Source organism: Tasmannia lanceolata, unplaced genomic scaffold (assembly GCF_043159265.1).
Source record: "Tasmannia lanceolata isolate RefF3 unplaced genomic scaffold, GAP_Taslan_0.1 ptg000008l, whole genome shotgun sequence".
Classification (NCBI taxonomy): domain Eukaryota; kingdom Viridiplantae; phylum Streptophyta; class Magnoliopsida; order Canellales; family Winteraceae; genus Tasmannia; species Tasmannia lanceolata.
This window is the reverse complement of record NW_027518685.1, coordinates 38,233,169-38,377,347: the sequence shown is the minus strand read 5'-3', so window position 1 is coordinate 38,377,347 and position 144,179 is coordinate 38,233,169. Positions and strand designations below refer to the sequence as shown.

Here is a 144,179-nt window from a genome sequence, read left to right as displayed (position 1 = left end):
AGGGGATTGGATGAGGATGGAGGAGGATCGGTTGCCAGGGATCTTTCTCTTGTAGATTTTAGGATATAAAATCTCTATTAAGAACCTTTAGCTTTGATACCAAGTGAAATCCCGAAGGACAACAACCAAGAGGGGGGTGGATTGGTGTTTTCAAATTTTTCTATTTGAAAAGCTAGGGCAAGTGAGTTTGGCCTAATTAGTTCTAACCCTTGTTCAAGTTATATTAAAAATAAAAGGGAAAGAGATTACCAACACCACAAGAGAAAGGGGGAAGAGTAAGGAGACCACACGATGATTTATAGTGGTTCGGTCACAACTTGACCTACTCCACTACCCAAGTACTTCGCCTTTCCTTGGGATTTTCTCCACTATGGTGAGACCCCTTGACACCATCTCACAAATCGTATACACATTCACCACCTCCACAAGGGGACACACCCTTGTATTACAAATCCACCTCCAAAATGTTCTTCTTCGTTGCACTCCGGACTTGAGCCAAGAAACTCCTCTTTGCAATTTCACATACACGTGAAGGGAAGAAGAAGGGAAAATGAAGAACACTCAAACCTCTTATAGGTGTATACAACTCTCAAAGCTCACAAGACTCCCAATGATTAAAACTTAAAGCTTAGGGAGAACCTCTTGACAAGAAGTAAATGCAAGTTTAAATGCTCAAGAAATTTGAAAAAGAATCCTTTTGATTTTTCAAGAGAAAGCTCTAGGTTTGATATTCAAATATTCAAAAGGTTATAGAGAAGGTCTTTGATGGAGTTTAAATAGCCCTAGTTCATTTGGGAGAGAACAAGGGCAAAACTATAATAAAATTGGGTGGTTGCACCTACCCACTGTACACCCCAACGTCTCTTTTGCGAGTCCGTTGCGGTCGACCGAGCTACCACGGTCACCCGCCCTTATCGGACGCCCTTTTTTATTTATCAAAATCTTTATCGTCGCAGTCGACCGAGGTAGTCGCGGTCGCCCGCCGATAACGTATTATTTAGAAATATTTTGGCTTGAAAAAAGGGTTACGCGGTCGACCGGACCTTCGCAGTCGTCCGCCATGGGCTTACTGTTTCTAAGATTTATTTTACCTATTAAACTTTTTGCGGTCGACCGAGGGGTTGGCGGTCGACCTCTGATACCCATCTGGATCTTTTCTGAATTTCCAGAAATGCATCCGCAGTCAATCGAATTGTCCCGGTCGACCGGCCCGATAAGTTTCGAGATGTCTTTGAATTACAGTAAGCATCTCGCGGTCGCCCGGCATGCCCCGGTCAACCGGTCCTAACTGAAAATCTATTTTTTAACTTTAAAAGCCAGGGGCTTTTAGGCCATGGTCTTTAGGCTTTAAACATGTGTTTTCAAATACATTTATGCACCTAGAAAAATAGTTTTAGAGATGATTTGAAAATGTTAAAACATGCAAACACGAAATGCCAAGAGGACTCCAATGCAATCTACTAACTATAACCTTGGGTCGTCTTGATCTTCAATCTTGTTTGGTGCTTGCACGATCTTCTCCTTGTCTTGAAATAGTCTTCAAACATGTTCTTGCACTTGTGGATCCCTTGATTCTTCAATACACCATACGGCTTGAAGGGAGACCACCAAGACTTGATTCTCCAAGACTAGCCCCTGTTTTTCTTGCTTCAAGTATTGACATGAATGAACGCTGTCTTAATCACAACACTTGAACAACCATTAGCAAACTACCATCAATTTTGGCCTGTTGATCATCAAAACAAGAGAGGGATGTACCCTTGGGCTTACAGTTATCTAGAGTCCTCCATTTTAGGAGACATGATTTGTCTCGCTAGGCAGCTCTCCTCTAGGGACAAGCCTCGTTGCTTAGAGCCTCCCCCTTTAGGGAGTCAACCTTGGTTATAATAGAGAGGTACCCATAGCAGGCATACAGTGCCTCATTTATAGAACCTCCCAAACTTGTACCCCTACCAGTTGAAGACCAATTCAGTCTGTTAGTAGTCTAGCACTATTGTTTATGTCCTCTATGTCTAGGAGACTTGCTCACTCTCATTAGTGCCCTTATAGAGTTATTAGTCATACCTTGACTTATTTGCCCCCCTCTTAGAGTGATAGAGAATCTTTTACTCATTTGCCCTTCCTTTAGAGTGTCTTTGACGAACTTGTAGCCCTCTTTAGAATTACTTGTTTAAGATTTTATCCTTAGAGACTAGCTTAGTTCTGTTAGAGTTTGACTTGTTTGGGATCTTAGATCATTTCATTGTCTTTGACGCGAGCTTACTCGGTTTTGGGGTTTCCCTTTTGCCCTAGGGTCTGGCCCTAGGGTGTTGCTTTATGTGTTCCCTTAGGTCTTTGACCAAAAGAGTGAAAACATCTTAAAATCTAAGAACATCAGAAATTTGAAATCCAAAAATATTAGAAATTTGAAACATTTGAAAACCAGAAAATCTCAAAAATATTTGAAATATCTGAAAAGTTTTTTATAGTTTTTAGGAGTAGTTAGGAAAGTTTATTTCCGAACTACGTTGGCTTGATCCCCTCCCACAGGGTACGTAGACAGCTTGGAATCTACATATCAAGTTCAGTCAAATTTTGTAAATAAACCATTTAACTCTTTTAAAAATAAACATGTTTTTGAAAAGCTCTTCCTCTAGAGTTAGGAGTTTGTCCTAGATATGTTGTTTGATTATTGTGTGTATGTTTGGTTTGTGTTTGTTTTAGAGTTATGAGTTTGTCCTAGCTAGGAGATGACGCCTCCATCCGGTCAGTTGGTGATCCACATCGCCGACTGATGACTAGAATAGAATGTGATTAGTCTGCCCATTATTTTCCTTAAGACCTACAGCCTAATTACACATAGGATATAGGAACCACCTGCACTAGCTTAGGGTTAAAAAACTTGCATTTAGTTAGGGCATATAGGGTGTCCCAAAATCCACAATTCACTTAAATTTAAATAATCATTCAAAAAGCTTTAAAAATCAGTCTGGTCTTTTAGGTTGAGTCTAGTTTAGTGGCCTAGATGTCTTAAGCATCGTAGTTTAGAATGGGTGCAAAGAACTACGTTGCTTTGATTCTCGTGGAGGCGGGCATACGTAGGCGGCTTTGGATGAATACTAGACCATCCAAAGAATCGGGCAAAAACGTTTAGAGTCTAGAGTTTGTTGTGTTGTGTCGTGTGTGGTATCGAATTGTGTTGTATGTTTTATTGTGTTTTCTTACTTTCCTGTACAGACTTTATACCTTTAGCTGTAGCATACATGTGCTTGTCCACCAGAACTTAGACACTCATTAGGCATGTCACTCATAACCTAGCTACGCTTAGGTGTCACTTCTTTTATTTATTTTGTATGTGCTTATTATCCCCGGGTCATGCATGTTTAGGTAGACGTTTTCCTCGGGGATATTCATTCCCATTTCACATGATTTTCGCCCAAAACTCTTCAAAGTTAATAAATAAATGGCATAAAAGACCAAGTGCTTGCACTAGGGTGGATTGAGATACTCTTCGGACCTTCCTCATTCGTAATCAGGCACGGACCCATATATATTTCTGGTTATCCATTGCACAGAGGATTTGTTTTTATGGGTTCCAGGGCTGACTTCCCTGGATGGCGACTCTGAGTTGTTTTAGGTACGTCTTCGTTTCGAGCCTTGGCTCCGGATCATGAGGTATCTCATTTATATCGTCACTCGTACTATGCTATGAGGGTGGCACCTATCTCGAGAGTTCCTTGGTAGAGCTCTCCTTCACTTGGATGATCCAAAGGACCGACGGGGGACTCGTTCCTCGCCTCCTCCTCCGGATCGGGGTCCACATTCCGCTTTCTTTTAAGTAGTCCTTAAACTCATCTGAGAGGTACTCTCCTTCCCTATAGGAGCAAAGAGTCAATTTTCTTGTATAATTAGTTTTCCACTTCATTCTAAAACTCTTTGAACTTTTCAAAAGTCTCAGACTAATGTCGCATTAGGTACAGATAATTGTACCTTGAATGGTCATCCGTGAAAGTCACAAAGTCGACAAACCCTCCTCTTGCAGGATGAGAAAGAGGTCCACAAACATCCGTATGTATCAATTCCAATACACTTTCGCTTCTTCCACTCTTGCCCTTAAAGGGAATTTTAGTAATTTTGCCTTGGAGACATGGCTCACAAGTTGGAAAGGGTTCCACCTGGATTGAATCCAATGGACCATCTTTCACTAGTCTTGTGATCCTCTCTAGACTAATATGACCTAATCGAAGATGCCAAAGGTGTGTTGGAATCAGAGTATCCCTTGTCCTTTTGAGGTTTGGAACATCAACACTCGAAATATTCTCAATATTATTTACGTTTTCTAAGGCGTTAATTAAGTACAGGCCATGACTCATTGTACCTCACACAATCAAGGATTTTCCCCTTTTAATGAAGACGGAACCTTTATTAAAACTAGAAAAATATACATCATCAAATAACTTTGAAACTGAAATTAAATTCCTTCTTATTGAAGGTACATAAAGATAATCCTTTAATATTAGATAACTACCTAAGAACGTCAAAATGTAGTCTCTTACAGCTTGGACCGCAACTATTGCTTCAGTTCCAACCTGTAGGCTGAGCTCGCTCTTAGTCAGCCTTTTGATTTTTCCGATCCCCTGCAAAACATCGTAAATGTGTGAGGTCGCACCTGTGTCAACACACCAGGAAAATACAGGACCAATCATATTTGTTTCAGCAACAAAAACTTGCAACATACCTGAGGTAGGCTTGTTACCCTGCTTGGTAGCTAGGTAGCTCATGTAGTTCCTCTTCCAATGTCCATTCTTTCCACAATAGAAGCAAGCGTCGTTGCCCTTGGTTGACTTCTCCTTTTTAAAGTTTTTCTTTTTCTTCACCACTGGCATGTTTTTCTTAGAGCCTTGGCCTTTTGCTCTTCCTTTTCCTTTACCTTTCAGCTTAGGTGCTAAGGGTCCATTACCCTCTGCAAGGAAGATACTTTTGTTGTTACTCTTTTGCAGATCCTCAGTTGTCTGAAGTTGATTCATCAGGGTTATTGTCATTTTGCTCATGTGGTAGGTCATCACAAACTCTTTGAATGACCCACATATAGAAAATAGGACAATGTCGATCTACGTCTCTGCATCCAAGAAGGCCCCCAAGATGTCAAGCTCGTTAAGATAGCACATTATCTTTAGCATGTGGTCCCTAACTGGAGTTCCCTCTACCATCTTGGTGGATATTAGGCCTCTAATCGCCAACAACCTAGCTGTACGATGTTGCTCTCCAAGCATTTCTTTAATGTCCAGCATTATATCCGAGGCTACTGCCATTCCAATATATTATTGTTGCAGCACATTGGACATAGAGCCAAGGATGTAACACTTTGCCATCTCATTGTCCTTGAGCCACTTAGACTTTCTATCGTGGTCTGCCTGAGGGGCATCGGGACCAGGTAGTTAAGGTTCCTCAGTGGTGAGAACCCAATAAACTTTAGCGGCTGTCAGTACTATCATTAGGTTCCTTCTCCAGTCGAGGTAATTTGGACATGTTAACTTATTTTTGTATAGGATCTTAGCTAATGGGTTGAAGGAAGCCATTGTATCTACGCGCAAAGGAAAGAGGCATAATTAGCAAAACTACCATTTTAGTTAATGTCCTGACATATCCATCGGATCTGGGATTTCAATCTACGATAGTACCGCCCAATGCACCTCTCATTCGCGGGCCCCTCAACCTCGTGAATCAATATATATGTATGATTTCTCCAATGGACATCGAAAACTTTATTCAACAACTTTGAATAAGTGGATTCATCTAATCCTTTATAATCCGATTTATGTTCGGCATCCAAGCGTTGCAGTATGTATATCCTTTGGGCGTCAATACCCTTTGCTTGGTTAAGTTATACCCACCGTCTGGGAAACCTATGCAAATCTACAATGGCTTCTGTTTTGGCATGTGACCACTATATTTTGCACATTCTCCTTATCCTAGTAGGAATTTGACAGTTACTCTAGTCATGAAACAGGATCGGCTTCTGCTTTGGCATGTGACCGTCCTATTTCCTAGACTAGCAAACGGTCAAATGGCTATGGAAGGCCACGAGGTCTTGTCCTTTAGTCTTAACCCCGTTTATCAACTTAATATCATTAAGACGGTTATTTAATGTGGGATTAATAATTATTATTGTGTATGTTTGATTAGGCAACCATTGCATAAAAGTAAAACATACATAGCAAAGCAAAGCAAAGCAAACCACGCCATCCATCACATGAAAAGAAAATAAACAAACCATGGAAATAAACACACACCATCCATGAAAAAACCCAATTTGACATCTTGGATCATAGGGATTCTCCCACTAACCTTACTTCAATAAGGAAATCCCTACAACACCATCTTGCCAAATTTAGGATAAATTATGGGCAATTATGTGCTACAGCATAAGGGGAACTTCGCTGGCCTCAAGGAGAATTCCCAAAGGAGTGTAATCAGATTTGCCTCATTATATGAAGCATAATAACATCAACAACATTAGCAAATGCGTCCCTCTTTAGTTGGATCCAATCCGCCTCCATCTACTAGTCAATCTGGAGCACAGTCATGCCACAGTATCCACCATCCATCGATTGAGATCTATGAGAATGATCTCATCCTCAATTAGTCTTGGACAAACAAATATAAGCTACCCTAGTGTCCCACACTAGCCTAGGTAATCTATACATCATCATCAATCTCCATGGAAAACTAATCGTCCGCCCAACTGCCCAAAGGGAGTACTTTACAAGCTGAAATTATTAAATTATATTGCGGACTTTAATATTACAAACCATAATATAAACCATCAGGTCACAACATCTACAGAAAAATCATGCATCTTATGCATGAAGTGAGGTCCAATCTCCTTTTTGCCCATTTTTCACTAATAGTTATATATCAATTCGCACAAATACTGGGTTAATTCAATTTTGATTAACACACAACCATCCTTATTTTAATTAAAAACATCATAAAAAAATTTTATACGGTCTAATAAATCAGCATATAAAATTTTGTGCGAAAACAAGATCGTTTGATTTGTGAAAAACAAAAATTGTTCCATACCGGGAACATAATCCAGACAGTATGACTTTTCGAGTAACTTTGAGTGGGATATAGTTACTCAAATGCTTTCTCAAGGATCTGATCATGGTATAAACACCCCAAGACATTGTTTAAAAAGTCTATGCCTAGGTTATAAGCTTTTCAAATCATTTTTGGGTCGAGAAACAAAAACCCAAATTAATTTTCGGAATTATTTTTTCACAATTCCAGCAACTATCACCTCACTTTGAAAAATCATATCTCTTAAACCGCTCGTCAGATTTCGATGATTCTTAATGCATTGGATTCCTATTCGAGTCTACTTTCCAACCATGTAAAGAGATCAATCCAGAAATTCAGCGTTCGATTCAGTTCCGCTGTTTTCCCACAAACATTCCTATGTCTATTAAAACCAAGGTTTAAAATTTCGGTTTCGGTACCGGTTTCAGACCTTTAAATTTTGAAATTTCGACCGAAATTTTGAAATTTCGATCGATATCTGGTACAAAAATCTAAACCAATATTTTATTCAATATTAAATTTCGGTCGAAATTTTGATAATTTCGGTCGAAATTTCGGTGAAATATTAAATTAATTAAAACAAAAACAGATTTTTTGGGAAAGGCACATGTCTCGAGCTGTCTATTTTTTTTTTCTAGGCAACATTAGCTATCTACTCCCTGCATTAGGAAAGGCACATGTCTCGAGCTTCAGGCTAGCATGTCAGAAAAGCTATATTTTATTAAATTTAAAACTAAAACTCTAAAAGAGGGTTTTTGAGTTGCTTTTAAAAAGAAAAGAAAAAGCTCGATGCAACATATGCACAACTTGGAGTGACACATGCACTGAAAGGAAAAGATGTGAGTCCAGTTAACCAAAAGAGTCTTCACTTTTTATTAATGTCAGCTGTTGGAGTTTTCAAACAATTAAGACCATGGAGTAAGCCAACAACCCCTACATAGTATGATGCCCATGAAAACAAACACCACTACTCTTTGAAGGTACAAAGGCCGAGTCATAGCGCCATGATCCTTAGTTCAAATCCGTATTAGTTGATTTCATTTCCCAAGAAACAATTGCTAAAACATATGAAAATAGAAATGATATTTGAATTTCGACCGAAATTCTGAAATTTCGGCCGAAATAAATAACGTTTCGGTTTTTAGTGGTTTCGGTGTCGGTCTCCACCGAAATCCGAAATTTCGGTCCGAAATATCGAATTTCGGTCGAAATTTAAAACCATGATTAAAACACACAAAGACTAGGAACCTTGGATAGCCGGGATAAACGTCCGGACTCGCAGTGGATTACCGCATGATCTATATTTGGTTCGTTAGCCTCCTAATCTATTCCTTAGTTTGCTCTGATACCACTTGTTAGAAAGGTTGAAAACCCCTACCAAAATCGCTACACTTAGCAGAAGAATAAACCGTGTAGAACAAAAAAAATTCTCAAAGCCAGGATTCCTAGGGACTAATTGATCTTATGGTGATTTAATAAAGATAAATATAAATCAAATACCTCAGTTGTTATAGAGAAGAAAACATCCGCTTGATCTACTCCTCGAAAATTCGTCGACGATCTAATCAACACGAAACCGCAAGTTGAATAGATGGATTCCTTTTGTTGCATAAAGGAACTTGTGTACAACTATTTGTTCACTTTATAATCTGATAAATTAGATTATAATATGGGAATAATTGTTTAGAACAATGGAGCTTAGTTGGATGATTGTCTTTAACCTTTAAAAATAAAACAATTTGAGGGACTTGAGAAAGAAGAACAAGAGAATGAATTTGGGGTGTCTCTACCAATTTTCCAGCACATGAAATTATGGGAGAGCTCTAAAAACTCCACCAAAGTCTTGTATTTATAGAGTTTTGAATTGCCTTTGATACAATCCAAAGTTTCTAGAGAAATACCAAAAACTAAGGAAGCAGGTCAAAAATTTGAAGCTCCAGTTGGGAAACAAGCCACACCTAGTTGGGAAACAAGCCACACCTAGTTGGGAAACCCACATGGGGCTCCCAAGGTGGGTGTGCCTTGCTGCCCAAGCAACCTTGGGTTCCCACATGTGGTTCCCTTGTTTCCAATTTTGTTTTGTTCATTGTTTCCTTCTTTTTTTCATTCCATTTCCATCGCATGTGTTGTTTTAATTTGCAAAAAACAAATCAAGCAATAATATTTCAAATATTATTTGAATTTCAAATTGATAATGGCACACCACATGGGGCGTGTCGACATGGGGCGTGTCGACATGGGTCCCACCCAAATCCGCCCCATGTGGGTCCCACTAATCCAATTTACGTTCCCATGGATTTTCCATTTAATTCTTGATTAAATTAATGCAATCCAATCATATCCAATAGGATTAAAGCTTCGATATAATTTACATTATTCCCAAAATACCCTTATGGTTAATTCTTAACCATTTTGGTATTCCCAATGTATCCCATAGTGCATATGCATTATATACGTTGTGTATATCCTTTCAGTGCATCTAATGCCACGAAACTAGTTCGTGTGAGCAACTAAATAAATGCGGAACCTCTACCAAATAGATTATAATAGGTCAACCAAGTAGTGAGTGGGATCACAGTAGGGATTTAACGGCAGATCCTGTAGAACCCACAAATGGGCCCCACTGCGATTTTCTCTGTAGCTGATGCTACAATCGCATTGAGTCAGTGGCCTTCATCGAGACATAATCTTGAAGATAACCATTAAATCATCATAATCCTAATCAAATCAAATGTGCAAGTCCTTCTTCCAAGTCCACATCTACTGAGTAGAGTCCTACGGGGGGTGGACATCAACTACTCCCTGGGCTCACTCATGGTATTCCTTTTTGTCACGCAGTGTCGGCCCACAAATGCATTTGTTAAAACCATTTCAAAAGAAAACTTATTTTGTGAAAACCTTTTTGATAAACATTTTATCAAATCCACCTGGCTAGGTATTTTTCTAGGCCTACTGCTCTGACCAAAGCCGTAGATGTTATCCTAATAAATAGGCGGAGAATTCCATGTCGGGTATCACTATTGACCTCGAAGGTTTGTCCAACACTCTAGTAGTACGCTCTGGTCACTCCAATAAGAACCACGGTTAGATAGACCAAAAATGAGAGACTCACCAACAGACCAATATGACCCCTCAAGTCAAAGGACATGTAAAGGGTCATGTCTGGTAGAATAGCTCAATTGTCTCATGTCCACAAGCTATTCTAATGTGATCATGTTCAGTACGCAATCTTATTATCGTACCCATTCTATCTTGCTTAGGGTCCACTACCAAAGTGATTGAGATAAGTCACTCCACATCTCTTGCATGTAGGCAAGATAGATGCTAGTTGTGTAAAGTAGGAGGTATCTAACCTCAACCCCAATTAGGAACTACTAAGGTCTACAAAGAACAGGAATCCCATATCTCCTTGCTCCATAGGATCTGTGAATCCAAGAGCATGGGTTTTCTACTTTTCTTTCTAAGGACAAATATGTGTCAATAACAAGTAACTACACATATTTAACTTTTAATACCCATAAATGTCATGAAAAAGAAACTTTTATTGATTAACAAGCAAAATATACTGGGTTTTAGGGCACCTACTCTAACACTGACCTAATGCGTGTAGTTTAACTACAGAGCGAGATCGCAGTGGGGCCCACCATAGGGTTCTGCAGGATCGATCTTCGGATCCCTACGATGATCCCACTCATAACTCGAATGACCCGGTAACATCCAAACGAATCCAGATTCACATTGTATGTAATTGCACGGACGGATATGATTCGTTAGATTAATGTGGATATTTATTAATTATATATATATATGAGGAAAGTGAAGCTACACCGTCGGCTTAAAATACATTGGGCCCACATTGTTTTGGTGATCCAAACCATTCATTTGATTGGCCCTCACATAGATAGGGTGTCCACCAAAAATCAGCTCCATAGGATCATCCCAACCCTTCAAACTGTGGAGGCAAAAATGGACAAATTTGTGAAGGTTTTTACACGTTCATTTTTGCCTCCACAAATCGTAGGGTTGGGATGATCCTATGGAGCTGATTTTTGATGGACACCCTATCTATGTGAGGGCCAATCAAATGAATTCTTTGGATCACCAAAACAATGTGGGCCCCTTGTATTTTAAGCCGGCGGAGTAGCTAAGTTAGCTACACCGGCGGTGTAGCTTCACTTTCCTCATATATATATATATATATATATATATATATATATATATATATATATATACATATACATGACTTCGTTAGGTAACTAACAAGAGACTATAAAAGAATTTTTTGAGAACGAAATTGGATCTGTATAACTCCCATTGGATGAGAGTTAGTAATTAATTAAATGGATATTTAATTATTATTTAATTATTAATTTATTATACTTTATTAATGTGATTAATAAGGAGTATAATAATATGAAATCCAAATAAGGATAGTTATTCCCAAACCGGTTTTGCAAAAGTTGCAGAATTGGGAATTGGGATAGGACTACACATTTGGATAAGATTGGTGGGGCCCACCACACGCCCTAGTCAGTAGGGAGAGCTGGGAAAACGTTTCCCAAGTGCTCAAGGACTTTTAGTTTCACTCAAACTCCTCTTTGGATAGGAATTGCTAAAATATAGGATCTACAAAGCAAGCAATTCGTTTCCAGCACGAACACATATTGGATATGGCCAAAGGGGCTGGAGAATGACTCAACCACACATCTCCCAATCTAATATGGACGTTCCCACAAAGCTTTGGACGTTTGGGAGAGTCCCAAAGGTTCAAAGAGTTTCAATGTAACTAGTCTTCATATTGGATATGAAGAGAGGGAGAAACAGGGACAAACCAAACCAAAACTCTTCTTGAATAAATAAGGGAAAGAGCTGAATGTTTTTTGAAGCTTGGGAAGCTCTAAAATTCGTCAACCCCTTCTCTCCCCTTGGAAAATTCGTTTTCACATCTTCTCTCTCTCTCTCTCTCTCTCTCTCTCTCTCTCTCTATCCAATTGTTCAAAGTGAAACCATAGTTTTAAAGAGAGAGGCTTCCAGTTTAATTTTCCGGTCTCTACAACAAAGGTACTGATTATTATATCAGACCTTGTTGAAGTAAATAAGTGTTATTCACATCCACAATCAACGGTGCAAAGAAAGGAATCCATCGGTTCAACGTGTGGGGTTCGTGGTGTTTGGAACGATCGCAACCGTTCGAAGAATAGATCAAACAGCGTGGTTCCTTGATTTCTTCTTCAAAGAGGTATTTATTTATATTTAATTAGTATAATTAATTAATCTAGACTCTAGGATCTTGGGCAATAGCAAGATCGAAAAGAAAATTTAAACTTCTATGCGATTTTTGTTCCGCTGCGCATAGAGATCTTGCTGGAAGGGGATAACCTTCCTTCACAAACGAGTTAGGATCATCCTATAAAGATAATTTTGGGGTAAGGCCGACTTACATTGGGGCCTAGCAAATGAACGGTTTGGATCTTTGAACAAAGTGATCTCAAGTGATTTTTCAAAAAAAAATTATGTATTATATGTACATTTTTTTTTTAAATATGATGGGTCTACCTTGACTAAAAATTTAAACAAAGGGAAATGATATATTCACTCCCTTTTCTTTCCTAAGCCACCCCCATTTAGTGTAAAAAGAGTAGTCATAAATACAATAGATGGGGTGGCACAATGAAGAAAAGGGAGCCACTTAGGGTTTAGGTTTGGGGCCACTTCAGTTGTTGGCCCCACCAAGTTTCAAGTTAAAAGAGTGGAGAGAGTGTGTGCAATGGTCATATGAGAGAGAGAAGATTGAAGTTAATTTTGTCATTTTAGAAAATTTAATGGAAGACAGTAACTTTCGTTTGTTTTTGGGATGGTATGGCAATTATTTTCAAAAGAAGGGCTAATTGGCAAATATGAAATTCCTTAGGACTATTTAGCAATAATTTTGCATAGTAGGGACTATTCGGCAAAAATCCCCTTATACATAGATTGGTCATTAAAATCATGGCAAATTAGCCGGTTAATTAATTTTTCGCACCTAGTAATTTTGGCTGGCTTAAATTTTTTTTTGGGATTTGTTAGGGACCATCGCACAAGGCATTTCTCAGATGGGCTGTTCTTAGGGGTGTACCTCGGGTTGGCTAGGGTTCGGGTTCGGGTTCGGGTTGAGTTTTCCCAACCCGGGTTCGGGTCGAGGGTTTGGGCAACCCGATTGAAACCCGACATTTTTTATCAATTTTTTTTCTTTTTTTTGTAAGTTTAAAAACTTTGGGTGGGGTCAGGTCGAGTTGGCAAAAGGATTCCTTGGGTTGGATCGGGTTCGCGTTGGAAAAAAGGGTTCCTCGGGTCAGGTCGGGTTGGCCTCTACCAGACCCAACCCGACCCGATTTGCACCCCTAGTTGTTCCATGAGAAGCCACATCAGACAATAGGACAAAATCTGTTGAAAAGTGAGCCTATGTGGCTGCTCTCTCATGCGATAGGTTGTCCCAGAAATGCCTTCTGCGATGGTCCCTAGCAAATCCCAAATTTTTTATAACAAATTTTGTAATTTCAGGAGGTATATAGCAATGCATTGTTTTGATAATGGCACCCTGTATTATGTGAAACACCTTTTTTTAGGGCGGTTGATAAATTCACCCCCTTCTAGGATAAATTCACCCCTGTTCACCTTTTAACTAGGTATGCAACTTGGGTCGGGTTTTACCCGACCTGCATCGACCCGACCCGAAAATAGCATGGGTAAGGTTAAGAAATCATGGGTCTTGGGTAGGGGTGCAAGTTTGGCCCTGTCAGCCCTGACCCACCCTGACCCGCCCTGAGCCCAAACAGGGTCAGGGCTGGATTTTCCAACCCTGAGGGTGGGTCGGGGTTCAATTTTTTTTTACCCTGACTCAGGTCGGGTGGGTTTTGGGTTAATGCCTCGGGTACCCTAACCCGGCCCGACCCTGAGTTTTCTATTATAGATTTGAACCATCTATGCATGTTTCTTTTGCTAATGTTTTCTATTATCTTGGATTGATGTTTCTTTAGATTATTATTATTAATTGTCTCTGTTGCCCGCATGTTGTTGAATTCATATTGTCTTATTTTGTTCTCTTTCTCTGTTTATTGATCATTTTGTTCCATATGATAAGTGGTTGCTTTATTTTTGGCACTCTTAACAGGTATTTGCACTAGGGTCAATTAGGGCCGGGCCGGGCCGGCCCTGCCCAATCAGGGCGGGCCAGGGCCAGCACAATACCCTGTAGGGCGGGTAATGGGTTGAAGTTTTCCGGCCCTGACTCAAGGTCAGGGCGGGTCAGGGCCGAGATAATGGGATCCAGGGTTGGGCTAGGGTTTTGAAAAACCCGACCCTGTTGCAACCCTAGTCTTGGGTAGGGTCGGGTTTAAAGAAAAATAACTCGAAACCCGACTGGACTCATACGGGTGTACTGTGACTTTCGTAAATATCTCTTGAATAACATAGCAGATTATTTTCCAATATATATATATATATATATATATATATATATATATATATATATATATATATATTGATAAAATTGTTTTGTTTTCATTGAGGTGATCATGTCTGTCATGTGAGAATATAGACATGGGTCAAGTGTAGAATCCTTCTTAAATTTATACACTTTATGACATAAATTTAGAGATTTTTTTTGGGAAGATTTGTTGTTTTTTTCTTACAATCATTAAAATTAGTCACTATCCTACGCTAAAAAAATGAAAACCATACCCGACCCGAGAAACTATCTTAGTTAGGGTCGGGTTTACGAATCTTGGGTTTTCCCGTAAAAAATTAGACCCGACCGTCCGACCCGAGATAATTCTCGGGTGTGGTACGGGTTTGGAAAATCCGACCCGCCTGACCCGAGTTGCACACCTACTTGTAACCCTCTCTCCCCATATACACCTCTCGACTTTCTCTCTCACATACCGTACATACCCTCACACCTTTCTCTTTCAACTCCTTGTGTACCTCACGACTTTCTCTCTCACTAACGGTACATACCCTCACAACTTTCTGGACTCCTTGTGTACGGTGTACATCAGGACTTTCTCTCTCACAAACCACACAGACTCTCACAACTTTCTCTCTCAACACAACCCCTTGTGGGGGCAACAGCTGAATGTTTTGTGTCTTTGGAAAAGTAGGCCTCACTATATTTTAGAAGAAAACACTGCACCTACATGCGAAGACATTATAACAAGTATTTAAAATAGAAGAACACTTGGAGCCCACCTTATTCGAAAATCTAAACCGTTCATTTGTTGAGCCCCAATGTAAATAAGCCTTGCCCACATGGACGGATCCAAGGGGGCACGATGGGCATAAAATTCTGAATTTTTTCGAAATCGATAGGTTTTTTGCACTTTTTCCTAAAGTTGCCTCTTGAAATTTGGGTTCCTAATCTTAAATTCAGGATTTTTTTAGAAATTTTTCGTAGATTTGCCCCCTAAATTTAGGATTTTTCCTAGTTTTTAGCTCGGGTTAGCATTTTCTTCGTGTGAAATCCCTATATTATAGTTAGCGAGAAATTTTCTCGTTTAAAGTCCTTAGATTAAAGTCTCTCTATATGGTATTTTAGTAAGAAAAAATTGTCAATGGGGGACATCAAAATACGAGAATTGCCAGCATGGGACATACTTTTGAAAAATTGTTAAAGAGGGTTGATAACCCCCTTTTTGAGAGTTTGATAAACCCATTTATAGGGTTGATAATCCCTTTTTAGAGACTTGATAACCCCCATTTCGTCCCTCTCTAACAATTTTTCAAAAGTGTGTCCGGCACCGGCATCGGCAATTTTTCCTTTTAGTAAAGTCTGTCTCTCCCTATATTATAGTCCGCGGGAAATTTTTTCGTTTATAGTCCTTAGATTAAAGTCTCTCTATATGGTAAAGTGTCTCTCTCTGATTAAAATGGATAAGGGGCTAAGGAATGACACCTGCCTACCTAAGAAAATATGAGATTTTATATGTTGTGTGCATGTAAAGTAATTTCAAAAAGTATGGTGGGCCCACTTCATAGGATGTTCTCATTTGTTGATACACTGCACCCTCCAAATTATCTCCATAGGATGATCCATATCCTCCGATCTAAAATGGGATTGCCCATTAGAAACCTCTATAAATTAGAGGATTAGGACAATCTTATGAAGATGATTTAGGCATTGCAACCTATTTACGTTTTGGCCCAACAAATGAACGTTTTGGATCATCATATGAAGTGGGCCCCATAGTTTTCTTTTAAAATACTAGACTTCATTAGGGAATTATTGGGATTTTCAAAATAGAAAGCAATACTTTTTCCCGGGGCCATGCTATGAATGGGTCTACAATAGTTGGCCCCACTACACCAAAATATAAGGTGTAAATTGTGAGCTCTACTGTATGCATGAGTTGGGAGGAGATGGTGGGCCCCATCTATCAAAACACAAAGAGTTAAGATGATCCCATGGAGGTGATTTTTTAGGGGAAAGCCTACTTACATTGAGGCCAACAAATGAACGGTTTCGATCTTTGAACAAGGTAGACCCCAATGAATTATATAATAAATACTTATTATATGGTGCCCGTGAGTGCACATATTTTTCTAAAATATCACTAGGGCCAACTTTGTTCAAAGATCAAAAAAATATGATATCATTAGAAATCTCTAAGGATCAGAAGGGAGGACCATCATATGGAGTCATGGAGATGGCATATTTATGTTGCGCCTAACAACTGAGTAGTTTACAGCTTTTAACAAGATAGACCCCGCTCTATTTTAAAAAAAAAACAAATACATACACCTACCTACAAAGTACAAACACTATATAATGCCTATTTATTAGAAAATTCATTAGGGCCCACCTTGTTCAAAGATCTAAACCGTTCATTTGTTGGGCCCTGGTGCAAATATCCTTTCCTGTAAAAGCATATAAACAGGATGATCCTAACTCTTCGATCCGTTATAGGGTGCCTTCCGTATAGATATTGAAGTGTATGATCAGCTTTGGAAAGCAAGGCCCATTTGCATCATTGGGCCTAGCAAATGAATGGCTTGGATTTTGAATAAGGTGGGCCCAAGTATTTTAGAAATATTTGTTATATGGTCTTCGTATGTAGGTGTATGCACGTATTTTTTTTAAATACAGTGGGCCTAGCTGTTCAAAGATCTAAAACATTCAGTTGTTGGGCCCCGCCAAGAAGTTGAGTTGAAAGATAGAGAGAAAGTTGTGAAGGTGTGTATGGTTTGCTAGAGCGAGAGTGGGAGAGAGAGGATGTACTGGCTGTACCAGTTGTGGGCTTCACAACCCAATAAAATTAGGTGGGGGCGAATACTGAGTCACGAGAGGCAAATTTATCAACGCTCAGTATTTATCAGAAAATTCATTGGCCCACTTTGATCGAAAATCCAGACAGTTCATTTGTTGGCCCAGATGTAAATATTCTTTCCCCCAAAAAATCATCTCTATAGGATGATCGTAACTCTTCGATTTGTTAGATAGTGCCTTCCATCAATAGATCGGAGGGGTAGGATCATCCTATGGAGATGATTTTATGGGCAAAGCCTATTTACATTGGGGCCAACAAATGAACAGTTTGGATCTTCGAATAAGGTAAGCCCAAGTGTATTTTTTTTTAAAAATTAGCGGTGTCAATGGACCATTCGAATCCGAATTTAAACGGACATGATCTGGACACATTACCAGGATCCGTGGACGCATCTTGGGACACTATCATAGGATCCAAAACTATTACAACAGACAACTAATAAAAGCCTGTAGGACAGTCCTAAATCCGATTTTGTTGTACTATTTTAGAAAAAATATCCTCTAATTTTTTATAACTTTCAGTATTGTTTAAAGGATATTTTAGTAAAAATAAGTGATGCTTTTTTTTTCGAACAATTCTTTTTTTAATATTTTTTTATTCAACTCTTTCAAGTCTCAGTGACCATCTTCTCTTCCTTCTCTAACCATTCACCCTAACTCACTAGCCCACTGCATCAGTGTAGATGCGAGTTGCGACTCACCCTCCCAGCTACTTAGTTACGCCTTTTCTCTCTCTCTCCCTTCCCCTCTCCCCTCTTCACAGAATTTTAACCTTGTAAAATGTAAGTAGGACCTACTAGGACACTCCAATGGACGGTCCGATTTGAAATGGATCGTGACTGAGACGCAGGAAATTGGATCCAAAGAACATGCCGTATCTAATCCAACCGATAAGTAATTTCAATGGATTGTGACTGAGTCATAGGTGGATCCAATCTGAAGCGGATCCGTTGACACCCTTAAAAAATGAGTGTTACAATGTCTTCGCATGTAGGGGCATGTATTGTTTTTCAAAATACAATGGGGCCTATCTGTTCAAAGACCTAAAACATTTGTTAGGCCTATGGTAATTTTAAATTTCGATCGAAATCCGAAATTTCGGATTTTGGTCAGTACCGAAACTGAAATTGGCAATACCTGAAATGTTACCGGATTTCGACCAAAATTTCTTTTTTTCCGAAATTTAAGGAAATTCAACCCAAAAATCTCAAAATTTTAAATTATATATTATTTTCCCGAAATTCGTAATTTCGTCCGAAATATTAAATAAAACATTATTTTTTAATGGTGTAGGGGATTTCGGCCGAAATTTCGGTTTGAGGGCCGAAACACATACTGAAACCGAAATTTAAAACCATGGTTAGGCCCCACCAAGGAGTTGTGTTGAAAGAGATGGAGAAAGTTGTGAGGGTATACACGGTTTGTGAGAGAGAAAGTTGTAAGAATATGTACGGTTTGGGGGAGAGAGAGACGGTTTTGGGCTTCACAACCGGTTATAAGGTGACGGGATGAATTTATCCTAGAAGGGGGTGAATTTATCGCGGCCCTTAAAATTTGGTTTATTTATATTGACTACTGATATTCACACAACTCAACTTGTCCTTTCTTCTTCAATCGGCTGCTGAGCTTTATGGGAATTTTAATAGCCTTTGACAAGTAGTTAAATAATAAAGAGAAGGTGAGTTCGTCCCATAATCAAAACATGGTTGTGCGAACATCAGTAGCCTTTAAAATTGAGCCATGCCTTAATAATAATGATTCACTCTTTCGACTTTTAACTATTCGTTTCGGTAATGGGTTTGGGCCAGCATACCCCAGACACTCCATGGTGATTAGCACCATTGATTACCTTTGATCTGATCATAATTGGATAATCCTAAGTTGTTGATTGATATTTTGATCAAAAAAGAATCTAAGAGCATGTTTGGCAACCATGAAAATAAAATTCATGAAATATTTGTTCATCCAAGGTGAAAGAGGAGAGAGGGCTGGTAAGAGATACTTGAGAGGGTTGTGAATGAGGAGAGAACATGATATGTGGTTGGAAAGCCATGCGACAGACCAGCCGCGAAATGCCTTTTGTGATGGATGCTAGCAATTCCCGGTTGGACGACACATAAAATAAAGAGAAAAGTTATCAGCACACAACCATGTTTTGATATTTGCACAAACCCAGCTGTCTTTTATTCTTTAATTTGCTTGTGAGAGCTTTTTGGGAAATGTAATAACCTTTTGACAAGTCTTTAACTACTAAAAATAGGGCGCTGCTGATATTTCCCCCCTTGGAGGCTATTCCCCCTTACGGCCCACTAACTATAAAGCAGTAAAGCACGTTTCCTATCTACATCTTACCGGCTAAGCATTCACTCCCTTCTTCTCTCCCCTTCTAGGATAAAACCACTTCCCTCTACTCTACAGCCGTACAACACTACATCAAGCAAGGTAGGCTCCATCATAGGATGATCCAAACCATCCGTTTGATGGCCCACAACGTAAATAGGTTGCACCTCAAAATATTATGAAAACCTTATAGATCAAAGAGTTGCGATCATCCTGTGGAAATGATTTTGGAGGCACAACCTATTTATGTTGCGGCCCATCAAATGGACGGCTTGGATCATCCTATCGTGTGGACCGTACACTTCATTTTGAAAAATATAAGTGGGGCCTCCAATTGGGCCAAAATGTTACTGTACGACATGAACCATAGGATTATCCAAACCATCCATTTGATGGGCCACAATGTAAATAGGTTGTGCCCCAAAATTCATTTCCATGGGATGATCGCAACCCTCCAAGCTATAGAGGTTTCTATAACTTGCAGTTGCTCTTTAGATCGGAGGGCTATGATCATCCTTTGGAAATGATATTTTAGGGTGCAACCTATTTACGTTGTTGGCCATCGAATGGATGGTTTGGATCATTCTATGGTTGGGCCTACCTTGATAACAAATTAAAACAAATTAATTGTTGGGCCCACCAACAGTTCATGCATGTTGGAGAGAGAGACCGCATCGGAGTAGTGTTGTACCGGTTAAAAAGTAGATAAGAAACATGCTTTATGGGTTGCGTGGCTTACGTCTCACTTTTCCGTTAGTGGCCGTCAAAGAAGGAGGGGGAATAGCCTCTATTGGGGATATCAGCGCCCTAAAAATATGTGTGCTGATATCATTTCTCAAAAACAAAAATCCTGTTTAAAATTGTTTTGTTTTATTTGCCCTGTTTTCCAGCCCCAACTAATTATGCTTTCCTCACACTGCCTCCTCAAATCTCTCTCTCGTGTCTATCTGCGTCTCTCTTGCACTAAATTATTCCATGAATTTTTTTGTCTCGATTGGCATGTTTGGAAACCATGAAAAATAATTCATGGAATATTTTTTTTTTATCAAGGTAAAGAAGAGGATAAGAGAGTGATTTGAGAGGGCCGTGAGTGAGAAGAGAATGTGATGGAGTTGGTAAATAAATAAATTACTTATTTAAATAAGGATTTCAAGTCTCTTTTTCTCCTACCTCTTTGCCCCTCTCATACATTAGCTAACAAATATTCCATAAAAAAATTATCAGGGTTGCCAAACATGCCCTTAGAGCCAATAAACTGGTCATTCCAACACGGTCTCAAGAATTCTCTCTATTTTAAGTAATCTATTTTTATTTTATTTTTTGGTACGCAAATTGGGATTGAACCTAAGACATCAAGGTTGAGATACAAAGCCTCAAACACTTGAGCTATAAGCCCATTTCCTCTCTGTACTGGAAGCTGTAATAAGATGCATTGGCATTTTTTCAAGCACGCAGAAGCAGAAGCAAAAGTGAGGAGTCTAATTGAAAAGAGTAAAAAATAATAATAAAATAAAATGAAAAGTCTACAATAACCAGAAACTCAACAAATTAAAGGGTCACTAGTTTGTTGGGGAGGATTTGGTGCTAGTATTGTAGGAATATGTATTTGGAAATCTTCTTCATAACACTCCATGTGAATCTAGTATGAGCTGTTCCTGACAAAAATTAAGGTGCTAATTTTCTGCAGCTAGAAATTCAGCTGTCGAGTACATGAGATCAGATTACCCATATTTCCAAGAAAGTGGGTACTCAAAAAAAAAAAAAATTATTCAGAAGAATTTATCGAAAAATTCAAGTACACAGCTGTTAGCATTGGAAAGTATAATAAGAAATTTAGTATCATAAATTCTAAAACTACCTACTAGGGTTTCTTGCTGATATGCACAAACTCTAGCATATATCTTGAATGGGATGATCAAGCTCCCTTTATGGTAATGCCTGTTAGAATTTAGTACTGAAAATATAGCAGAAACTATGTTCAGAGTTCAGAATTTGTTAGTAAAGGGAAACATGTATAACCATGGCAAAATTACAATGCACAAAACATTTAATTATAACAAATTTTGCTAATTTACAAATCTAGGATTGACACTCCACATACCAAGAACTAGAGCTTTGCTGATTCAAGCTCCTAATCCCTCGTACAAATTCACACGCAGTGTCCCCTGAACTTATGCATAGAGTGTGCATTGCTGCTATTTTGTGGTTTGCATCCCTGGGCTGTTATATTCTAGTTAGTTGTTTATGAATATTAGCAGATCTAGTGCTGAACAAGGTGTCAGTTTTGTTAATTACAGCACTAGTTTCATTTTTCTTTTTTGAATTATTGCACAAACTGATTGTTAAGAATCACCTGTTTCTGCGCAAAAATTCTATTCTGATGGGCATTTGATTTTTCTTTTGAAACATAACATTTTGGCATTCATTTTCAGAAAACACATGTCAGAAATTTTAATAATTTAAAAGATTTCAAAATAGGAAAGAAAGAGAAAAAGATATGAAAACTAGAGAAAACTAAAGCAGAACATTAAGACCTATCATTTCTTAATATCATATTAACATTCATCTGAAATCAATATAACACAATTACAATATATGAAGTTCAAGTAAAGAAAGTATTTTGTAATTATTAACCAACTCATTCTATTGGGGATAGTTTGAAAATCAAATGGGGCCATAAAAGCATCTAATTTCAACTTAACACAATTACAATCTACATAGTTCACTTCTACTATGCCAACATAAGGCTCTCGGTTGCGTCACTCCATTCAAAGTAGAAGGTAACAACAAACATGGACGAAATTGAAACAGACCCTTAGCAAATTAATCATCAACAATGCTCAATAGCTATAATCAACCAATATAAAATGGTAAATGCATTGAAAGGTTTTGTCTGAAGTGCTTAAATTCAATGAATTTCAAGCATCTATAGTCTCACATATTCATGATTTTGTATTCATCAACACCTTAAAAGAAATTATGTAAGAACATCCAGGACCCGTTTGGCTATGATTCTGTTTCCATTTCCTGATTTTAATTCTGATTATTAGTTCATATTTTATTCTCGTCCTACAGAACTAGAATCAAGATCATGTTTGGTACTTGGTATAAACAATTAACTTTTCTTTTCTTAAATTTTTCGTAACAGAATCGCGTTTGGCTGATAAATACAAGGACGCGTATCAGAAGAGGGGGTGTAGATAACAGCTTCCATAAAATTTATCCCACTTTGAATCACCAATTAGATACCAAAAGATGCCAAACTGCATGCCTAGACGCTATACCTCCTATGTGGAGAAAGAAATAGAGAATATTTTTTTTATGACATAGAGTATCCCCAACATGATAAGTACAACTTAAGACTCTTCACACAATACTCAACGATGGCAAATAATACGACTAAAGAAGACTCTCCACACCATGAAGCAGAAAACACTAATCAAGCACCCCAATTCTCAGAACACTAAGCCATTGATGATTGATCACCATGTAGGCTACATCCACTAAAACACAATACCAGTTCAGTTTGCATTATTAGCCAATTACAATCCTGGCCATCTAAATCCCCAAACGTTTCATAGTACATGTTTGATACAAACACTACAAAATCCATTTTTTCCCAGAAAAACCTTTTCCTTTCCAATTCCAGTTTTCAAAATTCTCCCGTGGTTGGACCATGGTTGAACTGTTAAAAATGTCAGACATTAAAAAAGAAGAAAAACAGAATGCCTAATCTTGTGGCCATTCCGCAATGATCGTCTCCTTAAGCATTTCAACAGTAGAAGCAAAAGAATATAGGATTGGACCGGTTTATCTATGATATGTAGTTCAAAGTTAAAATAATTGATAAAACAGTAGAAATTTTTTTGCTTTCCACAATTTAGAGGGAAATGATACGATTATTGCTTATTTAGAGGGATATAATCATAAATTGAATTATGACCCTCTAAGTAAAACTCGATCCCCATTAGTTCAAGTTATATGTATTATAAAAAAATGAAAAAGCATACGATTCTGAATTTTTTTTTTCGTTCCAAACATTTTCAAAAAGTTCCATCAATCCAAAACATGGCCTTGTTGATTGAATTTTAATAGCAGAGGTCCTGTTTTGCCACAAAGTTTTAAACAAAAACAAATCACGGGACACCTCTCAAAACCCTCACTTCAAGGGAAAAAATGCAGCACATCTAACAAACTTCCTCACATATTCTCAAGCAAAATAGCCAACCACAACAGTAATATTTCAAGCTCATAAAGCAATGAACAAACAGGGAAAAACAAAACATTATACTATAGCATATGGATCTTTTCAAATTTAGTAGAATCATTTACAGATGTGCGAATACGTAGAGATCATTTTTACGAGAAAACTATGGAAATGCATCAAATAAAAGCAGAAACACACAACCCGTCTCAAGAAGCTGGGTCTGAATGGGCCGAAGAATAAGTAGTCACCGGTGAAGGTGGTCCGTGTTGGGTTGAAGGAGTAGTCTCAACCCCACCTTGGGTTAAAGGATTAGAATCAGCAGAATTTGAGGTAAAATTTTGTACTTCAGGGATGGGAAGAGTATCAATATCAGGGATAGGGATGGGAGGTGGGTTCACTTCAACAAAATCTTGTATATGAATGGGAAGAGAATGAGCAGAATTGGAGGTGTGAGTATCAATTTCAGGGATGATATCAGGGACTGGAGGAGGGTTCTCTTCAACAAAATCTTGTACATTGATGGGAAGATAATGACCAGAATTGGAGGTGTGAATATCAAAATCAGGGATGGGAGGACGGTTCTCTTCAACAAAATGTTGTATATTGATGGGAAGAGAATGAGCAGAATTGGAGGTGTGAATATCAATAACAGGGATGATATCAGGGATTGGAGGAGGGTTCTCTTCAACAAAATCTTGTACATGGATGGGAAGAGAATGAGCAGAATTGGTGGTGTGCACGTCAATATCAGGGATGGGAGAAGGGTTCTCTTCAACAAAATCTTGTATATTGATGGGAAGAGAATGAGCAGAATTGGAGGTGTGAATATCATTAACAGAGATGATATCAGGGATTGGAGGAGGGTTCTCTTCAACAAAATCTTGTATATGAATGGGAACAGAATGAGCAGAATTGGAGGTGTGAGTATCAATATGAGGGATGGGAGGAGGGTTCTCTTCAACAAAATCTTGTATATGAATGGGAACAGAATGAACAGAATTGGAGGTGTGAGTATCAATATCAGGGATGATATTAGGGATGGGAGGAGGGTTCACTTCAACAAAATCTTGTATATGAACGGGAACAGAATGAGCAGAATTGGAGGTGTGAGTATCAATATCAGGGATGATATCAGGGATTGTAGGAGGGTTCTCTTCAACAAAATCTTGTACATGGATTGGAAGAGAATTGGAGGTGTGAGTATCAATAACAGGAATGATATTAGGGATGGGAGGAGGGTTCTCTTCCTCCTCTACCTCATTGAAGAACTCATGTACAGCATCGCAGCATCTGATTAACAATGCCCCTATGAGAAACAAGCCAATGGAGAATTCAATGGCTAACCTTAGGTTACTCTGTTTACCAGGTAGAAAGATTGCAAGCAAATATATAATCAATCCAAGCCCGAAAATGACCCTACCTAAGGAGAAGTGGAAGGAGCAGGAGAGATTTAGTGCCATGTGTATGTTTGGTTGCCTGTAAAAGATGAAAGAAGAAAAAGGGTTAAAGAAGAAGAATTGGTTTGCAGGAAGAAAGATGGAAGAAGGGTTTAATGGTTTAATGGAGATTTTGAGGGTTTGGATTGAAGAATGGTTTCAGAATGACCGTAATTTTGGGTTTTGTAAGGAGAAGAAGGAGACGGAATAATGGTTTCATGGGTGGTTGAGTTTTAGTGGATTTCAAAAGAACTGAAATGTTATGGAGTGTGTTCTCAAGCCATTCTTATAAGGTTGTGTGGGACCCACTCTGTACAAAAGGTTCGTATAAGTCAAAAGGTCAAAACCGCGGGAGAGAGTATGCGCGTATCTTGTGGGCCCCACATCCCTTGTGACCACGCTTTTAGCATGTATGTCAGCCTCAAATCCCCGCCATGTGCACCTGCAAAAGCAAGTAAAGTAGAATTAGTAAATGGATTTAGAGAGAGATAATGAGAGTAGGAGTGCAACTTGGGTCAAGTCTGACCATTTTGGCTCGGGTTGGGTTGGCATTTTCTCAGGTTGGGGTGGGTTGGGTTGGGCTAGGGTTGGGAAAGGCCAACCCGATTTAATTTTGGGTTGGGTTAGGGTTGAGGCTTTGCAACCCGGCCCGACCCGAACCTGACCTCCGACTTATATGCTTATAATGATTTTCTTAGGGTTATGTTTTTTCCCACACAACCCGAACCCGACCCGACCCGACATGAACCCAAACCCAACACTCAACCAAACCCAATTTGGAGGCGGGTTGGATTAGGGTTGAACATCCTCAACTTGAGGCTCGGGTTGGGTCGGGTTAGAGTTGAGGGAATGCTATCTCAGGTTGGGTTAGGGTTGGCCTCAACCCGACCCGAGTTGCACTCCCTAATTAAGAACTAATAAAGAATTTTTTTTCTTTCACTTTTACACTAGATTGTTGTACCTAGAGCATAGAAAAAGGGTAAATCAGTGTTTGATAATGAAGCTTAAAAGTCTTTATTACCCTTTATTGGTGGATAATTATCCCTACGGTCTTAGAAGGGAGAAATCATTGTTTGATTTGATAGCTTAAGAAGGCTTATCCCCCTTAAATGGCAAAATTTTATAGTTAGGTTTGCAGTTTTAAGAGAAGATATATTGCTTAGGAAAATCATGTTTCCTCTTTAGTTAGCTAACAAGTACGGGTGTAAATGGATATTCGAAAATTCGATTACCGTACGCATCCGAATCCATTTAAAGCGAATATTATCCGAATCTGTTTCAAGCGGATATTATCCGAATCCGTGTATGAGATATCCAGCTCTTAGCGGATGCGAATCTGGTAAATGGTATATCCGATCCGTTTAACATCTGAATCCGAGAAGTACATCCTTTTTATATATTATTAATAATATGATTAATATTTAATTTTAGTAATGACACACTATCTTTTGTTTCTAAAAGAAAAGTGAATTTTCCGTTTAGAAAAAAAAAACAAAAACAAAAAGTGTTTTTGGTGGGAAATGGAGTAATCTCTCACTTTAAGGGCATTCTTGGAGTTTGACATGGCTTCTTTATGAAGCAACAAATGTGGGTTGTAGGATGAAAGAGACAAATAGATGATGGTGATTGAAAGAAGATCGCATAGCTTGTAGAGAATTCTAAAGTAAAAAGGCCATCTAGGTAACTGATGGTAAATGGACGGTTCGGATCAATTTTTCAACTTAGGGTTATATAAAAACCCAAAATGCAATTAAAAGAAAGGACTTCTAAGGTTTGCAAGAAAAAGAAAGAGAGAGGAGAAAGGAGGAGGGCCGAGACACCATCTCTGGCATTCTTTGGTGCCCCTAACCCCCACCAAAATTAAAATGTTCAAATTTACTAGATAAACGGATACAGATAATATCTGAATTCGAACAATATCTGCCGGAATCGAATTCGGTAATAGATATTAAATATCCGTCAAATCCGAATCCGAATTCGGATAGTGTATATGTAATCGAATTCGGATATAGCCATATCCTATTCGAATTCGAACCGTTTACACCCCTACTAACAAGGTTTCGGTGTTCTGATTTTTGTAAAAGGCCAACGAGGCAGTTCTTCATTAAATAAAAAGTCACGAGCTAAAAAAAACAAAAGAAAAAGCGCCCCTAAAGTCTGCGTACATGCTTCCAATTTAATATCAACGTCAAAATATCTGACAGAGAAATATCGTACTTGGGAGGATACTTCCAATGATTTGACCTTAAACAAATAGAAGAATTGGGAGGATAGTTCCAATAAAAGGGCCCCACCAAACTTCACACTGTAAAGGGTTTCTCTCTACCCAGCCCAAAATGAACCGTTCGTGGGCCCAACAATTGATATTAACCCCTCTTTTCACCCGGAAGAACCTCTGCATTGTATTTTTTACTATTCTTTTACACTAAGCGGGGCTGTTCCAAGTGAAAGGAGGAGTGAATATATCTTTTCCCTTATTTGAATCTTTAAATAAGGTAGGCCCCTCCAACACTTACTCTCACAACAATGGTTACCAAAACGTGACATGGCAAAAAGAAAATGGGACGGGAAGTGTTGGCTCAAAAAATGCTCAAATAAATGAAAACATGATAAAATTTTGTCATTTACAAAATAGCAGGGACAAAATTGGAAATTTGGTCAAAAATGTATTTGATAGGTTTAAAATGTGTTTTAAACATTTTACTTAAAAAAACGGAGTTTTTTTTTTTTTTTGTCGTGAAAAGTTTTAAACGAAGTATTAAACGACGAACCAATAAAAAACTATAAAAATAAAAAAATAAAATTTTTTTTTGCTAACTATGGTCACAACAACTAGTATTCTCTATCTTCTCTTTGAATAGGGCCCAACAATGAATGGTTTAGATCTTTTAAGAAGGTGGACACCATAAAAATCACTTGGGCTTACTTAAATCAAAGATCCAAACCATCCATTTGTTGTGACCCAACTTAAATAGGCCCTTGCACCAAAAAACATCTCATTACAGTGTCTTCATACTAGATCAGAGTGTTAGGATCATTGAGATAATTTTTGGCGCACAGCTTATTTACATTGAAGCTCAACAAAAATGAGCCTTTTGGATCTTTGAACAAAGTAGCCCAATGAATTCTGTCATTTATACGCATTATATGATGTATGCACGTACGTGAGGTGGGTCCAGTATATATTGCATATGTTCGTAGGTGAGCATACATTTTGAAAAATACAATGAAACCCACCTTGTTCAAAATCCAAACTTTTCCATTGTTGGGTCTTAATGTTACTAGACTGTGCCCCAAAAATCAGCTCAATTGGATGATCCCCACCTTCTACTCTATAGATAAACTACACCATAAATAGAATTCTCTATTGATCTAAGAGGTAGGATCATTCAATGGAGATGATTTTCATGGTACAATGTGTTAGACCGAAAATCGGGGAGCTGAGTCCCGAGAAATCGAAGTGAAGGAGCTAAGTTCAGCTAGACTGAACTTAAGAAACTATGTTCTACACAGAAGCAAACGAGCTCAGAAGACCAACCCGGGTGTTACTCCGGACAGGCCCTTCGACACTCAAGTCAGTATGAGCAGGAGTGCAGAGCTAGTTTTAAGAGTTTTGGGTGGAGAGAAGGTTTTTCATTACCCTTGGTTTGAGCTTTGAACTCCCTTTTATAGAGGGAAACGTGGTGACGTGGGATGACCTGTGCGAGGACAGGTGGCGGCCTGCTATAGGCTGGAGTTCACCTACTCCCAGGACAGGTGGCGGCCTGCTATAGGCTGGAGTTCACCTACTCCCAGGATAGGTGGTGGGACAGGTGGTGGCCTGTTAGAGGCTAGAGCTCACCTACTCCCAGGACAGGTGGTGGGACAGGCGGTGGCCTGTTAGAGGCTGGAGCTCACCTACTCCCAGGACAGGTGGTGGGACAGGTGGTGGCCTGTGATAGGCTTGCGTTTTTGCACCCCATCAGTTGCCCCCCAGTTCTCCAAGTCATTGTAGTGACTTGGGGAAGTGTGGTGAATTACATTCCTGAATGGGAGATGAATCCGGAAATCTGCTGGAGATGAGTCCGGAAACGAGTCCGGAAATCTGCTGGAAATGAGTCCGGAAATGAGTCCAGAAATCTGCTGGAAATGAGTCTGGAAATTTGCTGGAAATGAGTCCGGAAATGAGTCCGGAAATTTGCTGGAAATGAGTCCGGAAATGAGTCAGTCCGGCCTGGAAATGAGTCCAGAAATTTGGCAGTCCGGCCTGGAAATGAGTCCGGAAATGAGTCAGTCCGGCCTAGGCCACCAGTCCGACTTGGGCCGGACTGATTTTTGTCGCTTTGTGGAATGCGTCATATCCAGTCCGGCTTAGGCCGGACTGATTTTTGTCGTTTTGTGGCCAGTCCGGCTTGGGCCGGACTGATTTTTATCGTTTTGTGGAACGCGTCATATCCAGTCCGGCTTGGGCCGGACTGATTTTTGTCGTTTTGTAGAACGCGTCATATCCAGTCCGGCCCAAGCCGGACTGATTTTTGTCGTTTTGTGGAACGCGGCATATCCAGTCCGGCTTGGGCCGGACTGATTTTTGTCGTTTTGTGGAACGCGCCATATCCAGTCCGGCTTGGGCCGGACTGATTTTTGTCGTTTTGTGGAACGCGTCATATCCAGATGCACGAGCACAACGGATGCCCTTAGCTTCTTGGAGATACGCGCGTATTCGCTTACGCCTTCACCTCGAAGTGCGTGCTCGTCATTTAATGAAAAACACGCGGCATTTATACAGGGGCACTTCGAACCGCGAGTCTTGCATTAAATGCGAACCGCCTTAGCAAAGTTTATAAAAGGAGGTTTTTTTCCTTTCATTTTTCACTTCTTACTTTCTTCTCGCCTCGCTTCTCTTCTCCTTTCTGCCAATTCGGTTGGTTGTGAACGGCTGGTTGTGAACGGCTGCGGATTCGGGAGCTACCAGTTCGGAACCCGGGGATTTCAGTTCTGTCCGGTAATCTTCTTGAGCGAGCCTTTCATTCGTTTCTTTTCCTGCTTTTATGTCAAGTAGTAGCTCTAGCTCTAGTTCTGAGTCCGGTTCAGGGGGGTCGTCTTCTAGTAGCTCAGGGTCTAGATCGTCGATTAGGACCCAGGATAGGCCAGTCTGGACACCAGCCCCTCAGATGGCAAGTCCCGATGTTAGTGTTGATATTGTAGATAGTGATGACGAGGTGGTTGGGGATGAAGCGATTTTGGATCTTAACACCACTCCGCTCCCCACGGATAGCTATATCAGAGCAGAGGGGAGTGTTGGTAGTGACGCCGCTGAGGCGTCTACAACGTTTATCCCTGGCCGGGCCGTTGAGGTCGTAGCGAGGGCCCGGATGGAAGCCAGTCCTAAATACAACGTGCAGGCTCTTCAGGAGGAGAACTACCTTGATGAGTTCATGATGGTAGACATTAGGGATAGGTACCGTGTCCCCTCCAGGTTCGGGCTGAGGGAGGCGACGGAGGGAGATAGAGCCTGTAACGAAAGTTCCGATGTTTGTATGTACGATGAGTCGTTGAGAGCCGGACTCAGATTCCCCCTGCATCCATTCTTCGCCGCGGTGCTTCGACACTACAGGCTGGCCCCAGCTCAAGTTGCGCCAAACTCGTGGAGGCTGCTGACGGGGTTCGTATACCTCGTCCAGGGCCGGCTTCAGAGGGACTTGTCTGTGCCGTTGCTCCGAGCGTGTGCGTAATTGAAGAGGCACAAGGGCGGGGGTTGGATTTACATTAGCCAGCGCCCGAAGGTGAAAATGATTACTGGCATCCCTTCTTCAATACATTTATGGAGGAACATGTTCTTTTATGTCGAGGACAGGGAGTCCAATGGAGCCCTGGCCGGTTCCTCTGAAATGGGGCACTCCGGATACAATCGCCATGAGTCGCAAGCCGTTTCTTGAGGGCGAAGACGTGAGGACGTTTACCCTAATCCGGGAGGAGCTGGGTCGTGAGGGACCCATTCATTGTTCGGATTTCCATGGGGAAGAGATTCTGGTTGGGCTTGGGCTTAGTAGCGCGACCCCGGCACGTAGGTGGCTAGTCTTGTAAAATACCCTCCTTTTTTTTTTGACTGAATGGTTTTGTTCGCCTATATTGATTTTCAGAGATGCAGCAGCAGTCCCTGGTAGACAGAATGAGAAAGGGGGCATTCGGGAAGGCCCAACAGGGCGAGAAAAGAAAGGCCGTAGAGATGGTGAGTTCGGCGCCATCCCAGGCCACGCCACCGCCTCCCAAAGCCAAGACTACAGTGAGGTTGGTGGGCACCCATGGCCGGGGCGCGGAGCCTTCCAAGTCGGGAGGGACATCAGCTGGAGTCCGTCCTCCCCCGGCGAGGACCGGAGACAATGTTTTTCGGCCCAACTGGACCGTCCAGAAAAATGACACCGGCCTGGGTGAGACCCGGGTGGCTAAGGAGCTCTTTAGTAAAGTTCTCCTCAACAATGACAAGCTCCATGTTCTCAACGAACCTCCAGCTGCAGCTGAAGAGGCCATATTTTCATCAGCTTACCAGGTGAGATGGCCCTTGAGTGCTTGTTTTATTTTCGCTTCATTCCTCGCTTTCCTGTGCTAACATTGGCTGGTCTGTAGATTTTGTTGTATTATAATGACCTCCGCGAGAAGAGCCAGAAGTTTTCGGAGGCGATAACAAAGTCCGAGGAGGAGAACGGGAAGTTGATCCAAGAGGCAAAAGAGCTACAGAGAACTATCGAAAAATCGGCTGAGGAAAACAAGCGGCTCAAAGAAGATTTTTCCGCTCAGTTGACCGCACAGAAGGAGAAGGCGGTGGAAGCCCTCAACACCCAGAGGGAGAGAGCCTGAGAGAGGCAAGTAGCGGCCGTTCAGAAAAAGGAGGACGAACTCGTTACCCTGTCTAGTGAGGCGTATAAGATTGGGTTCTTTGACTGCCTTGAGCAGGTTAAGGAATCCAATCCGGCCGTGGTTTTGACGGGAATGGTTCTCCCTGACCCACCGACGATTGGCAGTGACGAGCCGGCCACTGCTGTTGCACCGGCGGCCCCAGAGACAAATCCAGTACGGGATAGTAGCCAGGGGGTGCCTTGAGCTCCCCTTCTTCCATCTCTTTCGACTATCTCTTTTGTAATGGTTCCTTGGAGGCCCATCTTTTGTAACAGCCTTTTGAGGCATTATTTTTGTAATGGTCCTTCGAGGCCCTACTTCATGAATGGAAAGTAATTTTTATTGTCCGCCCCCTTTACACTTGTCTGTTTCTGGTTAATACTATTTGGTTTTATGCGGTGTTAATAACACTCCAAACAGGCATTTTGAGCTCAGGTTGGACCTGGTCCTGGTGGGGGCAAACCGTGGTGTTCTAGCCGCCGAGTGCCCTTGCCTTAGCGATTAGGTTTCCTAGTGGCGAGTGTCTAAGCTCTAATGAACTGGGTTTCCAGATATAAGTACCCGAGTTTTACCGAACTGGGTTTCCAGATATACTGCTGTCCGGGCTGGTTCCGGACCAGGAGTGAGCTCCCGGTCTTTGCGGAGGCGAGCCGTGGCGAACCAAGCAGCGAGTACCCTAGTTTTAATGAACTGGGTTTCCAGATATAAGTACCCGAGTTTTAGCGAACTGGGTTTCCAGATATAAGTACCCGAGTTTTAGCGAACTGGGTTTCCAGATATACTGTTGTCCGGGCTGGTTCCGGACCAGGAGTGAGCTCCCGGTCTTTGCGAAGGCGAGCCGTGGCGAACCAATCAGCGAGTACCCTAGTTTTAATGAACTGGGTTTCCAGATATAAGTACCCGAGTTTTAGCGAACTGGGTTTCCAGATATACTGCTATCCGGGCTGGTTCCGGACCAGGAGTGAGCTCCCGGTCTTTGCGGAGGCGAGCCGTGGTGAACCAAGCAGGGAGTACCCTAGTTTTAATGAACTGGGTTTCCAGATATAAGTACCCGAGTTTTAGCGAACTGGGTTTCCAGATATAAGTACCCGAGTTTTAGCGAACTGGGTTTCCAGATATACTGCTGTCCGGGCTGGTTCCGGACCAGGAGTGAGCTCCCGGTCTTTGCGGAGGGCAGCCGTGGCGAACCAAGCAGCGAGCACCCTAGTTTTAATGAATTGGGTTTCCAGATATAAGTACCCGAGTTTTAGCGAACTGGGTTTCCAGATATACTGCTGTCCGGGCTGGTTCTGGCCCAGGAGTGACCTCCCGGTCTTTGCGGAGGCGAGCCGTGGCGAACCAAGCAGCGAGTACCCTAGTTTTAATGAACTGGGTTTCCAGATATAAGTACCCGAGTTTTAGCGAACTGGGTTTCCAGAAGGTGTGGAGATCTGCAAAGGAGTTTCCATATCATTCATATTTAACATGTATTTATATTTACAATATTACCTTTCACGCCCGATGTTTGGCTACTGATAGTATTTCCTGAGATTCTTGGAGTTCCAAGCGTGGGGTAATAGGTGCTCCTCCAGTGTTTCCAGTTTATAACTTCCCGGGCGTATCACTTCTTTTACTCGATATGGCCCTTCCCAGGTCAGGGAGAGTTTTTCGACCTTCTTTGGTTGAGAGATAGCTGCTTTCCTGAGGACTAGATCTCCCACTCGGAATTCTCGGGGACGTATCCTCGAATTATGATAGTTGGACACTTTCTGCTTGTAGGCGGCGACCCCGATTCGAGATTCTTCCCGGGCTTCTTCCAGCAAGTCGAGATTCGCACGGAGCCCGTCATCATTGAGCTGCTCACTGAAGTTGGTGACTCTAGGAGACGGGGTGCCCACATCGACGGGTATTACCGCCTCCGTCCCAAGGACAAGTTGAATGGTGACTCTCCCGTTGATGTGCGCGGGGTGGTGCGATACGCCCACAAGACATGATAAAGCTCATCTGCCCATCGGCCAGCCTTATCATCCAACCTCTTTTTAATCCCTTGAAGAAGGATACGATTCGTCACTTCTATTTGCCCATTCGTCTGAGGGTGCGCTACTGAAGTAAATCTCTGCTCGATCTTCAAGTCAGAGCAGAAATTCTGGAAGTTCTTGCAGTCGAACTGTCTCCCGTTGTCCGTTATCAAAACACGGGGAATTCCAAATCTGCAAACTACTGATTTCCAGAAGAAGTTTTGCACGTTTTGCTCTGTGATCTGGGCTAGAGGTTCAGCCTCCACCCACTTGATAAAATAGTCAATTGCCACTACAACGAACGTGCGTCTTCCGGAGGCCGGCGGAAACGGGCCCAAGATGTCTATCCCCCATACTGCGAAGGGGAGTGGGCTAATGATCGGGGCCATGGACACTGCAGGCTGGTGGATGGTGGGAGAGAATTTCTGGCATCTCTCGCACCTTCTAACCAGACTCAGTACGCCTTGTCTTAAGGTAGGCCAGTACAGCCCTCTGAGCAGCACTTTGATTGCTAGGGCCTTGCCCCCCACATGTTCTCCACAGATCCCTTCGTGCGTCTCTTGCAGGGCGTAAGTGGCGTCGCCGGGCCGGAGGCACTTTAGGTACGAGAGGGTGTACGATCTTTTGTACAGACCCTTGCCACTAAGGGAAAATCGAGCGGCTCTCTGTATCACTTTGCGGGCGTCTTTCTTGGCTTCAGGAAGTTTACCACTGTGCAGGTATTCAATGATTTCGTCCATCCAGCACGACTCATTCTCCACCTGCATTACTTCACCGGCCTCACTTTCGATACTGGATTTCTGTAAGAACTCTATGCATATACTCCCACGAGTAGTGTATCCGGAGGCGGCAAGTTTGGACAGCACATCTGCTTTTGCATTCTCTGTTCTGGGGATTCTAATGACCTCGAAACTTTTGAACTTACTGGCTAGCTGGCGGACCTTGGAGAGGTATTTGATCATACGCTCGTCGCGGGCCTCATAGACTCCTTGAATCTGGTTTGCAACCAACTGGGAGTCGCAGTACGCTTTAAGCCTCTGGGCTCTGGTCTGCACTGCGAGATTCATTCCGACGAGGAGGGCTTCATACTCTGCCTCATTGTTGGACGCGCGGAATCCGAACCTCAAGGCATAATCTGCAGTGAAGTTATCAGGTCCGGTGAGAATGAGACCGGCTCCACATCCACCCTTGTTCGAAGACCCGTCCACGTACACTTCCCAGAATGGTTCGGTGGTTGATAGACCCTGCTCTGTTGGTGAGGGGGTGATTTCTACTTCAGTCCCCCCTGCTGTGCATTCCTCAGTCGTGATTGACTTTTCCACAACTGGGGTTTGAACAACTTCAGATTCGGTGATCTGCCGGGGGATGGTGCACTCGGCCACGAAATTCGCCAGTACTTGAGCCTTGATCGTTAGTCTTGGTATGTACTGGATATCAAACTCGCTCAGCTCTACGGCCCATTTCACGAGCCGTCCCGAGATGTCTGGTCTGTGGAGAACTTGCCTGAGCGGCTGATCGGTCAGGACTTTTATAGTGTGGGCTTGAAAATACTGCTTCAACTTCCTGGCTGCCATCACCAGCGCGTAAGCCAATTTCTCGACCCGCTGGTACCTGATTTCAGCGTCATGGAGAACTTTGCTGACATAATAGACAGGCTTTTGCTGGCAGTGCTCTTCACGAACTAGGACGGCTGCTAAAGCCGTGGGGCTTACGGACAGGTACAGGAGTAGCTCCTCACCTGGCTCCGGCTTTGTCAACAGGGGTGGAGAGGATAAGTACTGCTTTAATTCTTCGAATGCAGTTTGGCATTCCTCTGTCCAGGGCGCAGTCCTGAGTCCCTTGACTGCGCTGAAGAAGGGTAGGTACCTTTCTGCAGATTTTGAGATAAAGCGTCCCAACGCGGCCACCATTCCTGTGAGCCGTTGCACTTCTCTGATAGTTTTTGGTGGAGTGAGCTCCACCACGGCCCTGATCTTTTCTGGATTGGCCTTCATTCCTCTCTGTCTTACCATAAATCCTAAGAACTTTCCGGAGCTGACACCGAAAGTGCACTTGGTGGCGTTGAGCTTCATGCTGTGCTTTTTCAGGATTTGAAATGTTTCTCTCAGATCGGACACATGATCCTGTGCACTTCGGCTCTTGACCAGCATATCGTCGACATAGACTTCCATGTTACGGCCGATCTGCTTCTGGAAGAGTTTGTTCACGAGCCTTTGATAAGTGGCTCCGGCATTTTTGAGGCCGAAGGGCATGACATGGTAGCAGTATGTCCCTTGATCTCTCACAAACGAAGTCTTTGGTATGTCTGACTCATACATTCTGATCTGGTTATACCCGGAGAAGGCATCCATGAAGCTCAGCAGATCGTGACCTGCGGTGGCGTCAATGAGCTGGTCGATTTTTGGGAGCGGATAACTGTCCTTGGGACAGGCCTTGTTCAGATCAGTGAAATCCACACAGGTCCTCCACTTCCCATTCGTTTTCTTCACCAAGACTACGTTTGCCAACCAATCCGGGTACTGGATTTCTCGAATGAAGTCGGCCTTTAAAAGCCTCTCCACTTCTTCCTTTATCGCCTGCCGTCTTTCGAAAGCGAAATGCCTTCTTTTCTGTTTCACCGGTCTACAAGTTGAGTCAACACCGAGTCTGTGCGTGCTGATCTCCGAATCAATGCCGGGCATGTCAACGGGAGCCCACACAAAGACATCCGCATTGTCTTAAAGAAACTCGGTGAGATGATGCTGGATACTGCTGCTTAGAGAGGAGCCGATCTGAACAACTTTATCATTATCGTCTGGGCTCAGGGGGACGGAAATGAGGTCTTCGGCGGACTGAGTCCCTCGAAATTCGTCCCTCAGATCAAGTAGCTCAATCGGTAGCGATTCCACTGCATTTTTGCCTTTGAGTGCCATTGCATAGCACTCCCTGGATTGGGGTTGGTCTCCCCGAACTTCACCCACGCCGTTTGGCGTTATGAATTTCATCTTCTGGTGATATGCCCAAGCCACCGCACGAATCAGGTTCTGGCCAGGTCGTCCTAAGATAGCGTTGTAGACCGAAGTGGCCCTCACTACCAGGAAATTGACCATGGTGAACGCTTGGCAGGGCGGTTCTCCGACGAGGACTGGGAGTTCAATCTGCCCCTCTACTTTCACGACCTCTCCTGAGAAGCCGAAGAGATCCGAGTTCGCCGGCTTCAAATGGTCGTCGCCTATCATCATTTTCTGGAAGGCATGATAGTCAGGATATCCGCCGAACTCCCATTGTCGACAAGAATTTTCTTTACCTCTCAGTTCGCGACGAGCATGGTTAAAACCAGGGCGTCGTCGTGAGGCAGTATTAGGTTGTCCAGGTTTGCGTCTGAAAAGGAGATTTCATTCTCCGTCTTTGTCTTCTTGCTGCATATGTGCACGGCGTTTACTCGGCGGGCGTATGCTTTGCGAGCAGCGGAGGATGTGCCTCCAGCGGCCGGTCCGCCCATAATTGTACCGATGACCCCCCTTGGCTGGGATCGCGGCGCCTCTGGTTGTGAGCTAGGTGGCAGAGATTGGTTCCGGACAGGGGGCGGCTGCGACCGTCGAGGGCTGCGGCCCGGAGGACTCTTCTCTCTTCTGTCTGGCCTGCGGCCGTCACTCCGGACGTATTTTTTCAAATAGCCCCGGCCAATCAACTGCTCGATTTCTTCCTTGAGCTGCCAGCATTCGTCCGTGTCGTGGCCGTGGTCCCTGTGGAACCGACAGTATTTTGATTGGTCTCTCTTATTTCCCTTGGAGATCATTCTAGCTGGCCACCTCACGAATTCTTCTCCGCTGATAGCGGCCAATATGTGCTTCCGGGAGGTGTTGAGAGGCGTGAAGTTCTCTTCTCTCCTCTGGGGGGACTTCTCTCTTCTGGCGGCTCTATCCTCCCTACGCTGCTTGGTAGGGTTCTTGTCCTCAGAGGTTCTCCTCCGAGTCAAGTCTAGGGCTGCCAGCGTTTCTTCCACCGCTATGTACTCCTCAGCTCCGGCCATTAGATCAGCCAGTGAGTGCGGATTTTGGCGAGCCACTGAGCGGCGGAAGTCATTGGATCTGGCGCCCGTGAGGAGCGCATTCATGGCAGCTGAGGGATCTATGTTTGGCACTTGGAGTGCCTCCCTGTTGAAGCGGCAGACGAACATTTTCAGAGGCTCATTGTCCTCCTGGCGCAAGGCCATCAAGGATGCTGTTGTTTTCCTTGGCCAGCGGCTGCTCATGAAGTGACAGACCAGGTCGTCGCCGAAGTCTTCGAAGTTGTTGACGGAGTTTGGTTTGATTCTGGAGTACTAGTCCCGGGCCGCACCGGTCAGTGTTGTCAGGAATGCTCTGCAGAGGAAGCCATCGAACGCTCCGTGGAGGAGCATCATCGTCCTAAACGTTTCCAAGTGATCCACAGGGTCAGTGGTTCCATCATATTGCGGGATGGTAGGCATTTTAAACCCTCTAGGTGCTGGGGCACCCATGACGTCGTCGGTAAACGGCGTTCTGCTTGAGAACGCCCGCACAGTAGGCAGGCTCTGATCCCTTGCCAGCTCTTCTATGCGGTGATCCATTTCTTCCATCCTTTGAAGCATTGGATCACCTCTGCGGTCCAGTTGGTCCAGCGGCCTGTTTCTCTCCACTGACGGGCTCGCCGCACAGCCGGACTGACTGTCCGAACTCCTCCGACGAGGCCGGGACTTCTCTTGGGGTGCGCGCCCTTCATGAGCTCGGTGCCTTTGTGCAGAGCGGGACCGCAGCCTCTGGCGGCGGTGCGGCTCTGTACTAGCATGCCTGGCTCTGAGGGGATGGACTTGCCTCGAGTGGTGAGTCTGGTCTTCTCCTTGGCGTGCCGACTCTCCCTCGTGGAAATTCGACATTTCCCGTATAGGTCGTGGAGCTTCTGGAGGAGGTTGGGGAGGCGCCTGAAGTAGTTGCTGATACTGACCGACGAGGGCCGTCATCTGCTGAAAAAGGGCTTAAACTTGATTCGGAGTAGGTGCAGGATTGAGGTGTTCTGAGCGAGCAGGGCTCTGTTCAGCTGTAGCAGAGGCTGCCACCATCAGCGAGGCGATTCGCTCACTTCGAGTCTTGCGAGGCAGCACGGCTCGATCAGTCCGTGCAGTTGGTGCCCGCGCACTCTTGCGCCCTGCCATTTTTTAGAAGAGATCTGAACAGCTTTTAGTTCTGGGGTCCCACGGATGGCGCCAATCTGTTAAACCGAACATCGGTAACAGGTACGACAGTGACGTAAGAGCTGAGCTGAATGACCCGAGGAGCCGAGTCCCGAGAAGTCGAAGTGAAGGAGCTAAGTTCAGCTAGACTGAACTGAAGGAACTGTGTTCTGCACAGAAGCAAACGAGGTCAGAAGACCAACCCGGGTGTTACTCCGGAAAGGCCCTTCGACACTCAAGTCAGTATGAGCAGGAGTGCAGAGCTAGTTTTAAGAGTTTTGGGTGGAGAGAAGGTTTTTCATTATCCTTGGTTTGAGCTTTGAACTCCCTCTTATAGAGGGAAACATGGTGACGTAGGATGACCTGTGCGAGGACAGGTGGCGGCCTGCTATAGGCTGGAGTTCACTTACTCACAGGACAGGTGGCGGCCTGCTATAGGCTGGAGTTCACCTACTCCCAGGACAGGTGGTGGCCTATTAGAGGCTAGAGCTCACCTACTCCCAGGACAGGTGGTGGGACAGGTGGTGGGACAGGTGGTGGCCTATTAGAGGCTGGAGCCCACCTACTCCCAGGACAGGTGGTGGGACAGGTGGTAGCCTGTGATAGGCTTGCGTTTTTGCACCCCATCACAATGTATTTACGTTGGGGCCCAACAGGATGGTTTAGATCTTTGAACAAGGCGGGCCCTACTTTATCTTTTAAAAATGCATGCACCTCCGTACATATACGATATAACATATATTTATTAGAAAATTCATTGTCACCATTGTTCCAATATCCAATCCGTTCATTTGTTGTGCCCCTTTGTAAATAGGTCTTGCCCATAACATCATCCCGATAGGATGATCCAAACCTCCGATCAGCTTCTAAGTATTGTTAGAAAATTCATTGTGGGCCCAAGTAATTTTAAAAAGAATACACATTTTATGATGTGGGCCAGAGAGAGATGGTTGTACAGGTGCTCGTGTGACCGTTTGTGATGTCACAACATCACAACCGGTAAAGTGGAGGTGAATTTATCACCGGCCTTCAATAAATTTTGAACCTATTATCTGTCAAATTTGCTTCACAGCCTACTTAAGCAAATCAATTTTACAGTGCTAACTTACAAAACATATTTATACCATTTGTTATATTCTGTTCATTTCATGTGTTGTTTACCTGTTGAGAGAACCACACTCTGATGCATCAAAGAGCAGCCACAGATTGATTGTATTTTTTTTTATTGGTAAGCTGAGATCGAACCCCAGCCACAGATTGATTGTAGTGCCTCAGATTACATAATTTTACAAAAATAACACTGCTCAAATTGAAAAATGCACTTATTATAGAAATTTCGGGTCAAAAACACCATTTTCAGTAAAAATTAAAAGGGAATTATACATGAGTTACCTCAGGTATTGGTAATGAACAAACAACAGTAATCAATACTCTCGTCTCTCGTCTTGCTGATAACTAAGTTCTTTTTTTCTAGTCCAGTAAGTTGGGATCAAGCCTGTGGTGTCAAGATTGTCACTCAAGAGTACATAGATAACGCCCATCAAGTTAAGTTTTGTTAATCTGTAACTACTATATACTATCGAGTAAGAGATTTATACCTTTATGATTGAATCCGTAGATCGATTGGATGGTCCTCTTCTAATGTTACCCTCCACCCTTAATCTAAACTTGCTCAGTCTCATAATAAAATCTGTGGACGGTTCTGTTCTCCCTTTGTGAACTCCTCCAGTTTGTTGACAACTTTATTAGCCAACTCGCTATATGCTTTGGAGGCTTCAGAATCAGGTGCAGAAATAACTATCGGATTGCCTTCGTCTGAAGTTTTTCTGATCTCAACCTCTAAAGGTATCTAAAAGAGAAACATACCAACTGTAAAAATCGAAGGAATATGCATCTTGTGAAACAAACAATTACTCCAAAAGCTTGAGCTGTTAGAGTTGGTGTTATTCAATCATTTATCGTTCAACACTCCCCCTTCACGTGTGGCCCCTCTTTGTTGGGTTGGCCATACACGGGGATTTTTAAAGCAAGGAGTTGTTGGGTTTTGAACCCAGGACCTGCCATGAGGCAATAGCTCTAATACCATGTATAAAACCAATTACTCCAAAAGCTTAAATAGTCGGAGATGGTGTTATTTAATCACTTGTGATTTAACACTCCCCCTCACGTCCTAGTCTCCACTCAGATATCATAACTGGAGGATATACTAACTTGAATAGACCCACTTACGGACAAATTTAACAATAGCAGATTAAAAAGGAATACAATTGATTTTGGTTCAACAAACTGCTCCTCACAGAGGTGAATGTTTTAGGAAAGAACTGTGACATCAAGAGTACTATCTACTCACTGATGAAAGAATAAGATAGTTGTTGCTGAGAATGATTTTACGAAAAAATTTACAATGATAGCTCGGGTAATCAGAATGAGAAAATTGTCGTTGGCTGGAAGGAACTCAGGTGTTTCTATATACACCAGAATAGATCTGTTTTGCATATGCATGATACAGGTACACTTTAGTTTTCAAGTGACAGGAGGAAAGGTTAGAAAGCAAAATTCAATTTTTGGCTTCATATTATGGAAGAGACGTGGGAAATTTTGTAGTGTAAGATCCTCTATAAGGGCGGCCCAGTGCACGAGCCTCCCGCCATTGCGGAGTCTGGGGAGGGGAAGATGTACGCAGCCTTACCCCTGCTTTGCAGAGAGGCTGTTTCCATGACTAGAACCCGTGACGACCAGGTCACAATGGAGCAACCTTACTGTTGTGCCAAGGCTCGCCTTCTTCCATAAGTGTAAGATCCTCTATGCCTCATAATAAATTGACAAAGAAAGTTTTACATAAGAGAACAACTAAGAAGGTGAGTGAATTAAGGGACACGCAGTGGGTGATCTTCTTCCACTTATGCACCCATGAAAGGTAGTAATATCGTGATCATGAAAAATCAAAACGATTAGTGCATACCTCACCAAGGAACTCCATATCCATTTCATCAGCTGTTCTACGAGCTCCTCCGCTCCCAAAAATGTATGATTGCTCACCACAATGTGGACATTTAAAGCAGCTCATGTTCTCTATTAGTCCTAAAATCTGCCAAAACAAGCAACTTTTAAGCTGAGTAAACAAGATTAACAGAAGACTTCCTTACAAATCATAAACCAATTCAAAGAACATGCCGGATGATAAACAGTAACAACTTAAGTTAACACCTGGGACCTGATTAATTAGAAAATCTGCTACCAACAAAAGCAACACCAGAGAAATACCAAGGCTGGCTATAAGCACAAATATGCCATGTGACCAATTAAATATCAACAAGACATGATTTTCAAATACAATCTGTAGCCAGACTCTGGAACATGTTACCGCTGGAAAATATTCTGGAATATCATTATCCATCAAAAAAGATTTTGGAACATCATCAATAAAAAATTTAAACCCGGTTTACATGATCCTAGGATACTAATAGAAACTAAAGTTTTCTTTGAGCATTAATGGATGATGCAACAAATATATGATACAATAAATAATTTGACGACGAACAAAACTGTTTCTAGAGCTTCATTAGGAACCATCCCTAACATTACAGTAAATTTGTTAGTGTTAAAGTATAAAAGATTAAATAACAACTTCTCCAATAGCTTAAGCTTTTGGAGTAACTGGTTGTTTCACATGGTATCAGAGCCCAGGTCTTGGGATTCGAATCTCACAACTCCCTGATATTAAAAAGTCCACATGTAAAGGACAACCCAAAAGACGGGCCATATGTGCTACGTGTAGGCCGACCCTTAAAAGAGGGACCACACGGGACGAGGAGTGTTAAAGTATAAAGATTAAATAACTCCTTCAACAGTAAATTTGTAAGTGTTAAATTATAAAAGATTAAATAACACCTTCTCCAATAGCTTAAGCTTTTGGAGTAACTGGTTGTTTCACATGGTATCAGAGCCCCAGGTGTTGGGATTCGAATCTCACAACTCCCTGATATTAAAAAGTCCACATGTAAAGGCCAACCCAAAAGAGGGGCCATATGTGCTACGAGTACGCCGACCTTAAAAAGAGGGACCACACGGGACGAGGAGTGTTAAAGTATAAAGATTAAATAACTCCTTCAACAGTAAATTTGTACATGTTAAAGTATAAAAGATTATTACGAAGGATGAGGGATTGGTACTGCGATGATTGCGCCTATCGGAACTTCAAATGGAGGCGGTATAGTCGTTGGGAAAAACAACACAATCGGGAACCTGCTCCTGGGGTTACTCTCCCAAACTCATGGAGGTGGGTAGAAAAAAGAAACGTGAAGAGGGCTCTAAATGGGAGATTAGAAGATTGGTGTTGTCTCTCCTGTAAATATCTTAGTTTTAGCTGGAGAGACAGAGGCCGGAGATGTCGTATGGAATTAAAGGAGGGGACTCAGCCTTTAGATGAAGAATCTAACAGTCTGGAGCTCGAAACGAACTCTAATGAAGATGATCGTTGGCCCGACTCGGGACGATCTCCATACTCCCTAGGGGGGGTACTCCGGCCCTCTCTATATCGGGCAAGGAGGTGGAGTCAAGACTATCTTCACTCAGAAGTTGCCTAATTGGGCAAATAAAAGATAAGGGTGGGACTCTTCATGATCTATGGCTGTGGGCCAAGAGAGTCTGGAACCTCCCCCTCCTATCATGCCCTTGTTTTCTATCAAAGGACAAAGTCTTATTTATCTTCGAGTCGGAAGAAGAAGCTCCAGGGATCTTGGACAAAGGCAATGATGTGTGGGACGATCAACTGCATTCCCTCCTCCCATGGAATAAAGACTTCTCTCCGGGGTTGGAGGAATTGTGGGTCAAATTCTATGGCATTCCTCTTCATGTATGGGCCACATCAACAGTTCAAGCTCTAGGTAATCTTTTTGGTCGAGTTCTAGAAGTAAAAATGGAAGGGAGCCACAACCAATGTATGACCTCCGTGTCTGCTAAAATTCTTGCTCCATGGTGGAAGTTCCTGCCATCATATATTCAAATTCAGATTTTCGGTCAAAATTACACAATTGGAATTGAATCACTAAGCAGTAGGGGTTCAACGCTTTTGAGCAGGACTCCACCCCCATCAGTTTTTGGCCCCTTGAACCATGGTCCTCAGATCCAGGAAAATTTTGTGTCGGCGTCGGAATGTCTGTCCGCTCTTTCACCAGAACATGTTGGCCGGGGAGCCGTCGGACCCTCGGGGCCTACCCCATCGATTTCAAATTTCAAATATCCCTCCATGCCAGAAAGGTTTCCTGCCTGGGGTACAGATTACCCCTCCGTCAGCCCTATTAAGGGGAAAGGGTTAAAGTTGAAGGGATCACTGCTGAAGAGCCACTCAGAGCATGTTAGCCCTTTTCGTTCCTGGTCAAGGAAATGATGTTTTGCAAAGGTAAGGAAATACTTAGGTACCGTCAGAAAGGGGACTACCGGATCTTTTCCGGAAAGTTGTAAATCTACATTTGGTTGCGCAAGGAAACTCTAGCCAAAAGTGGCTATCGCAGAATTTTGTAGGGGGTCCCTGCTCAGGACAAAGGAAAAAGTTGGGCCCCTCCTTGGAGACAATTCCAGAAAGAGTAGAAGCACCCAGTGTTTAAAAACGCGGATATGAGGGGAACGCGGCCAAGAAAAATCCTTGCCAACTCGGCGTGGACGCGGCCAAGAACGTGGTTGACGAAGTTGACGCGGTCATAACTTGGGAGAGTCGAAGGAGTTTATTGACTTTGTAGGGCAAAACGCGGAATGCAGATGTGGTGCAACACGGAACGCGGGCAAGGAAAAAAGGAGTCGACTCGGGGGAGTTCTTGTCGAGTCAAGGAATTTTTAAACATTGGAAGCACCAATATCAAAAGGTGAAAGTTTTAGTAAGGCCACCCTACATCGTAATGTCTTCGTCTCTTGTGGATGAGGTGACCTCAAATCTGAGTGAGCAAGGAAAAAGGGATACTCATGGTTGGCTTGTGGCTCAAGTAAGATATGGAAATATCTTAAAACTAAGAATATCCAAAGGAAAGGAAAGCTTACTCCAGTCTCCTCGGGGTTGGTGATTGAGATGACAAGTGTCCTTCTAGTGCAAAGTTAATAAAAAGATTAGCCTTGTTGGGAAAGAAATCTAGGATCGTAATAACTGCTCTTTCGAGATTTGGTTGTGGGCCCAAGGATACGAAGTTTAGGGCGGTTCATTTTATTTTATTTATATAAGGGGTAATGAAGCTAAGATTAACCGGTCTGTTGGTATTCCTCAGAAAAGGTAAGTAAAAATTTTATTTAGTGTTTAGGAGAATGGTTTCTTCTCCTTCTTCGGATTCTCGAACTTATAAGAGATTACGGAGAGAGTTTCCCGACTGTTCGGAATGGTTTCAGCATCGCCGGTGGGTCTGTAACCTGAAATACAATGTTGTAAAAGCCTAGGTGGAAGCCCCCACCGTTCTTGAACTAGTTAAAAGAATCATTAAACGACAATGGAAACATTTTCAGGAGGATTACAGGCTCATTGCGGAAGAATATTTTCCATTAATAGGTACTTATAATGTAAAGGATATATGTATACCGGTTTACAATCTTCCTTTTTCCGAGGATGTATGGGGTATGCAAACAACTTGAGACGGCTAGAATGGGAAGCGAAGCAAATCCTTTGCATTCGCAAGATATCAGAACTGATAGCAATCCGGATGAATCCAGTGGACGAGGTTGCTTACCCACAATTTGCCTCGAACTTTTTCTCCAAAGAAATGGAAATGGAATTAGATATTGGGATCCTATTGATGGAATTGAGCAACTGTGCATGAAAGTTCCGAGATAGAGTTAGTTTTGGTGTTTTGTTTAAAAGGCCTGTGATAGATGGTTTTTTGGGAAGTTGGAGATTAGCTTCTGATTGGATGGAGAACTTTTAAAGATGGCAAGGAAGCAGAATGAGACTTTTTGGGTAATAGTTTATATGAACGAGACTTTATGGGGAACTTTAGTTTTGGTTTTTTGGAAAAAAAATGTGAATTGGGAAGATCTGGATGGTGGTTGAAGTATAGTATATATAAATCTAGGTTTTTATACTGCCAAAACGGCATTGTAAATATGTGGGTGAAATAGTAGGTGCAACTGGGCTATACAATGCCAATTTCAGGTGAGCTACAAGAAAGAAGTAGATCCTCCAAGGGGGTTGGATATTCGAGAAAACTCGATGATAGAAATTAGGAAAGGCAGTAGTAGTACTGGATAGATATCTGGGTGCTCTTGGGGAAGAATATATGTTGGTTAACCTGTAGAGTAAGATATGCTCTATGAATGTGGAGGATTCAATAGTTTATGTCACTGGCTCTTGGTGATTCAGGGTAAGCCCTGAATTGAATTGCCTTAACTGATGCTATGTAATGATACTTGGAACCTGGTCCCTATTGTAATTTTCATAGTATCAATGAAATATGTCAATTTTCAAAAAAAAAAGTAAAAAAGATTAAATAACACCTTCTCCAATAGCTTAAGCTTTTGGAGTAACTGGTTGTTTCACATGGTATCAGAGCCCCAGGTCTTGGGGTTCGAATCTCACAACTCCCTGATATTAAAAAGTCCACATGTAAAGGCCAACCCAAAAGAGGGACATATGTGCTATGTGTAGGCCGACCCTAAAAAGAGGGACCACACGTGACGAGGAGTGTTAAAGTGTTAAAGTATAAAGATTAAATAACTCCTCCAATAGCTTAATAAGCTTTTGGAGTAACCGGTTGTTTCATAGTAAGAAAGTAACATGCTCACAGTGCCGGTCATTGATGCAAATCTTCTACTCACAAGGAGTTTCAAAACAACTCCTTGGTAAAGTTTCCACCTCCAAGAAAACTTAAATAACAAAAGTTATACCCACTTTAATTCTCACCCTATTCTATAGTAATTGTACTTTCACTCACGTTCAACTAAATTTTACACCAATAATGTAGATGTATTTGATGAATGTAACGTTACCAACTAGCTGTCTCATCATAATTACAGTAGTTATAAATTTATAATCACATGTTAACTAACATATTAAAAGAGGCAACCTTCCAGGTAGTTTTCAGTTGGGGAATCTTGATTCTTCTGGATATGAGCTTAAAAGGAAATGGATAGAAAACTATGAAGTTTAAGCACAATTCATGAAGAAAAAAAAATCACATTGCACTTTCACCTTTTATACTCTTTGCAATTGAATGTTATAAACAATAATTATTGCTTTTTTTTTCTTTTCTTTTTTTGAAATGGCAAAAAAAAAAACAATAATTATATTTTTCCACTGATATGAACATGGTGCAAAACATGTAAGAAGAAGAGGAAGAAGAAGATTGTCACAAAAAAGAAACCTCCCATAAACAAGCCATAACCCATGGTTCATCTTATGTATCTCATAATCCTCTTTGTTGCCTCCAAAGGCTCCTCTCCAGGATTATATAGACGTCGATAAGCCTGATTTATTACATATATAAACATATATAATAACAGGATTGGCGAAGGTAAGTTTGAAGAGCAGTTAACTAATACCATAAATGAGAGGAACTTTTAACTTCTCTTCCTCACTAGTCATCTTTTTATTGTAAACCACATGCGTACTTTTTGACTCGCAATTCATCATTTGAGATCTATGATATATTTTCTTTGAGTCATTGTCATCTCTTCCTTGGACCTCTCAATCTCAGCACCCGAGGTAGAAAAAATCTCAATTACATTTCATATCAAACTTTTGTGTAAAGATCTCTTTCATCGGTTTTATTTCCTCAGCATCCCTCACAATAATCATATCATATAAATAAATTGAGTGCCATACTTGCTTTGCTTGAATATGTCTCACAAATAAAGAGTTAATGGACCTACTCCTTTGGTATTAATGTCTTCAAAGGGCTTGCTAGAGTTTGTTAAACCATGCTCAAGGAGCTTGCTTAAGTCCATATATGGCCTTTTTAGCCAGTAGAAATAACTCTGTCCACTTGTCTCACTCCCCTCAGGTTGTTCTATGCATGTTTCCTCCTTTAGAAAACCGTGTAAAACACAGTCTTGACGTCCATTTGCGATAGAGATCACCCAAAATGTTAGGCAACATTATAATCAATCGAATATAGTACTCTTGAATCTTTAAACCATGACTAAACTCATCACAGTCCAGTCCTTATTGATTATACTTTTTGCTACAAGATAGGCCTGTGTGCCACAGGGCCTATCTATCATATCATCAGGCTTTTGTTTTAGTTTGTAAAGCCACTTAGATCCAATGACGTTATTACCTAGAGATCTGAGAACAATATCCTAGGTTTTTTCTAAGAACAATTACAGTTTTATTGATAGTTAATATAAAAGAAGGGGAATACAAAAGATTGATCAAACCAACAAAAGAAAGAGGGAAACAAAACCCACTACAACTCAGGCATCTGTATCACACCCTTATATTAATAGATCAGCACTAAAATTAGCTACAGAATCTGCCCTAGCATTTCCTTCCCGGTAGATATGGGAGGAGCTCTTGTTTGTATGTGGGAGGAGCTCTCTGAACAAACAAACAACAAATATTTCATACATCCAAATTATCTTCCCAATTGCCATGCAGAACTACTGTCTTTTTGGAGCAACATAAAGTGTTTAGAAAATTGCCTTCAATCTAGACTTAAGAGTTACAGAAAGACTCCAAACATTTTATCCCAAATTTTCTTCAAATACCTTCCAAATCACCATGCAGGACTAGTCTTTTAAGTCATATAAAATGTTAAGAAAATTGCCTTCAATCTAGACTTTAGATTTAGAGAAAGACTCCAAACGTTTTACCCCGTCTATGCAGTTATGATATATGCCACTATCATGTTATCATCACTGATTCACTACAAGGACCAGCAAATGCAAACAAGACCTAGTCAGTAGAATCCGACACCCAACCACTTTCTCATCCCCCACCCAATCCCCCATTTTTCGGACTTTAGCATTGACCTCCATAGTGGTTTTGACGCTTCCAAACATTTTACCCTATCTATGCAGTTATGATATATGCCACTATCGTGTTATGATCACTAATTCACTACAAGGACCAGCAAATGCAAACAAGACCTAGTCAGTAGAATCCGACACCCACGCACCCACCCACCCACTTTCTCATCCCCCCACCCAATCCCCCATTTTTTGGGCTTTAGCATTGACCTCCATAGTGGTTTTGACGCTTCTATCAAAATTTAGCTTAACCCATCCAGAAGAGAGGAGAATCCAAATGGCTGCGACCCCCAAAGGCCAAAATAATCCTTGTGGCATATTTTAGAAGCTCTCTTTAAACTTCAACAATTTCTTTATTGGTTACTGAACCTAAGGTATTAATTTTAACTTTGAAAAGTCCACCATTCCTTTCTTTCCAAATTGGGCAAAAAATTGAAGGGAATAGAATCTTCCCAAGAATGCCAACCTCTTGTTTCTAACAGGTCTCTTGCTCCAAGCACAAAATTCCTATAAATTATTATTGTTACATTTTAAATTTTGAACAGACCAAAGAAGTAACACATATTTGGAGAGGTGAAGAACATTCGATAAACAAGTGTCCAAGAGTCTCCTTATGAAAACACAAATATGCAATTCATCGAATAAAAAATATTCCTCTTGGATAACTTGATTTCCCATTAGAATATTTTCATGCAAAGCACACCATAAAAAGTCAATGGCTCTAAGAGAAGCTGGAAGACTCCAAATATGAGGGAAATTCATCTCCAAAGATTGGCTTGATAATAAGGAATCACATGATTTGACCAAATAGATGAATCACCTCGGGAGTCCATATAATCTTATCACAATAGCCTTGGACAATAAGATAATAGGACTTGATCCAATCGGATGTCCTTGATAGTTGATTATTGCGCCCTCTGTTTGGAGGCTGAGGAATCAGTAGACCATATCTTTCTTCAGTGCAGAGTTGCCACCCTCAAGAGATTTGAGGTGTCGTGGGGGTTCCCTTCTCGCTTTATTGATTTACTGGAGTGTTGGTACTTTGCCTCTTGGCCCGGAAAAGGAAGAATTATATGGAGGGCGATGCTTTTGGACACTATTTAGGTTCTATGGCGGACAGGAATGCTCGCATCTTTAAAAACTCCTCCAAAGGCCTGTATAAGATTTAAATGAGGATCGTATCGCTGACTATCTAGTGAGTGAAGGCGTTGACTAGGTGGGACTTCTTTGATCCCATTGGAGTCGAGGATTCTAATGAGGTAAGACTGAGAGCAGTTTTGCAAGGTTTTAGACTCACTGAGATCAGATATTTGAGATGGTTGATCGTGGAAGGAGACTCCCTCATTGTTAACAAGTGGATGGATAGGAGGAATCCACATCCATGGAGATTTAACGATTACATTGAGGAGATTTAGGATCGGATCGAGGGGCACTCCATCTACTTTCAGCATGTTACGAGATCCGCTAATAGTGGAGCGAACGGGTTGGCCCGATCTGGAATTTCAAGAACCACTTGGAGACCTTCGATGTCCTACCTCCTTGACTTTTATTATTGTTACTTTTATTTGCCCGTTGTCATCTGTTTGCTGTTTTGTGTTTTTGATGTATTGACCACCTCGGTCTCAGGGCTTCCCCCTTAAATAGAATTACACTACCAAATAAAGAAAAATATTTACCTCTACAACCCCCTAGCTTGGATTCGGTTCCTACTACAACAAGATCCCATTCATGAGGGCTTAGAGTCCTCTCCTTTAAAGGAAGACCAATATAATTAATTGGAAAGTTAATCATCTCAAAACATAAAATATCTACAAAAACATTGAATATGATTTCCTCTATATTGATCCCATATACATAAGGTCTACTATGCTATTTTTTATTTTATTTATTTTGAAAGATAGTTCTACTATTCTATTGATCCTTTGCCCAGTGGCTTCCTTGATAAAAGCTATCAGGATATTGATCAATATAGCTTGGACCACTGAGGTTGATGAAAGGATGATGGTATCATCAACATATTAGTCTCTTTCAAATTAATCAATTTTCTCCACTTTAGGCTGAAGGAGGTTTTTTCTAGGGTCTACCACAGCATGGGTCATTCTAGCCTACGATAGGCTTTGTCCAAATCTAACCTTAATAGAAACAGATAACCCTTATGTTTTTATAGCACTCCATTTCATTGACAATCAATATACTATCAAAAGTCTGCCTTCCCCCACAAAACCATGACATGTTTTGTTCTCATAGATAAGACTTCGGATAAAATCTTGACTACACATGGGCTGGTTGGTCTATCTTCTGTATTTCTAACCCTTGTGAATAAAGATATGAACAAGGAATTAAAAGCGCTATTAGGTTCATTGTTTTGAAAATCGTACAGTTTACGATTCGATTTTACGATTCAAATCAAATCCTATGCATAACGATTTGAATCCTATGATTGAATCTTAATTTTTATGAATCTTACAATTTTTTTTATTGAATCTTACAATTCGATTGTGTTAAACTTATTGTTTGCAAGCCTAAGGGTATTTAAGTCATTGTATATACACCATATATAAATATATTTACGTGTGAAGAGAGCTCTAATCTCTCAAGCATGTTTTCTCCAATCTTGTCTACTCATCTCTCTTCTTCTTCCACTCTCATCTCTCACATATTAAGATGCAAGATTGAACATGGTATCAGAGCTTTGGTTGAATGTAATCCTACCTCCGTAAAGGTACTGTTAGTTCTCCTTTCTTTCTTTCTTTTTCACATCTTCTACTTCTCTCCTCTCTTGATTAATTTAGTTTTCCTTTCCTTTCTTCGTCAACCCTATCTCGAATCCTTAAAACCTATCAAGCTATCACCAATACCATCAAATACCCTAAAATCTACCCTAACCCTAATCTCACCAACATAAACCTTTTTTTTGTTTCTCCACCACATCGTTCCTCTTCACCAAACATCAACCCTAGCCAAACCCTACCCTAACCGTAGCCTTAATTCCCCCCTCCCCCCCCCACCCTTTTTGGCCTAGTTTTGTCCTATTCTACCCCAAAACCCCAATGCTACTTTTTCCAACAATGTCATATCCTATCTATTGAAGATTATCATCTCAGTTAGTGATCCCTGTTAGAGAATAAGATCCAAGATTTGATTTGGATTAATTGGCGTAGATTAAGCAGGTAGGCTTGATTAGGTATTGAGATTATCTTCTCAAATCTTGTCAAATCTCTTTCCATAAATCTTTTGAGTGTTCTATAAAAACACTCAAGAGGCTTGATTGTAAGATAAGCAAAGATTATTGGAAATTCTTAATTTTTCATGGTATTAGAGCAGGTTGATCGAACCTCGCACTGATTACAACACAACATATCTCTTTCGCCGGCGGACGGCCGATCTAGCCGTCCGCCGGGCAAATAATGATCCAGATTGTTTTCTTCACTCCTTTCTCAGTTGTTGCTGCCGACTGTCAAAACCATATTTATCTCCATCTCAGAGAGAGAAGAGACTCTCTTTGAGGCTTTTCATCAAACACCTTAAAGCAACACTATCTACCAATCATCCCCATTGCCACCTCTGGCTGATCTTCTTTTCCTCTCTTCTACTTTCGTACTTTGTCGGTGGTGTGTCAGAACAGTACCCAAAACGCTACTTGTGAAGGCGAGACCATTGCCCTCTGTCATCTCCATGCCTCTGATACACACCTGTGTTTCCTTGGGTTGAAGGTTGGCTATCCCTCGCCTCTTCACGACTTCCGGAGGAGCCCCGAGGACTTTGACAGTTCCGTGAGCTACCCCCATGCCTATTCAAAGGACATTGCAAGGAGGAAGTCCGACTCTCCAATCACGAGGAAGAAAACTCTGCACATCAAATGCTTATATCAACAACTAGAAAAAAGGTTCTTTGAGAAGTGACAATACCTATTTTTTCATACAGTCTCCACCTACCCTTGCCATTGATTTTCAAATCCTAATAGTCTAGCCTATATGTTGCCTCAATTGCATGAGTGCTTTGAACAAAAAATTTGTCCTACTCCAAACATGATTCTCCTATTTTATTTTACAGGACAAAGAAGTGGATCTTTCCTCCTTTCCTTCTTACATACAGTGCTCTAATAACATGTGAAATTACCGTTGCTCCAAAAGCTTCAGCTCTTGGAGTAAACTGGTAGTTTCACATGGTATCAGAGCAAATGCCTGGGTTCAAACCTCCTTGATAGCAAAATCCACACGCAATGGCAAAAGCCAAAAGAGGGGCCACATATGCCACGTGTAGGCCAACCCTAGAAAGAGGGGACACATGTGAGGGGGAGTGTTAAAGTATAAAAGATTTATTAACACCATCTCCAAAAGCTTAAGTTTTGGAGTAAACTGGTAGTCTCACAATCCCATCATATTCTAACCTACCTTTCTTTACAAATCAGCACCCTATTTGCATCTCTTTATGATATGATTCTTCTATTCTTGTTCCTTTTTCTCTCTTGGTGATTCCAAGTGTTTGGTTCCTTTTTTGGTAATGTTGTTGGCTATTTGTTGCGGGGATTATTAGGTGTTGGGGTAACTTATTGGTGATCCTAAAGTGCTCCTCGTGATTGTTAATGTTGATCCAACCCTATTTGAAGTGGTTTGTGGTTGTTGGTGATTTATTGGTTGTTATTTTTTGGTCGTGATTGTTGGTGGAACACTTTGGGATAATTGTTTATCATTGTGAATGGTGGTTGTTGTCCACTTGTTAGCGGGCTGATGTTGATGGACAGGTTGTTAGTTGATGGTGATTGTGAGTAAGTCACGGATTCTCTCTATGTGATCTTGGTGGTAGTGATGTTATCTTTCATGTGTTGGTGATTGGCCCCATATGTCGGTTGTGGTGATTGGATGTGTTATTATTGTTAGTTGTTCATTAATTGCTCCTTGAGTTCGTCGTGGTGTGTGGTGTTTTTCTGTGTATTGGAGATTGCTTGTCTTTTTTAGTACTATGGATCCGGTTGATGTGCCATCTTAGCAACTTAGATCCATGAAAGTTGAAAAGACCCCCTCTTCCTCTACGGTTCCCTCAACTCGCTACCCTCATGTGGAGACCCCCGTCGAGGCTCCTCTACAGATGACCTCTATTCGTCTTGGTGAGAATAATTACCCAGCTTGGAAAAGGGCAGTTCATATATATCTTCTGGGTAGAGGAAAGGTTCGTTTTCTTGAGCAATCTCCTCCCGCTGTGACAGATCCTACTTATGACAGGTGGAAACAAGATGATGCAGTGATTAGATCCTTCTTATGGAGTTGTATGGATTCGCAGATTGCTGCTAACATGATGTATCTTGATTCATCTAAGGAAGTCTGGGACCAGGCTGCGACTTTGTACTCAGGAGCAGATAATATCACTCGGATGTGTGATCTATTGTCAGATTGGTTTAAATTTCAGCGTGGTGACATGTCCACGATAAATCATTACAGCTCATATATTTCATTGTGCCAGCAGCTAGACACACTGATGCCTTTCACTGTCGATCCCAGTGTCTTTGCAGAATGTCAGGAAAAACTGCACGTTGTTCGCTATCTTGATTCGTTGGGGTCAGATTATCTTCGGATGAGATAGCAGATTTATAGTTCTAGGTCCCTTCCATCTCTTTCTGAGGCATTTTCTCGAGTACAGCGTATAAGGGTTGTTCCAATTAGTGATCATCCTCTAGATGGATCTGCTCTGGCCACATCTGCTGGTGGAGATCGTGGTTGTGTTTTTACTAGACTTGGCTGTGGCCGAGATGGAGGTTCATGTGGTCGTGGTCGTGATGGCTGTGGTCGTGATTCAGGGGAAGGCCGTGGTCGCGGGTCTAGATATTGTACCCATTGTCTTATGGAGGGACACACTATTCATTATTGTTATGATTTACATCCGCAGCTTCATCCATATCGGTCTACCATTGCATCTGTTGCTACATCTGATAACCACCCCCTGCCTCTATTACACGATCTGCTTCTCCTACTCTGCCACCTGCTTCTGCTCCTGCCCCTTTGGTCTAGCGTGATCTTGTTATGATTGATCGAGTTGAGTATGAAGAACTTGTGCGCCTATGTGATTGAGGCAAGCAGCCCACTGGCACTTTTGCCCAGCCCAGTAGCTCATCTTGTTTCCTTTCTAGCGATGCTTCTGGATCATGGCTCATTGATCCAGGGGCATCTCATCACATGACTGGTAATTTCAAACTCCTTCTTTCTTTCTAGTCAGCATCGCCTAATACACCACATCCTGTTCCTTTACCAGATGGTACTACATCGATTGTTTCTTGGGTTGGTGTAGTTTCCATCTCTAAGGACCTTTGCTTATGCTCAGTTCTTTGTGTTCCTTCATTTCCTAAAATTGTCCGTGCGTCAATTGAGGAAAACTCTGAACTGTTCTGTTTCTTTCTTTCCTTCTGGACGAGGATCGGTTTAGGACGTGAGATGGGTGGCTTGTACTGTCTCAATTCTACTCCTGCTGGTGATGCGCTTCACACCTATGTTGATGCTTATCAGTGGCATTGTCATTTGGGCCACCCTCCTGCTAATAGTCTTAGGAAATCTCCCTTCGTTACTACATCTTTTGAGCCTTTTTATTGTGCGTCTTGTGAGTTGGGAAAACATCATCGTGTGTCTTTCCCTTCGTGTGGTCTTCATCGTGCTTCACGACCTTTTGAGCTTGTTCACTAAAATATATGGGGTCCCTCACGTACTGTTTCTTTATTTGGATTTAGATACTTTATTATCTTTGTGGATGATTTCTCCCGTGGTTGTTCCTCTTGGAGGATCTTTCTCAAGTGTTTAATGCATTTCATAGTTTTTACTTTGAAATTGTTAATCAGTTTAAATGTTCTATTTCTTGCTTGTGTACAGAAAATGCTAGAGAATATTTTTCTAACACTAATGGTTTTCATCATTTCCTTAATTCACGAGGCATCATTCATCAATCATCTTGTGCATATAGTTCGCAGCAAAATGGTGTTGCAGAGAGGAAGATTAGATATTTATTGGATATTACTTGCACTATCATGTTTCAGATGCGTGTACCTAAAGTCTATTAGGGAGATGCAGCTCTTACAGCATGCTACTTAATTAGCAAATTGACTCCCCTCTTCATAGTTATCTGGCCAGACACCTTTCTTTACATTATACCCATTAGGTGACCCCTTTCCATTACTTTCACGTGTCTTTGGGTGTACATGTTTCGTTCATAAATTAGGACCTGGACTTGATAAGCTAGATCCTAGGGCTGAAAAATGTATCTTTTTGGGTTACTCTCGAACCCAAAAAGGATGTAAGTGTTATAATCCCCGATTGCGGAAAACTTATGTTTCTACATATGTCACCTTCTTTGAGGATATTCCTTATTTTTCATACCTGCCTTCCACTCCGGTTGAGGTGCCTACTCTACTATTTTCGTTGCAGCCTTATCCTGTAGATCCCTCTACAGTCCATTCTCCAGTGGTTGGTGATAGTGGGCCACCCGAGAGTCATACAGAGCCTGCACCCAAAGTTTATACTAGAGGACCACGACAGATTGTTCTCTCTACTGCTCAGCCATCATCTCAGACATCTGATCCTCATCCTCAGTCGAATGCTCCTACGTCAGGTACTTCTCTTCCTATTTCTGATTCACTTATTCCCTCTCGCACTCACTCACATACTAGTGCACATCCCATTTCCCAGTTTGTTTCATATGAGCATCTCTCACCCTCCTTTCGTTCATTTGTTTCTAGTGTATCTTCTGTTTCTTTGCCTAAGTCTGTTTCATATGCTCTTGCTCATCTTGGTTGGCGAGCGGCTACGGATGCTGAAATGGCTACTTTACATTCTAATAAGTGGCGATTTGTTTCTTTGCCCTCTGGTGCAAAGACTGTTGGGTGCCACTGGGTCTTTGCAATTAAGTATCTTCCTGATGGAACCATTGCATGGCTTAAAGCTCGACTTGTGGCTAAAGGATAAACTCAGTTTTTTTGGGTTGACTTGACTATCAGGAGACATTCTCTCCTGTTGCCCAATGAATTCTACTCGTCCTGATATCTATTTGACAGTTATTCATCCTGATATCTCTTTTGATGTGGGGGTAGTCAATCAGTTTATGAATTCTCCTCGGACTTCCCATTGGGCAGCAATAATTCAGATTATTAGGTACTTGAAGGGTACCCCAGGAAGAGGATTGTGTTTCAAGAAGAATGGACATGAGAGAGTAGAAGGATTCACAGATGTTGACTGGGCAAGGTCTCCAGCTGATAGGAGATCCACGATTGGGTATTGTACTTTTGTTGGGGGTAATTTGGTGTCATGGAGAAGTAAGAAGCAAGACAATGTTTCTAAATCAAGTGCAGAAGCAAAGTACAGAGCCATGTCTTATACTAGTGGAGAATTGATCTGGTTACGTTCCTTCTTATCAGAGATTGGTCTCTCGTCTCCAGGCCTAGCTCGACTATATTGTGATAAGAAGTCTGCAATTCATACTGCAACTAATCCTTTCTTTCATGAAAGGACCAAGAACATCGAAGCTGTCTGTCATTTCATTCGCCAGAGGATTCAGAGAAGCGAAATTTGTACTGTGTTCACTCAATCAGCAAATCAACTCGCAGATGCTTTTACCAGAGCCTTCCTGCTAAGTTAAAAGATGCTTGTGACAAGCTCAGAATGTATAATATATACACTCCGGCTTGAGGGGGAGTGTTAACTTATTATGTGCAAGCCTAAGGGTATTGCAGCCATTGTATATACACCATATATAAATATATTTACGTGTGAAGAGAGCTCTAATCTCTCAAGCACGTTTTCTCCTATCTTCTCTACTCATCTTTCTCTTCTTCTTCCACTCTCATCTCTCACGTATTAAGATGTAAGATTGAACAAATTGTAAATCATACGATTCATATGATTCATGCAATTTACCCAAAGTAAGTTTTGTATAAAAGAAAAAAGAACTTTCTTTCGAAAGATCTCATTTCCTTTCTACATTACAAGAAGCTTTTGAAATCCCTCTCATTAAAAGGAAGAAGACAGAGGAATAGGAGTCCAAACGAATCGAACCAGTCAAGCACAATGCATGTGCTTGAGGACATTTACTTACATCGAGATGGGAGACGACTATAATGAGAAAACACTGATGACTACAATCTTTTAAGATTGATATTTGTCATTTGATGTATGAGAATTGATATGATCTCGCGTCTTTTTTTATTTTTAAGATTATTTTCCAATATGGGTTTGGATGACAAATAAATGATTAGTATATGTCAAGTTTGTTAGCAAACAATTCTTATTACGATATTGAATGTCTAATCATGGTAGTTTCTATTTGAATTAATGAATTTTGATGAAAATTGAATAATAGACTATTTTTTGTTCTTTAATTTTTTATAATTTTTTATTATATAGAGGAAAGTGAAGCTACACCGCCGGCTTAAAATACAATGGGCCCACATTGTTTTGGTGATCCAAAGAATTCATTTGATTGGCCCTCACATAGATAGGGTGTCCACCAAAAATCAGCTCCATAGGATCATCCCAACCCTACGATTTGTGGAGGCAAAAATGAACGTGTAAAAACCTTCACAAATTTGTCCATTTTTGCCTCCACAGTTTGAAGGGTTGGGATCATAGATATAAATTCCGTTCCGTTCCGGCCTGAATTCCGGTTCCGGAACGGAATGGGCATATTTTCCGTTCCGGCCGGAATTCCGGTCCGTTCCGGTCATTCCGGTTGGAATTCCGGTTTCCGGCGGAATTCCGGCCGGAATGGCCGGAATTCACTGTTCCGGCCAGAAATGCGGAAAAATTCAAAAAAAATCAAAAAAAATCAAAAAAATTACAAAAATGCCATTAAGGCCGTTGGGGAGTGTATTTTACAGATTTGCCCTTATTTTATGACCGTTTTATAGTTGTTGGGAGGGCATTTTTCGTCTTTTTCCAAAAAAATTCAAAAAAAAAAAAAAATCCAAAAAATTACATAAATTCATTTATGGCTGTTGGGGAGTGTATTTTACACATTTGCCCTCATTTTGTGACTGTTTTGTAGTTGTTAGGAGGGCATTTTTCGTCTTTTTGTTATTAAACTTTGGTTTTTAAGTAATAAATAAGTCTTTTAGTTCATTTAAGTGTTTCTTATATTTTTCTAACAATTTCTAATTTTTTAGGATTTTTTTCATATTTTTAACTATTTTTTTCAACCGGAACGGAAAGTTTCGACCGGAACGTTGAACGAAACGGCGGGAACACCGGAACGTTCCGTTCCAGTAGCCAAAACGGAACGGCGACCGGAACGGAATTTATAACTAAGGTTGGGATGATCCTATGGAGCTGATTTTTAGTGGACGCCCTATCTATGTGAGGGCCAATCAAATGAATTCTTTGGATCACCAAAACAATGTGGGCCCATTGTATTTTAAGCCGGCGGTGTAGCTAAGTTAGCTACACCGGTGGTGTAGCTTCACTTTCCTCTCTCTCTCTCTCTCTCTCTCTCTCTCTATATATATATATATATATATATATATATATATATATATCCTAATGAATATTATGATTTATGACACGATTTACGATTCGATATGATTCGAACCCTATTGCGATTTGCGATTCGATTCCGATTTTCACAACATTGATTAGGTTCATGATGATTGAAAAACTCTTTAACAATTTCCAAAACTCCTAAAAGGAAATAAAAGTATGCATCCAAACTACAGACTTTGTCTCCTTCGAAACTAAACACTGCCTTTCAGACTTCTTTAGACAAATGTGCCTATAAAAAAATCCACATCCTTAGTAGATAGTCGAGGTGAATCATCATAAGTCTAGGGACGATACTTTCAAAAGTCAAAAAAGTTAAGTGTTGGATGATAGCCTCCTCCATACCAGTTTTAGCTTTGAAATCCATCTTGTTAACCTTCAGAAATTTGAATGAGGTTTCCCCTTCCTCTAAGAGTGGTTGTCCAGTGAAAAAAGCTTGAGTTTCGACCTTCGCCCAAAAGCCACAGAGCCTTGAAACTTTAAAACCAAAAGACTTCTCCTTGATCATTAATTTTTACCCATCCATTTTTAGACACTTTATGGTGGCTCTAACAAAAAGTTAAAAGGGGCGCCATCTCCTCTTTCCTATCCAAATATTCAATCTCATCCTTAACCTTTCTAAAGTTCTAGTTCGAGGGATTTGAGATTCTGAAACAAAAACTACGACTGCCACTAAAGTGGTTAGAATTGCCACTAAAGTGATTAGAATTCCACCATTCATACTGAGAAGGTTTGAAGCCTTAAGGTACCATACGAATGCAATGTTTAAACAAAGTAAAAGGGATTGGCCGTCACAAGTGTTAATGTAATAAAGACGAAGAAAATGGAGAAAAGCGAGAAAAGAAAAAGGGAAGACGAGAAGAAGCGAAGAGAGAAAACAAAGAGGAAGGAGAAGGGTGAGGGAAGTCGTGACGCTGAGAATTACATAAGTCGAGCCTGATGACTTCTCACTATATAGAATTTATTAAGAAGAGGCTAATCAATATTACAATAATCCCACTCATAAGTAAAGCCATAATGAAAAGACTATTCTATGATTACACAAAAAACAATAATGATAATGAAAAGACTATTCTATGATTACACAACAAACAATAATGATAAAGGAAATATAGATAAATTTCAATACAACTTCCCCTCAAGCTGGAGCATAAATATCTCCCATGCCCAGCTTGAAACAAATCTTTTGGAACTGATCACAACCAAAATCTTTCGTAAACATGTCTTCCAATTGATCTTTTTGACACATATGGAGCAGATATTTTTTTTAAATCTAAAACATTTTTCCGAATGAAATGACTGTCAACTTCAATATGGTTAGTCATCTCACGAAAAATTAAATTACTTTCTATGTGATAGCTGCTCGGTTGTCACAAGACATCTTTATTGGCTCAACTTAAAACCAATCTCAAGTATCAGAGTCTTCAACCAGGTTAACCAGTATGATCCATTTCCAGGACTCTTACCAATGCAAAATGCGGTAGCCCTATGTCCCAAACTTAACAAGCAGTATTGAGTATCTCCATGTACTCTGCCTATGGCCTATGCAGTGTGCAATAGAACTGGAAAACACACACTGCTTTTTACTGTTCCAAGTCCAAAAGATTCACTAGCTAGAGAAGGTTTACTCATGAAAGATCTATGTATCATGCAATTTTGATGCTAATATAAAACGTACTTAATGTACATTTTCAAAGTTATCCAAAAAAAACAGATTTTTAATCAAATACATCATCAGTCAAGATTGGCAACTGATATGTGGTCGGGGTCGCAGGCATTTTTTGAGCAAGAAGATTGCCAAATAGTCACCCAATTTTATGGATGCAAGACCAAGTAAAACAAAGTATCAATGACTTTCTATGGATGCAACCATAGTTATAAATTTCGTTTCGTTTCGTCCGAAATGGACGAAACATTTCATTTTCGGAACGAAAACGAAACGAAATCTGCAAAATTTCATTTCGTCCGAAATTTCGGTCAATTTCGGTCATTTCGTTCGAAATTGACCGAAATTCCGGATTTCGGACGAAATGGACGAAATTTTGAATTTCGTCCGAAATTCAAAATAACGGCTAGTTTGACTGGATTTTGCAGAATTTATGACAATGCCCCTGGAACGGCTCTTTTTGGTTTTTGACCATTTTAACCTCAAAATGTGACCGTTTATAGCTGTTGGGAAGGGTATTTTAGTCATTTTTAAATGCACAATCAATTAAAAACTCTATAAATAGCCTTTTCCCTATCTTCTTATCCTCCACCTTCACATAAGTGATTTTCTTTCTTTCTCTCCTTTTTTCTCTACTTTCACTTACATTATCTATTCTACTAAATTTCCTACAAGTCTACCCTCTTCTTCAACTCAATCCAAGTCTATTTTGGAGCAAAGGGAAGGCATACATTCAACTTACCACTACAAGAAGTCAAGAACTATTTCCAAAGGCTTATTTCAAGTGAGTGAAGGCTAATTTTTTCTTCTTCTCTTCAACTCAAGTTCAACCTCAAGGTTCTCTTTATTTCTTTCCATTTCTTTTCTTTTATTTCTTACTTCATTTGTCCCCTTCTACTTCATTTCTTTTGTAATTTGTTTCAATTTTCTTTCTTCTAATTCATTTTCCCCTTCTTCTACTTCATTTCAGAATGAGTGGGTCGGGCTCGGGACCTTCTGCAGGAGCATCCTCTATTGGTTCGGCACCCGCTAGATCGGATAACCCGGCATGGGCTTACGGTACATTGGTTCCGGGTCAAAAAAATAAAGTAACTTGCATATTCTGTGGCAAAGTCATATCGGGTGGAGGTATAACCCGCTTGAAAGAACATTTAGCGGCTGTTCCTGGTGAAGTAGCATCATGCAAAAAAGTGACTGAAGATGTAAAATATCGAATGAAGCAACTTTTAGATGCAAAGAGAAAAGAAAGGGCTAGGATGAGCCTATCCAGAGCAGAGGTTGGAGATTTTTATGGCACACCAGATGAAGAAGAAGAGCGGGATGAAGAAGACATTGGCACACAATTTCCTCAACGAAGAGGTAAGGAAGTTCTTGTAGAACCGAGTGGTACAAAAAGGAAGAAGAAGGGAATCACAGGAGGGATCAGGAATTTCTTTGCAGCACGAACAACCCCTGGAGCCCAGCCAAGCATTAAAAGTGTTTTGGCTACTAAAGAAACAATGGATAGAGCAGACATGGCGGTTGGCATGCTTTGCTACGATGCCAATCTCCCTGTCAACGTTGCCAATTCACCTTTCTAGCAACCTATGTTTGATGCTGTGAATGCCGTGGGTTCGGGTTATAAGGCACCTACTTATCATGCTTTAAGGGGTCCCATTTTGAAGAATATAGTGGATGAGGTAAACAACTACTTAGAAGAGATTAAGATGTCATGGAGATACACTGGCTGTAGCATTATGGCAGATGGATGGACACACCAAACAACGTTCCCTAATCAACTTTTTGGTGTACTGCCCTAAAGGAGTTATATTCCTCAAATCCGTTGATGCATCTGGCATAGTGAAGAATGCCGATGAATTATACAATATCTTTGCAAATATTGTCAGAGAGGTGAATCCAGAATATGTAGTGCAATTTGTAACTGACAGTGAGCCAAGTTACAAAGCTGCTGGGAAAAGACTAGAAGCCGCGTTTGGTACATTCTTCTGGACTCCGTACGCAGCTCATTGCTTAGATCTCATCTTGGAGCATCTCTGCCAACCGACTGTATTTCCTCACATAGCAACCACAATTGAGAGGGTTCGAAAGATTACAAAGTTCATCTACAACCATGAAAGCCTCTTGAATTTGATGAGGAAGAAGTTCACAGGTGGGAAGGAGTTGTGCCGCCCTGCTGCAACCAGATTTGCTACAAATTTCATTAGCATACGAAGTCTGGTGTTGAATCGGAAAGCACTTCAGCAGATGTTTGTGTCTGATGAGTATAGTACTAGTAGGTTTGTCCAACACCCACTGAGTGAATGGGTAGTTAGTACTGTGTTGGATAAATCTTTTTGGGACCAATGCAAGTACATTCTGAACATCAGCGAGCCTTTAGTGAGAGTGCTGCGCTTGGTAGATCGGCAGGACAAACCGGCGATGGGTTACCTATATGAGGCTATGGATAAGGCCAAAGAGAACATCAAGGAGAGGTTGAAGAGAAAATCAGATTACAATCCCATCTGGAGGATCATCGACCAAAGATGGGATAGGCAACTCCACAGTCCCCTCCATGCAGCAAGATATTTTCTTAACCATGCTCTCTTTTTCACTCCCACCTTCTCTAGGCACAGTGAAGTAACCAGAGGCTTGTTGGCATGCATCACTCGACTGGTACCTGATGAAGGTACACAAGACCTCATCACCAATCAGATTGAGGATTATCGAAAGGCTAAGGGTATGTTTGGAATGAAGCTTGCAATCCGCAACCGAACGAAGTTGGGACCAGGTACATTTGAGTTTTTTGTTTAATTAAGTATAATTCATTTTAACTTTCAGTTTCTCAACAAATAATGCTTTACTATTTGTTACTTTACAGTTGCATGGTGGAATCAATTCGGAGGTGACGTGGAAGAATTACAAACCTTTGCGATCAGAATCCTCAGTCAGACCTGCAGTGCGACTGGGTGTGAAAGGAATTGGAGTACCTTCGAACACATTCACTCTGCAAAGAGAAACAGGTTGGAGCACCAGAGATTAGATGACTTGGTGTTTGTCCATTACAATCTTAAGTTTCAAGAAAGGTATACAACGTAATATAATATTTTCAACTCTCACCTCATCACTTTAAGCTTTTAAATTTAACCTTTGACATTAAACTTAATGTTTTCCTTTTCAGGGACTTGTTGAGGAAATCATCTACCACTAGTGACCCTTTGAGCATAGACCATCTGGATGTCATGATGGATTGGGTTGCAGAAGAAGAAGATGTGATATTCACGCCGGAAGACATTGGGTGGGAAAATCTTGAAGCATCTACTGTTGTGGTTGGGGCTGGGGACGACGACGACGACTTTCTCATGCCTCTTGAAGAAGATGTCCCTACTGGTGGTCCAGGTGGTGATGACAGCGGCGGCGACGACGAAGAAGACATTGAGTATGATCATCCGGGTTATGATGACTGAAAGTTGTTGCTACTAGCTATTGTCTATGTTTCACTTTCATGTATCTTTTTTTTTATGTTTTTCTATGTATCAGACTATCAGTTGGACTTGTGCAAGACTTTATGTGTTTAAGTAATGAATATGCCTTTTGGGACACATATTTTGGACTATTTATTAGTTTTTCATCTTTTTCTATTTATTTTTTATTTTTTTGGATTTTTCTCATATTTTTTAATATATTTTTTGTGTGAACGAAAAGTTTCGACCGAAATCCCACCGAAATTCCGTTTCAGTGGCCAAAACGAAATGGCGACCGAAACGGAATTTACAACTATGGATGCAACCAATATCAAATATTGAATTTCTGTTACTGCAGATCTTTAAGATAACAATAAACAATTTACATACAGGAACTTCAACTTTACGGAACATATTAGCTCCTCTCCGAGCGTCTATGAGCGCAACATCTTGAGGAGTTGAAACAATCAAAGCCCCTGTCACAGGAACCAAGAGAATCATGGTTATGACAGACAAAATCATGAGTTCTTCAAATAAAATAAATTGTATCTGGGCAACATAGTGATATTAATCCTATTCTAAAACCATTTAATTTATGGATCAAAGAGAAACCCACGATTCTCGCATTAAAGGGATACTAAATAGAAACAGAGAAGAGGGGCACATTCCCTACTAGAAAAGTGAAATGAAACATGAAACAATCTCTGATTCACTAAATAAGGCCTAATGATAAGAGAATTGGACTATGAATAATCTTGCATGTGTTGGTGAATAAATAAAAGCGGGGAGTACTACTGAAATTTCACAGATTTTGAATGACTTGTCTAAAAAAATATGGGCTTAGAGCAACATGTGCAAGCATAACGTACCTAAGGTTAAACTCCAGAGATATACTATCTCCAATTCCATACCTATTTTGCATCATGCATGCACTTCATCTAGCAGTAGTATGTCACAGCAATAAATTTAAATTCTGAAACAATGAAAAAAAGGACCTATGAGAAATAAAATCCACATTAGAAACCCATCAAGAATAAGCTTAGTCTTGTACATATTGTCGTACTTTTCTCCTGATGGCATTTTTTTTAACTATGCTATTAATTATTACCTTAGGTGTTAATATAGACAAGGAAGATTTTAGCTCATTCATTGTGATCCCTGCATATTTATACCAGTCTTTTCACTTATTCAACTCCTGAATAGAAACAAGTTTAATTTGGTTATTAAACTACAATTTAGCCATTTTTTGGATTCAACAGAATATTCAAATATTTCCAAGACATATCCCAGGCAACTATTGACCAGCTCCTTTTGAAAGTCTAGCCCAATTCCTGAGTCAATGGACTCTTTTGCATTCAACTGACCAGCTTTAGTGCTAGGGTTACAGTAATTATGAGCAAGCTTTTCAAAAGATGGTGTTCCGATACCTGCTTGAATTTGACCTAACTGATGCTCACATTAGTATCTATGTATTCTCTCGGGTGTTCTAGTTTTTATTTTTTTTATTTTTAGATTTTTAATTTTTTTGGTAGGTAAGCTAGTCTTGAACCTCTGACCTCGAGGTTGAAGAACAAAGCCTAGACTATTTAGCTAGAGCCTAAAGGTTCAATCCCATTATTTTTTTAGTTGAGTACATATCCCAGGCAACTATTGACTAGATCATTTTGAAAATCTAGCCCAATTCCTCAGTCAATGGACTCTTTTGCATTCAACTGACCAGCTTTAGTGCTAGGGTTACAGTAATTAAGAGCAGGCTTTTCAAAAGACAGTGTTCCGATACCTGCTTGAATTTGAGCTAACTGCTGCTCACATTAGTATCTATGTATTCTCTCGGGTGTTCTAGTTTTTATTTTTTTATTTTTAGATTTTTATTTTTTTTGATAGGTAAGCTAGTCCTGAACCTCTGACCTCGAGGTTGAAGAACAAAGCCTAGACTATTTAGCTAGAGCCTAGAGGTTCGATCCCATTATTTTTTTAGTTGAGTACAGTTATTATGAGTCAATTATGGTAAGGGTTTTTGTTGTACACTTTACTGAGTGTCCTTGAACTTGCATGTGTTACCAGAAGTTACTGAGGGAGCATTAGAAGAGGGAACTGATAAAAGATTATAGAAGAAAGAAGTTCAAGAACGCCAATGGCACAGGAGGAGGTTTCATAGGATTGGAGCATTAGAAGAAAAATTATAGGTGAATTGCCCAAACTAACAACTTATTTGTCAAAAGAAGAGACATAAACGAACTTTGGTCAAGGCCCTACAGTTTCTTCCATGTTTTCTGTTCAAGGTTTCTGTCAAAGAAAACAACTAATTTAAGGAAAAAAGAGAGGATTGACTAAGCCTGGGTTAATTGTTAGTAATCATTAGGTGGTGTTTGAATTTCTGGAAACGGGAATCAGAATCGGTGTCCTATTCCAATTCAACTGATTCCGGCATTTGGTTCATTTTAGTAAAATGAATGGAGGATTTAATCCTGGGACAGAAATAAGCCTGGAATTTAGGGCGGTGTTTGTTTCCTGCTTGGGTAGGTGATATTCTGATTCCAGAGAATCATAATAGAATGTTGTTCATGCTTCTCTCTCTCTCTCTCTCTCTCTCTCTCTCTCTCTCTCTCTCTCTCTCTATATATATATATATATATATATATATATATATATATATATGCCGGCAAAGAACTGTACGAACCACATCACGGGTTAATCCAAACCGTCCATGTGATGGAACAACATAAATAGGTTGTACCTCAAAAATCATTTCCATAGGCTGATCCTAGCCCTCCAATCTATAGAGGTTTCCATAATATGTTGTGCCTCTTATATCGGATGGTTAAGATCACCTTATAGATTTTTTTATTAAAAAACATAAAGGAGGGGGGTAGGATTGAAATTATTTGGCTTTAATGGGTGCCTTTGTTAAAAAGCATAAAGGAGGGCGTAGGATTGAAAATGTGTGTTGAATGGGTGCCTTTGTTAAAAAAAGTCAAAAAGAGTGATGTGTAATTCTACAAAAAATTCTCTTATTTTCTCTTCTACTATATATATATATATATATATATATATATATATATATATATAGAGAGAGAGAGAGAGAAAAGTGTAGCTACACATACGTGTAGCTAACTTAGCTACACCAACAGCTTAAAATACAGTGGGCCCCACATTGTTTGGGTGATGCAAACCATTCATTTGATGGGCCCTCACATAGATAGGGTGTGACCAAAAAATCAGCTCCATAGGATCATCCCAACCCTACGATTTGTGGAGGCAAAATTGGACGTGTAAAAACCTTCACAAATCTATCAATTTTTGCCTTCACAGTTTGAAGGGTTGGGATGATCCTATGGAGCTGATTTTTTGGGCACGCTATCAATGTGAGGGCCTATCAAATGAATGGTTTGGATCACCCAAATAATGTGGGCCCACTGTATTTTAAGCCGTCGGTGTAGCTAAGTTAGCTACACGTATGTGTAGCTTCAATTAACTCGTATATATATATATATATATATATATATATATATATATATGAGGAATAAGATTGTACGCTCGACCGTACCTAAAGTTAGGTACGGTAGAGTGCCAAATCACATGGGTCCCCCATTTTTGGTGGGCATCTAAACCATTCATTTGCAAGGCCCCATCATAGATAGGGTGCATACCAAAAATCAGCACCATTGAATCATCCTAACCCCTCTAAAACTGGAGGCCAAAATGGGCAGATTTGTGGACAAACACTGTCTGTCCATTTTGGCCTCCACAAATGGATGGGTTAGGATGATCCTATGGAGCTAATTTTTGGTATGCACCCTATCTATGATGGGGCCTTGCAAATGAATAGTTTAGATGCCCACAAAAAATGAGGGACCCATGTGATTTGGCACTCTACCGTACCTAACTCTAGGTACGGTCGAGCGTACAATCCTTTTCCTATATATATATATATATATATATATATATATATATATATATATATAGAGAGAGAGAGAGAGAGAGAGAGGATGGCAATATAGGTGAACTGCATGTCGGTGATACAGCTGGCGTGGAGAAAATGGCAATCCAGATGGGGCCGACATTGACAAAAAACTCCGCTGCTGAGTATTACAGAGCCTCTGAACGTGATTACCAAAAACCAGTTCAACTGAAAACAAACTCAAAGCTGCTATGGAGGAGGTAGAATCAAAATCACGGCTGATTCCCTTGATGAATGACAGTGCTTACCCAAACACTAGAATTGGAATCACCATTCTGTTTACAGGAGAATTGGAATACGAATGGAATGTGATGCTGATTCCGATTCCTGAACCCTTAGGAGGCGTTTGGATACGCAGATTTTGGAATCTTGGATTTCCTCAAAATCCTAGATCGGAGTCGCTTCTCTTTAGAATCTTGAATTTAAGTAAGAAATCCAAGTTTTAGAAATCTCTCCCCCATCATGAGATTTCTAAAACGGAAACATGGGATGATCTCCTACTCACTAACTGAAAGAAGGGCAAGAAATCAGAATATGACGGCTGGTCTCCTCCTCTCGTCTCCCATCTACTATCTTGAGAAAATCCAAGATTCTAAAATCCACGTATCCAAACGGCCCCTTAAGGAAATCCAAATTCTTATCCACGAGTATAAAGGTTCAGCGGATTTGGGTTACCCAAGCCCCCTTCACTTATCCCTCCGACCAAGTGGGTCCATGTAGTAAACAAGTCAAAATCTGAGAACGGTGCCATCTAGAATCCAATATTGCCCTTTCAAGGTACATTTTGTATTGAAAATGTGTAAGCCCAAGGGCTCCCATGGGTTAATCATTCATCCTACCTTCTTGTTTTGATGCTAGCAAACCAAATTGATTGGCATTTATAGACTGATGTGTTGCTTTCAGGTGTTGTGTTGTATACAGGATTTCATGTCATAATCGCCATTACACAACTCTTCACAACACATGACTTGTGGATCAAGGATCAAAAGAACCAAGAGCTTGTACCTACATTGGAGTCATCCTCATTTGAAGATGCTCAAGTAAAGAAGCTCATCATGAAGATCCCACAAGTTCCTAAGCAAGTGTCAAGAAGGAGCTTGGAGCTGAACATACCATTGGTGACACCTCATGCACCTCACTACATGCAGTGAAGATTGGAGGATGTCACAAGAGCCAAGACAAGGTCAAGATGTTCACCCGAGCCCAAGAAGTCCAAGAAAGTGCAAAAGAGCCATGAAATTCCAAGAAGACTCAAAGTTCTTATTTTTAGAATGTACTTGGAGTCCTCTTGATTTTATATATAATTGAACTTTCAAAAGGTTTTCAAATGGTTTTTATACTTAACTTTTTACATCTTTGAAAACCATACACACACCCAAAAATGTGTTTGAAAACCTTGGACTTAAAGCCCAAAGAACATAGCCCAAAAGCCCCTGATCTTAAAGTTAAAATGGAATTTTTACCAGGACCGGTCGACCAGGCTAGGCCAGGCGACCGCGGGATGGAACCTGGAAATCCAGGCTATCTCGAATTTTATCGGGCCGGTCGAGTGGGTTAAGCCGGACGACCGCGGATGCGCTTCTGTTTCAAACAAAACAATCAAATTTGGTCTAGGGAGGGCGACCACCTTAGTTATAAATTCCGTTCCGGTCGCCGTTCCGTTTTGGCTAATGGAACGGAATGTTTCGGTGTTTCGGCCGTTTCGTTCAGCGTTTCGTTCGAAACTTTCCGTTCCGCTCCGGCGAGGGGAATTTTACAAAAAAAAAAAGTTAAAAATATGAAAAACAATTCAGTGGGTATGGTGAATTTTTTGGAATTTTTGTTCCATTCCGACGAGGGGAATTTTTGGGAATTTTTTGAATCTTTTTTGAATTTTTTGCAAAAAGACGAAAATAGCCCTCCAAACAGCACCCCCACGGTCATAAAACGAGGGTAAATATGTAAAATACACTCCCCAACAGCCATACGGGCATTTCTGTAATTTTTTGGATTTGTTTTGAATTTTTTTAATTTTTTCCAACTTTCCAACCCCATTCCGGCCGGAATAAGGGGTTTCGCCCATTCCAGCCGGAATGACCGGAACAGACCGGAACGGAAAATATAGGCATTCCGTTCCGGAATCCGGACCGGAACCGGAATTCCGGTGCGTTCCGGCCGGAACGGAACAGAATTGATAACTAAGGCGACCGCCGTGGGTCGGTCGACCGAGATAGGTTTTTGAGCCAAATTTTTTGAGCAAACATTAAGTCCTCGGCAGGTGACCGGCCCGACATGGCAGTCGACCACGACGGTAAGAAATTCGAAAATAGAACAGGGCGCCCGATAGGGGCGGGCGACCGCTGTAGCTCGGTTGACCGCCGCGGTCGAGCAAACTAGCCGTTTGAGCGTTTTCTGCTTGACTTTTTCAAGCCGTTTATTTACAGTTTTACCCCAAACAGTCATATTTTCAAATACACTATATATAGATCATTAAAACCTATCTCTATAAGCTTTTGAACATTTGAGAAAGATCAAATTCCATTTCTCTTTGAGCTTCAACTTTTTATTTCAAAAGCTAAAAACCTCTTTGATCTTCCATTTCTACATGTTATCAAGAGGCCCTCCATAGGGCTTTTATTTGTTTATTTGTTGGAGTGAATGTGAGCTTACAATATTGTAATCTGCCTATTAAGAGGCATTGAGAGTTTTATTTTTATTTGTTCTTCATGTGAGGGTCTCCGATCGGCCCGTAAAGAAAGGTGAAGAAAATGGTCTCCGATTCGGCCCGTGAAGAAAAGTGAATCATGTGCAAGGGTTTGATTCTCTTGCCAAGGCTTCGTGCGACAGGCTTCACTTTGGCCCTTGAGAATGGAAAAGCTTGTTGTAAGAACTTCGAGATTATGCTTGAAATCTCACCATAGTGGAGTACCCAAGGACCCAAACTTGGAAGAGTGGAGTAGATTAAGTTGTGACCAAACCACTATAAAATCTTGGTGTCTTCATTGTGGTGTGCATTCTCTCTCTCTCTTCCTTTCCTTCTCTTGTACGTGTGGTAAATGGTAATCTCTAACCGTACTTGTGTTTATGCCTTAATTGAACAAGGGTCAGTAAATGCACTTGTGTTAAATGTTATAAACCCTAATTGCATTATGATATCCATTTGAACAAGGGTTAGTAAATGTGCATGATTAGAAAGTTTAAATCCTAGCTTTTATTGATATACATATTTGAACAAGGGTTAAACTAATTAGTGCTTAATTAGAAGATTAATTTTTAATCTCCCTTAATTAAGCATAAAATTTTTAATTGACCAATTCACCCCCTCTCGGATTGTCACACCTGTATTTCATTTAGTATCAAAGCCTAGGCTCTTAAAGAGATTTTTAATTTTAAAAATCTACAAGAGAAAAGATCTGTGACAATCCCTATGGATTTTGAGAAAGGCCGATCCACCCTAATTCCTCCATTCTTTGATGGAACGAATTATGGAGCTTGGAAAGCACAAATGCAAGCCTATCTCAAATCCATAGATAATGACATCTAAAATGTCATTAAAGAGGGAATTTCTTTTTCAACGAAATGCACTGAAGGTGACGTAAAATTATTTTCCTTGAACTCAAATGCTTCAAATTGCATCAATGCAAAAGATATTTGGACTTCATTAAAAAATACTGTTGAGAAAAATGTTTGTCTCTTTTCAAATGACACAATTTCTAGACAAAAAGAGATTTCAGAAAAATCTTTCGCAAATAAAGTTTCTTTCAAACATTAAATTTCTGATTTGGAAATTCAAATTGAAAATTTGAAATTGAAAATAAATAAATGTTTGAAAAGAAATGAAAAATTAAGTCAATTGAGCATATTTTTAATAAATAAAAATGCTGACTTATTTCAAAGATGCAATGCCTTTGAGAAAGAAATTAAAAGCCTTGAAATCACAAACATTGAACTTGTTGAAAAATATAAACATGTTTGTGAAAATGAAGAACAAATGAATGATGAACTCTCCATTAAGAATCAAAGACTTCATGAAGAAAAAGATAAACATACTTCAAAGTCTTATGATTCTAAATGCTCCTCATCTACCAATCAAAATTATTGTGGTAGAGTTGAGCATCACAATTCTGAGTGTAAGCTTGGAATTGTGAAATCTAACAAGTTTGTTTGGATATGAAAAGGTACACTCCCACAAACAAACTTGGATGGAACCAAAGGGATTTGGGTTCCAAAAGAGTCCATCTAATCTAATTAGTGAATGAGTTAGTTTAGGGGTTATGCTATATTGTTTTATCATTCACATTCTTGCTAGATACTTTAATTCATTGAATATTGTTTTTGTATGTAGTTTTCATGAGCTTAATGATATATCTTTTTTAATTTTGAGCATTAGATACTTATCATTATTCATGTTCTTAATAGTTTGTATCTTTGCTCATTGTGCTTAAAAGATCACATCTTTTTTTATTTTTGTGCTTATTGAATATCTTTTAGGAAAGCCTATCTAGGTGCAAATCACATCACTTGTGCACTTAGCATCCACATAGCAAATCCACAATAGAAAATTCAAATGTGAAAACCATATGTGTGCTTCCATGAAAATTAACCATCATTTTTGCCCTTGAGTTCAAATTGATACTTCAAGTTCATTTCTTTCATTCTTGAACTCTATTTAGGACAATTTTGGCTTTTGCTAGATCTTTGTATATTCAACTTAGGAAGAATATCATTTCTAGCAAAATTGAGTGTTAAAAGCCATGTCTAAGGAAATCCACTCAAATCCTTTCTTAAACATCTCTTGCCCTAGGTGAGTAAGTATGTTTATGCACCTAGTTGTCCTTTAAAAACACTCTTATGTGCTTAATGACTATCATTAAATGCATAAGAAATTGTGATGGGTTAAATTGATGTATTCCAAAAATGCCTAAAATGAATATCCTCTCATGACTAAGATAAAACTATCTATTCATAATAGTTTATTTTGGAATGCATGTCTCCAAGGTATTCATCACTTGACATTCTCAGGAAGTCCTTGGATTATTCTCTACAGTTCTGCATGGATATCTTTGTTTGTGTAGAGAATTGAAAATGAGTCTAGATTCAACGTATGAAACTCAATTAAGTAAAATTGAACATGTCATAAGAATCTAGTACCATTGTTGGGCAGTTTCTCATTGTTATGGTTATCATGTAACAAATTGTGTTGGGAACACTTGTTTCCCACACATCTTGGTTTTCAATGGGTCTTTTGCACTTTGTGCTTAAATGCCTTATTTTTATATGGTGGTTTGTGGATATAGGCATAGATGTTTGGACCATGATTCTTGTGTCCAAAATTGGTAGACTATCCATGAATCTCTCATTGAATGAGTCATGGATGTCTCTCTTAGATATGGGATTCTATTAATCCCTCTTGTAATGTCTAAGTCCTATAGAATTGTGCTTAATTGATAATATATATATTCTATAGTTTTCCCCTTGTATGCTACTGGTACATGGTAAAGATGGTAAACTTAAATTTAAGTCACTCAATTGGTACTCTTAGTCCTCTCACCTAGTAAGATGGAGAGTGTACACTCACTTTTAATTAAAACACTAATTTCTTTGGCCTTTAGCCAGCATCTTATCCATAATAAGCCATATGTGCCTTGTGTTAGGGGGAGAATGGTTTGCTAGGTTGTCACCTCTTTTAGTATCATATGACTACCTATAGCAATCATGCATTAGTGGCCCAAGGCTGGTTTGAAAATCATTCACCTTTAAATCCCTTGGTGTCTATGTGGTTGGACAGCCCTTTGGATTCATACATTGTATGAGTCACTTACAAAGGGAGAGCTATACATGCTCAATGTCTGTCCATCCACCTTATCATATGATGTGTGATGTGCATCACATATGATAAGTACACTCATGTGGAGCCACATTGCTCCATGTGTGTTGTAGTTGGGTCTTGTCATATTCTTTAAATTTGAGATCGTCTCTCATCTTCTGACAAGTTCCTTTGGCCTAAAGCCTTAGTGCCATATCTTTTTTGGCCTTATACTTATCTTGGATAGACTTATATGTTTCTATCTCTGCCAATAATAAGTATCTTGTTCTAGAGTTTGAAAAATCTCTAGAAACCTTCTTCATTGGACAATGCCTGAGATGATCATCTCATTGTCTATGAAGTAATCTCTTATCATGTGCTCTTAATCCTAAGAACATCTTTTTTCATGATAAGTTCCAATGGCTGTGCTTTTACATTCTTATCTATAGCCATTGTGTATTGTCAGGCCTTGCATTATAAGAATTATCAAAGGCCAATGATAATTTCTTATGATAATTTCTTGGAAGAGGGATGATTTAAAAATATTTTTGAGTTTGTCATGTCCCATCATCTCTTCCAAGATTTTAGCTTCGGAGGACCCCACTCAGATCATGTCCTTCGTAGCTTATTTATGATACCTGTCTCCTTCCATCATGCCAGATGTAATAAGATGATAGATGTACTCAATTTTCCTCTGTCCATCTCTATATTCTTCCACAGTGAATGATGAACAGAGACTAAGGAAATTGAAGACTCGGTCTAAAGGCTGGCATGTGCACTTCATGATCATCCTCTCAAGGATGACCCTTTGATGAAGGAAAAGAGTTAAAACAAGTACCCAATCTCTCATCCGAAAAGATTTGTCAAATGATGCTCCCTTACATGGAAGAAAGGGTCAAGCATTAATCTAAGCTCTTCTAAACATTCATCAGTAGAAGAATCCCGGATAGAAGAAAAGAAGTTTAGTTTTACTTCTTTCGAGAGATTTCCAAATACCACTTTTATCAATTCTTGAAGTGATAGAAGAAATGTGGTATTAATCTTCCATTTTGATCATGTATATTGAGCTTTATAGTTCCTATATATGTATACATGATCTTTTGGTTGCCATGGATATGTGCCTCATTGCTTTCACTCGGATCCGTGTGTTTATTAGACCATTTGCTTTAAACTCATATCCTCGGTCTAATAATCATCCATTCATATTCAAAGTGTGATTGTTTTATGAATGGAGCAACTCAAAATGGTTAAAGGTGATTACACTTGAATCAAGGGCCTATGTGCTTCGAACTCTAACATTTATATTAGATGCACAAAGATAGGGGGAGCTTTCACTTTGATATGTGTAAATCTCTATAAGCAAGAAACAAGTAATATCAAAAGTTATATTATAGCTTAGAGCATATCAATGCTCTAGAAGAGACTTGTCTGCTTATTGTCAAGAGATTCCCTACATGATGCAACCTGTGAATTTGAAAGGTTAATTCATAGATCCGAGCATATTCATGCTTAGGTAGATACTTATCTGCTTCAAGAGTTGCAAATGAAGCCCAAGTATTCAAATCATTCACCTGCTTAACCATTTTGTCTATCATGCCCTTTCACATAGGTTTCACCATAGGTTTCACCTAGGGCCAATGACAAATAAATAGGGAGAGAGCCAAATGGTTGCTTTTTCATGATTATATAGACCATTGTAATATGCTCACATAGTCTACTGCCCCCCATAATTGTGCTTAACTTACATATCCTTCAAAACAAAGAAAAAAAAAACTGCTTATCATGCATTTTACTTTGTTTTACATTTTGATAAGCATCATATGAGCTTTATTGTTATATCATATACACTTTGAATAACTCTTATGAGTTGTTCTTCATCTTGACACTCCACTTGCACTTTCACTTGCATATCCCTACCTTTTTGCTGTTGCCAAAAGGGGGAGAATTTTGGGAATTGCTTAGGTAGTCCAATTATATATGCACCACATGCTTTCTATTCATATATTACACTTGTGCATATAGTGAGGGGGAGCATTGCTTAATAGTTTATAGTGTTTAAATGCTTATTCATATATTTGTTTAATATCTCCTGCCTCTCTAATCAATTTGTTTGCCATCATCAAAAAGGGGGAGAATTTAAGCCCAAGGGTTCCCATGGGTTAATCATTCATCTTACCTTCTTGTTTTGATGCTAGCAAACCAAATTGATTAGCATTTATGGACTGATGTGTTGCTTTTAGGTGTTGTGTTGTATACAGAAATTTCATGTCATAATCGTCATTACACAACTCTTCACAACACATGACTTGTTGATCAAGGATCAAAGGAACCAAGAGCTTATACCTACATTGGAGTCATCCTCATTTGAAGATGCTCAAGTAAAAAAGCTCATCATGAAGATCTCACAAGTTCCTAAGCAAGTGTCAAGAAGGAGCTTGGAGCTGAACATACCATTGGTGACACCTCATGCACCTCACTACATGCAGTGAAGATTGGAGGATGTCACAAGAGCCAAGACAAGGTCAAGATGTTCACCCGAGCCCAAGAAGTACAAGAAAGTGCAAAGGAGCCAAGACATTCCAAGAAGACTCAAGGTTCTTATTTTTATAATGTATTTGGAGTCCTCTTGATTTTATGTTTAAATGCACTTTCAAAAGGTTTTCAAATGGTTTTTATACTTAACTTTTTACAGCTTTGAAAACCATACACACACCCAAAAATGTGTTTGAAAACCTTGGACTTAAAGCCCAAAGACAATAGCCCAAAAGCCCCTGATCTTAAAGTTAAAATGGAATTTTTACCAAGGCCGGTCGGCCGGGCGACCGCAGGATGGAACCTGGAAATTTAGGCCATCTCGAATTTTATCGATCGGTCGACCGGGTTAAGCCGGGCGACCGCGGATGCGCTTCTGTCTCAAACAGAACAATCCAATTTGGTCTAGGGCGGGCGACCGCCGTGGGTCGGTCGACCGAGATAGGTTTTTTAGCCAAATTTTTTGAGCAAACAGTAAGCCCTCGCCGAGCGACCGCCATGTGGTCGGTCGACCACGGCGGTAAAAAATTCAAAAATAGAATAGGGCGCCCGATAGGGGCGAGCGACCGCTGTAGCTCGGTCGACCGCCGCTGTCGAGCAAACTAGCCGTTGGAGCGTTTTCTGCTTGACTTTTTCAAGCCGTTTATTTACAGTTTTACCCCAAACGGTCATTATCTTCAAATACACTATATATACATTATTAAAACCTATCTCTATAAGCTTTTGAACATTTGAGAAAGATCAAATCCCATTTCTCTTTGAACTTCAACTTTTTATTTCAAAAGCTAAAAACCTCTTTGATCTTCCATTTCTACATGTTATCAAGAGACACTCCATAGGGCTTTTATTTGTTTATTTCTTGGAGTGAATGTGAGCTTACAATGTTGTAATCAGCCTATTAAGAGGCACTGAGAGTTTTATTTTTATTTGTTCTTCATGTGAGGGTCTCATCTTCAGCCCGTAAAGAAAGGTGAAGAAAAGGATCTCTGATTCGGCCCGTGAAGAAAGGTGAATCATCTGCAAGGGTTTGATTCCCTTGCCAAGGCTTCGTGCGACGGGCTTCGCTTTGGCCCTTGAGAATGGAAAAGCTTATTGTAAGAGCTTCGAGATTAGGCTTGAAATCTCACCATAGTGGAGTACTCAAGGAGCCAAACTTGGAAGAGTGGAGTAGGTCAAGTTGTGACCGAACCACTATAAAATCTTGGTGTCCTCATTGTGGTGTGCATTGTCTCTCTCTCTCTCTCTTTCTTTCCTTATCTTGCACGTGTGGTGATTGGGAATCTCTAACCTTACTTAAGTTTATGCCTTAGTTGAACAAGGGTTAGTAAATGCACTTATGTTAAATGTTATAAACCCTAATTGCATTATGATATCCATTTGAACAAGGGTTAGTAAATGTGCATGATTAGAAAGTCTAAATCCTAGCTTTTATTGATATACATATTTGAACAAGGGTTGGACTAATTAGTGCTTAAGTAGAAGATTAATTTTTAATCTCCCTTAATTAAGCCTAAAATTTCTAATTGACCAATTCACCCCCCCCCCCTCTCTCTTAGATTGTCACAGCTGTATTTCAAAAGGGTACAAGAAAGGCGAAAACAAGACGAGATTTGTGATTGCTATCGATGGGCAAGATCCCAGCGGGTAATAAAGTGTTGGGCGTTCTGATTCCCAAAATGCATTTCATGTGACAGCAGATTAGATCAGTTTCTTTATCGTTATGGGTTTCTTCGCAGGATTTTCTTCTTGCATCTGTGAACTAAATTATGCTGAAAAATAATCGTAGATCTCTAAGATGTGTGGCTTTTGGCCCTTTTCCAATTAGGGGTTGAACTACATGAAGGGTTTAGCACCTAGCAATTTGTTCAGCATTTGGAATGAAAGAAACAAAATTCAAAGGAAAGGAGGCACCGGTTGAGGCGGCAATAGAGAATGAAAAAAACCTTGTAATTATTGGGTGCGCATTAGAAAAGAGCTCCAATATGTTAATGTAGATGATATGACTAAATAATGGTGAGCCTAAGTAAAAAAAATTAAGACCTAGTTTAAACGGCAAAACACATCCTTGAGGGAAAATAAAAGCTGAACCCCTATTTAATAAGAACGCCACACTAGCCGAAGCTAGGAAAGATACAACCAAAACAAAAAGACAAACAAATAAAAACAAAACTACAATCTTGGCATCTCAAGCCATAACATCAATACTAAGTAGGAAACCCCAAAATCTGCCAACAAATCTCGTGCCTTCTCTATGAATATGGGAGAAGACAACAATCAATACTCCTCAATATACCAATTATCTCTCTAAAGAAGCATTTAAATATCCAAAGGAGGGGGGATTCCTTCTGAAGACATCGAATCGTATTGAGGGAGTCTCAGCCCATAACTTCTCTACGCCAATCTTAGAGATCAATCTAACACCACATCACCACAAGGGCCTAAAGAAGCAGAGTAATAACCCGACTTGGACCCTCCCCACCAAAATAACCAGCAATTTAACTCTAGAATTGACTGCACTAACAAAAAGGTTAGGAAAAGGCATGGCAAAAATTTTGCCGCATCAGTTGTCCAACCAGCTATATATGCGAGCACCATTGCCAACACAAAATGAAAAATGAGAGGAAAAGGATTGAAGTTACGGAGTCCAAGCTTTCCACATAGGCAACCCATCAGCCGACCACTCGCAAGGTTCCAGTTTCGGTCGCCACAGAAATGGAAACGTTTCGGTTTCGGTTTCAGTTGGAAATCTCAGTGGAAATCATATAAAATTATTGAAACGTATGAAAACGTAAGCAAATGATGGAATTTTAAGATGAAACTTCACGACATGCTAGAATAAACACAAATACACACTTAGAAGCCATCACATAAGCAAGACAACCATCCAGAATGGTTTTAAAACGTTGAACACCCTGTGACATGTGTTGTCCCGCATATGTCTGGTAATTTAGTACATACCAAATTTCACTAGTAATTCATATAAATATTTATGCACAATACATGCACCACATTTCACATGCAATTCATATGATTATATAATATATAATGATAGAATATACCAATATTACATTTACGGTTTTGGTTTATGCATTTCGGTCGTTTATGTATCGGTTTCGATTTCGGTGGTCATGGAAACGGAAACATTTCAGTCGTTACGTGTTGGTTTCGGTGGAAATTTATAACCATGCTTCCAAGTAGACAAACATTTCTCAACTTTCTCAATAATCAGATTTCATACTTTCTTCCTAGGTTTCCCTTCGTATAGAGGAAGGCCTAAATACATAGAAGGGAACACATCAACTGAGCATCCAAGCAAAACGGCAAGCCTGACGTCTTCCTTGTTGGTCAGATGAATGCCCATCCACTTGGTTTTGCCAAAGTTAGTCCTCTGCCCAGTTACAACCTCATAACAATGGAGAATTGCTTTCATTTTTTTTAATGGAAGAACTGCTTTCAGTTTTTGCACCTTGTTATCTGCCTTACTGAATACAAGGGTGTCGTCAGCATACTGAAGGTGAGTTATCTCCATACCCAAGTTACCCACAGTAAAGCTGTCAATTAGCCCGCACTGCCTCCCTTTATCAAGCATTCTTCAGAGGATTTCAGCCATCATTGTGAATAGAAACAGTGAAAGAGGATCACCTTGCCTCAATTCTCTAGAAGATTTGAAAAAGCCTTTGGGGGATCCATTTACCAAAACTGAAAACCAAGCAGAAGAGAGACATCATTTAATCCACACTCTCCATCTGAGACCAAAGCTCATCTGATCTATCACATAATCAAGACAATTCCAATCCATTCTGTCATGGGCTTTCTCCATATCCACATTGCACATGATGCCCTTTCTCAAGCTTTTGTGGTAATATTCCACCACCGCATTCACAATTAAGGCTCCATCCATGATTTGCCACACTTTAATGAAGGCTGAATGAATAGGGGAAATGATCTTGTGCATCACTTTTTTATATCATGTCAGCAAGAACCTTTGCCAAAACTTTATAAACACAGCCCACGAGATTGATAGCTTTAAAGTCAGATTTTATTTGCTCCCTCAACTTTAGGAATGAGCTCGATAAACGTGGCCCCCCATACCTTTGTCCAACACCAAACCCTCATGAAAATATTTAAAAAGAGCCACCAGCTCATCTTTCACAATATCCCAACAAACCTGGAAGAAAACAAGGCAGAATCAAAGGGCAAACATAGAGTACCTATTTCATAGAATCTTGATCCAACCCTCAATGTTCTCTTTAACAGACTCCGTCGGCCTAAAGCATAACCTTGGGCCTGTAAACTTCCCATGAAATTGCAGTTACTTGCTGCGAGATTAAAGTCTAGTCTTGAACAGCTTGATGTTACCCAAAGCTTCCTGCAACAAGGGTCGAAATTCTGCCCCAATGCAAACTCCATCAAACTCCAAATCCCTTCAAGAATTTTTACAGAGGCCTCATGATTGATAATCAGATCTATTATCTGTAGATCAGAGATAATGAATCTGTTCTGTGAATTGTTAATGAACCTGCTTCATTCGTCGACTCTAATTAATAGCCTAGTGCCAGAGATATGCACTCCACTATATTTAATGAACTGGAAACCCCTTAGGGCAAACATAGAGTACCAATTTCATAGAATCTTGATCCAACCTTCAATGTTCTCTTTAACAGAGTCCGTCGGCCTAAAGGATAACTTGGGCAGTTGGGCCTGTAAACTTCCCTTGAAATTGCAGTTACTTGTTGCGAGATTAAAGTCTAGTCTTGAACGGCTTTATGTTACCCAAAGCTTCCTGCAACAAGGGTCGAAATTCTGCCCTAATGCAAACTCCATCAAACTCCAAATCCCTTCAAGAATTTTTACAGAGGCCTCATGATTGATAATCAGATCTATTATCTGTAGATCAGAGATATAATTAATAGCCTGGTGCCAGAGATGTGCACTCCACTATATTTAATGAAATGGAAACCCCCTTAAAGGAGAAATTTGTGTAATTTTCAGGGTCGAATTATTTTTTTAATTTGTTGCACTCCACATTCAGAATTTACTTTGTACTCAAGATAGGCTTATTTCTAACAAATCTAGAAAGGTTTCTTAAAAAATTCAAGAAAGGATCCCACAAGAAGCATCATATTTTATGCAATCCTCAAATCACAGATTTGTTGCCTTGCCGAAATTGTGTGTGTGTGTGTGTGTGTGTGTGTGTGTGTGTGTGTACAATCAGAGTATTGCTACATGGCCAATAATGATATATGAACCAATCAGAGAGTATTACTACACTGCCAATGATATCTGAACACTTTATAATATTGCTGAACCTATATATACAATGCAAACAGATACTAGCTATGAGCATGGATTTAAATTTCAGTTTCGGTTTCAGTCACAGGTTCGAGTCACGGAAACAGCCTCTCTGCAAAGCAGGGAGCCTCGTGCACTGGGACGCTCTTTTGGTTTTGGGCCCTACCAAACTGATCTTCTTCTTTTTTCAAATTTCGGTCATTTCAGTCAAAAATTTTACAATTTCGGTCAAAATGACCAAATTTTGGCCGAAATCAAACCGAATTCTGAAATTTTCAGATTTCAGACCCAACCGAAGTCCGAAATCCTAAATTTCGGACCAAAATTTCAGATTTCGGCTGAAATTAAAAAAATGGCTATGAGTGCCAACATTTAAGAATTTACAATATAAAATCTATATTTGAAACTAGGAATATTCTCAAATTTCAGATACCAAATCAAAGAAAAAAGTTGAAGCATTAATTTGATACGGTGCATCATACGTTCCTTTAATACCTGATAACTGCAGGCGCTGTGAAATAGACAACTGGGCATCACCTGTGCCAGGGGGCATATCCACAACAAGAATATCAAGCTGTCCCCAAGCAACACCCCTGGTCAACTTTTCAAGAGCACTCATTACCTACAAGGATACAAATCAATTCAAGTTTCATAAAAGAAGTGATATAGTTATGTGCGAAACAAAATGCATAGCTTCGAAAACTTACATGCAGAACCCAGAAACTACATTTTTACAACATTTTGCCGAAAATTAGACATAGAGACTAAAGAAGTGGATTTGACTTAGTGTTTAAAAACCCAGATGCAGGTCAAAATGCGGCCAAGAAAAATCCTAGGTCGACTTGGTGCAGACGAGGCCAAGAACGCAGTTAACGCGGTTGAGTACTCGGATGACGCGGTCATAACTCAGGAGAGTCAAAGGAGTATTTATTGAAACTGTAGAGCAAAATGCGGAGCACGGCCAAGGGAAAAGGGAGTCGACTTGGGGGGAGTCCGCGATGACAACGTGGAGTTTTAAAACTATGAAATTTATAGCTCCAATCTGGTATCTGTAGGCTACAGTAATTGATGCATTTAATGTGAGCCAACAGCCCACAGAATGCCTTCCATATTTCTATTTAGACAGACTACAAGGAAGTAAAAAACGGCTAAATAGGGAATTGCACTGCTGATGTCACCATATACCATTGTGACATCATGCTGACTTTTTTGTTGGAAATAACGTGTAAGTCATATGTATTGTTGCTATTGTTGTGCATACACCATTAATGGAAGTTTCTTAGTTTACTTTCTGTCATTATATAAGTGAGTGATTACGGTTGTAATCCGTAATCACCATAACTATGCAAAACAAACTGCACAACCAGTTGTGCTCTCATTCATCAACGTCTTCAAAGTTTCTTTGCTGGAATCTGTTTTCCTTCATTTTTGCTGCATCAAAATCATATAGAGCCTCTGAAATCCGTGATTTCTTTGAGGATATAATAGTGATGTTTGGTTGTGTGAAACAACCAATTACTCCAAAAGCTTAAGCTGTTGGAGATGGTGTTTATTTAATCTTTTATACTTTAACACTCCCCCTCACGTGTGGCCACTCTTTTTTAGGGTGGGCCTACACGTGGCACATGTGGCCCCTTTTTTGGGTTGGCAATTGCATGTGGATTTTTAATATCAAGGAGTTTTGAACTCAGGACCTTTGCTCTGGCACCATGTTAAACAGCCAATTACTCCAAAAACTTAAGCCGTTGAGATGGAATTATTTAATCTTTTATGCTTTAACGGATACGACAGAATAAATGGGGGCGGACACATGCAGTCGACATAGACCAACCCAACAATGAGCCTCAAAATAGGTGAACAACTCAGAATTCACAGTGAGATTCATGTTGAAGTACTAGATTGGTTGAGTGAAGCAGAAAGGGCCTTTGAGTACATAGAGCTTCCAAAGCAAAGGAAGATCAAATGTAGTGGTCTTGAAGTTGCATGGATATGCATCAGCATAATGCGGGAACTCCAATCAACAATGAGGAAAATAGAGGAACCAAAGATTAGGTCGTGGGTGAAGATGAAAAAAGCGCTTAAAAGTAGATTTATGCCCATGAAATATGAGCAGATCCAGTGTTAACAATTACACACGTTGAGACAAGGAAACAAATCGCTAAAGAAATACACGAATGATTTTTATCAGACCGAAACACAGGTTAAAACTTTTTTTTTTTTTTTAATGGTTGCAAATTCATTAGATGAGAAAAGGAAGACTGAGATGGTCCACTGGAGAGTACAACAAGAATCAACAATGAAAAGAAGATGCAGAAAAGAGAAGTGGACAAAATCTAGGGGGGAGAAAATCAAACATCTCCAAACCCAATTTTGCCCTCGCTAGCAGCCTGTCAGCCACACTGTTAGCGGACCTTCGGACATGATTGAAATAATAGACGACCCATGCACTTGGTCGAGGACCTCATCAAAGAAGCGGGCAAATCTCCACGGAGGGACTACCAATCCACAAAGCCACCTAATTAAACACAAGAACATTGAGACACAAGAACTCATACGCCACTACATTTTGAGGCTGTGGGCATAAATAAAGAATATAGTTGAGTTACAAATGATTTGGATTGTGTAAAATGCAGTCCAGTTGGCAATGAAAAGACAGCTTGAGGAATTTTATGGCGCTGGACAACAATGGGGACTGACAATGCTTCAGGTGAATGAGTAAACATCAACTGGGTTGTTAACATGGTTTTACATTTCGACCGAAACCGACACAAAATGACCAAAACGTTTCCATTTCCATTCCCACCGAAATGCATACTAAAACCAAAATTGTAAGTGTATTTTCCTTATACTATACCGGCAGTGTTACATAATTATATTTATATGAATTGCATGTGAAATGTGGCATATATATTATTTATAATTATTTATATAAATTACATTTGAAATGTGGTATTTATTGAATTATCAGACATGCAGGACAACACATGTCACTAAGTGTTGAATGTTGTTAAACCAAAATGGGTGATTTTTTGTGTGGTGATTTTTTTGGTGTGTATCTGTGCTCATTCTAGCACTTCATAAAGTTTCATCTTAAATGTCCATCATTTGCATATGTTTCCATACGTATATGTAATTTTACAAGGTTTCCAGCAAAAAATTTATCTGAAACCGACATGTTTCCATTTCCATCACGACTGAAGCGCATACTGAAACTGAAACTTGAAAAGTTGGTTATTTGGATAGCATGTATAGGTTGTCGACTTCTACAAGTGAGCTTGTGACCAATTAAACCATTAGACAAGGTTTGATGGTTGGGGCAAACAGCGCTATTTACACATCCTAGACCCACAATAATCCATTAGATTGAATCAGCCCAAACGCATATGCTACAAGTGCAACAAATTGGGACACGAGTCATAAATTGTCCTCAACAAAAAATTGTCAACTTAGCTGAAGATTAATATTAGGAAGATGAAGAAGAAAATGATGGAATAACATATGACTATGAAAAACCTAAAGTGTCAAAAGATAATATCACTTAAGATGAAGGAGTGAGCATAGTGGTATGAGACATGTGTCGTGGGAAATAGAGGGGCCCAATCTTTACTTCATAAGGAAAAGACTGAAATACCCATATGGACTCAAAGTGACTATGACTAAAATAAAAAAAGAGACTTTAACACTAAAGTCAGGCCCTCAAATCCTCTTTGTTGAATAATGTTGTACGGTAGTTTAGTCATTACTTGTAGCATTAGGGTTATTGTAGTCTTTGTACATTGTTGCCCTATTTGAGGCCTATATATACATCGTATTCATGAGGAGCTCCCTAGTGGAGACTCTCCATATCTCTACCCCTCATCTTCTTCCTCTCTCTAACCCTAACTCCACTTCTAACATGGTATCAGAGCTAAAGATCCTAAGGGAAGAAGGAAAGCAAAAGAGTTCTCATCCCTCGCCACCATCTCTCTCTATCCCACAAGTTTTTTTCCTCCATTTTTTTGGCATCCTAGCTGGGAGCCACCTTATCCACACATCTCTCATTGTCACTTTTTCAAATGACGGTTTCCCCATCGACCTTCTTTCCGGGCGATGGTTTCCCCATCGTTGGTCGGCTCTTTTCTGGCGACGGTTTCCTCGTCGACCTTCTGTCCGGGCGATGGTTTCCCCAGCTCTCGACCTTCTTTCTGGGTAATAGTTTCCCCATCATTGGTGGGCTCTTTTTTAGGCGACAGTTTGGACGTCGACCTTCTTTCCGGGCAATGGTTTTCCCCATCGTTGGTCGGCTCTCTTCAGGCGATGGTTTCCCTGCTAACCTCTCTTTCCGGGCTATGGTATCACCATCGTTGGTCGGCTCTCTTCAGGCGATGATGTTCATGCCATAGACCATGTCTCCAGACGATGGTTTCCCCATCGTTGGTTGGTTATCTTTTCCCCTTTTCTTCTTATCTCCAGGCGACGGTTTCCCCGTCGAACTTGTCTCCGATAGTTTCCCTATCGCTGGATATCTTCTATTGGCATGGTGCTGCTCAGCTGGTGTTCCTGCTCGCGGTGCTTCGTCGTTTCTCATGTGCGCGCTCTTTGTGTGCCTATTTTGCTCGTTGGACCACTGTTGGTTCCTGCCATGGCGCCTCCATTGCTCGTTGATATACAGATTTGTTCATCGTGCTCTCATTCATGGGGGAGGCCCTGTTTGATCGCTCTCGTCGTAGTGCTGCTTCAATGGGAGCTACTCTTTTTTATGGCCGTTGATCTCGCTGCTGTACTCATGTGGTCGCCGTTATTTTTTATTACACTTTCATTATGTATTCACCACAAAAGCTTGAGGAGAGTTATGCCAAGCTGAAAGTGTGTATGAGATTATTGTACTTTTTTGTTATTTTAGTTGTTGGTTGTAGTTATAGTTTCTTTTGTAGTAAGATGGAGTTCTATAGTATATAAACTCCAGCTTGAGGGGGAGTGTTGAATAATGTTGTACGGTAGTTTAGTCATTACTTGTAGTATTAGGGGTATTGTAGTCTTTGTACATTGTCGCCCTATTTGAGGCCTATATATACATCGTATACATGAGGAGCTCGCTATTGGAGACTCTCCATATCTCTACTCCTCTTCTTACTCTCTCTAACTCTAACTCCATTTGTAACATTCTTTAAATCCTTCGTTCCTGTAAAAGATGGCCCCTATTAGAGTTCTTCCCCATTGGAGGGAATTGAAGCACAGGATGCTCCAAAAAAATCAAAATCAAAAGAAGGGAAAAGCTAACTATTCTAGCAGGAAAAGGATACAGTAATAACCGAAGAAGTGATGTGATCCTAGGCACTGCCTGATGGCATCTAAGGAACCCAACACGTTTATTCAAGTTGGAACTTTGGGATTCCCACTGTTTTAGAAGACAGTTGTGAGGCCAGCCATGCTATACGGCTCAGAATGTTGGGCCAACAAGAAGCAGCATGTGCATAAGATGAGTGTACCGAATATGCAAATGCTTAGATGGATATCAGGCTACACAAGGTTAGATCGAATTAAAAATTAAGACATCCGTAAAAAGGTGGGGGTGACACCAATTGAGAAGAAGATGAGAGGGCACTACTTAAGATGGTTTGGGCATATCCAATGTAGGCCGTTGGATGCTCTAGTGAGAAGAAGTTACTCGTGCCAAGTTGATGGAGTAAAAAGAGGTAGGGGCAGACCGAAAACAACTTGGGTAGAAAGAGTGAGGAAAGACTTGAGGGCTAGGAACATAACAGAGAAAATGACCTTGGATAGGAGAGAATGGAAGAAAATGATCCTTGTAGACAAACCCAACTAGTGTCAGGATTAGACTTAGTCAATTTGAGCCAGGTAGATCCTTTCACCTTCTTCATGAAAATTTTCTAAAGGATTCATTAGCCGAGCCCAACTAGTTTGGGACAGGCTTAGTTGAGCTGATTTGAGAGTACTTTTTTTTTTTTGGATTTCTATGAGGTTCATTAGTAGAGGCCTTAGTAGGCCTTATTTTACCATTTCATATGACCGAAACAGGTCAAGCAAACTGAGTAACGGATTCTATAACTTCTCTTTTGTGTTGGCATTGCACTCTTAATACTGAGAGTAGATGTTGGCATTAAATTGGAATTCCCATAGGATTTTATAGGATCTTTAATCATACTTTTTTCTGAAACTATAAACAATTACCTGAGTTTCATGCTTTGAAGAGCATTTTCAGCCCTAATTTTCAATTGAAGTGATTCCAAATATTAATAAATTTTTTTTGTTTTTCATCGATACCAAGATAATAAATAAAGAAAGGGCGGCCCAGTGCATGAGGCTCCCACCATTGCGGGGTCTGGGGAGGGGTAGATGTACGCAGCCTTACCAAGATAATAAATCCAATCAAATTATTTTTATGAAATAAATAGAAGTATAGAACAGATATGATACTCAAAGCCAAGAAACGTTCCTCTCTGAAAATGTGCCTCTATGAATAAATAGGAGAATGAGAAAAGGAGAACATGCCAAACACAAACCATAGGACCTCTCCATACGATTGGGGAATCCTTGCCTACAAGAAATCCCATTGACATACACCGCACTCCGTGGTTTTCAATTGGAATCATCTTCAAATCATCTAAGATAAGATAAGAGGCAATTAGAATAATTCATTTTTTTTTTTGAGATGGCAATTAGAATAATTCATATATACATAAGAAGTGGCTTATATACAAAAATAAGGGAGCCATTCAAAAAAATATATACAAAAATAAGGGACAAAACCAGTAGAAAATGGCCAATTTAATTCAAAGTTTCAAACTAAGCAAAATTAATCATCACAAATGTCCTCGGCACTTGGATTGTATAATGAGGACAAGAAATTCAATATACGGTAAACTATGACTTAAATTCAGTATATCAAAGTCAATGTGCTCTCGTGCCACAATGGAAAAAGGCAGATGTTTAGAAGGGCAACTGATAGTCTTTTGGCTGCATGCGTTTGTCTTTGTTATGCACCAATCAAGAAGCAAAACAAAAGCCAAAGAGAAAAAAAAAAAAAAGGCTTAGTCAACATTTACATACTTTCAGTCACTACTAAGAAATTGACTGCTATCCCTAGTAGATCAATTTGGGGGTAATTGTGGACAGGTTTAATTGATGAAAACCAAATTTTCTTCAGAATATAAAACAGCAAGGAATTACCACTTCAGAACTCATGCACCAAAAAATGTCTCTATTCGTATATTTAATGATCACGTATCTGCTACATAAGTTCGAAAGGGGGCTGTTGAGAGTAGTTTGTGTCAAAGTAGTGCGGGTAGTTTAGTCGGAATAGGAAATGCAGTCAATACTAAGATTACAAAGTTCGCTTATTTTAGAGAAATGGTGTATACATAGGCCTTGGATCTTTTAGTTTAGACCCAATCAATCAACTTAATCAAGAGTAGCCTCTTTTGCATTTGGGGACTTTGTTCACGTAGAGTGGCCGGCAACTATGATACCCAAATACTAGTGGAGGCCCAACGTAGAAGTAATAAGGTATTTTCGTCATTGTATAGGTCACATATAACTAATACAATCGTGTGGGGGAGAGAATTAATTTTGGTTCTCTCCCTTCACGCATCTTATTCTCCATCTCTCTGCCTCTCTCTCTCACACTTCGACTCTCTCTCTCTATATATCATGTAGATGACATGGTATCAGAGCAAATGTCTGGGTTCAAACCTCCTTGATAGCAAAAATCCACATGCAATGGCCAAACCCAAAAAAAGAGGGGCCACATGTGCCACGTGTAGGCCAACCCTAGAAAGAGGGGCCACACATGAAGGGGAGTTAAGTATTGTTAGAATAAGCCTATGGGCATTCTAGTAATTGTACCGTTCTTTCAGTATATAAATAAATTAGTGAGGGGGAGACAGCCCTAACTCACTTTTCTCTTCTCTAAATCTTTCTCTCAACATGGTATCAGAGCCCTAAGGTTTCTGATCCCAAAGGATTACCTTTAGCCTCCATCTTCTCCATCCCACAACCATAACCCTCATCTTTCTCCCGCACCTCCATCTCTCTCCCTCCCCTCCATCTCTCTCCCTTCAGCCCTCCCTTCCTCACCCTAACCCTAACCCACCTCCAGCCCCCCCCCCCTCCAACCCCCGCTCGATAAACCCTCCATCAGTCCCTTCCTCTCATATTTTTTTCTTCAAAAATAACAAATCTATGAAACCCTAACCCTATTTTCCCATTTTTTTTTCTTTCTTTACCCTTTCGCCTTCCATGTGCAAAATTCGTTCCATTGTTCTTCATTTTCCTCTTCGCGGTCTCTTCCCGTCTTCACTATGGCCCATCTATGCCCTTCTCCTTGGCTCGTGAGGCCGCATTATGAGCCCTCTCCTTGATTAGTTAGTGGTCCATCCATCTCTTCTCTCTCTTTGTAGCCGTTGGTTGTTGGTATTTTATTTCGCACGTCTCTTGTTGTCCTTATGGATCCCCCTGTCATTGTCGATCCTTCTCTTGGCATGACCACTGATGCCAGTGCGACACCACCACCCTCGGCTACCTCTTCCTCTTCTCATTCTCCATTGGCACCTGTGGAGTGTTCTTACCCACAGTTGAACAGTGCCAAGTTTGATGGCACCAACTACTTACCCTGGAAAGTTGCAGTTGAGACATACCTCCTTGGACGAGGTAAAGTCAATTTTCTTCGTCCGAATCCCCCTTCGCCAAAGGACCCTTCGTAGACCCGCTGGGAACAAGAAGATGCATTGATTCGTAGCCTTCTCTGGCAGAGCATGACACCTGACATTTCCTCCACTATGATACTCCTTCCGACTGCCAAGGAGATCTGGGATCACACTGCTGTGACCTATTCTAGAGTTGAGAACCTCACCCGTATCTGTAACACTTATTCGGAGTGGATGCGTCTGCGTCAGGGTGACATGTCTCTTGAGACTCACTATGGACAGTTCATTTCCCTCTGTCAGCAGCTTGACATCTGCATGCCACTCACGTCTGATGTCAATGTTCTCCGACGGCAGCGAGAACAAATCTGAGTCGTGCACTACCTGATCTTGACCCGGAGTTTACCCATCTACGTCAGCAGATTCTCGGGTCTAGCACCATTCCATCGCTACGAGAGACATTCTCATGCACAACAGTGCCTTAATGAGCCCTCATCACGGCTTTCCTCTGATAGTTCGGCTCTCGCGGCATATGATAGTGGTGGTGGTTCTCGCCCACCTAGAGGAGGAGGTTCTTTCGCCAGAGCTCGTGGCTGTGGCTGTGGTGGTGGGCGTGTTGGTAGTGGGCGTGGTCGCCCTTACTGTACCCACTGCCAACGTGATGGCCATCAGATTGAGACTTAATATACGCTTCATCCAGAGCTTCGCCCACCTCGTTGTGCTCATCTCACCACAGCTGCTTCTTCTGACGCAATGCCTTATGCACCTGGTTCTACCCCTACTAATGAGTCCTTCAGTTTTACGAGGCCAGATCATGAGGAGTTACAGCGGCTGCGACAGAATTCCTCTCGTCCCACTGTAGGCTTTGCTCAGCCAGGTAGTTCACCCACGACTTTACTCTCTAGCTCAGGGTCCTGGATCATTGACTCAGGAGCCTCAAATCATATGACTGGTAACTCGTCTCAGCTTTCTTCTTTTCGATCATTTCCATCTAATTTTTAGTCTATTACTCTAGCCGATGGTTCCACTATTCCCATTACTGGAATTGGCACCACCTGCCCTTCACCTCATCTACGCCTATCATCTGTCTTGTGTGTCCCAAAGTCACCTTTCAGTTTATTTTCTGTAAGTCAACTTACAAAGCATCTTGCTTGCTCTATCTCATTTTTCCCTTCTTATTGTGTATTTCAGGAACTTTCGACTGAGAGGACGATTAGATCGGGTCGTGAGGTTGATGGCTTTTATCGCCTTGACTGCAGTCCGCCATCTACTGCTTTACAGAGTTCCGTGGATGCCTTTCAGTGGCACTGTCGCCTTGGTCACCCATCCCTTCAGTGCCTCCGGCAGACATCTTTAGTTCCTGCTTCTGTTTCCCCTTTTCAGTGTTCATCGTGTGAGCTCGGGAAGCATCATAGAGTGTCTTTCCCTTCCCGGGTTATTAGTCGAGTCAATAGTATGTTTGAGTTGGTACATTATGATGTATAGGGACCTTCTAGGGTCGCGTCTAATAATGGATTCAAGTATTTTATTGTCTATATTGATGACTACTCACGTATGACATGGGTGTATTTTTTGAGAGACCGCTCTCAGGTCTTCTCTGCATTTCAAACCTTTCATGCTGAAATAAAGAATCAATTTGGTTGCAATCTCAAATATCTTCGTACATATGCGTGTTTTTCTAGTCAGAATATGACCTCTCGCCAGCGTGTTATTATGCTAAAGAAGGCTAGCTTACCGCACCGCAGGCGGACGCGCAGTAGCGTTCGTGGTGGTGCTTCAGGGATCTCCTTTGCGTATGTGCTTGTTCCTGTTTTATTTTTTATCTTATTTGTCAGTCGTTCATCATAAAAAGATGTGCCTCATCGCGAGCCGACGGGGGAGAAGTCACTTCGGATAGAGTAGTAGGCACGAATGATTTACCTACGTATCCTTCCCTGCTGCATTTCGCCATCTGGAGCACCCATCCAAAACGAATCCTCTCCGGCAACCCAATCGCCTTTGAAGTGAAAGATGTTGTTTTCTCCATGGATGGAGGGGGTGCCTTGGGTCCCGATGGTTTTTCTGGGGGGGTCGTTCAAGAGTCAGTTTTCAAAAGAGGGATGGATTTTGACCTTGTAGTCGTCAGGCTGATCTGACTAAAGCGCTTAGCTCATCAAACAAGTGCGCCAAAAGTGGGAGGTGGGAAAGACGAGTCAAAGATTGATTGAAGCTTTATTTGGAGAACACCCCATAAGGAGAGATGAGGAATAGCTCTTTCATTGTTGGTTACCATAGGGAAGGCGGGCACGGCGCCCCCGCGTAACCGGCTAGTTCCAATTGCCCGAGTCGTACGGGCCATACAGATAAAGATCCCATGCCAGGCGACCCGACCAAATCGACCCGCCGACTAATGCCATGAGAACTACAGAACTGTGAGTTCTTATCTACTACTCATGGTTCTCAGCACTACCTTTCCTCTCACGGCATTATACATCAATCTTCATGTGCGTACACCTCGCAACAGAATGGTGTTGCCGAAAGGAAATTGTGTTATCTCCTTAAGGTGGCACGGTTTGTACTATTTCAAATGCAGGTCCCTAAATCTTTTTGGGGAAAAGCTGTTCTTACTGCCTATTTTCTGGCCAATCGCCTTCCGTCTTCTGTACTGAATGGTGCTTCTCCATTTTGCACATTATACCCCCAGCAGGAGCCTTTCCCCCTTACGCCCCGTGTCTTTGGCTGCATCTGCTTTGTGCATCATTTAGGTGCTGGCCGCGATAAACTTGATCCTCGTTCCGAACGGTGTGTTTTTCTGGGCGACTCTCGTACCCAGAAAGGATATCGATGCTACAGTCCACATCTGCGTAGGTGGTTTGTCTCGGCTGATGTTACATTCTTCGAGTCTGAACCCTTCTTCGGGTCTACTTCTGTCCCTACCTCGACCACTTCGACGCTTGAGGTTTCCATTTCACTTCCTGTCATTCCAGACAGTGCTCTTTCATCTTTACCATCCAGTTCTGACTGCCTTCCTCGTCCGGTCGACTCTTGTGTTCACAAGGTAGATCCTCCACCGATCAAGGTTCAATATCAGCGTCGTCCGCAGCAAGCACGGCACCCTCACCCCGCATGTCGAACCTCCACTACAGATGAATTCCATAAAGCTGGATGGGACAAATTATCCCCCGTGGAAAATGGTTGTCTACACTTATTTTACTTGGACGTCGAAAAAGCAGTTTTCTAGAGCGCGCACCTACAGCTACCATTGATTTGACATATGATGAGTGGCGTGAAGACGATGTTGTGGTCCGCTCTTTTCTTTGGAGCTGTATGGAATCCAATATTGCTACTTCGTTGATGTACCTTCAGTCCTCCAAAGAAATTTGGGAGTGAACGAGTACGATGTATTCTGGGGTGGATAATCTAACACGTATCTGTGATCGTTTTTCAGAACGGTTTAATCTTCAGCGAGGGGACAAACCAGTGGGAACCCATTACAGTGATTACCTTGCACTATGTCAGGAGCTTGATTTACTGTCGCCCTTCACCGTTGATCCTGATGTCCTTAAAAGGCGTCAGAAGGAGTTACAAGTTGCTCGTTTTTTGGATTCATTGAGGCCTGACTATCTCCAGCTACGACAGCAGATTGTCAGTTCATGTTCGATCCCTACCCTTGCAGATGTCTACTCTCGGGTCCAACATATGAGAGTAGTTCAGCCTAATGACCATATGGTGGATGGAACTGTGCATGTGACATATGTTGGACCTGATAGTGGCCGTGGTGGTGGTCACTTTGGACGCGGTCGTGGTCCCAGCGGTGGCCGTGAGTCAGGGGGAGGCCGAGATGGTGGTGGTCGTGGACGTTGATCCCGTTATTGCACTCACTATCATATGGATGGACATAGTGTTGAGTATTGCTACGATCTACATCCTGAACTCTGTCCCTACAGACCTGCGAGTGCCTCTGCTGCTGCTTCTGATAGTCTCTCTTCATCTGCTTCTCCTTCTGTAACTCCTGACACTAAGGTAGTCCCTCGTGCCGAATACGATGAACTTGTGCGTCTCAGGGACAAAGGGAATCAGCCGGCTACCACGCTTGCACATAAAGGTAGCCCCTCATGTTCCCTCTCTAGTTCTTCTTCAGGATCATGGCTCATTGATTCAAGAGCATCTCACCATATGACCGGTAATCCTAACATTCTCTCTTCCTTCCAATCATTTCCTACTATGGGCCCTCGTACTGTTACTTTAGCTGATGGGACTACATCCCCTGTATCTGGAATGGGTGTAGTGTCAACCTCAATAGGTCTTTAGTTGTCTTATGTTCTTTATGTTCCATCTTTTCCTGTTAACTTGTTATCTGTTAGCCAACTAACAAAATCTCTCAATTGTTCTATTTTCTTTTTTTCTTCGTATTGTGTCCTCCAGGAAATGAAGACTGGGACGATGATTGGCTTGGGCCGTGAGATTGGTGGCCTCTATTATCTTGATCAGGCCGAAGCTAGTGTCGCACTTCGTACTTCACTTGATGCCTATCAGTGGCATTGCCGTTTGGAACACCCACCTGATGATATGCTTAGGAAAACTTCATTTGTTTCAGATTCTATTCTGTCTTTTCATTACGAGTCTTGTGAGTTGGGAAAACACCATCGTGTGTCCTTCGCTTCACAAGTTAGTAGTAGAGTGTTCAATCCTTTTGAACTGATCCATTCTAATGTTTGGGGTCCTTCTAGAACTACTTCTTTAAATGGATTTAAAAATTTATCATATTTGTTGATGATTATTCTCGTGCAACTTGGTGGTTTTTACTTAAAGATCTATCTCAAGTCTTTAATGCCTTCGTAATTTTTATTTTGAAGTGGTTAACCAATTTAAATGTTCCATTAATTGTTTACGCACTAATAATGCTAACGAATATTTCTCTGTGGATAATGAATTTCATGATTTTCTTGCATCTCGTGGTATCATTCATCAGTCGTCATGTGAAATATACATCACAACAGAATGGTGTTGCTGAAAGGAAAATTCACTACATAATTGATATGACTCGCATCATTATGTTTCAGATGAAAGTTCTTAAGAGTCATTGGGGAGATGCAGCTCTTACAGCATGCTACCTCGGGAATCGTCTTCCTCCCTCTATTTTGCCTGGGAATCCTATATCCTTTTGGAGATCCATTTCCCTTAGTGCCGCATGTCCGTGGTTGTACGTGCTTTGTTCAAAATTTGACTCCTGTTCTTGACAAATTGGAGCCTCAGGCAGAGAAATATATCTTTTTGGGTTACTCTCGTACCCCGAAAGGTTATAAGTGTTATAGTTCACACCTGTGGAAGACGTTTGTTTCTGCATATGTCATGTTTTTTGAGGACCAGCCGTATTCGGCTGATTCCTCTCCTCCCTCTTTCGTTGACTTGCCCAGTATGCCATGTCCTATCATGTGGGTTCTTTTCTACGTTCTCTGCCTTCTCCATCAATCTCTACAGTTGTTCCTGACTCTACACTTGGTCCTACAGGGAAATCTACTGAATTTGTCGTACAGACTTATACTCGGGGACCTCGACAGGTTGTTCTTTCTACGAATGAAACACCATCTTCGCCCACTGCCACGAATTAGGAACCATCTCAGCCAGTTGATCCTCTTCCACGGTCAGATTGTCCTCTTACAAGTATTTGTTCTCCCACTACAGATTCACCCATTGCTACCCATACTCGATCTCGTATTGTTGTTCATCCCATTTCAAAATTTGTTTCTTATGAGCATCTTTTACCATCTTTTCATTCATTTGTTTCAAGCATGTCTTTGGTTACTTTGCCCAAGTCAGTTACAGATGCTCTACATCATCCTGGCTGGCAGGTTGCCATGGACGAAGAGATGGCTGCACTTCACTCAAATAAAACGTGGCAGTTGGTTCCTCTCCCTTCTGGAGCACGACCTGTTGGATGTCGTTGGGTCTTTGCCATTAAGTATTTTCTAGATGGGTCTGTGGAGCATCTCAAAGCTCGCCTTGTTGCAAAAGGGTATACTCAAACACTTGGTGTAGACTATCAGAAGACCTTTTCTCTAGTTGCCAAAATACTTCGGTGAAGGTACTAATCTCTTTAGCAGTTAATCATGGCTGGCCTATGTATCAACTTGATGTAAAGAATGCCTTCCTCTACGGTGATCTTTCTGAGGAAGTTTATATGGAACAACCTCCTGGGAATGTTGCTCAGGGGAAGATGTGCACCTCAGTATGCCGCCTTCAGAAGGCGATTTATGGTCTGAAGCAATCACCGAGGGCTTGGTTTGGAAGGTACAGTACTGCAGTTTTGCGTTTTGGGTTGAAGCAGTGTACTGTAAATCATTCCCTGTTCAGTCTCAAGTCCGCAACCGGATATATCCTTCTTATAGTGTATGTCGATGATATTGTAATTATAGGAGATGACAGATCTGGAATATAAAAGTTGAAATGTTTTCTTCAAGGGGAATTTTACACGAAAGATTTGGGACAACTCAGATATTTCCTTGGTATTGAGGTAGCACGCTCACGCCATGGGCAGTCTCAGCCCCTCTTGTAATCCTCTTATGTAGTTTTTCTATTGTCGTCTAACAAAGTTCTAAGGAGAGAACTCTGATACCATGCATAAAACAAAAAAATATTAAATATTAAGAAGGTGTGGGCCTATGATACCCAGATACAGATTAATATACCGATGCAAACACAGGAACAGGGATATAAATCGACATTTACCAAATTGTTAGCAACGGATATCGATAAGTGTCTCATACCATGAGATAGATGCACGACGTGTACTTAGAAGCAGGAATCTTCCCTCAGGGTGCCGCTCCCACCTCGGAACCCCGATTCGGTGCTCCTTAGGAAGGAGCTTCTAGGGAGCGTGACCCCAAAGAGACAGGAACCTCTCCCATGATGCTCCAAGCCTGCTTTCGCTCCCAGCCTGCCTCTATTACTCCATAAGTCCTACCATCATCAACTTTCTTGCATCAAACTCCTCCAACTCTTCAAAGTACTTCATTGGAGCAAGCATAAAAGCTTGTGGATCTTCGAAAGGCACGAGGAACGAGTGAACGAAAATGAAGATGGTTAGAAATTACTGCTTTTAAATGTACTTAAAATTTGAAAGATACGTATGAAAATGGTTAGAAACTATTATTTTTTGATGGACTTCTATTTTGAAAGATATATAAAGAAAATATTATATACACGATCCCATGGCACTCCCAAACTTAGATTCTTCTAAACCCTCACGCTTCCTCGCCCCCGCTCCCGCCTCCGCCCCCGCACCCGCTTCGTGCTTCTAAGGACGTGTATAAATAAAATACAATAAAATTCAACTATATTTATCTTAGAAGATGAAATGAATAATAAATTTAAAACAAACTCTATAAAATTCTCATACTCAGACTTATACGAGAGCTGCTAGGAAGGCACGTTCGTGTCAGGGATGACCCTGTCCCTCACATCCTATCTATTTTGTTATATTTTCAAGGATGAATTTTTATTCCACAAGAGTCTTGTCTTTTAATGAAGTAACAAATGTATCCATACTTTGGTATACTTGGCAACATTATGAGGACTGCCCGAGACAACCTTGACACAAGCCTATCCTCGTATTATTTCCCAACTTATAATTGCAAATCTGTGAACACATAAAAGCGTGATATTAATTCGAAGAGAGTCACATATGTTTGAAGCATGATAGCTATTTTGGCCAATACAAGTATCAATGAATTTTCCGTTGAGTCAGTATCATATCTGTCATCTACATGATATATATATATAGAGAGAGAGAGAAAGAGAGAGGGGTAGAGAGATGGAGAATAAGATGCGTGAAGGGAGAGAACCAAAATTAATTCTCTCGCCCACATGATTGTATTAGTTATATGTAACATATACAATGACGAAAATACCCTTATTACTTCTAACACTCCCCCTCAAGCTGGAATGTATATATCGTACATTCCAAGCTTGTTACAAGAATCCTTCAATTTCGCACATCCTAATGGTTTGGTAAACATGTCTGCAAGTTGATCTGCAGATAGAGTGAACACTGTGGAAATTTCACCACTCTGAATCAGATGACAAATGAAGTGACAATCTACCTCAATGTGCTTGGTTCGTTCATGAAATAACGGATTCGTTGCAATATGAATTGCAGCCCTATTATCACAATACAACTGTGCTGGAGATGTTGATGAGAACCTAATCTCTGACAAGAAGGAGCGGAGCCAAATTAGCTCCCCACTCATATAGGACATAGCCCTATACTCAGTCTTTGCACTCGACTTGGAAACAACATCTTGTTTTTTACTTCTCCATGACACCAAATTACCTCCTACAAATGTACAATATCCAGTCGTTGATCTTCTGTCCATAGGAGATCCCGCCCAGTATGCATCACTAAATCCTTCTATCTTTTCATGTCCATATTTTCTAAAACACAAGCCCTTACCTGGAGTACCCTTTAAATATTTGATAATCTGAATGACGGTCGCCCAGTGGGAAGTACGTGGAGAACTCATAAAGCGACTAACAATACTCACTGCAAATGATATGTCTGGCCTGGTGATAGTCAGATAGATCAACTTACCAACCAGTCTTCTGTATCGACCAGGAACATCCAACAGCTCACCCTGATCAGGAAGAAGTTTAACATTTGGATCCATAGGAATAGCTGCAGGTTTCACCCAAAGAAACATCCCTCCCTCTAAAGACATGAAGAAACATCCCTCCCGCTAAGAAACATCCCTCCCTCTAAAGACATGAAGAAACATCCCTCCCGCTGCTAAAGATGACAATAAAGTGGCCCAACTGCCATGGGCCTATGCATTTGCGAGAAGCCCATCTAAATGCGAGAAGCCCATCTAACTACATTTTTCAAATCCCCTCCCACTATGACCGCCCTAAACTTTTCATACAAGATATGAAGCCTAGTGAGAACCGCCTCATCTTACCCTCATTGGAATTCACAACTCCAATGGGGGCCAAATAAACACACATGACATTTTCATTGTTGCCCCAAGATTTCCCAAAAAACACCTTTACAAAAAAAAAAAAAAGATTTCCCAAAGAACCATCAAAGTTGGTTTAATGGTATCTTGGGAGGGATGCAGCTAGCATTCTTACATCTCCTAGCCAATCCACATTCAATTACCGCCTTCCACTAAGGTTCTGTTCGGATTCCAAGAATTTTACGTAAAAGTTTGGAAATGAAAAATATTTTTACGAATTCCCTACTTTTTTCACACGAAAAGGATAATTTGAACTAATTCTATTCAATTTTTACTCAAAGGGACCTTCAATTTATGATATTATCTATCAAAGTTAACAATAATAATATCATTTCCCTCTAACCTGTGAACAATGAATAAAGATAAGGACGACAAACTCCTCGCATTTGCATAATACGCACTTATCCTCCATATGAAAGCGCTCCCTTTGCAGCATGCCAATGGTGTTAGCCTTGTAAACAAAAACAAAAACTTTGGAACCACAAAGGAATCGCTGAATTCTAATTCCTCCCTAGAAAATATCTCTCTCTCCTACCCTCACAAGAGAAGTGAGGAAGGAATGCACCGAAAGAAAAGTCCGATGAGACCACTGCCCAAACACACCTATCCTCCCCCACAAAGAAGGGAAAACCTCCTTGAGAAAACAAACAAACCCGAGAAAATTGTTAAACTTGGATACTTCTAAATTCGTTTCAGAAACCCACGCCCACCCGGCCATAATAATCGAAAAATTTTGCCTCTTATCACCGACACTAACATAAAATGATCCAAGAAGGCATGGCTTCAAGGACAACCTCCTAACCAAATATCTAAACCAAAATCATATTCCATTCCCCTTCCTTACCCAAAACCTCAATTTATAAAGAAAATTCTTAACTTGACAGACTGACTGCCATGTGCCCGAACTTTTACCCCTATCTAAATCTTTACATGCGCATCCACCCCAACCCTCTCCACTCTTCCTGCATATCTCGTTCCTTTTATTACGAAAATTCTCTTTAATAATACAATAGGAATTCTTTAATTCGTAGCCAAACTACCCTCTGAATCTATCCCATTTTTTCTACTCTCACAAATAGAAATAATACAATAGAGTAAGATCTTCAAATTTTTTTTTAATGGGAATTTGGACCATTTCTCGATAATCTACACACAAGTTTTATGCTTGAAGGCCATCAAACGATTTCGCTATGCAAAGTGAGTCCTACAATTTCCCTTGACACACAAAAAAGAGGAATGATCTTCACTTTTCAACACAGAAGAAAGCACTGCAACAGCACAATTCATTTCAACTCAAATGTTAACTCGATGAATAACTTATCTAACAATCAGATAGTGGACTAAATTTTTTACCCACACTAACAAACTAAATTCATCTTCAACCAGTTAAAAATTTTAGACATAGATATGAAATAGAAGGCAGTAATTCATGAGTTAAAGATAAACAACACTTCAACAGAGAATGATTTTGAATATAACAATGAACCGAGATTCAGGAATATATAATATCATCATATAGGAAAAGAGATAAGTACCTTTACTCACTTCTGGCTTTCCATTGAGCTTCATCATTGTAGGGATAGATGGCCCATACACATCAGCGTCAAGCAACCCCACCTTGAGTTGACATGTCTTAGCAAGCGCAACAGCCAAATTAACTACAAATCGCATAAGTATCATCTGAATGCCGCATAAAAGCACAAACATAGAGCGATGATGGTATCATAAAAAAGCTGACATACAAAAATACATCTACACATCAATCATGTATGAATGTGTGCTTGTTTGCACAAACTACCACATGAATGTGTGTGTGCCACATTTCCATGTGATGAATTAGTTATATTCGCTTGGGCTGTATCAAAAGCATCAACCTTAGAAAGTGGTCTTAAAGAAAATTAAGAAAAAAAAAACTCAAAATACTATAATTTCATTTTGTGGCTTTACTTTTACAGACCAATTAAGAAAAATGGAAACTGTCAAGTTTGCATCTTCTAGTACCTAAAACAAACCATTTAAATAACTAAAAGAAAAAAAATAGAGGATAGCAAATAACAATAAAGGGAAAAAAAGAAAATGGTGATGAAATTCACCACTGCAGGTTAGAAATAAACTTAATTAAAATATCCCAATGTTCCTTCCATATAATGACAACAACCCATCCCAATTCCATGATCTTTTCCAAACCCATTAAGCCAAAAATAAAAAGCACAAAATACTAATAAATGACTAAATAAAATCATAAAATTTGCTTCATGTGAATAGTTAAAATATGTGAATGTTTCTACCATATAAGAACAACAGCCCATTACAATGTCACGATCTTTTCCAAACCCATGAGGCCAAAAAGAAAAATCTCGAAATAATAATAAATGAATAAATAAAATTATAAAATTTGCTTCATGTGAATAATTAGAATATGTGAATGTTTCTCCCATATAAAATTCCATAATCTTTTCCGAACCCATTAGGCCAAAAAGGATAATCTCAAAATAATAATAATAAATGAATAAATAAAATTTGCTTCATGTGCTCAATAATCATAAAATTTGCTTCATGTGCTCAAGTCACCCTCCCCCCCACAAAATAAAAAATAAAAAAAACCTGGTTACCTGCAGTAGTAGACTTGCCAACACCACCTTTTCCAGAAGCAACAGCTATAATATCCTTAACCCCTTCAATAGAAGGCCTTTTACCCATAACTCTCTTCTCATTGGAAGCAACAGAAACATACGCTCTCACAACACCCCACCTCTATATCAAAACCCACCAAAAAAGACAAAGTATTTAATGGTTGTTTCTACATAGCCATGTCCACTCCAAACAGAGCTCAAAAGAGAATATTGAATTTTGAAATTTCAGTAGAGAAGAAAAGGGTAGCTTGCTTTACCTGACAGTAAGCAGACGATGATCTCAATAACTGCTTTATGGGAATCAAGCTCATGAAACCCATTGATGGAGAAAAAGCAAAACCCTTGTTGGCTTTCGATCTATCACTAAGAAATGAACCCAAAAAATGGATATAATCCCCCACCCAGGGTTTAAGTTTACTGGTACCAACTCATAGCAAAATCAACAGTGGGTATCAAGCATAGGTCGCCACCATGCTAAGTGCCTCGCCCTCAGCCAGTAGTCAGCCTGCAAAATTGAAGGGATCAGAAGTAGGGCTGCAAATTAGCTGAGCCGAGGCGAGCACGAACATTGGGGTGTTTGTGCTCGGCTAGCTTAGTTTGAGGGTCGACTCGTGTTCGTGAAGAACTTTATACTATGGGCTCGTGTTCGGCTCGCCAAAATTCAACAAAGCTCGAGCTCGGCTCGTTAAGTAAACTAACGAGCCCGAGCCGAGCTTTTAATGAGCCAAGCCGAGCCAGGCTCGAGCTAGGTTGGGTTCGGGTTCAGCTCGTTTACAGATTGATACAAACCCTTCTACTGATGCATTCCTCAAGAAGGATGAAAATGAAAAACAAATGAACAGAAACTAAAGAAAACAAACATGCAAAGAAATATAGAAAACTAGCAACCGATGATAATGGGATCATTTCAAAGAAAAAATGGAGCAAAAAAATATATATATGTACTCGAAATCGGAAAACCAAAACAAAAAAGAGAAACGAAGAAATACAGAAGCCCTAACAACGAGAAGAGAAACCCCTTTCGAAGAAAAACCCTGTTTTTTTGTTAGGGTTTCTGTATTTTGGGTTCTTGAAGAAAAACGTGGAAAAGAAGAGATCCTCGAGCGGAAGAAATCGACTAATCGTATCCAAAAAAAAGAGGATCGAACCTTTCGTTGATGGCGGAGAAATCTTCCCTTGAAGTTCGTCGAAACCCTAGAAATCTTCCTCGGAAAATGGATGATGGCGGACAAATGTTGCTCGCAAGCTCTTCAATCGCTCGGAAACTCTACTGTTTGAAATTCTCGAAGAAGTGAAACCCTCTCTTTTTTTCTTTTTTTGGGGATAAATACATTTACCTCCCCTCTAGTTTATGACACATCCACTTCAACCCCTATAGTTTAAAAATTGACAAAGACATCCCCTCTAGTTTCGTTGGGTTTTTTTAACTGGACGGTGCAAACGGCGCGCATCAAATGACCCATTTGCCCTATGTTTTAAGTCGACTGAAAATGAAGAAAACAACAGTTTGGTTTTTTATTTTTGGGTTTTTACTCGATGGAACTAGGGTTTTCACTGTGTGGAAGACGAACATCGATTTCCGGTCATCTTTAACCTTGGAACCATCGATTCGAGGGTTTCTAAAACATTCGTCTTCTCCAAGCGTTTCAGGTTTGGAAGATTTTTGTCTTTTAATGTCGTGTTGTGGGAATATTGTAGAAAATGATTGGTAGGTGTTAAAATAGTTTACAAACCCTTTTGTCTCTAAATATTTTAGGAAGTTTTAAAGGCTTGATTCCAAAGTTCCTACTTAAAACAAAGTTTCTGTGATTTTTTAATGGAAAATTGTCGGGTTAGGTGTTCTTTCGATGTAAACTGTAATATTAGTTAGGGTTTATGAGTATTTTATTAGTTTTTGTGGAATGTCGAATTTTTTTGTGGAGAAACACTATGTTGTGGTCCGAATTTGTGAGAAAGATGTCATTTTGCCCCCTTTTTAGGGCTTCTTGTGCTATCTGTCTTGCATATGGTGTTACTGTAGTCCCACTTAGATTGTTGTGGTATCTGTGTTGCATATTTGTGTTCACATTAAGCATGTTGGGTTCCCCCACTGGAGATTCAGTATTTTTTTTGCTTTTGAAAGTAGGGTGCGTATGTTGTGGTCCCCCCCTGGAGAATCCATGTATTTTGGATTGAAAATAGGGGTCTGCCACCGCAGATGTGCAAATGTTGTGGTCCCCCCACTGAAAATTATATGATTTATGCTTTAAAAGTAGGGTCTCCCTCTGCGCAATGAGTGAATGTTTTTGCTTTGTTTTTTGCTTTCTAATTAGGGGTCTAGCAGTGCAATTGGGTATATATTGTGCTCTCCCTTTGCAAAGTCAATGCTTTTGCTTTAAAATTAGGGTTGTCCTTATGCAAATTAGTATATGTAGTGGTCCCCTACTGGAAATGATTATATGTTGATTTGAAATGATTATATGATGCTTTGAAATGGTCCCCTTCTATCACTGTTGAGTCAAATGCAATGCGTATATGTTGTCCCTTTCAGTGTATTTTAACTTTGTTCTTTACCTTTATATGGCAGTGATGGCCCCTAGGTATCTCACTTTCGAGGTGCATCATGGTGGGAAATTTGACAGTAAAAAGAGGGGGTATAAAGGGGGAACTGTGACACACATCGATGACATCGACCCAGATTTGTTATCATTGTTTGAAATGCAAGACATGATGGGAGAGATAGTTGGTGTTCCTATCCATTTGTTTATGTACCATAGGGTCCCAGGGAGAGGTAAGCATTGTGGTTTTCGAAGGATTGATTCAGACAGAGATGTCCTAGAAATGGTAGACTTTCATAAAGGGAAGTCTACAATTCAGATATATCTTGACACTCCCCCATTGCCAGCAAGTGTAGCTGATGTCTTGGGAGGGACATCACAAGGACATGTTGTGGGAGGTGATGGAGGTTTGCATGGGCAAGTTGTGGCATCCATTCCAACAGGTGGTAGTGAGAGGCATGGTGAAGCTGTCGATGATGAAGAGCACACCCCCATTCCAACAGGTGGTAGCACCTCCATTCCAATAGGTGGTAGCTCCTCCATTCCAACAGGTGGTAGTGAGAGGCATGGTGAAGCTGTCAATGATGAAGAGCACACCCCTATTCCAACAGGTGGTAGCACCTCCATTCCAATAGGTGGTAGCTCCTCCATTCCAACAGGTGGTAGTGAGAGGCATGGTGAAGCTGTCGATGATGAAGAGCAGCCCCCTATTCCAACAGGTGGTAGCACCTCCATTCCAATAGGTGGTAGCTCCTCAATTCCAACAGGTGGTAGTGAGAGGCATGGTGAAGCTGTCGATGATGAAGAGCACACCCTCATTCCATCAAATAGTAGTGATGAAGATTTTGAAGACTCTGATTCAGAGGATGAAGATTTGGTTGCCTCTACAATGTCAGATTACAGTGGGAGTAGTTGTGGACTAGGCAATGAGTCTGATTATGTCGATGAATCTGCTGATATTTTGGGAGGAGGTGAATTTGTGGGAGATGATGTACATGAAGATGAAGATGTGGTTGGGGCATGTGGAGAGGAGGTTATACCTGATGATCTTCTGATGTCAAATGCATGTGAATATGAGGAAGATGAGCATTACCGTAGAAGTTCAATATCTTCTTCAGATGAAAGAGAACCCAATATAGAGTTCAATGAGCATGTGGACATGGAGAAGCTATTGTTGGCCGTGGGGATGATTTTCAGCTCCCACAAAGTGTTTAGAGCTGCATTGAAAGAGTATACAATTCAGCATGGGTTTGAGTACATGTATGTCAAGAATGAGCCTTCCAGAGTTACTGCAGAATGCAAGAGCAAATGTGGTTGGAGAATACATGCATCTCATATGCAACAGGGAGAAGGATTTCAAACAAAAACTTTCAATTCCATTCATAAGTGCCCTAGATCATATAACAACCACCATGTTTCTTCTACTTGGTTGTTGTCAAAATATGTTGAGAAGATCAGGGATGATCCCAAATGGAATGTTCATGCAATACAGAAGAGTATTAAGAGAGATTTCAAGGTTGATGTACCTAAGTTAAAGATTTATAGGGCCAAGAGGAAGGCTTTAGAATGCATTGAGGGAGGGTATGTTGAGCAATATGCTAGAATTAGGGACTACTGTGATCTTGTCAGGGTTAAAAACCCAGGTAGTTGTTTGAAGTTGAAGGTCGAGAGGCCTACTTTGGATGTGTTTCCAACCTTTCAGAGGCTATATATCAGTCTCCATGCTATGAGGTCGGGAATCTTGGCCGGTTGTAGGCCTTTTATAGGCTTGGATGGCTGCCATTTAAAAGGTCGATGGGGAGGCCAAATTCTAAGTGCAGTTGGGAAGGATGCAAATGATCAGATGTTCCCAATAGCCTATGCAATAGTGGAGGCTAAATTGAAAGAGTCATGGACTTGGTTTCTGACAACACTCCTCAATGACATTGGTCAAATTGAGACTCATGGTTGGACCTTCATTTCTGACAGACAGAAGGTATACATCATTTACTTACAGTTTCAAGTGTTTATATGGTAATGTAGTTGTCTTTTAATTCTAGAATTCTATAATTGTACCTATCACCTTGTTATTGCAGGGATTGGTTGAAACTTTTGAAGATATCTTGCCAAATGCGGACCAAAGGTTTTGTGTCAGGCATATGTATAGCAACTTTAAGGCAGAGTTCAAGGGTAAGATTTTGAAGGATACTATGTGGGCAGCAGCATATGCTAGCACTGCGATTGAATTTCAGAGGCACATGGCAGAGATGGAGAAGCTTGATAAGCAAGCTCATGCATATCTTACAAAAATTAATCCTACATTGTAGTCAAGGTCAGCATTTAGCCCTAGGCCAAAATGCAATCTTCTAGTGAACAACCTGTCGGAGACATTCAATGCCTTTATTCTACCTGCTAGGGACAAGCCCATTGTAACGATGTTGGAAACCATAAGAAGGCTTCTTATGGGGAGATTCCAGAAGTAGAGATCAGATATGGAGAGTTATGGGGGACCTATCTGCCCCAAAATACAAGAGAAGTTGGAGAAGGCAAAAGTTGCGGCTTGTGATTGCCATGTCGAATGGTCTGGTGGGGAGGAGTATGAAGTCCAAAGGTATGGGAAGCAATATGTTGTTAACTTAGGGCAAAAGACTTGTGGATGTAGGAGTTGGGACTTGAGTGGTATCTCATGCATGCATGCTATTGCAGCCATCTTCTACTAGCATGAGACTGTAGAGAAATATGTCGACCCCTGCTACCAGAAAGATGCCTTCCAGAGGAGTTATAAAGAACTTATTCACCCCATGCCTAGTATGGAGCAGTGGCCATCTTTAGACATGGACCCGGTCCTCCCACCTCCAATAAGAAGGCCCCCAGGAAGGCCAAAGAAGCTGAGGAGGAGGGATGCAGATGAACCCAAAAGACCTACAAATCCATTCAAGTTAGTAAGAAAGCATGGGTCACTAAAATGTAGTAAGTGTGGTCAGTTTGGACACAACAGTCGCACTTGCAAAGGGCCTATCAAGGAAAAAAGGAAGTGGGCTTCTCGAGGGATAAGAACATCATCTACTACTACTGATGCAGCTGGTGCTAGTACATCTGTTGTTGGGCATCGTAGGGGAAAAGAACCAGTCACTAGGGGCTTGCACACACCTGAAGGAAGAAGTGAGAGAGGTGGGAGAAGAGGCCATTTTTTCTCTTATCCGACAAGAAAAGTAAGTAACCTTCATAGTTCCTTATCTTTCCATATGAGTTAGTACATATCACTATGACCTAACTTCTTCTTGTTGCAGTCACCTCGCAAATTAAGTGCACCTGGTGCTACTGCTAGTACTTCTGCTGTTGGAAGTACTTCTGTACCTTATTTTGGGACCCAACAGTCTTCAGCTCCAGGTGGGAAGTGATGTTTGGATTCTCTTCATAGATGTCTTCAGCTCCAGGTGGAGGGTTTTTGATAGGCATGCTTACTTTCAAGTTGAAGATGGCCAATGTTTTGGAAGTTTATTGCAGGGATTAGTTATGTTATGTAAACACTGTTTTTTCTATGTTCTTCATGAATACTTGGGGGGTCAAATACAGAATGTTGCTTGTTCATGACTGTTTGTGGGCCGACTGGTTGTCTTCTTCTTGCATGTGGAGGGTTTTGGGTTTTTGTAATGAACAGGTGTAATTTGACATTGGTTTCAGATGGCATACGTGTCTTTGTAATGCAAATGATAGACATGTATTTCTCCATGGCTTGTATTAAATGAACATGTGGTCTATGCTTCTATTGAATGAACAAGTGATCTATGCTTCTATTGAATGGATATTTGTCCATGGGTTGTATTAAATGAACAGGTGCTCTATGCTTGTATTGAATGGAATTTGCTTCATGCTTATATTCAATCAACAGGTGCTCTATGCTTGTAATGAATGGGATCTGCTTCATGCTTGTATTCAACGAACAGGTTCTACATGCTTGTATTCAATGAACATGTGCTACATGCTTGTATTGAATGAACGGGTGCTCTGCAGCAGAATCATTGAATGAACATGTGCTTCATGCTTGTATTGAATGAACAGGTGCTTCATGTTTCTATTCAATGAACATGTGCTTCATGCTTGTATTCAATGGACATGTGCTTCAAATGGGTTGTATTCAATGAATAGGTGCTCTATGCTTCTATTGAATGGTATCTGCTTCTTATGAACATGGTAATTCAACCAGCTCATTCAACCTGATAATTGAACATGGTAATTCACAGTGGTTATTGAAGGTGCTAGCAATTGATGTTGATTGCATTCAATCATTATTAATGTTGGTTGAATTCCTTTCATGGTTGATAAGTCAACATGGTAATTGAACCTAATAATTCATACAAACCATTAAGAAGTATTCAAACCTCCCAATTAAGAAGTAAAAACCGAAATAACACCAAGCATCATGATAAGAAATAGATTGAAATCCACTTTCATTTCTTCAACACATTTCCTACATAGATAGAGTTAGATTAGAAGTCTTTCAAAACATCATTTCAATACAGACACTAAGAAAACAGCACATAGAAGAGCAGCACCCCATGACATGGCAAGTAAGGTCCGCAAAATCTTTTTCCTGCGACGATACTTGTCGACTTCAGCGTCCAACCTTTGAAGCTCCGCCAGCACCTTTGAGAACTTCTGCATAACCTTCGGTACTATAGCACTTCCTCGAACACATATCGGTGGATCCACCCATTCGAAAAAACCACAAGAAGCATTCATCTGAAATCATACAAGCTCATTTAGAGTTATCCCATAATTCATATCCAAAGTATGACTATTCACAAAAGATTGCTCACCTCATACCCAGAACACCCCAAAAACCTTCGCCCGAAGTTAGTGCTAGTCCATGATGTCCTTAGTGGCGCTCGTTGTCCACAGTGGCACGGTGTGAAGGCAGAACCTTGTGAATGTTTACCACTCGAAGAGGAACCAGCTGATGCCATCTACCTAGGCCAAAAAATTACCCAACTGTTATTTTTTCCAAATTAGGCAAACCCTTATAATGCACTTATAAGGGTTTCTTACTTGTAAATTAACCAACATTAACTGGTAGGATTTATATTAATAAAACTCATTCCAAACCCTAACTTGCAAGGGTTTCTGACAAATAAATCACAGCCACAAATCAAATACAAGAAAAACCCACAGAACTCAAATATAAAAAACCCCCACAAATCAAACACAAGAAAACCCCAAAAAATCACAGCCAAGTAAACAACAAACATTAGGGTTTTTTAAAAAGTAACATTAGGTTTACATAACAACAAAAAATACATTGGATGAAATGACAAATTTTACTGCCACAAATAGTAACAAATTTCACCACACTGACGTGATTAACAGTATATTACTTCGTTTGCACAAGGGGAAATGATGAAATACATAGATGCAGTATAAAATCACAAAACATACCTGTAACCACGTGGGAGGTGTGTCCAGTCAAGAACCCTAACCCTTCGAAGTTCCCTCTTCCACAACGAAGCTCTGTTTCAGATATTTAAAAAAAAAAACGGTATGTAAATGCCTCATACAAAGAGAACACAGATACAGGGGTATTTTAGTCCATAAAATATTAACCCTGGTTACTTTCTACGGTTCCGTCGGGTTAACGTAACGGCCAGTTGACGGAAGGGGTATACTTATAACAAAACGAAACTAGAGGGGATGTCTCTGTCAATTTTTAAACTATAGGGGTTGAAGTGGATGTGTCAGAAACTAGAGGGGAGGTAAATGTATTTATCCCTTTTTTTTACGGAATTCGAGACCCGTAGAAACCGTACGGAGGGACCCACCTATAATAGCCAATAGGAAGTGTTATAAAAAACTAGCGCATGTAAGAGAATTGCGCTTGAGCACAGAAATGCTATCCCCTTGTGTGTGTATATGAGAAAAGTATTTCTAGTCTGCCGACTAGAGATCATTCTCTAGTCCAGTGACAAAAAACACTTGGGTCCCACATTTTTTGTGGTGATCTAAAGCATTCATTTGATAAGCCCCATCATAGATAGGGTGTCCACAAAAAATCAACTTCATAGGATCATCTTAACCCTTCTATTTGTGGAGCTAAAAAATTGACAGATTTGTGCCGATTTATAGCCGTCCATTTTAAGCTCCACAAATCACAGGGTTGGGATGATCCTATGGAGCTGATTTTTTGTGGACACCCTCTCTATGTCAGGGCTCATCAAATGAATGCTTTGCATCACCCAAATAAGGTGGGACCCATTTTTTGGTCGCCGGACTAGAGAATGATCTCTAGTCTGCAGACTACAAACACTTTTGTCACTTTCTCTCTCTCTCTCTCTATATATATATATATATAGAGAGAGAGAGAGAGAGAGGAAAATGATTGTGAGCTTCAAGCTCATATAGCTGATATGAGCTTGAGGGCCCAAACATATGTGGCCCCACATTGTTAGGATGATCCAGAGCATTCATTTGAAAGGCCCTTACATAGATAGGGTGTGTACAAAAAATCAACTCCATAGGATCATCGTAACCCATCCAAAAGTGGAGGGCAAAATGGACAGACACCATTTGCCACAAATCTGCCCATTTTTTCCCTCCGCTTTTGGATAGGTTAGGATGATCCAATGGAGCTGATTTTTGGTACACACCCTATCTATGATGGGACCTTGCAAATGAATGGTTTGGATCACCACAAAAATGTGCGACCCATTTGTTTGGGCCCTCAAGCTCATATAAGCTATATGAGCTTCAAGCTCACAATCATTTTCCTCACACACACACACACACACACACACACACACACACACACACACACACACACACTGGTGGGACACCCCGTGCTTCACACGGATGGTGGGAAAACATTAAATTTAGGTTCTCATGATAGACAAAAGAGAAACTGCATATTACGGAAACCCTATAGATCGGAGGGTTTCGATCATCCCATCGAAATGATTTTGGGGGCACAACCTATTTGCGTCGCGGCCCATCAAATGGACGGCTTGAATCATTCTATGGCGTTGACCGCAAACTTAATTTGAAAATTCTGGGTGGGGCCTACAATTTGGCATTAATGTTAATGCACGACCCACACCATAGGATGATCGAAACCCTTCATTTGATGAGCCACAATGTATATAGGTTGTGCCCCAAAAATCATTTCCATTGGATGATCACAACTCTCCAATCTATAGAGGTTTTCGTAATATGCAGTTTTTCTTTAGATCAGAGGGCTATGATTATCAAATGGAGGGTTTGGATCATGGGGTGGTGCGTACAATTCATTTTTAAAAATACAGGTGGGGCCTACCTCGCTCGAAGATTTGAAGAAATTAATTTTTGGGCCCACCAACTGTGGGGGATAGACCAGTGCAAAGATTTGAAGAAATTAATTTTTGGGCCCATCAAAAAGATTTTGAAAAATATGGGAGGGTTTGACCCGGCCCGTAGGGTCCGGGTGACACGGGCCAGGTCAAAATGACTCGGGGAAATTTACGGGTCACGAATCTTGGACCCGTACCCGACCCAAGAACTGTACGGATCACATCACATGTTGATCCAAACCTTCCATTTGATGGAACACAACATCAACAGGTTGTGCCCTAGAAATCATTTCCATACGCTAATCCTAGCCGTCCAATCGATAGAGGTTTCCATAATATGTTGTTCCTCTTACATCAGATGGTTAAGATCACCCTATAGATTTTTTTATTACAAAAGCATATAGGAGGGGGGTAAGATTGAAATTATGTGGGTTTCATGGGTGACTTTGTTAAAAAGCATAAATGAGGGGGTAGGATTGAAATTATGCTTGTTGAATGGGTGCCTTTGTTAGAAAGCATAAAGGAGGGGGTAGGATTGTAAATATGCGGGTTGAATGGGTGCCTTTGTTAAAAAAAGTAAAAAAAAAGTGATGTGTAATTCTCACAGATTTTTGGGAGAAATTCAAATAATTCCCTTAGTTTCCCTTCCTCTCTCTCTCTCTCTCTCTCTCTCTCTCTATATATATATATATATATATATATATATATATATATAATGAACATACTCCGAGCTTTAAAGCTCGGCTCGGCTTTATGAACCGAGCCTAAAAAGTTCACGAGCTTGTCCGAGCCGAACTATACAAAGCTCAAGTTCGGTTTGTTTATTTGACAAGCCTAATTTTTTAGCTCAGGTTCGGCTCGTTTAGGAAACGAATGAGCCCCGAGCCGAGCTTTTAATGAGCCGAACCCAAACATGTTCGTGATCCGGCTCGGTTCATTTGCAGCCCTACTCAGAAGTAAAGAATGCAAAGAGATGGCACATAAGTTAATATAAAATCCCACAGCTTAAGTAGGAGAAAACTTTTTTAAAATACCTACTAGGGTCTCTTTTCAACTCGAGTCGGGCCGGGCCTGGCCGGGTTGAGGCCGACCCGACTGATTCGATATCCAACCCAATGTGGTTCGACCCAACCCGAGGAACCCATTTTTCCAACCCGACCCGACCCGACTTCAACCCCACCCAACCCAAGTTGTTAAGCTTAAAAAATTAAAAAAATAAAATTATAAAAATTGTCGGGTTGCCAAACACTCAACCCAAACCCAACCCGGGTTGGGAAAAGTCGACCCGAACTCAACCCGACCCGACCTGAACTTTTTTCGGGTTGAACCCACCCGACTTGCACCCCTACTTTTTGGTTAAATGAGGATGGAGTTTGTCTAAATGGGAAAAAGACACAAATACCCATGGACCTCTCTCTTCTCTCTCTCTCTCTCTCTCTCTCTCTCTCTCTCACACACACACACACACACACACACACATTCTTCTCCTCTTCCTTTGTTCGTTCTAAAAGGCTCTGGTGCGGTTGGCCGTTGCAACCATGTGTGTGGCGTGGAGTGGAGTGTGTGATTAGTGCGCCGGCATGCCAACCTCTGTCCCGGCAAGGAATCGGAAACTCAATTCCGGAGGTTCGATGACCGAACCGTTTCCGTCCCCTACGATTGTTTTCAGGCGATTGAGTAGAATTTCGGTCGCCAGCAATTCTAGGGTTAGTCGACTGATTTTTTGTCTCCTGGGATTGGATTTCAGGCGATTGGGAAGAAGAAGGGAACGACACTTACCCATTGGACATTAATGCCTTTCTTAGACAAGAAAGACTTTTCTAGAACGACGTGAAGCAAAAGTGGAATGTCGACATGCGCAGAGTATGAATAACATATCGACACATGCAAAATGTGAACGCCTCATGTTAAACGTCGGTGCACGCAGTACACAAACGATGGGGTCGATGCATTGTAGACACCCCATTTTGCTCCACTTAGCCGATGAGAGCCCGCAGTGCCGAACCCGATGATTAATCCCCTTATCGAGAGGAGGAGTGCATTTTATACTCTTGTGGAACGATAATAGATTTCAATCCAAAACTCCATTTCCAAACTAATGTTTGAGGACCCAATCAATGAAGCAACCACACCTATATTTCATGGACCAAAACATTTTTCAAAGAAAAACACCCGAGCCCCAAGCTCACCTCCAACCTCCCACGGAAAAACAACTAAAAGGTAGCCCATACGAGGACTCGATGGCGCAATTGTAGGGTTAGTCGACTGATTTTCTGTCCCCTAGGATTGGATTTCAGGCGATTGGGAAGAAGAGGGGAACACCACTTCCCCATTGGTTACTAAAGCCTTTTTTAGACAAAAAATACTTTTCTAGAACGACATGAAGCCAAAGTGGAATGTCGACGCGTGCAGAGTGTGAATAACATGTCCACACACGCAAAATGTGAACGACTCATGTTAAACGTGCTAGAGTAGGTGCACTAAGTCCGAGTATATTTCGCATGTTAATCAATAAAAGTTTCATTTTCATGACATTTTAAATATGTGTGATATGTTACTTGTTGACACGTATTTGTCCTTAGGTAGCAAAGTAGGAAACCCATTCTCATGGATTCACAGATCCTAGGGAGCAAGGAAATATGGGATTCCGGTTCTTTGCAGACCTTAATAGTTCCTAGTTGGGGTTGAGGTTGGACACATCTTCCTGTACACAACTAGCATCTATCTTGCCTACACGCATTAGATGTGGAGTGACTTATCTCAATCACTTGGGTAGTGGACCCTAAGTATGATAGAATGGGTATGACAATGAGATTGCATACTGAACATGATCACATTAAAATAGCTTGTGGATTGGAGACAATTGAGCTATTCTACCAGACAAGACCCTTTACATGTCTTTTGACCTGAGGGGTCATATTGGTCTGTTGGCGAGTCTCTCATTTTTTGTCTATCTAACCGTGTTTCTTATTGGAGTCACTAGATGGTAGTACTGAAGTGTTGGACAAACTTTCGAGGTCAATAGTGATACCCGACATGGAATTCTCTGCCTATTTATGTCACGCCCCAAACCCCACCTTGGGCGTAGGATGTGGCAGCACCGTACACCTGCAAAGCAAGCTCTACAAGTATACAAGACTAGCAAAACAATATCAGAACTACTCATAACATAAACTAAACAATACTGTCTTATATAAATTTAGAATAAAGTCTTACTATTACACAATACTCACTATGCTAGACTTAACAGAGGATTCAAAAGCTGAAAATTGTTAAACCATAGTTAACTGAAAAGCTCAGTACATAATGACGCACCACAAAAGTGGGGTCAAAAGCAAGCTATATAGAGAGGGTCAATAAGTAAACGAAGATGGCAAAAGCTACACATGAAGTGCCTGATACAAATACAATATCTGAGAGCAAAGGTTACTAAGTCATATTTCAAAGTATCACATCAAAGAGGGTCTCAATAAGAGAAGTCACAAAGTCTTAAGAGATCACTGAAAACGATCAGAAAGGTACGAAATCACCCAAAGGTCATCGGCTTAGCCCAAAAAGCAAGTAAATTTACCGACTGCGCGCGGTTCGAAACTAGTTTCTGAGTTCATATACCTGTCGACAGGGTCAACGAATAGCACCCACTGACGGGACCCAAAAGCCAACGTATAACCCCCATTGGTGCGGGCCCTTATAATTCAGTGCGGGCCCTTATAATTCACACATATACCTAGGCCTCACAAAAGGTGTCCACATATACACAAAGTCCAAAGCTACGTACAAAGTTTCAAAGATTGTGGTTCACTTTGGTTCCACAAGATTTTCCAGAATAGTCTAGACGGCCTGATGGATAGTCCGAATCCGAATGTTAATTAATGGGATCTAAACATATGAATATGATCCATGGGCATATTTCAGATCATCAAATCTGGGATCCGAAAAATTTCGGATTGGGTATGGACATGCCACAGATGCCCCATTGGATAGTCACAATCCGAAATGTTTTGCAAAAATACCCTCCAAATTTTGTTAATGCTAGCCGTTCTATGAAGGGTACTTTGATCAAAACCTCTCTTATTACTTAATGAATAGGACGGGAATGCGATTTCACTCTTTTAAGTCATTTCATTTCATACTTTCACGAAGGAAAAGAGAGCGGTTTTAGGGTTTTGTTCTTTTGGCTACCCGACTGCCATTAACAACAACGGCGATCCCATATCCCAATCTCTCTCAAGAAGACAAGAAACTCAAGAGGACTCCATTGAGAGAGACTCCCTCATTCGTAGATCTTACATTGCCCTAGGAAGCTTTTAGGTTTTTATTTCGTTTCATTTTTTTAACATAAAAAACTAAGATCTAGGGTTTTGATTTCTCTTTCCTCTGCAGCTCGCCATCAACGAGATCGATCCCTCTGCACTGACATCTCTTCAAGCTGTTAAATTGCTCGCCTAAAAAATAATAATTGTTTACTTAGCTTAGTGGGACATAATAGGACACTCCGATGGACGGTCCGAATTAAAATGGATCGTGATCGGGATGTGGAAAGTAGGATCCAAAGAACAATCCGACTCCGACTCCGACCGATAAGGAATTTGAATGGATCGTGACTGTGACATAGGTGGATCTGACCCAAAGTGGATCCGTTGACACCCCTAAGTTGGGTATACAATGATCAAAAGGTTCTTATATCAAAAGGGTCACATATTCAATGCGAAAATCATAGGCTATCAATGAGTACAAAATCCAATCGATTATATTCAATAAAGGATAAGCATGCAAGACCCAAATCAAAGGCTAAGGTTATCACAGGTTTCACATTTTCAAAGAGACTAAAGAGTTACAAATCAAAAAGGCATATCATTCAATGTTGAATCATATCACTAAAGTAGTATGAAATTACGTACCTTAATATCGAACAACTTTATTTTCATAATCACCTACAATCAAGAGTATGAATATTCTCCATGAGTTTTATTATTAATTTCAATATTTTCAAGCATATATATCATCCTACTGACACAAGACTCCCTTTGGTGCCCCTTCGAAAAAGAATCGGTAAACCGTCCTAGGGTTCTTTTTAGTATTTTAGAATTACCATCATTATAGAGTCTCCAAAAATTCTTGAAACTATTTTTAACAGAAAGAACATATTTTCGGCATGTCTGTAGAGTACAAGAGCGTTGAAAACGGACGAGAAACGAAGAAGTTATGAATTTTTGAAGTTTAAACTGCCAGGCCAGACATCCGGGAACTTTGCCAGACGTCCGAGAACCTTTTAGTTTGCCCAACTTCACACAAACACTGAGACAATCATCATTTTTGCCGGTCATCCGCCCCTATGCGGACCTAATTTTCCCCAAAATGTGATTTTTCACCATTTTTTAACTAAAACGGCAATAACTCATTCGTTTCAACTCCAAATCGCACGTCGTAGGAGCCGTTAGGCTCGTATCGACGAAAGAAATCCAATAAACACAATTTCACACTCTGAAATCCTTAGATATAATTACCACATTTAATCTAAGCTTCTAGGGCATAACCAAACCTAGATTTTTAGAGTTTCAAAACTAAATTCTTAATTTCATAGGGATCCATAAATTTATCCCTAAATTCTTATATGATTCTTTACTCCAAACGTAAAAATCTAAATCATAATAACAAGTCTCATTCGATACTAGTTTTAGGGTTCTTTTTATTCATTTAACCAATTTAGATCATAAGTCTTACCTCGATCCGTGATCTGTCTTTCCAAATCATGCTCTTTTTCTCCTTCTCCACGCAAATCTCCTCTTAGGGTTGGAACAAATGGTTTAAGATTTCTTAATGACTGTACAATTCTCCTTAAGAGACTATTTATAGGCTTTTTTAAAGAAGCCCTAATTCTAATTTAACTCTTGATGACAAAAATACCCTTGGTTCACAACGGGGTACAAATTTTTAAAGGGAGGGCAAAATCGGGTATTTACAATTTAATAGGATAGCATCTACGGTTTTGGTCAGAGCAGTAGGCCTAGAAAAATACGTGGCCAGGTGGATTTGATAAAATGTTTATCATAAGGATTCCACAAAATAAGTTTTGAAATGGTTTTGGCAAATGCATTTGCGGGCCGACACTGCTTGACTGAAAGGTGTATCATGAGTGAGCCCAGGGGGTAGTTAATGTCCACCCCCCGTAGGACTCAACTCAGTAGATGTGGACTTGGAGAAAGGACTTACATATTTGATGTGATTAGGGGTATGATGATTTGACGGTTATCTTCAGGGTTACGTCTCGATGGAGGCCACTGACTCAATGTAATTGTAGCATTAGATACAGAGCAATAATCGTAGTGGGGCCCACTTGTGGGTTTTGCAGGATCTACCATTAAATCCCTGCAACGATCCCACTCACTACTCGATTGACCTATTATAATCTATTGGATAGAAGTCCCGCATTTATTTAGTTGCTCACACGAACTAGTTTCGTGGCATTGGATGCATTGAAAGGATATACACAATGTATATAGTGTATATGCACTATGGGATACATTGAGAATACCAAAATGAATACATATTAATCATAATGGTATTTTGGGAATAATATAAATTATATTGGAGCTTTAATCGTATTGGATAGGATTGGATTGCATTAATTTAATTAGGAATTAAATAAAAATGCAATGGGAATTTGAATTGGATAAGTGGACCCACATGGGATGAATTTGGGTGGGACCCATGTCCACACGCCCCATATGGTATGCCATTATCAATTTGAATTTTAAATAATATTTGAAATATTATTGCTTGATTTGTTTTAACAAATTAAAACAAATCATTTTTTGAAGAAATTGGAATGAGAGAAAGAAGGAAACAAAGAACAAAACAAAATTAGAAACAGGGGAACCACATGAGGCAACCCAAGGTTGCTTAGGCAGCAAGGCACGCCCCCCCTTGGACGCCCAATGTGGGTTTCCTAAGTGGGGTGGTTAGTTTCCCAATTAGAGATTCCAATTTTGACCAGTTTCCTTAGTTTTTGGGATTTCTCTAGAAACTTTGGATTGTGCAAATGGCAATTGAAAATTTTATAAATACAAGACATATTGTTGGAGCTTTTTTAGAGCTCTCCCATAATTCCATGTGCTGGAAATTGGTCGAGACACCCCAAAGTCTTTCTCCTGTTCTTCTATCTCAATTCCATAAACTAGTTTTTTTGTCTTTTAAGGGTAAACAATCATCCAACTAAGCTCCATTAATCTAAACATATATTCTCATATTATAATTTAATTTAGATCAGATTATAAAGTGAATAAAGAGTTGTACACAAGATCCTTTGTGCAACAAAAGGAATCCATCGATTCAACTTGCGGTTTCGCGTCGATTAGATCGCTGGCAGATTTTTGAGGAGTAAATCAAGCAGATGTGTTCTTCTCTACATAAACTAAAGGTATTTGATTTATATTTGTGTTTATTAAATCACTATAAAACCAATTAGTCCCTAGGAATCCTGGGTTAGAGCAAATTTTTTTTTCTACACGGTTTATTCTTCCGCTATGTGTAGCGATTTTGCTCAGGGTTTTTGCAACCTTTCTAACAAAACGTCGGTGCACTGTAGACACCCAATTTTTTCAAGGTGGAACTAATGATAGGTTGTCGCGAGGAAGAGTCTCATCACGAGTCCCATAGCACCTGTAGTCTTTCTCTTAATCTCTTTCTAGGTTATGAAACTAGGAAATATTTCTCAAAAATGAACTTTACCCCAGAGCTGAAATAAAAGCCCGTCTTTACTCGGTATCCCGCCTTTCACGGCATGGCCAAAAAGCCCGTTTTCACACGGCCTTTCAACCGAGAAGTTAGCTTTGAGTAAAAAATAATTGTTTTTACCCAAAAACACTTCGTATTCCGAAAACCACCGATATTAGGTTCATTTGAATCTCCTCAGAATGAGAAATCCGATGGATCTGACAGCGTGCGATTCGAAGTCCAAACGGTGGAGTTACGGTCCGCCGAAACTCCTAGGAAACCTGTTAAAAGAGATGAAAAATCACATTTTTTGAAAAAAAGATGAAAAAACAGATTTTCCGAAATGTTGCCGACCTGATCTGTCAGTGTCAGGTACCATTTCGCAGAGTGCGAAAATTTCGCACTCTGCCAAAATGTGACCCAAACCCCAATAAATAGGAGGGTAAAAGTAAAATCAGATTTTAACTATTCTGGATTTTATTTTTAAATTTTCAAAGTTGTTTTTAAAGGATTTCCTTCTTGTTTTCCGTTCTGAATCTCACAAAACCCTAGTTTCTTTACTTTAGAAGCGAGAAAGTAGAGAAATTCTTAGGTAGCTCACACTGGGCGTCGGCATTCTGCCAAGTTTCCGAAGACTCAGAGCAGCATCCTTCAAATAGCATCGTTATTTTGTCGAACTTCGCCGAACCTACAAGCTATTTTTCCATAATAGCACCATTGTTCTGCCGAAATCTCTGCAAACCCTAAGCCCCTTCGTCAAAATAGCGTTGTTGTTCTGCTGAATTTTAGAGAATGCAAGGCTCTATTAACTAAATAGTGTCGTTGTTCTGCCGAAATCTCGGTAAACCCGAAGTCCCTTCGTCAAAATAACGTCGTTGTTCTGCTGAATTTCGGAGAACGCAAGGCCCTATTATCTAAATAGCGCCATTGTTCTGCTGAAATCTTAGCAAACCCGAATTCTCTCCTTCAAAATTGCTCCATTGTTCTGCTGAATTTCAGAGAACACGAGGCCCTATTATCTAAATATTGTCATTGTTTTGCCGAAATCTCAGCAAACCTGAAGCCCCTTCGTCCAAGCAGCGCCGTTGTTCTGTCGAAATCTCGGCAAACCCAAAGCCCTTTCATCCAATTAACGCCGTTACGCCGCCGATTTCACGACAAGCTCTCTCGCTCCTCTGGTAAATTTACATTTATTTCCCAGCTTTCTGCATTTCTATTACAAAACTCGGTGTAGGGTGGTTACGGGATTTAGGGCTCATTTTGTCCTAGATCTTGTAACATAAACCCCTCTCCTCTCTGTAAATAGGGCTACGTTCCCTCTCCTTATCCCACCACTCTGTCTCTGGTTGTATCATAGACAAACGAGACAGAGACGAGAGCCCTAGCGCTCCACGGTGTTGGACAAACGGAGGGAATCATAAACCAAGAGTTTCTTTTCCCTTATGTACTGTCTTTTCCATTTGATTTAGTTAACCTAATTGTGGTCAACTGCGAGATCTTTCGGGACTCATATGACATCATACGATCTCAATCAAGATAACAACCGCTTATTTTCTTTCTTTTGTAAATTCATTTTATTTATATTCTGGAATTAAGCGTAATCCAAATAAAGGATAAAAGGATAAGTTATCCAGATTAAATTTTTCAAAAATGCCAAATCAAGTAAAAAAACTACTGGAGACAAATTTTCAGAAATTTTGGACTTATTTTGACGTGTTTTGGATTTATTCTTTCGGAAAATACCCTTTCTAGGCAATTTTTGAAGAATTAAAAAGCTATCCAAACGTGTCAAACCTTGCTGGAAATTTCAATTTCCGATCCTTTTTTAATGTGAATTTAACAGAGGAATAAAAAAATTCAGAAAAACTTAAACTTTTACAGTACTTGCTTTGAAAAGTGGGTTTTAACCATCAATTTATTAAAATCGATTTTAATTAGTAAAAATAATTTTCCTTCAGCCAAAATATAGATAATGTCATTTATTAGTTGCTTCCATAACATACCAAAATTTCACAAGAAAATTCATTCATATGCTTGATGATTACATGTAAAATCCTAAAATCTTAACCCTAAAAGCATATTTCTAGTTCTTATTCTAAAAGAGTTAGGGTACCAACCTTCAAACGCTTTCCAAGGTCTCTAAGGCTGTTGATCCAAGATATTCACTTTGAAAAGCCTTTTAATACACAATAGAAAATGTGAATTGCCGGAAGAGATGAACCGTTTCAAGTAATAACCAAGAGAAGATGAAGGAGATAGGTTTCCTTCACTAGAGTTCAAAGAAATATGAACAAATCGTCGGCAAAAGGGGTGGGCAAATTTTTTTTGGGGAGGAGATGGCTGGACGAAATTCCAAGATAGCCAAAAGGGTTGGCTTTGCCTTGTATTTATAGAGAATGGTAGGGCAATAAAGAGAAAAGGAAGTTTCCAATGTGGGGAGTGGGCTTTTTTGCTCACTTTATATTTCCTTTCATTATTTACTTTTCCTTCAAGTTTCTTAACCAATTGTGTTTCTTTTTTTTCAAAACAATCTGATTTAATCATGCCAATTATAACACAAGGTGAATATTGAATGCTTTTATATTGATTTCAAAGATTGTAGTTTCTAAAAATAAAAGACAAGGAAAGATTCCCGTCCAAAAAGTACTGCCCAACATTAAAGCTCATTTTTGACCTATTTAATAAAAGAATCAGGAAAAGTTGTAAACTAGAAAGTTGTAGCCCTTTGATTGGTCTTTCCAACGCATATTTACACTTTAAATTTGGCCAATCACTTAAAGAGGTATGACAATTTTAGTGGGTTGGAATTCTCGTCCAAATGATACTGCCCGATTTTTAACCTCATTTTTTACTTATTTTGTGGAAGAATCCCTAGAAGTTTTAAACTAGAAAGTTGTAGCCCTTCTCAAGATGTTTCCAACAAGTATAACTACGAATTTTTTAGATAAGTTGTTAAAATGTTATTGTCGTTTTAGTGATCTGATCGTATTAGTCATTTCTCTTTCTCATCTTTTATTTTTATCAACCAAATATATTCAATATAGGGGATGCCCATCATGTGGGGACCACACATATGGCTGAGCCATGCATGTGGCCGAACTACACATGTGTGGTTCCCACATGGGCCTTGATCCATGGGTTTTTTTGGTCCATACTTTGGACTTTTATAAAATCCAACCCAATTCAAGGAATCATTCAAAATTTATGATAGTGGGCCCACACCATGTGATGCACATGGTGGGTCCCACACACATGGCCTAACCTCATTCATCCCTTGGAAAAATTATTTTTGCCTAAAATGACCTCGTTTGATCAACATATATCAAAAGTGACCAAAATACCCTTGAACCGGAATATCCTTTAAGGGTGAATTTAAAAATGTCAAGTAGGTGGGGACAATTTCAAAAATAGAAAGTACTGAAGTTCACTTGATATGGTGAATGACACCAAACAAGATCATTTGGGCTACCCTGAAAATACCCAAAATACCCCAGGATACAAAATTTCCAAAAGAGATAGAAACCTTGAGAAATTCTAAAAATAGCAGGTTTCCCAAAATACTTGAAATCATTCATGATTTCTCAGGCAAACTTTCGGGATAATCTGGGACATATTGGAAATGACCAAAATACCCCTAAGATGTAGAAAATGATAAAAATGGGGAAAACCCTGAGAAATTCCAAAAATAGCAGGTTTTCCAAGATACTTGAAATCATTCATGATTTCTCAGACAAACTTTCGGGATAATCTGAGACACATTGGAAATGACCAAAATACCCCTAAGATGCAGAAAATGATAGAAATGGGGAAAACCCTAAGAAATTCCAAAAATAACAAGTTTTCACACTTGATTGGAAATACAAGATATCATCGTCTGGAGACTAATGGAACCCCTTGGAGACCTTCGGGATTGTGAATCAACACTGTAACACTTGAAATGAGATGAAATTTACCTTAAGACACAATAATGCATAAGCTAATGCAAAAAGACTGACTTGGGATTTGGTAGACTTATTGAATCCTCTGCTTTTTAAAGCATAGCAAAATTGGGGTGTTTACAGTATATCATAACATTCAAAACCTCACTTACTGAATAAGTAAATTTAAGCATATCCCAAGCACATATATATCACTAAAGTCTATGTATTCATGTTATAACTACCATTCTTAAATAAAATAATATGAGCACTTCTTCACAACTCAACATGTTGAATAAAAGGTATTCAACAACAACTATTAACGTATACAAGTGACAAAAACATTTGTTTTAGTCGTATTATCACAATACATAATAAAGCCATGTGCATGATGATTTTTAGAGTTAAAGAAAAAAAAACAAATATATTATGAAGAAGAATACCTCTTGTAGAGGACACACCCACAATCTTCATGATTTCCATCATATAATGACTATTTATCATTACAGAACAAACAATTCAAAGACCCTATTCATTAAGAATTCAACGAATTAAATAAAATAAACTTACCTCACACGTCAGTCAGGTTATGAAAATTTTCCTTTGAGCTTAGTTTCTATTAATATTTTCACTAAAAAAAAAGTCACCAATTTGGAGAAGTATACAAGTATAATTCCCAGTTTTATCAAGTCATCCATCATGTAGAAATGAGACAATAAAACGTACTAGTAATGGTCAAAATAAGCTTCTTGTTTTACTATCCTCATATTGTTTTTAGGAAAAAAACTAAATCATTGACCTCCCAACTACAGTACAAATGCATCATTTTAACCCTTATCAAACAATCATGAGTACGATGATCAACATTATAATAATGAGAGGAATTATTTGACACTTTCTTTTCTTTTTCTTTCTTAACACACACCAAACAATAACAAGTCAAAGAAGCAATATAATATTTTACCTTTTGTGATTAATAAAAGAGAGCTATAAAACTCTTTAGTGTAAATTTGCTAAACAAAAGCTTTAGAATTTCAATTCTACAGATAAGATTATTCCTAAGGTAACTTATACTCCCCTGAAGACCAACGAGTATTTCTCTAGAGAAGAAACTTTACACAATTACATGAACATCACCACACTATTTCAACTTTTCTAGTAGATCAAAATGATTAGCCATTAATTTTTGCGATATTTCAACTCTACGATTCATCAGTTTAATAAAACAAAGAAAACATAGAGCCTATAAGAAATAAACTCAGTAAGAGATATTATGACGGTAAATTATATACTTTTTGAAGACATCATAGATAATGACTCAAAAACTTTGGGACATTCCTAATGAGATTCATAATACATCCTATAATAACTCAAAAAAAATAATTACTCAATTCTGATAAAGCCACAGGGCATAAGATTAATCAATTGAAGCTGGAATGCCCAGGACAATTGTACATACCCATGACAATTCATCCAAAGGTGCTATAAGAAAGAGAAACTTGAGCAAAGCAATCATTCAACTGACCTACTACAACATGTGAGATATTATTATCAATTCTTGTATCTAAGAAGAAATTATTTTAAAAAAAGGAGGGTCGATAAACAAATGAAAATAAAGACTACCATTCTGGAATAGTGGTCTCACTCAACATATACATAGCAGTATAACCGTAGTATTAATATCAATCACAGGGAAGTGAGACAGCATGATTCGTAAAGATCAGTAAGACATGCACAAATGGACATGTCATATTCCCCACACAATCGGATGATAAAAAAATGAAATAGAATCAAGTTATTGTTCCTACATAATTAATTTCATGCTATTTAAAGGGGTTCACACTAGAACAGTTTAAATCGAAGAAAAAGAAACTTCAAGCCTGATCTCATTTATAAAATCTCCCAAAACTATGAAGTTAACAGAGGTATTGACCAAATTATTTTCATGCTTAGCTATTTTCAGGTTAAACACTAACTGTTTTTCAAGTTATGTTCTAACTGTCTTTCGAGTAATGTTCTGACTATCTTTCAAGTTATGTTCTAACTATTTTCAGGTCATTAAAGTTCTCTCATCAAAACTACTGAAATGATTAGTTACCACACGCACACTCATGCCAATCTCAAAGCAGTGAAGAATGAGAGAAATTATATGATATAATAGAAAAGGCTCTTAAAAACCAACTAGGTCATGGCTGGACTGTTAAAACATTGTTTCAGTTTTGAAAAACTTGCAACCTGATAGAGGAAAAAATGAACTAGATAGGGATGTACATTCATTAGAATTGGGTGAGGCTGACTTTTACTTTTCCAAAAAAAAAACATTAGAATAAAGGAAAACTGTATGATTGAGAAAAGATGACGATGCTAGCATAAACAATCAATACATCAAAAGTCTACTCTTTAAAAAAAAAAAAAAATTTTGGAGATTAAAAAAAAGTTCCCCTAGACATGATCTTGATATCAATGAATTCGCACAGAATTTAAAACCACAATAAGAGGAAAGTTTACTATTTAAAAATAGCATTTCATTAATAAAAATACATAATCAGACTTACACATTAACTTTTATGAAACTGACTATGGCTCATCACAAATATGAATCTCCTTTAGAATTCAGAATTCGTTGGAGTATATACATGGAATTAAATCACATTAACCATATAAAATTGAAACACATAACCTATTAATGAATAACAAGAACATCTAACTTATAACCATTGCAAACAAATGAGGATAGACAAATTAAAATGATGCAAATAATTGATAATACATGTGTCATTACACTTTTGGATAATTATTATGCTATCTAAACTTGCTCTGCTTATCAAATATTCTCTACAACTGATGGAAATAGTCTTTGCATAAACATTATCATCGTATGTCTTCTAATCTACTTCCCCAAGAGAAAATTACCACCGCTGACAAATTTCCTTCTTTTATGCTAATTACAAAGCATTGGTTAATCATAGAGTATTAAAGCCAGTATTTGCTTTATAAAGCATCCTTTGGCTCACTTATCGCTTCAGGTTATTCAAAACACAATCGAAACATGACTTTTATGATCAATCAGTGCATAAAACTCAAAGATAAAAATCAAAGAACCTATAAAAAAAATATTACGTATCTGTTCTCCTTTATAGACAAAATGCACATCGTATAAAAGAACTAACAATATCATGTAGATTCCACACCTAAATATCTAAGAAAATCACTCAAATAAAATTATACGTAAAATGAAACAATCGTAACTTCAGCTTTGCAATTCTCCAACAGAACTAGATAATTTAAACAACTATAAACAATAAATGACTATAAAATCTGAACAATATATAAATCTAAGATCCTAATGACCATTTCCTCGTAGAACAACATCATTAATAAGAATATAAATAATAAAATGGAAGAATGCTTACCTTTTCTTCAACTCTTAACAATTTCTACTCCTTTTCTTATGATATGTGTCCACGCCTCTGGTCCAAAGCTTAGTAAAAAAATTGGTGAAAAGAAGTGCACTTTCCCTCTGATTTCCTCTTTTATGAAATTCTTATTCTGATCTTGCTCTAATAGCAAAGAAATTCAACTTGATCACCAGTAGTATGCAATTGATGATGTAGAATCAAGGAAAATTGACAGATCTTAGGATTTAATGCTAAAAGAAATGAAAATCCTAGGGTTTTTGAAACTGAAACAGAACTTATGGCTTAAGCTAGGGTTTGCAATAGCTGAAAAGAGAACGAGCTTGAAGAAGAAGAAAGCAACAATTGAAATGTTAATCAAAAGAAAATGTGAAAATAGATTGAGGTTTCTTAAGAGAATGAATCTCAAATTTCTTACAGACAAATGTAATAAAGGTCCAAAATAGATCACAGCAGTCAGAAAAAGTAGAAAATAACAGGAGTTAGGCCGGAATATGGCTGGAATCCAGTGAGAATCAGATCGGAGAATAAGATATGGGGTTATGGTTTCGATCTCCTTTTTCTCTCTTCTTACTTTTTGGCTCTGCTAGGGTTTTTAACCTAAAATATGAGAGCCTCCCCTTCTCGAGCTCTCTTCATTGCTATTTATAGCCAGATGCCAAAAATTCACTAACCTTTTCTTTCAAGACAACCCCCATGCTATTTAAATTACCCTCGCTCTATATGCTTTGTCTTGGTTTTGGTTGAATGGGGTGGTCCACAGGAGAAATTTAAGTGAAAAATTACACTAGATGACTACCCCCTTTAGTTACCAAGATACAACCCCCTACTGCAAATTACATTAACTACACCACACCCCAAACTGGATAAACCACTTCCATTCTTTCTACACTATACTACACTACACTACGAACTATGCTCATTTTATTAAGCAAACTTCGACGGATTTGAACTAAATTTTACGGGGACCTACTTGGGATCCTAACCTATTCTAGGAAAACATTTGGGACACTAATTCAATGATTTAATGGGTTTTATTTTAAACAAGGTTATTTGGGGTTCGGTTAAAATGGGGGTGTTTACAACAGTTTTCGAGAAAAGCGAGGAAGGAGCCATTGCAGATGAACAAACCTAGAACAATATCACAGGATTGGGGAGCGTAGTCGTAGTGTTTGAGTTGGTGTTGGGAAAGACGATTCCATCACATCCCGTAGTAGTAGGTGATTCTTTTATTTTCAAGAATTGTAGTTTTGTAACTTTTCAGTCTCATGGAATTAATATGATGAGTTTTATCTTGTTCCTCTTGTAGTGTGTCAACTTGTTTCCCTTTTTGGGGTAGCAATTCGGGTTTTGGGATTTGGGAAAAAAATTCATGTATAAAAATTTGTCCCAAATCCGGGTTGTTACAGTTGGTATCAGAGCCTAGGTGGTAGCTCCCTAGGGATAGTATCTAGCAAAGTTGTGAGATAGGTAAAACTAAGCAAGGAACACTTAGGAAAAAATGCAATAAATTCTTGTGACGGCCGGGCACATGATTTAATTGTGTTGTAGAAGAACCGCATGATACACTCGTGTGCACCAGGGATGCCTGGTTCGACATGTGAGCAAGTTATGTCGGCAGAAGTCAAGAAAGCTAGTTGTGAGCTCCAAAGGGCAATCGAGTTATCTCACATGGACTTAGAGCTTTCTTCCCACAGTATGATGTGCCAACGAGGAGGTTGGACCCCAAGGGGGTGGATTGTTAGATCCCATATAATAAAATGAGTTATTTTAGGTTTCTAAGAAATTTGATACGTCGTGAGTATGGGTACGTCCTAGGAAAGGGTAGTTAGATAGAACTTAATTAAAAGCTACTCATGATTCTCATAATACACTTGAAGGAAAACACCACACCAACATAGATTACTTGATCACTTTTGACAACACAAATAATGGACCAAGAATATCATAAAACGTTGTTTGTTCATAACTAGATTGCATGATACATTGTTTAGTTAAGACACACAAATGAATACATTGTCGGTTAATTGTTAAATTTTCTCTTCGAGTTCATAAACTGTATCTAACTTAGAAATTTTCAAAGTTGGTTGGGTATGTAAACTCTCATTTGGCTGTGTTGTTTGCATATCACCTTAGTCTTGTAACTTTAATACATGAAAACTGTTAACTTAAGAGAATTTAGGAAGTCGAATTTCGGGGACGAAATTCCTTTAAGGGGGGTAGAATGTAAAGACCCGGCCCCACCAAGGGTCAGGAAAATTAATTTCTTTAATTAAATCTAGGCCTTAGATCTTTCGATCAAAGATTAATAGCTAGATCTTCGATTTTAAGTTTTCGAACCGTAGGATATGTATATTAGATATTGGATCGATCCCTAATCTGTAAGATTCTTGTGTATTTCCATCTCGCATTAGATTAAACGATCTTAAAAATCGATAGTCATAGATTATTTTCGTCACTTCGAGTATAACCCATTTTGAGGGCATCAAATCTTGTCCGTTCGACATGATTTTGGTTCCGGTAGATGGGTATTTCAACTACCTATCCAACGAACCCAAGATTTAGCGATTCAGACGTAATTTGAGCAAGTTATGACCATTTTCTGTTAGGGTTAGGCATAGTTACAAGTTTTGCCTTATTAGGCAACTTTTAAGTTGTTTTAATTAAAAAAGATAAATGTAAAAGTACCATAATATAACCTAAATACTAATAATCTATTAGAATAAGCTAGGAAACCCAATATTGATATTTTCACCCTCTTAAGTTAGTATTATATTATAATAAGGAATTTAATAATTAGAATCCTTCTTAATGAGCTCGTTTCTAAAATATAGCAAAACAATGTGTCTTGTGTTGAGTTTAGAATAGGATGTTGGAATTGGATTCCTAGAGGGATGATTATTGGTATTGTTTATAAATAAGAGAGAAAGAGAGAGAAATGTGAATAGCAGTGTGAGTTGAGGAATACAGCGAAGTGTGTGTGCCGTGAAGCAAAGATAGAAAACAACGTGAATGAAAGTGAGAAATGTGGTGAACAAATTACATGCGTGAGTGTAGTTCAAAATGTGGACAGTGTGTTAGATGTAATATTTTTAATATTTTATTCATTAGAAACTCTCTCTCTCTCTCTCTCTCTCCATCTGCTGTGTGGCTTTTGTTTCTTGGGTTTTCTGCTTCTTGTTTTCATCTTTGTTCATGAACAAGTTGAATCAAAGCTTTGAGTCGGTATCAGAGCCACCGGTCTAGGACTGGTGAACGGTCGGTGAAGTCATCTGTCAGGGATGGTGAACGATTGTTGAAGAAGCAACTAGTCTTGGACTAGTGAACGAAAGCCAAAGGAAGAAGATCAGACAACCAGTCAGGGACTGCTGTACGTAGCCGAAGGAAGATCAAGCCTCCAAGGACAAGATCTGATACGTCTATGCATAGGGATAAGAAGTCGAAGTTGTAGATTAGGGATCCGACTTCAAGTTCGCCACTAGTGAGAAGCTCGATCAAGGAGATGGATTTTGCCAATTTGGTCAACAGAATTGAGAAGTTAAATAATAAAATTATTCATATTGGAAATCTTACACAGAGTCGTATCTCTAAGGGCAATATTGACGGAAAATTGTGAATGGTGCAGAAACCACTTCTCCCAATGGAGGTGTTGAAACCTCAGATGCTTTGAGGAAGTGGAAGATCAAAGTCGGTAAAGCTATGTTCGTGTTGAAGGCTACTATTCGGAGGGATTTTCTCGATTATATTCGAGAGGCCAAGATGCCGAAAGAAGCATTGGATGTCTTTGTCGTTTTGTTTTCAAAGACAAACGACGCTAGACTCTAGATGCTCGAAAACGAGATAGGCTTTGTATCTCAAGGGATATGACAATTCCCTAGCATTTCATGAAGGTGAAGAAGGTTGGACATGAAATATCGCAACTCGATGAAGAGTCAAGAATTTCAGAGACACCGATGCTGAGGATTATTATCCAATGACTGAAACCCGAGTACAGCGGTTTCATCACAGCAATCAAGGGATGGCCAACTCAACCAACGATGGTGGAATTGTAAAATCTCTTGGCAAACCAAAAGAGCCTAGCCAAGCAGATGGATGGATCTATGATAAAGGAGAACGAGGAGGTTCTCTTCGCTGGGCGTGTAACAAAGTTTCATAATTTTAAGAATCAGAAAGGTAAGCCAAAGACCAGATCAGATCAAAGGGAAGGAAGTTCAGATCAAGGGGAAGCCTCAAGCAGTCATGGTTCTGAGAACCAAACTTGGAACAAGGGACAAAGATGGTGCTACAATTGTGGTAAGCTGGGCCACTTTACTAGAGATTGTTGTGCATCAAAGAAGAAGAACGAGGTAGGCAACACTGCAACATTTGAAGATCCCCAGAAGGTTGATAGTGATGAGGAGTGGTGTTCTCTTCTCTCAATCTTGAAGAGCAAACCGATGTGTGTGAAATTGCTCTTATGACTACAAATGTCGTGGATGTTGCTAGTTCGGTGAATACAAACAAAGATGACTGAATAGACTATTCTAAAGATTTGATAGTTGATTCGAGATGTTCGAATCACATGACCGGGAATGAGCATAAGTTTGTGACAATAACCGGATGCAAAGGCAATCGGATGGTAGTAACAATGAATTATGCGAAATTGCCTACTACCCACGTAGGTAATGTTTCCCGATCCAGTGAAGACCTCAATTTATTGAAGGATGGCTACCATGTTCCAGACATGAAGAGGAACTTAATGTCTGTATTTTAGTTTACGAAAGCAAGAAATTATGTTCTTTCTCACCCTGACGATGTGAGGATCTTCAAGAAATTACGTGTTTCGATTACTCCGCTTATGGAGGGAGAATAGTAGACTCGGTCTACATGATGTTGACTTAGGAAGCGTATGTACAGAGAACTCGAAAGAACGAGACTACGGATTTATGGCATGCGAGATTGGCACATATTGGGTACTCAAGGCTAAATGTGATGATGAAAAGGGAATTTGTGAAGGGACTTCCTAATTTAGAGGTTCGACATGACACAATGTGTGCCAAGTGTCAATATGGAAAAGAGCATCAATTTTCATACACTGATTCAACATTTCAAGCGATGAAGCCACTCAAGCTAATGCTATCTCTCACCATTGAAAAAAATCTGTTCAAAGGAAAAATTTACACCCCTTTTCACTGCAATGACACCTCCATTACCCACCTGTTGTTTGCTGATGACCTCATGATTTTCATTAATGGAGATCATGACTCTGCTAATGGTATCATGTCCTCTCTTAAAAGCCTTTCTAAAATCACAGGTCTTGAAGCCAATCTGGAGAAAAGTGAAGTTTTCTTTTCGGGTACCATGCCAAATGACAAGAGAAGAATCTTGAAAACCCTGAATATGAAACAAGGTCATCTACCGATTAGATATCTGGGAATTCCATTGTTCACTTCAAGCTTGCGCATTTGGGACTGCAATGCCCTCATTGTGTGGGACCCGATCCCACGAGAGTAGAATGGCGCGGCCGCCTCCCTCTCTCTTGGTCTCTCGTACTCATGCGGTTGACGTGTGCTTTTTATTATTGAGTTAATGCATCCTTTCTGTGAGCTTGGGATCACTAAAGCAATCCAAATTTCACACAAAAGAGAATGATAGAGTCGCCACCTAGATGAGAGATCTGGGACCCATAAGTGACCAGAAATCTAGATTCGTTACCTGATTATGAGAATGGAAGGTATGGAGAGTTACCACCACAAACATCATTCTTGCCCGATAATCCGGTCTTCAATTTTAAAAGTTAACTCTCTTGAATTTCTTTTAAATGGCTCATTTAACTCTTTATTAATGTGCGAACTATGTGACATGAATCCTAAAATCTAATTTCAATGTATTCCCTAATGTGTATCTTGATTTTCTTAATTTATTTGGATTCAATCTAAGTGAATGTTCTCCTAAAATTCTAATTTGAGGGAAATCCTATATATTTAGTTAAGAATTTATAAAAAACTAATATACAAAATCCCACATTTGTGGTGGGCTGACTCGTGCTTGGTATGGCATTCAAAGCATCCAAAGCTGCCTACGTATCCAAGCCTCATTGGAATCAGAGTCGATCGTAGTTCGGTGCCTGAACTAAGCTACATGCCTAAGACATCTAGGACACCAATCTAGACTGGAATGACTGTTTCAACAGTTTAAAAGAGATTATTTAGTTCAAGTTGAGTAGATTTTATTATCCTAGGACTCCATCTAAGATGCTATATGGTCCTATCTAAGTGCAAGACATCCCTTAGACTAATTCAAGTGAACTTACATCCTAGGTAACTAGGCTTGTCTTATGAAAAAAGGGTAACTAGTGTAACTAGATCTATGACTCAATAGCTAATAATAGCAATCGGTAATGATGAGGTTGGACTCCCTAACTCTAGGACATCCTAAAACCTAGAACGTGACATAAGTGTTCCTAGTTGGTTATAAAGGTCCCTACGAAGAGATACCGTTATCCAACGGTTCCAAAAGCATGGATCAAATGATCTTAATTTATTAAGTTAATAATTTTTAATTTTTTAAAGATTTTCGATTTCTAACATCTAAGGAATACCAAAGGCTCTAGGGCTTGATGAATTTCAGCCTTGAGTTGCATTCATGAAAGGGAATCGTGCTTCCACCCTTGCATAATTTAACACGTAAGTTATAGTATGTTATTGCCTGGCATATTTCTCAAGATTTTCGTGGACAGTGGACCTCGGAGCCAACAACATACTATAATTTAAATGCTCAAATTATTAAGGATTGATCGCAATTAAGATACGATAATGAATGCAATATTGGCGAGTAAACTATCATAGCATTGCAAATTAACAAAGAAAAATAATGACTCATAAAGTTTCTATTTCAATAGTTTAAATATTGAATACTTGATAGAGCATTAGAATTTTTTTGGAAAATTTTGATAACAATTCGAATTTATTTTGATTTCTTGAGTATTTTAAAGAAATTCAGTTCAGATTAGAGATGTACACATCAACTTATAGTAAATCTATTCGGATTAAGCTGAAATTTTTACAGTAGCTTTCTCTTGACTAGAGAAGATTACTGTAAAATTTTCATGGATTATAAATATGTTTTACTATCAGTTTTCCAATGTTGAAGAGTTCTATCCAGATTATAGATTTACACAGTAACTCACAGCAAATCTAATCTAAATAAGTTCAAATATTTACAGTAGATTTTTCTAGACCAGAGAAGATTACTGTAAAAGTGATATGAATTTTAAAGATGATTTACTATCATTGTTCGATTTTAAAAGTATCTGTCTAGATTATGAATTTACAAAGAAACACATAGTAAATTTAATCCAAATCAATCCAAACTTCATGAAAACATGTAATTCCAACAGTAACTCTCAATAAAATATTTCCGGAAGTTTTCATTGCAATTTATTATTTTTTCCGATTTAATATGGCATGCTTGATTTGGCATAAAAAATCATAAACAAGTATCTACCAGAAACCAAAAATCTTAAAAAAATCTCAGGCGATTAGATTAAGTCGTAGTTACTTCTCATCCGAATTTCATCTCTAGAAACTCTATATATTTTTCGACAATTAGTGTTTTCCAAAAATACCCCTAGGATTAAATAAATTTTTAAGCCCCTTAAATTAAATCCAAAATTCTTCAAAAAATTCGTACTATTCCAAAACCTTAAAATTCTATTATATTTAAATTTTCATTGATTGTTTATCTGTTTTGACATCTTTTTAAATTCGATCTTTGGAATTTTACCCATTTGAGGGTAAAGTTCAAAAGGTCAAATCGTGGTAAAGACGAAGTCAAAATTTATGAAAATTCCAGATTTCTATTCTCTTTAATACACAAAAGTCTCAGAGATTGAAAAATTCAAGAAATTTCAAAGGCTTATTAAAGTAGCTTTGTAAAGTGGATTTAAACCCTCTTAATTTCAAAAATTGGATTTTAATATTAAAAATAGATTTTTCAGGAAAAATTTTAGATTATGAAATAACCTAAACCTAATCTCATCTCCTCAAAATTTCACATGCAAATTTTTTTATCTTCATAGCTTTTTAAAGAAAATAACAAATTCAATCCTAGCATGTTTCTAGTTTAAATTACATGAAAGAGGGTTTTGGAAGGCCAACCTTGCTAGCTCTCCTTGTCTCCAGGGTAAGTAATCCTTGGATATACGCTTTTACTTACCCTTTTAATCGTAAAGAAAATCCCGAATAGCCTTCAATGTTGAATATGTTGAATATATGAAAGCACTTTGTATAGAACCAACTGATAGAGATGAACACCAAAGCACACAAAACAATGGAACAAATTCCAAGATGGAGGAGAGAGAGGGATGAAAATTTCTAGAGATCAGCCAAAGGTTGTGCTTGCTTTGTTTTTATAGAAAAAATTAGGGTTAGATTGGATTTGGAAGTTTCCAATGTGAGGACTCCTATCTTTAGTTAGTTTCCAATTTGTGCTTTGACTTTCTCATTCTTTGATTTTCAAATTGAACTTATTTCTAAACCTTGTTTCTTGTAAGCTAAGCAATGCTAAATTACACAATGGAGATCCTTTAAGATCAATCTAGAAGCCTTCTCACATAGAAAGCTAGCTTTTATGAATGATTTTAATCAAAAAAACGGTTGCCTAATGTTTGAGCTCATTTTGACCAATTTAGAGGCTGATTTAGGAAAAGTTATAAACTAGAAAGTTGTAGATATTTTCGAGATGTTCGAAACAAGTATAGTTGCAAATTTTTTGGACAATAAGGTAAAAGGTTATGGTTGTTTTAGTAACATGATCATACAAGCCCTTTCTAATTATAACTCTTTATTTCTTTATTATTGTTTCAAAACAAATATGATGTCACCAACCACCTCATCCCATGTTGGACGTTTTTGCATCTGGCCTCCTCATGTGGGGTGCCCACTTATGTGGTCGACCAACATGGTGGGTGCACATGGACCCCCACCTTGTGGGCTTTAGCCCAGTGGGCCTGATGGCATGTATTTTGGGTTCTTTTTTAATGAAAATTCAATAAAATCCTTTAAATTAAATTTTTTTTTATTGATGAACCCAATCCATATGACATTTATAGTGCACCATCGACATATGGTTGAACCATTCACTTTAGAAAAAATAAATTTTCGGACCAAAATTTCCTTATTCGACCATTACACATCCAAATGCGACCAAAATACCCTCAGATTAGTTCACCCCTTAAAGGGGAAAGTTAAAAATGGAAAGTCTTTGTGGTCAAACTTTAAAAATAGAAACTTTTAAAATTGAGTCATTTTGGTGGGCAATATCAAACAGGATCATTTGGTACCCCCTGAAAATACCCAAAATGCCCTTGACACATAAAATTTCCAAGTCAAGCGAAGCCTCTGAGAAACTCTAAATTAAGCAGGCTTTTCAAAATTCATGAAATGATCTAAGATTCCTTAGACACACCCTAGAGGTCAAATGAAACATATTGGAAACGACCAAAATACCCCTGTAGTACAAAAATGGGCAAAAATGAAGGTAACCCTGAAAATTCTAAAAATAGCAGGTTTTTTCACTTGCTTGGAAACTTGAACTTTCATCTTCCAGATACCATTGGAATACCCTAGAAACCTTTAGGATTGCGATTCAACTTTCAAACATCTACAATGAGATGAAATCTACCCTAGAATGCATGGATGCCTAATCTATTGCGAAATATGGACTCTAGACTTGACAAACTACCGAATCTTTTACTTTTCAAAGTGTAGCAAAATGGGGGTGTCTACACATTGAAAAGATCTCAAAAAAGATTTCTAGATGGAGTTCGAAGCACCTTAGTCAAGCAGGCAAAATTGAGCTTATCAAATCTCTCCTTCAATCTTTTCAGATATTCTGGTCATCGACATTCAATCTTCCCAAGACTGTCATTGACATCATTGAAAAAATGTACAGAGCATTTCTTTGGAATCACGATCTAGAGAAGAAGAAATTTCACTCAACTGGATGGGATGATTTCTGCAAAACTAAAAAAGGAGGGTTGGGTATCAGAAAACTTGCAGATGTCAGTAAAGCCCTTCGGATGAAACTTTGCTGGAACTCGATCTCAAATAGAACATCCCTTTGGTCCAACTGGTTTAACAGCAAATATGTCAAGAACAAGAATTTTTGGGTCTTGAAAATCCCTCATAAACCTTCGTGGGGAGTGAGAGGATTATTCAAAGCCAGAGTTGAAATCAGCAAATTCATATGCTATAATGTCGGGAAGGAGGAAGAGATCGATCTTTGGAGGCAACCTTGGCATCCTCAGGGGATTTTATCTGACATTTTCCAGCATTCTTGCACTGATTCAACGCTAGCTTCTGCAACCTGGCTCGCACAAATTCACAATAGAGAGGGGTGGATTCCTGATCTCTCGAAGGACTCTCCGAGAGATGAATTCTTCTTCCTAAAAGGAGCTTCTTTTAACAACAACCTTGAAAACAGGATCATTTGGAAGCCTGAAACTAATGGTCTATCTTCCACTAAAAGTGCTTGGGACCAGATCAAAATTAAGCACCCAAAACCCCCCTAGCATGACAGTTTATGGTTTAAAGGGCATGTCCCAAGATACTCTTTAGTTTCTTGGAAAGCTATTCTCAACAAGCTTAGTTCAAAAGATCGTATCATCTTCTTAGGTTCTCAAATTGACACTGGTTGTGTGTTGTGCAACTCTTGTTCAGAAATAGTGAACCATCTCTTCTTCAGCTGCAGTTTTTCAGCATGGATTTGGAGATCCGTATTATGGCATCTGGGGTACAGAAGAAAGGCCAAAAAAATCTTTATTAGATGAGATTGAGTGGCTTTCGAAATTTTTCAGAGGTAATGGGCAGAGAGCAACTACAGCTAGATTCTGCTTCTTTGCTGCTGTGTATAAAATCTGGGGGGAAAGGAACCGTAGGTTATATGAAAATCAAAGGTCTCACAAATCCTAGATCCTCAAAGAAATTCTTAGCGAAGTTAGGCTCAAAATTTCTAGCCTAGACATTGAAGATGATCTAACTGATTCCAACATTTATTCCGCTCTCAAATTCGGGTACAAATTTCAACCTTGCAACAAAATTCAAAAGTGGAGCTTTTGGGCCCGTCCCATGGAAGAAGAAATCAAGCTTAACGTGGATGTATCTCTAGATCACTCGGGAGGAGGCATCGGAGGGTTACTTCGTAATAGTTCAGGGGTCTGCTTTGCTATGTTTTCAGAGCTGACAGAGAGAGACACTATTTACGCATTGGAACTACTTGCCATTTCTCATGGGATTTCTCTTGTTTCTGCCCACGGTGTTCAAAAGATGTGGATCGAATCGGGTTCCATGTTTGCTATTGACATTCTGAATGGAAAATCTGACATTCCTTGGACCCAAATTCAGCAAATAGAAACCATTAGAACCAAATTGAGGGTCTTCAATTCTTCCCGCATCACCCACATATGGTGCGAATCAAATTCAGCGGCAGATTACTTGTCAAAAAGAAGCTGCACAATCAAAGGCCAAGACTTGGATATCTCCTATACTTCCCCAAACTTGTTATCCATCATTGAGGAGGACTCCCAGGGAAATATGTACCTGAGAAAGGAAGGGGTCAAACATGCTAGATCATAATATGGTTTGCAAAGCTATCCAGCTGTTTGAACCTTCTTGTCTTTTTGTTGATGTAAGTTTCGGTTCTACTCAATATGCCGAGCAAGTTGCCTGTAGTGTTTCTTTTTTTTCTCCCCTTGTTGTGGCTGTGGTTATGTTGGGAGCTGGTTCCCTCTTTCTTGGCTTTTTAGTCACCCTAATTCTTGTCCTCTTTATCGTTTTTTAATGAAATCTGGCAGGGGTCTTGCCTAACCCCAGCTTACTCATAAAAAAAAGCTAGTGCACTCATTGTGTCATGTAGAGAATTGTCACTTTTGTGAAGAATAGTCTTCCACAGCTGAAGCTTGAGTTTATCTTACCCTATGAGAAGTTGTACGGTACCAAACCCACTATAAGTGATTTCAGAGTTTTTGGTTCAGTTTGTTATGTGTTCGTGCCGGACCATCTGCGCAACTAGTTTGATTAAAAGGCACTTCTGTGTGTCTTTATCGGGTACGACTCTGAGAGGACGGGTTGGAGATGTGTGAATCCAAAAACTGGACGTGTGTACATTTTAAGAAACGTGGTGTTTGACGAAGCTTCATGGTGGTAGTCTACTGATCGAGTTATTCTTCCAGATAGTCCAGTGCTAGAGATTTATCTGCAAGAGAAGTTAAACGTGGACGTTCCAAGTGAAGATGGAAAGAGCACTTTGTCTATGAGCAACTTGCCGCAAGTCTCGATTCCTAGCCCTTCCTTCATTCATTTTCTCAATGGGAGAAGTCAAGTAACTCCTTGCTAGAGGGACGAGCTCTTTGCCTTTCCTACCTAGTTAGACGATTAGTATTAGTTAGTAGAAAGCCATATTCCCTTGGAGGAGTTCCACCAACGGACTGAAGTGAAGGCCTTCCCCTTGACTACCGTTTGTGCTGCCTTGAACAAGTGAAAGATGTCACTGAATCGAAGAAACCTCAGGAGGAGGTGGTGCCTAGACAAGAGAGCCCTAAGAGTCCAAAGCAATGAAGTCCATGGAAAACTAGTGTTCATGAGACAAAAACAACTGAAGAGATGAGGCCATCTCAGTTAAAGGAATCTGATGTTGAAGTGATCAAGCCAAGAAGATCCTTATGGATACGGAATCCAAATCCAAAGTTTGCAGATGCGGCATATGTATAAATATCAGATGCTGAAGTCGGTATTGCAGAACCGACGACTTTGAAGAAGAGTATGAAGGAGCTTGGCGTGACCTATAGAGACTCAGCGCTGAGGGGGAGTGTTGAGAGTCATCGCCGATTCTACACAAACGCCGGAGGGGACGGCCCGGTACGACGAGGTACGGACATGAAGTGGGCAATGCGGGCCTATGCTGGCCCACACACACGAGTAAATCCAAGTTAAACCTGGACTATTTGTGGTTAGAGTAGAATTATCTATTGAGAAGGAATCGTGTGGTTGTTCTACAATTAGTTAGTAGTTGTGGAGTCTAATTAGAATAGGACTGTATTAGCTATTTTAGTATTTTATAGAGTCTCGTTTGGGTCGGTGGTTTTGTGGTTGAATGCTAAAACTACTTTTAGTGAGGTCGTTTCTAAAAGATAGCAAAACAGTGTCTTGTGTTGAGTTTAGAATAGCATGTTGGAGTTGGACTCCTAGAGGGATTATTATTGGTATTGTTTATAAATAAGAGAGAGAGAGAGAGAGAGAGAGAGAGAGAGAGAGACGTGAATAGTAGTGTGAGTTGAGAGACAGAGAGAAGTGTGTGCCGTGAAGAAAAGAGAGAAAACAACGTGAATGAAAGTGAGAGAAGTGGTGAATGAATTACATATGTGAGTGTAGTTCAAAACGTAAACAGAGTGTTTGATGTAATATTTTCAATATTATATTCATTAGAAATTCTCTGTGTGTGTGTGTGTCTTCCTCCACCTGTTGTGTGACTTGTTTCTTGGGTTTCTGCTTCTTGTTTTCAACTTAGTGTGGGAGCTGGTTTTTTCCCGTGCTGCGTAGGACGGCGGGTGATCACCACATCGGGTTTTCAAGGGAGTATTTATTTGATCTCCGCTACTTACGAACTCGGGACCAAGGTCCTAACTTCGTAAGATAGAGAAACTCCGAGTCGCCACCTAGGTTAGGGCCTAGGACCCCTGCCTGTTCTTCCAATGAAATGAGTAACGACTCGAATTTCGTTGGAAGAACAGTAACCAAAGGGGTTCTTTTGCTCCGGGCCTTTGAACCTTAAATTTTGCTATGTTTGTTTAAGGCATGGTCCTTACAGATATCTGAGTAAGGGTTATGGTGACAATCGGGGAAGGTCTTACGCACCCCTCTTGCCCGAACGAATCCGGTTTCTTAACTTAAATTGGCATTTTTTGTAGAATTTGAACCAGGATAACTTATCTTTTTATCCTTTATTTAGGTTATGCTTAATTCCAGGATGTAAATAAGATGAATTTACAAAAAAAACTAAAAATAAGCTGTTGCGGTTTATTCCTGTTTGAGACATGTGTCACAAATCCCGAAAGGATCTTGCAACTGATACCAAGTAGGCCACCAAATCTAACGGAAAAAGACAGTGTAGAAAGACAGGCAGACGGGTTTATATCATAAGTTCTGAGAGCAACGTGAGCTGGAGAACTTATGTTACCACCTCATACCTTACTTTGTAAAGGAAATTGCAGAAAATAAAAGAAAGGCAGAGGGATTTATATCATAAGTTCCGAGGGCAACGTGAGCCGGAGAACTTATGTCACCGCCTCGTACCTTACTTTGTAAAGAAAATTACATTAAGCTTGTAGTAAAAATGTAATTTTACCAGTGGAGGATTGGGCAGCCTAATCGCGCTTGTTTGAAAAAGAGGAGCTCAGAGGTTACCGAGATTTTGGCAGTGAAATGGCGCTATGCTGATGAGCGGACTTTGGGTTTACTGAGATTTTGGCAGAACAACTGCGCTATTTAGAAAATAGGGCGTTGGGTTCTCCGAAATTCGGCAGCGCAACTGCGCTGTGTTGGCGAAGAAGGCTTTGGAGTTGCGGAGAAATCGGCGGCGTAACGACGCTATATGGCTAAAGAACTCCGAAGTTGTCAAAATTTGTAAGCCCATGGGTCTACTCTCCTATCTTGTTTTGATGATTCTAAACATAATTGATTATATTCTTAAATACTAATCAATTTGCCTTGAAGTGTTGTGTTAAGATAGGTTGATCATTGAAGGAACCAACACACCACATGGTCATGCTTGAAGATGTACCACACAAGAGTCAAATGAGCTAAGTGGAGCTCACATTATCTCTCAAGCAAGCATACACAAAATGGAAGACCAATTGAAAACCAAGGCTAAAGAGAAGTTGAGGGTTACCTAGATTTCAATGTACATCTTTTTCTCTTTAGATTTCTAAGTCAAGGCAAGATTTTCAAAATAGTTTTCAAAACCACTTAAGAAGTTAAATGGTTAAGTGAATGGTTAAGTGGTGGACCAACATGTTGGGACCCTCATAAACATTCCAAATTATCATAGGAATTGAGTTCCAAAAGCCCAAAATCAAATAGCAACAAAAACAGAAAAGTCATGCTGATTTTAGGCTTCTCGGAACTCCGAGATTTTTCTCGGAGCTCCGAGCTCGGAATTCTGAGAGTTCCCTCGAAACTCCAAGAAATGGTCTAGTAGTATTTTTCAACTTCTGGCCATTCTTTCGGAACTCCGAGAATTTTTCTCGGAACTTCGAGAAATGGTCCAGTAGAATTTTCCTTCTTCTGGCCGTTCTCTCGGGACTCTGAGAATTTGTCTCAGAGCTCCGAAAATGGTTCTCGGAACTCCGAGAACGTCGCGACAGCTCAGAAAAGAGCCGTTGGTTTTTGAATTAAAAATTGGTTTTTGATATTTACACCCCCAAACGGTCATATCTTTTCTAAGGGCTATAAATACTCATTCAAGAGGATTATCTTGATCTCTTGAATATTTTGAAAAACATCCTTAAGCCTCAAAGAACTTGCAAATCCCTTTAGCTTGAGAATTTTGTTTTTCTTCTCCACCAAACTTGCCTTGCAACTTGCAAATCATTTGAGTTTGGATTTAGGGCTTTCACTTGCAACCTATTGTGGAGAGCACTCAAGGGGACTACATCGAGCATCAAGCTTTCAAGAGAAGCCAAGCAATTCATCTTCCATTCATTGTAAAGGTGGTTAGGGCATCCTATTTTAATACCCTAGGGGAGTATCGCTTAGAACTCGGCAAAGAAGGAGAGTCGGTGTAAAGGTGTCAAGGGCATCCTCATTTAATACCCCTTGGAAGTGTAATCGCCTCGGAGCCGGGCATCGTGGAGGTCTCACATAGTGGAAATCCTTAAGGACGATCCTAAGAAGAGTGGAGTAGGGCTTTGCCCGAACCACTATACATCGGTGTGTTCCTTCCTTGTCTTGCGCTTTCATTCTTATTTTGGTTTGGTATTTCCTTTGATTTGATCTTAATTGAACTAACCAAAAATCTAATCAAGAAAAGAAAAATCAAATTAGATTCAATACTTTCATTTAAAAAGGTACAAATTTTTCTTAAAATCAATTCACCCCCCCTCTTGCATATTTCAATTGGTATCAGAGCATTGTCTCTACTTTGTTTAAAACCCTAATCGGTCTAGAGAAAAGATTCTAAAAATGACAAACTACCCTCAACACCATGAAGGATACTCAAACACTAGGCCACCTTATTTTGATGGAACAAATTATGGATTTTGGAAAACTAAAATGAAAATCTTTCTAACCCAAGATTACCAAATGTGGAAAGCCATTCATAATGGATATACCTTGCCCACTAGAAATCTAAATTATTGGACCAAAGCCGAACAACAAGCATCAAACTACAATGCCAAAGCCATGAAATCTTTAATTTGTGCTCTGTCACTCGGAGAATTCAATAGAGTTTCAAACTTGAATTCGGCTAAGGAAATTTGGGACACTTA

The 144,179-nt window shown here is 39.9% G+C and overlaps 3 protein-coding genes across 7 annotated transcripts; 1 reads left to right on the top strand and 2 right to left on the bottom strand.

The window, feature by feature from the left end:
* Window positions 1–40,697: 40,697 nt before the first annotated feature.
* INDH (INDH1(iron-sulfur protein required for NADH dehydrogenase)) lies at window positions 40,698–104,090 on the bottom strand. Of its 2 annotated transcripts, XR_013253197.1 has the most exons (10): window positions 103,925–104,090; window positions 103,034–103,281; window positions 102,756–102,897; window positions 101,679–101,801; window positions 89,015–89,115; window positions 83,007–83,133; window positions 65,332–65,417; window positions 42,351–42,476; window positions 40,987–41,237; window positions 40,698–40,883 (listed from the first exon to the last, which is right to left on the bottom strand). XR_013253197.1 is itself a non-coding variant. In XM_077389419.1 (9 exons), the coding sequence occupies exons 2-9, from the start codon at window positions 103,094–103,096 to the stop codon at window positions 41,067–41,069; spliced, it is 939 nt and encodes a 312-aa protein (XP_077245534.1). In that variant the 5' UTR covers window positions 103,097–103,281; window positions 103,925–104,090; the 3' UTR covers window positions 40,698–41,066. The 2 variants fall into 2 exon arrangements, 1 of the variants encoding a protein (XP_077245534.1); XM_077389419.1 differs by having other exon boundaries at window positions 40,698–41,237.
* A 5,644-nt stretch (window positions 104,091–109,734) lies between these two features.
* LOC143883611 (uncharacterized) lies at window positions 109,735–128,257 on the bottom strand. Of its 4 annotated transcripts, none has more exons than XM_077386954.1 (4): window positions 127,655–128,257; window positions 110,729–110,800; window positions 110,113–110,263; window positions 109,735–110,035 (listed from the first exon to the last, which is right to left on the bottom strand). In XM_077386954.1, exons 3-4 carry the CDS (start codon window positions 110,257–110,259, stop codon window positions 109,802–109,804), a joined length of 381 nt encoding a protein of 126 aa, XP_077243069.1. In that variant the 5' UTR covers window positions 110,260–110,263; window positions 110,729–110,800; window positions 127,655–128,257; the 3' UTR covers window positions 109,735–109,801. The 4 variants fall into 4 exon arrangements, with proteins under 4 accessions (XP_077243069.1, XP_077243071.1, XP_077243072.1 ...); XM_077386956.1 differs by having other exon boundaries at window positions 110,113–110,259; XM_077386957.1 differs by lacking the exon at window positions 110,729–110,800.
* A 10,508-nt stretch (window positions 128,258–138,765) lies between these two features.
* On the top strand, window positions 138,766–139,272 carry LOC143882953 (uncharacterized). The gene has a single exon (XM_077386327.1). It carries the CDS (start codon window positions 138,766–138,768, stop codon window positions 139,270–139,272), a length of 507 nt encoding a protein of 168 aa, XP_077242442.1.
* The last annotated feature ends 4,907 nt before the right edge of the window (window positions 139,273–144,179 follow it).

Coding starts and splice junctions, on each gene's coding strand:
- INDH (XM_077389419.1), bottom strand. CDS start 103,096: ATGGGTTTCATGAGCTTGATTCCCATAAAGCAGTTATTGAGATCATCG. Junction 102,898..103,033: donor CATCGTCTGCTTACTGTCAG/GTAAAGCAAGCT, acceptor GTTTTGATATAG/AGGTGGGGTGTTGTGAGAGC. Junction 89,116..101,678: donor AAAGCCAGAAGTGAGTAAAG/GTACTTATCTCT, acceptor ATCTTATCTTAG/ATGATTTGAAGATGATTCCA.
- LOC143883611 (XM_077386954.1), bottom strand. CDS start 110,259: ATGGCATCAGCTGGTTCCTCTTCGAGTGGTAAACATTCACAAGGTTCT. Junction 110,036..110,112: donor TGGGGTGTTCTGGGTATGAG/GTGAGCAATCTT, acceptor GTATGATTTCAG/ATGAATGCTTCTTGTGGTTT.
- LOC143882953 (XM_077386327.1), top strand. CDS start 138,766: ATGGAAGAAGAAATCAAGCTTAACGTGGATGTATCTCTAGATCACTCG.